The following is a 144,179-nucleotide window of genomic DNA, read 5'->3' on the forward strand; positions in this document are numbered from 1 at the left end:
GGTCTGCTTTTGTTTATAAGAAACATTCTCAGTGGAGAAATAGCATGATTAGAAGAGTGGTAGTTAGAAGAACTGTGTAACTGGGAGCCTGTTGGCCTTCCTCTGCCTGGTCACGTGGTTACTGTGAAGCAGTGTAGGATGCTGGAGGGGCAAAAGTAGGAAGAACTCATGGCATTGATTAAGGTGGTGGTGGATGTAGAGTTGCTTAAAGATACGTTATCAACTTATAAAAGCCTTACACGTGGCCAGTGAAAAATCCTGTAGTACATGCTTCCTCTCTGTGGACTGCAGCAAGGTCAGTGTGGCCAGTAGTCCCTCTTGTTCTTGCAGCTCTGGATGTCACAGTCTGAGCCCACTGCATCAGTTGAGGGTGTTGGTGCACAGTGGTGGACATCGTAATGCCCTCTTAGCACCCTAGTGCATCCAGATGATCAAAAGCAATCTGCCTTTTCATGGCCTGTGTTACAACATCATTTTACTGTGCTGCTTTAAGGCGGTCTACACTCCCCCATGATTTGTCTCCAGTAATTAGACAGAGACCTGGAACAGACTGGGGCACTACTAGAGGTGTCCTGGTACCATCACACGGATGACATTATTCTGTTGGAAAGACAAACTTCCTTAGCTCTGAGTAACTAGGGATGGAAGGTTAATCCTGGCAGATCAGAGAAGCCAGTCCCCCAAACAACGTCCTTAGGAAACATGAGCGAGTGCTCAGAGGGTATCCCTGAACACACTGAAGAGGAACGGTTGGCCTTAAAAATTCTAGCAACAAAAGGGAATTACAGCGTCTAATAGGCCTACGTGGGTCCTGGGGTTAGTTTATACTTCACATGGGGACACGACGCAGCCTGTTACTGAAGAACACTGGGATGACAGCCACTTTTGAGCGAGGCTGTGGCCAACCACAGGCCCTAGGATCAACCCACCACGCTGTCCAGACTCTAATGAGCCTCTGAGATACAAATGTCAGTGACTGACCATCCTGTGGGTTGGAGCTTATGGCAAAAAGTCGTTCCCAGTAAGGCAGCGATGAGCTCTGGGTTTCTGGACACAGCACTTGCCGTCCTCTGCTGCCTGCTGTACCTCTTTGGGTGGCAGTTAGTGGTGTGTCACTGGGTGTTGGTGGACACCGAGGGACTAAGCCACACAGATTGATGCCTTGACATCCCTGTCCTGGGAGGGGTCAACGTGACAGCACCAACCAAAGGGGTATTGACCAATAGGCATCTGTGTTTAAATGGAAATGGTATGTCCAGGAAAGAAGTAAACCAAGGATTCAGCAGAGCTACATGAAAAGTGGCTAGTGACCCCCTGATGGGACCATCTCGATGTGGGGTCTGTACCTTCATTCTCTGTGCCTTCCTCTCTGCTTCGGGGCCTCGCCATCCCCATGTCCCTCCCTGCCGAGGGATTCGGAGGAATCCTTCTGGGCCTGCCTTTCCTGGTGGCCACCTGTATCCCTGACACTCCCACAACCCCCAGTGAAGTGAGTCTCTATTCTGTCCTATTATCTCAGGGTCCTGTTCTTTACTAACTGGTGTGTCCACTTAACTCATGGCAATTTTCATGGTAATGGATGTTAACGAGTTAACAAGTGAAATAATATTTTAATATATTTCCCCACCTTTCAACTTGTGCCTCATTAGGGCCTTAGGACTAAACTCGTTACTGATGTGGTAGATTTCAGACCTAGTGACAAAATAGTAAAGGAAGAATGTTCCCCCACCCACAGAGCCCATAAGGACTTGAGGCTTGCCAACAACCAGTTGAGCCAGAGATTTTAAAAGTCTGTTGTTTTAAACTGTTACTTTGGGGGGAAATTTGTTACACAGCATTAGATAGCTAATGCAGTATATCTTGATATAACTTAATGATTGCTTAGGTCTTTGGCTTTCAATTGCTCCCTAGATGACTGGGAAGGTGTTCTGTAAAGAGAATAGAGAAGGACGCTTGTTTATATCCAATCCCAGGGCTTTTTCTACCAAGTATTTCTACTAAAAGATTTGAGTCTTCAAAACTAGCCTTTTATTAACTGAAACTTTTTCTAAGACATTATCTTTTTGGAGCAGTTTTAGATTCACAGCAAAATTGAAAGGAGGATACAGAGATTACCCATATCCGTCCCGTCCCTACACATGCATAGCCACCCCTATTGCCAGTATCCCCCACCAGAGTGGTGCATTTGTTACAGCTGAGCCACCTACACTGGCTCATCGTAAGCACCCAGAGTCCACAGTTTAGGGCTCATTCTTGGCAGTGTACGTTCTGTGAGTTTGGACAAACGTATAAAGATACGTATCTGTTATTACAGTTATACTAAATAGTTTCACTGCCTTAACAATCCTCTGTGCTCTGCCTGCTTATCCTTCCCTTAGACCACAGCCCCCTTTCACTGTCTCCACTGATCTTTTTCACTAACTGCATAGTTTTGCATTTTCCAGCATGTCGTATAGTTGGAGTCATGCAGTATGTAGAAATTTCAGGTTGGTTTCTTTTAGTTGATAGTAACATGCACATCAAGTTTCTTTGTGTCTTTTCTGGCTTGATAGCTCATTTCTTTTCAGCACTGAATAATATTCCATTATCTGTGTGTACCATAGTTTATTTATCCATTCATCTACTGAAGGACATCTTGGTTGCTTCCAAGTTTTGGCAATTACAAATAAAGCTGCAATAAATATCCATATGCAGGTTTTTGTGTAGACATAAGGTATCAACTCCTTTGGGTAATACCAAAGAGCGTGATTACTAGACCGTGTAGTAAGAGTGCGTTTAGTTTTATAAGAAGCTGTCGTACTGTCTTCCAAAGTAGCTGCACCATTTTTGCGTTTCCACCTGTGACAAATGAGAGTTCTTACTGCTTTGCTTCCTGGCCACCGTTCGGTGTTGTCAGGGTTCTAGATTTTGGCCATTCTAACAGGTACGTAGTAGTATTGCCCTGGTGTTTTAATTAGCGTCTCCCTGATGACATATGATATGGAGCATTTTTTCATGTGCTTCTTTGCCATTTGTGAATCTTCTTTAGTGAGGTGCTTGTTAAGGTCTTTGTCCCACTTTTTAATCAGGTTGCTTATTTTCTTACTGTTGAGTTATAAGGATTCTGTGTATATTTGAGGCAACAGTCCTTTATGATGTGTCTTTTGTCAGTATTTTGTCTCAGTCTGTGGCTTGTCTTTCCATTTTCTTGAAAAGTAAGACTTAAAAAAAAAAAAAGGAAAAGAAAGATTCCGTTGACTCACGTACCATAGCCAAAACTTGGGCCCAGGAGTTCATCCTTATGTTGCTGCAGCAAAGGTTTTTCTGAGCACCTGTTACAGGGTGGGCATGGTTGTAAGCATTTAGGACTGGACTGAACAAGACACCCACCCTCCTCCATTCAGCACTGATCATCAGGTCTGACTTTCCTTCACCTGATCACCGAATTCCTAGAATGTTCAAAACTATCTTGACATAAAGTTTGTATCACATCCCTCTCACATTCCTTTACTCTCCCGTTATAGGAAAATAGTCTGCAAGAGAGGAGAGAGGTCATATTTGTGTTAGTTTGAAAATGAGCATCTGATAATGAGGGAAATGGCAAAATTGCATCCTTGTAAGAGTCTCTGTTTTTTCTGAATACAGATGAAATAATATTTATCTGCATATTTTATTACAAAAAGCAATGCATATTTCTCTTCAAAAACAGAGTAAGTACAAAATCAAATATTATATATAATCACACCAAAGATGGTAATACTTACTTTTTTTTTTTACCCACTGTCCCTCTTTGGTCTTCCTCTCCCTCTCAGTGTGTGTGCTTATGTGTGTAGATTAAATATTCTGGTGAATCCTTGCACTGACAGAGTGCTTTATATTTTAAATATTGTCTTAAATTGTCTGTAGCTGCTCAGTAAGTGGTTACACTGTGAAGCCTTCAGAGGTAGAGAGCGCATCTGGTCCGTTTTCCACGTCTATCGTAGTGCCTTACACGTACATGGGGCTAATACTTGTTGGAAATATGATTTCTATTTTATATAAAGTAAAATTATTCAAAGAGAAAACAGAGGGCATAGGTTAGTTGTCAGTAGATTCTGGAACAAGAGCTTCTGTAATTGCAGTAAAGCTTCCTCTTTTTCTAGGCGGTACGCGACTGCCCCTGGGGGCAGGTGAACTCCTCTCTTGGGAAATGGGTTGGTGGAGAGAATGACCAGACCTTGGAGACCCGGGTGCAGTTGCCCTTTGAGCCTGACTCTCCCCTGCGGTTTCACAAGCCAGTGTTTTACCCACAGCTGGTCACAGAGCAGGCCCAGCCAGGAGTGAAAGATGATGGGACACCCCCGGAGTCCGTGAAAAGTGTGGCTTCTGGAAAAGCAGAGTGCTTTTCATTTCCAGAGTGTTGTCTGCAGACGGCGTAGTGCAGAAGGATTTTGAATTTTTAATGTTTCCTTGACAAAAAGCTATTTCAGAAATTGTCCGCGTCCAGGCAGGAATTCTGTCATAACTTGTCACTTTTGTTTAAGCAAGGCCCTGACATCGAGCAGCTGTATTCGCATCATGCTCACACTCGGTTTGACAAGTTTCAGAATACCGTGCGTGTCCACTGTACGTCCTCAGAGAGATAATTGATCACCCAGCATTTCTCTTGGCAACTCTGATAGATTGTCACCTTCTTTTAGTCAATTTCTGGGGAGTAAAAAAGCCTGTATTAAAAATATCATAGTTTCCTAGTTCTCTGTGGATAGTGTGAGAGCACACATTATAGAAACAAAGACAATTTATTTGTTGGGAGTGGAGGAAGTCAATGGAAACAAGTAGAAAAAGACGCAGTACTCACAGGGAATTGAATTCTGAACTTTTAAATTTTCTCTTTGAGTCCTGTTTTCCCAAAGCAATAGATTACATTCACCCAGTTGGTTTTGTTGGAGTTTACAAAAAACCTTAAAATGCAGTTTTAAATGTTACATTAATAATAGCATGTAAACTGATTCTTCTAATCATATCTACCCTTAAAAAGGCTAAAAGTCAGAGAAGGACATTACTGAATAATCTGCTTTAATTGATGGTGCCTGAAAAATACTCTTACAATAATGATATTAATATTTATCATTTCTTGAATGTGTATTATGGCTCATGCATTCTATTTGCTTCGTATACGTTATTTCATATAATCTTTACATCGACCCTAAGAGGCATGATTGTCTCTGTCTTGCAGAAGAGGAGAATGAGCCTCAGAGCAAATGAGTGTCTCGTTCAAGGTCATTCTAAACAAAGATTATTTCAGGGCGATGGCCAATTCTGAATTTTCTATGTAGACAATTAGGTAATTCCGTAAGTATTTTGGGAGGGTGGGGGAACAAATGTATGCCTCATTATGGGCTGGAAGACTGATCGGGGAAAATGATACAAATGGATTTTGACTAGCAGTGTTTCACAGAGTGTCAGTCAGCAGCACACTTCAGTAGACAGGGACTGAAGTGATTCCCTCTGCATGGCAACGACTACTTTGCACATGTTAGTACATGCCATCTGGGTGCATGTGTGTTATCTCTCTTGACATCCAAACCAAATTTTGGGTGGGAGTGCATCTTGTCTCTGACGCACAACCAGATCATCTTGTATGTTTCCTCTTTTAAAATGAGGATAATAACATCTCTTTTGAAAAGTAATTAAGAAGGGATATAGGAATTTAGAAGAGTCTAATGCACTGTCTGAAAGTTTTATTTCATAGTGGAAAGTAACGTGGGCACATGCAAGATCCCTGGGCTTCCAGGTACTACTTTTATAAACATAGATTATAAATAGATTGATGGAGAAACTGAATATTTAAAAGCCATTAACATGAATAAATTAGCAGCACATAGTAGTACTTAATAATTGCAGATTTTTCCTATTTCTGTTTGGAGTAGAATAGAAAATAGTAAGAAAAACAGGCAAGCTTCCAAATTATGTCTGCATGTCAGTCATTGATAAAACCTTAACATAGAACGAGTTTTCAAACTCTAGTGGTTGATTTTGGAAATTATGTATGTATTCTTCTGTTTTTCCATTGATTAAGAATATGCATGAAGCTTTCTTAATATGAAAATCACTTGAGTGAATTGAAGGAAAAACATAACAGAACCAGATTTCCCACAGCTGGAAAACTCAATTCTTATATCTCCTCTTAACAACCTTGGGAAACTGTCACAAACCCCAAATTAAACAATGTCTTTTAACAGTTATCTCCTTGGAAGTCATGTACTAATGGTATAAGACATGTATTAATGGTGCAAGATAGTTGAGTGAGGAAATTCACATTAATCCATTTAAAAAGTGAACAGTATAAATTGTGATTTAACAAGGAGCAGTTTGGTAATGCATACAGATTTCACCCAATGAATCATTGTATTGTCCTACAGTTTACAATGCCAGGTAGTATATTTCACGTAAGCAGGGAAACTGCCAAGTAAGCAGGGAAACTGTCTTATGTTTCTTTCTTTCATTCAGTTAATATGTTCTGGTTTATTTGTGACAGATATATACAAAGTCACTGGATATATGGTTAATTAAAAACATTGACTGTGATTGCACACATATTGTGCACACAGATACTCCTTGCTTACCCAAATTCTTCTTCTCTGAAATTGCTTTTCATAATGGAATTACTTTTAATCAATCAACTTGATGACTTGAGTGATTGGTGTTGTAGTACTTGGGGTGAATGAATGCAGTTGTCTTCAGCAAAAACTAACCTTTGTTGTTAGACCTCCAAAACTGAGACATAGTCCTCTGAAACAGGTGGTTTCTGGAGGGTGGTATGCAAAATCCCAAGGTGATTTTGCTGTGTCTTCTGGAAGTGTCAATTTCACTCCAACGGTTTTGGGAAGATTAGTAAGTAAAAGCACCACCAGGAGGTACACCCACCAGCATGACTGAAATTAAAAGACGTGACAACAGTGGATGTTTCACTGATGTGGAACAACTGAAACACTGTTAATGGTCTGGTCAATATTGCAATATCTTTGGGGAAAGTTCTGGTGCTTTCTTATAAACTGATCATTAGAAATTGACCCAAGATAATTGAAAGCATATACCCAAAAGTGATTTGAAAAACTGTGTTCACATCAGCTTTATTCGTAAAGCCTTAAACTAGAAAAATACTAATTTTTCGTCAGACAAGAATAGATAAACACATTTTGGTATATTTGTAGAAGAAGGCAGTACTCAGAAATATGAACAACTCTAGTGTATGCAATATGTGGATGAATCTTAAAAACATTATCCACAAGAAGGAAGTCTTACTCCAAAGAATATATATGGTGTGTTTCCATTTATATGTCATTCTGGAACAGGTGAAAGTCAGCTGTGGTGGAAAGATGACAATAGTGATTGCCTCTGGGGAGATGACAGATGGAATTTCCTAGGGAGGAACATGAGGGAACTCTCTGTGGGTGACGATGATGTCACTTCTCTTGAAACTGGTTCCCATTACACAGGCATGTGCATTTGTCAACAGTCATGTAATGGTGCACTTAGAGTTGTGCATTTCACTGCATAGAAATTTGACTCTTAAAAATGAGGATGGATTAAGAGGGTGATGGATAGGTGAGTAGTATGTGAAAAAAACAAATACAGCAAAATATAAATCATATTAATATGCCTATTAATGGGAAAAGACTATAAAGTTTTCAACATGAAATTAAGTAGAAACATTACTAAAAGTTACTTTTGTGATTATAATATCATTTTTCAAATTAAAATTAAAGTGCTGTAAGTTAAAATTATATTTTCAGTTGAAAGCATAGGCCAGTGGTTTGAAGAAAGAAAGAAAGAATTTTGAACCATTAGCTTAAAACAAGCAAAAATAAATAAATAAACAAATATGGTGGAGTAAATTCAGATTCTCAAGGATTTGATGTGATTTTCTGTCGTAAAGACACATTAAGAACAAAGAATACCATAACACTGTTAAACTAACACAGTAAGATAATTGGTCTTTGTAGCACTAGTTAATAAAAAAACTAGGTTGTATGTAAATGTTTATTTACAATTTGATTTTAATGTTGTAACACTGCAAATGAACCTAGATTTTTATGTCTCTTCTTCTATATGAGAAAATAGTATTCCTCAGTTGTATAAACCCATTAATTTCTGGTTCTACAATTTTAGCTACAAACATCTTAAAATTCTGAAAAAAAAATCTTAACATTCTGGATAGCATAAATCAAATTATTTTGCAGGCAAAGTTGGACTTAGAAAAGGAAAGAAAAATCCATAGGCGCCAAAAATAAAGCGTACACAGCACCCAAGCAGCAAGAGAGGGGCAGGGACCACGTTCTCCATCATTTTAATCCAGGAATTTAGAATTTGACAGTGACCAGAAACGAGATAAATCTTTGGTCTGAATGGGAGCTCGGATCCCTGCTTAAAGCCATGTCACATGGTGGGTTATTCTCCTTCCCTGCTTGGGGCCTCTGTAGAAAATGTGTGCACCTCTGAATGGACTTAGATCCATTAATTCTCCCCTCTGAATCTTACTTTCCATATTTACAGGATGTATATTGTAGTTATCAGCTGGTGGGCACTTCGTATCAAAAGAGGAAATATATTAAATTGGCAGATGGACACACACTAGGTTTGATAGGTAGTTATAAGTTATAGAATAATAAACCAGGTTACTTGAGAAAGCTTAGGTAGAGAAACACGTAAAATAAGAGAAGCTGCATAATATTTAAACCCTTAGACCACAAGAGTGAGGTGAAACGGAGCGCGAGCAAAAAGCTTGTTCTTTTGAATGGCTGACGTTTTATAAGTATCCAATCAAAATTGCTGGTGCCTGACACCAGCCTCTGTGAGTTATTTGTTGTCACATATTTTAGTCTCCTGTTTTATGCCTCTGGAATTTCCTATCAGTTTTTTAAATTATCTTGTTTATTTATTTGTTTATTTTGTCGTGATCTGTTTTGCCTGTCCTGTCACACCTGCTAAAACCTGTCAGTGGAAGATTCCAGTCCAAGTCCTTATGGTCTCCAGGTGCTTCCTCATCTACCAGGGGTTGCCTTCCCCCTGGCTCACTCTCTCTATCCACTCTACTTCTAGAGTAGCCTTAGTCAGGGACCTTGTTCCTTCTGTTCCCTCTGCTTAAAATACTCTTCCCATCAGTATATTGTAAGATTCCTACTCCTGCTCAATTCAGGTTTCTACTCAAATGTCACTCATCAAACAGGACAGTCTGACCACACCAGTTCAAATAACATCACCCTTACCTTTCTGTGCAGTTCTCCAAAATTAATACATTCAGTGTGTTTGCATGTGTTCTATTAAGCTATGAGAATAGAAGAAAAAATTTTTTTGTTTTTACTTGATAACACCCAATTAATCATAGTTATGGCCATGGGTATAATTATGGAAACTGATATATGCACATGCGATTATATAGATCGATCCTGTTTTTCTGATAATAAAAGTAAATCATGCTTGTTTAATAATATTAAAAAATACATATGGGTAGAAAATTCAAAAATTGCACCTCTTGGGGAGTGATGGAAATGTTATCCATCTTAATTGTGGTAGTGGTTTCATTGGTGTATACATCTATCAGAATTCATCAAATTGTACATCTGAAATATGTATAGTTTACCGTACAGGAACCATACCACAATGAAGGTGTTTTAAAAAAAAAAAAAAGCAGGCAGGCTGAGAGAGAATACTTGATAACACTACACATCTACAAGAGACTAGAATGTGGACCACAATAAAAGTGCCTACAAATGAATAAGATCAAAAAAAAAAAAAAAAAGAAGAAGAAGAAGGGAGGAAAGATAGAAAAATATGAACAGGTGATTTACAAAAGAGATTTGGATGATCACAAACGTAAGAAAAGATTTTGAACCTCATGAATGTAAAGGAAAATGCAACTTAAAACAAAGCAGCACAATTTCACACCCAATAGATAACTTTAAAACTTTTAATATTTTTTTCTAATGTGTATCAGCCGGAGTATGAAAAACATTATTCTCTCATATTCTTTCTGGTGAGAGTCTAAATTGACGCAGCTACTTTGGAGAGAAGTGTCAGTAGTTAGGACAGTTACAAATAGGAAGGACACAACCACGCAGCATTCCTCCTACTGTACACACTGCGGGTTCTCCTTTGATTTATTTGAGTTGAAAAGAATATGCATATAAGTTTAAAGGATTTTCAGAATCCCTGAGTTCTATCCATTAATATTCTAGGGCATTCATTAACTTCTGTGCCAGTGACCCCTGGTGTATAATTTTCTAGTTTGCAAACTGACATCATCATAATTATCCAATGACTAGCAGATCCTTTATAGGAGACTAAGAACAGTTTAGACATCTCAGAGCTACTTGTAGAGCAAAGAATGGAGCTTTCTTGATTGTAATTTCACCCATGGTGGAATTCTGAGAGGCAGGTAACTGACTGCTATAGGCTAATTTGTGTATCTCCAAAATTCACATGTTGAAAACTAAACCCCAGTGTGACAGTATTTGGAAGTGGGACCATGACGTCATCTAGAGGGGAACAAGATCATAAGGATGGAGCCCTCATAAATGGGATTTGTGCCCTTATAAAGGGAGCCCCAGAGAGCTCCCTTCCCCCTACTGCCATGTGAGGATAGAGTCAAAATCTGGCCATCTGTGAATGAGGAAGTGGGCTCTCATCAGACACCAGATCTGCCAGCACCTTGGTCTTGGATTTCCCAGCCTCAGCACTGTGAGAATTAGATTTTTGTTGTTTATAAACCATTGAATCTGTATTTTGCTACAGCAGCCTGAATAGACTAAGACACTGACAATGATATTAACAATCTCGATATTGATTTGAATTAGTAAATTTTGTTGCTTGAAGTCTGTCTAAAAGTTAATTGAAAAAAAAACCCTCATTCCAGGAAAAAAAATTTGTGTGTGTGTGTGTGTGTGTGTGTGTGTAATGTACTTATTAAGCTAACCAGATGGCACAGGATGGCACGTGCAACATCAGGCATGTGTGGTATCAACCTCGCATCTCCACTCCCCTTTTCCTTTCTTAGACGGTACAATGCTAGTCTCTTAAGGATTCATGTCCATGAAAAAGTAATTTATCTAATGACATTTCAAGGAATCATTTTTAACTTGCTGAAACTGGCACAAGAGGTAGGTAGTGGTTTGAATGGACCCCTGTTCAATAAACCTCCAATATATGCCCATGTTCTGGAACCTGTGAATATGATCATTTTTGAAAGAAATGGTCTTTAGAGATGTAAATAAATCAAGGATATGGAGATAAGGCTATTTTGAGTTATCCGGGAGGGACCAAAATCCAACACACATTGTTGTTAGACACATAGAGAAGAGAAAGGCCATGTGAAGACAGAAGCAGAGATTGGAGTTACGCAGCCACAAGATCCTGGAGCCACTAGAAGCTGGAAGAGACAAGGAAGCATTCTACCCTAGTAACTAACCCCATCCAGCCAACTAGCCCTGACAAATTTGACAACAGTGCAAGCTGTCATTTACAACTAGAAAAGATTCTAGAAATTTCATATAAATCGGTGACATATTTTGCAAGCACATTTGGTAGTTGTGTTTTAGACCATAACTTACTGATGACTAATTTTGTAACCTTTGTCAAGTTACTAAAATCTGTGGGCCTCCATCTCTTCATCTATAAAATACAGAAGTGATAGAAAGGAGGACAAATTATAGCAGAAATCAAAGGACTTAGAACTTTTATGTAGGAAAATTCTCTTTGTTTCTCTGGTTCTGTTTATTTTTCTGTACCAACAAATGTGCTTGGTAAGAGCAGAATTCTTCTTAACTCTGAGAAGCCATTCTAGGCAATCACACCTTCCTAAACTATATAACAACAAAAAGTAATGAAATGAAAAATCATTTGAGAAACATGGTTTCTAGTGATGTCACTGTTTACCTCTACTCACTGGTGACGTTTGCAGATCTTCCCATTGCTCCCACCATTTACTAGAGAATTAAGCATCGGACTTACAGCCTTGCTCCTCACCCCAAGCCCTAAAAATATTCTCAGTTTCTTCCGTATCTGTGTGGATCACTCATCCAGCAATATAGTCTGAATTCTTTGAATGTATCAATCCTCAAGACCTTGGACCCTTGCTCAGTGCCAGGAACCTGGACTTGGCTGTACCTGCATGTCTTTCCTCTAATCTTCCTGGTCTATTATTTCAGCTCTTTCTTTACCCTATTCTTTAATGCCAGCTGGGTCACTGCTTCCCAAATACTTCATGAATTGGATCTACTTCTATTTCATGAAATTGACTTGGGATGCTGTTAAAAGTACAATCTTGGGTCCGATACTCCAAAGAATTTTTGAATCAGAAATTCTGATTCTATAGATCTGGAATGGCATCTGAGAATCTGTATAATTTAGATTTATTCTCTGACCTATCACCGTCTCCGTCGATATTTACTGCCTTCGCTCTCCTTCCTAGATCTTGTGATACATCAGTTGTATGGTATCTTTTTGGCAAACCACATGGAGACACTTCATCACATCCGCACCAGTCTGTGGTGTTCTTTAGTCAGGAAATGACAGGTGTTTTCCTTCACCTGTGCACCAGTGCCATTGCATTCAGTCTCAAGAGTCTGGGTCATTGGTGACACATTTTATTTCCTTCATCTTCAACCTTTTCTATCCCAGGACTCCCTCCCAGAAGTATGTAAACCTATGCAACTCCCTCCCACCTTTTAAAAGATAAAAACTTCCCTTCATTTCTGTTAGACCCCTCTGGAGTGATTTCTTATCTCTTTCTTCCCTTCCACAACCAAGTGTCTTCAAGGAGTTGTCTACAATTTCTCTGTTTTTTTTTCACCTTTTCATTTGTGCTTCAGACAACTACAGTCGGACTTCTGCCACCTCCACTCAGCTGAAATTGTTGTAAATAAAATGACCCTTGACTTCTTTGCTACTGAATTCAGTGGAAGTCTCTCAATCCTAGGTTTAGGTCCCTTGTTTATAGACTTGATCTCTTCATGAACCTCTCCTGGCATCACTCTGTATTTTAGAGAGGTGCGGCGACCCCACGCCTTTCTGGCTTTGTCCTTCTGGGCCTCCTTACTGGAGTTTCCTTTGATTTTCCTCATGGTTCCATCCTTTTTTTCTTTTTTTTAAACACTTTTCCTCAGTAATCTTATCTATTCCCTGATCTTCATGTACTGTTTTATGTTCTAATAATTTAAAATATATTTTTAGCTCCTCTCTCTCTTCTTGGCTTCCAACTAAATATTCCAGATCCAAGTATCTATTACATTGTCACCACTTGGAAGGTAATAGCACTATTAAACGTAGTAGTATTCCTCACAATAATTGAGAAATAACTATGGACCAGGCTCTTTGCTAAACCCATTTCTTAAATTGTCTCAACCTTATAAAGTGGCCCCATTTTAAGATGAATAAACTGAAACTTGGAGATATTTAATAAATTACTCAGCACATACAGATATAATCCAGATGTGTTTAATTCCTAATTCCTCACTGTTCGCTATTTTTAATGTTCCTTCTCATGATCAGTATGCAAGGGTTTCTCCACAAAACCTTACATCCAACAGGTCTTAAACTGGATTCTTCCATGCGGTTTAGTATTACAGTTATGTTCCAATGTCCATCAATTTACACAAGCAAGAAACAGGACTTTTGTCTTACAGACCATATCTAATAAATCACAAGTTTTCCAACTTTCACTTCCTTAATACCTTAAAAATACAGCACTTTCTACCTATCCCCATGGTTCAAAACACTATTAATCACCACCGCCCCCCCCCCCATCAATGTAGCAGCTTCCTGTCGGGTGTCCCTGCTTCAGGTCATGACCCCTCCAATCCATTTTCACAATGCAGTCTGCATGATTTTCTGAAGTCAGATCCAATCATGTCACTTCCTTGCTTGCTTAAAGCCTGTCAATGCCATTCCATTGCCCTCAGGATAAAGTCCAGGCTCCTTCGAAGGTCATTCGTTACCTAGCATCTCTTTAAATCTATCACTTCTTCTCTATCCAAACTACTCAGTGCATTCTAACCTTCAGCCTTTGAGCACTATTTGTAGATCCCTGAGCAGACTGTGCTTTCTTTCAGGTCTGAGATTTTTAAATGATTTTTTTTCCTGCCTAAAAATTTTATTCTTCTTCCCTCACTCAGTGAATTAACTGCACCCCATCCTTCATGATTCAGTCTCAATGGAATTTTCTCTTGTAAGCCTCCTCCCGCTAAGATCCCCCTGTGTCCTCCCAGAGCACACGGTCATTTTCCTGACCATAGAATTCATCACACTGCGTCACCATTACCCATTTTCTTGCCTGACTTTGTTACTCCACTTCATGTCCCTTCAAGGGTAGGCATCATGACTTTCTTTTAGCCTAGTTTTCTCCAGAACAAGAGGGAGGGAAGGATTATTCAAATGCAGATAATTCTGGAGGTGATCTCAGGAAAATGGAGGCAGAATAAGGAGGTGAGATGGGGAATGGAAGTAGGCGGCGAGGAGCTCAAATGCACTTACTGCTCGGGGTAAGTGGAGTTGAATACGCTGAGGCATCCTGGGAGCCAGTGTAAACTCTGGGCCTGAGAGTTGCCCCATGCTAGCGCAGAGCGGGCATGTTCACGTCCTGTCTCGGTTGTGCTGGAAGTTACAACTTTAGCACTGGGTAACTTCTTGGTCCGAGATGAAGCAGTGCAGTTAATCACCCTACCACCAGCTCCCATCACTTGACGGCTGGAGGCAGCTCAGGGGAGGGCAGGTGACTGGAAGAGAAGATATTAATTTCCTGACACTTGTAACCTACTGTGTAGACAGCAAAATTAACTCCAATAACTCCCTAGGCAAAGAAATTTAGGAACTGGCGATTGAAGGTTGGGCAAGTGTACACTGGTGTGGACTGTGACATCATTTGCTACAGGTTTGTTTACTGCTCTAGTCTTAATGCCTCACAGTGTCTCATACACAGTAGGTACTCAAAAATATTTATTAAATGAGAGAATTTTTTTTTCCTAAGGAAGAAACAAGGTTTTGTGACTTTATTGTTCTAGCCATAGGATGGAACATCATTTCTAGCTCTTAGTAAATGCTTAATATTTTGAATGAATGAATAATTGAATAAAGGCCTCACTGTATGAAGCAGGTCGTCTTTAAGGCTCTTGTAAGCTGTGAGATTCTATATCAAAAAAATCGGTATGCACCTTCCACAGTGTCCTCTTTAAACACGTCACTTTATTATCTCTGTGTGAGCACCGAGAAGAACAGAGCACACTATTTAATCATTCTTAACCAGTCCACATGAGGGGAGAGGAATGTTGCAACATTCTTCCATCAGCCTCACAGCGGAGTGAGTGGCTGTGACTAATTGGAGGAGGGCCACCGTGACCCAGTTTGGGGGCCCTGTCACTTTAGAAACATTTAAAACCACACTGTGGGATGGTAGAACATAGGTTGACTCTTGCCACATGGCCTCCACTAATGAAGGAGATGTAAAGAGAACTCCAATCTCCAGAGCTGTCACCCTGATGTCACCCCTTGAGCACCTCCGGTATTTTTCAAAAAGAGAAGAATGGAAGTGGAGGTGTGAGTGTAGGAGGGGCTGTCTTCAGACAGTTTCCTGAAATGCCATCTGAAACAGGAAGGGCTTGGAGGAAAGGACAGAAGGAATGTGTTAACACAGTCGCAGAGAGTGAATGCACTCTGCTTCTGGCTTTCAGAGCATTAAAAACCTTTTTCCCTTTTGCCGGGGGCGGGGGTGTGTGTGTGTGAATAGAGCATGTACCACTGTGGTCTGCTCTGCCACGTAGAATTTCTTGTTCTCTAAGAAAGTTCTTTTCTAAACTGACTACATATAATGTATTTTAAAAACCCAAATTTTAATCATGGCAGTTTTTAATTTGAAAACATATCCGTTTTCTGATTATACAGTCAATTCACGTGCACAACTGAGGAATTTAGAAAACCCAGAGGGGAATTTAAACCAAAAACTAATCTCTAATGCTCTAAACAGCATAAATATTTTCAGCATTTTTTCTTATACCTGTCATCTACCTATCTGTTTGTCTATTTATCTATCTAACGAATTTGGAAGTTACCTTTTTTTTCTTTTTTAAAAACATTTTTTATCCCTATTTTTTCTTTTCTTTTCTTTTCTTTTCTTTTTTTTTTTTTTTTCTTTTTGGCAGGGGGAGGCAATTAGGTTGGTTGGTTGGTTTGTTTAATGGAGGTACTGGGGCTTGAACCCAGGACCTTGTGCATGGTAAGCATGCCCTCTCCCCCTGAGCTCTACCCTCGCCCCTGGAAGTTATCTTTATGATTTTCTGATTTAAAATACACTAGGTGGCATACTCAAAGTTTTCTTTGAGGGACCCAGAGTTAGGATCCCAGAGTTAATGCAGGTCATGATTTGCTCTGAACATGGGTGACTTTTATGGCTCATTCTCTGAGGAGTGGCAAGAGACTTGCTGATTCTCACTGGAGAGCTGTTTTTGAAAGCTGACTTTCACGGTTTCTGAGATCTCGGCACAGCTGGAGAGCCATGTGACTCTGGTCAGGGGAGACCAGCCTACAGGTACGAGCCTGTGAATAGAGAAAACCGCTATTTCAGGTCACATGTCACAAAAACAGTCAATTTTCATGTGCCTAATTATTTGTATGTAGCACAAATCAGGGTGAACAGCATTAAAAGTTTCCTCATTTGTTAAGGGATTATAGTCTAAAACTGAGAAACAAAGGCTGCTATGTGGGTTGGGGTGCACAGATAGGTATATTTTCACAATTGGATTATTCACATCTTGTAGGATATTTTCCAACTTCTAAAATGATATTTTCATTTCTTCTATGTGTAACTGTGTAGTTAAAACTTGTAACGCATCTAAGGAATGTAGTTTATAAAGTGCACTAGTACAAGCCTCAGTAACCATAACAGCACGTCTACTGAGATTTAAGAAGTTATCCGTTCTCATCACTCTTTTTCAAAGGAAGTATTGGTACGTGGGGTGCATATGTGCAATTCCACACATAGCTTATGTTAGATATAAAGGGCGAACATGGAGTTGATGTGGTCCACAACCCTCACGAGAAAATTCTGAGCCTGCTGTTTTCCTTCCTGAGGTCACAGTGCTGGTTAGTTACAAAATCAGAGCTAGAATAAAAATCATTTGATTTTCTATCAAGATCCTTTATATTGTGCCCCATGGCAACCTCGCATATACGTAGGATTTAGGGAGAGGGTGAGAATTTCATAATCAGAGCTTTACTTATGTGTTAATAATTCTCACCACCTACTGAATTTCAGATTTAATATTTTTTTTTTTGGCATTATATTGCAAACTCTATGAGGACATGACCTGGGCCAATAGTTTTTCCCTTGACAGCTCCAAAGCAGAGTGCAGTGTTTGGCATTTGGTAGGTACTCAACACACTTACTGAATTGAAGCACATCTTCATTAGCTTAAAAGCGATCAAGTCTTTTGGGGGAAAAAAAGAGTGAAATGGGAGAGACAAAGTGGAAGCTCAGAAGAGGAGGAACTAAATTGAAGTAGAGTCAAACTACTCTTCTGTTCAGCATGGTTCAGGTCTGGTCCTAATGAAGACTGCCTTTCCCCGGGACTTTCCGAGGAGTAGGGGTGCTTTTCAGTGAGGAAATCATAGTCTTGTACTCAGTTGGATGCTGGGTTCGGAGTGTCTCCTGAATTTATCTGTTCTCCAAATGGTTCAGCTATAGTCAGTCACTGTCGGTTAAGTTGTGCCAATTAAGTTTTAATTTCCCGATAGTCATTTTGTTTACAGAAATAGGACTTTGGCTTTGCTATTTTTAACCTTGAACCCAGTATAGAATTGTACCCTTGGGTTCCCACTGACTCAGAAGCCTTGTCTCATTTTAAACTGAGCAATAGCAGATGAGAAATACTGGATCAGAAGGTCCACCCTTTGTTAAAACAGCTCCAGGCCGCTTTGGCCTGCAGATCACTGCCTGACTTGGCATCCTTGCCTTGGGGCTCCCCAGAGGGCCATGGCTATTAACCCACATTAACTCCCAGAAAGCAGTTTTCTGAAGGTGATTGCTTGACTGTTATAAAGTTGATTGGAAAGTTATTTGTACTGAACAGAATACATGGTATAGAATATATGACTCTGGTATTCCAACGTGATTCCTTTTAACAATGACTTTTTTCATGAAATAGGAATCCATTGAAATGACCTAAAGTTCACTTTTATCATCAGGGAATTATGATGACTAGGAGGCTCTTTCATGCACTCCGTGTGTTAATTTGGGGAGAGGTTTGCTATAATTTCCATCCGTTTCTCTAGATTCATTCTCCACCGTCCTCACTGTGCGGTGTGCCCCATGAGACTGACCTCTCTGGCCCACAGTACCTGGGTTTCCTTGGCCTCTAGCTTCTGTTTGGTTTGACCAATGGGACGCTTTAGGAAGGAGAAGAGAGGATTCTGGGTAGTCACTCTCAGCCTCCCTCCCTGCCGCTGTTTGACAGCGTCTATGTCATCTGTCTAAAGCCACAGCTCCTATCGTGGAGTTTGTGTTCTACGGCACTTTCTAGACTTCATCACTATTTCTTCTTCTCGCACTTTCAGGACTAGAGTGGTGTGATCGGTAAAATAATGGTCCCCTCAAAGATGCCCACATTCTTGTCCTTGGAATCTGTGAATATGCCTTACTTACTAAAAGGGGTTTTGCAGATGTGGTTAAGTTAAGGATCTGGAGATGAATCCAGGATTATGTGGGTGGGCCCATTGTAACCACAATGGTTCTTGTCAATGGCAGGTCAGAGCTAGAGTTAGAGATACGATGAAGGAAACAGAGGTTGGACTGATGTGATTGCTGGCTTTCAAGTTGGAAAAGGGCCACTAGCCAAGGAAGGAGGAAGCCTCTAGAGACTTGAAAAAGCAAAGAGCACGTTCTCCCTTGGAGCATCCGGAAGGAACTCAGCTCAGATGACATCTTTATTTTAGCCAGTGAGACTTCCAAATTGTAAACGTGGTGATGAATTTGCGCTGTTCTAAGTTGCTAACGTTGTGGTAATTTGATGATAGTGGCTCTCCAATGTTGTTAGACCCATGGTACTACAATATCCTTTTATTGGCGGGTCTTACCCTTGCCCACATCTTTGTAAATAATCCCTTCATGAATTTTTCATTTATCCCTCTGTGTGTGACATCTGACTGCAGCCAGGACTCTGTTAAATGCTTATACCTTTTTATTCAGCAAAGCCACTTTTAGAAATTTATTCTATGGAAATAGTGGGGGATATATAGAGTACCTGAGATATATGCACATACTGATTGTAGCATTATTTGTAACAACAAAAATAAAGCAAATTTTCAGAATAGAGACTAGTTAAAAGAATTATAATATAGCTATATGATACAGTAATAGAATGCTAGAAAATGTTACATATGTACACATACACATGCATAATTGTGTGAAAGAATCAGGCTACAAAACATATCTATATTATATTTTTACATATACCTGTATCTGTGCACCTTTATTGATCTATCTATCTATCTATCTATCTAATCTCTTGATCATCTATCTGTTTAAATATATAGGAACAGAAAAATGAAAAAGAGAAAAAGACAAATGATGCTTTTAGTGGTTAACTCTTGCTAATGGATGAAGGATAATATTTTTTCTTTGTGTGTTTTCATATTTTTCAAATTTTCTATAAGGCTTTCATTAATAGCCACAAAGAAGGTTTTAAAACAGTAATGGTTCCTCCCCACATGTGGTGGAATGCTTTGGATCACAGAGGGGATCTTTTCTGGTTTCATTGGCAGTTAGAACAATAATTTCTTCTACCTACAACTGTTCTGTGCAGCTTCGTTACAGTTATTTGCATTCTTGTCTGACACCTCTGTCATATTATGGGACTTTTGAAGCAGAGAATGCCCTGAAATTTATTTCTTCCTGCACACACAGTGCCCTATGTGAGGTATGCAATGTGTATTTACTGAAAGCTTTATACTGAATTGAATTTATAGGTGCTAAATCAAAACTTCTTTGATGAGGGACTTATTTCCACACCCATAAAAAAATACAAGTAACAGAAAAAAGCCTATGAGGCAAATTTATATAGCAGGGAGATAGCAGATACACAACCTGATTTAAGATGCAAATGGGTAGTGAATTATTTATATCATATCCTTGTCACAGAATTGTTCATTTAAAATTTGTTTACTAAGAGGATTGGATGAATGTAAGAACTTGGCCGAGGTAAACATTAGGATTAGAATATTCAAAAAGCACATCGAGTAATAGAAAAGATGAAAGGAAAAGAGCCTTGTTGTATGTTAGTCACCCTGGCAAGACTTCATGATGGGCCAGGCAGAATCTTTAATTAGTGAGTCTTCAGTGTGTTGAGCAGAAAACGGTTTTCTAGGAAGAAGGCACTGTTTTGGAGAAGACCCAAGGATTAAAAATAGGACAAATGAGTCAAGATAGCTGTGCAGAGATACAGCAGAGGTTAGAGGAGTCTGAACGTTCGATGGTAATTGATAATGTCACAATGTAATAAACAGCAGAGGAGTGATAAAAGGAAGGTATGTCAGAAGGAGGAACTAAATCCTTTCATTCACATGTGAGAGACTTAATCTCCCAAGATAAGCATGTTTGGAAAATCTTCAGATGTGGGTTGAAGTCTCTATCCCTGGTCCAGTACCCCCCCCCCTTTTTTTTTTTTGCTTTTTTTTTTTTTTAATTGGAAGAGTCCTCAGTAATGGTTAATGAGTCCTCATGTTCATTTCATGAAGGATTTTTTTTAACTTAGCTACAAAATAATGTATTTGACTTAGTTATTATTGCAAAAAGTACTGTATTAAGATGGAACTACATATTTATTGATAATGTTACATGTTTAGTTAGCAATCCTATTAGGCATTTCTATTTTTAAGGGAAATCATCATGTTTACTTTTCAAAGTATTATCTACATTAGTATCTTCATACATGTCAGCTATAGTGATTTAAATTATACACTATTCCACTTGCAAATAGTTATTACCAATACTCAGTTCCAGGATTTTTTATGTCCGTGAATCTCCCAAGTATGGCATGATGCCAGTAACGATGTTCATTGTACTGCATTCCCACAAAGTGGAAAATATAGCAATTAACTTCATAAATGATCATCATTCTTCATAAGCCAGCAGACTATCATCCTTGTGTCCACTTCTGACCCTTCATATCTGTGCTGAAGAAAATTACTTACAATCCAATCATTCCTTGGTATTAACTCAGTAACTCCTTACAATAAAACTGTGGGTTAGGAACCATTATTATCCCCATTATTCAGATGAAGAAACTGAGGAAAAGTTGGATAATAAGCCATGACAGGGCCAGGGTTTAAATGTGTTTAGTAATGTGAAGTAAGAGCCTCTGCTTTTTCACTTTGTTGTACAAACAATAACAAGGGAAAATCTTTCTTTCTTATCCTAAATATAAAAAAAGTCACAACTGAATTTTTTAATTGGCCTTTGAATCTCTAACCTCAGACCAGGTAATAATAGAGCACTCCCACTACTTTTCTGATAGAACCAAAAGAGTGAGCCTGTGGCGACCAGCCATAGGAAACTCTGGTTTTCTCTTGCTCTAAGCCCTGAGGGACAAAGGCCAGCTCTGGGTCTAGAATTTTTCAGATGATTGGAGATCCCTTCTTTCAAACAGAATTCTGGAAGCAGTGAGTAACACTGAATAGTAATTGTTCATTCTGTTGGAGAACAAAATAAATGTAAAATCTAGCAACTTATTTCTGTTGCTGTGTATTTTTAAATGTCTATCTTATTGTAATTAAAATAATCAAAAAGTGAAGTCAAGATCAAAGAAAGAAGGCATCTTCAAGGTTGGCAGATCCTAAGGACTCTAACAGGAAGGTCATGTGTTCCAGAGTTTTACTTCCAAATCCTGAGACACTGAGGGGCAGTAGAAAAGAGCAATGCTTGAATGGCTCTCCTAGGTTTGCCATTAACTGGCTGTGTGACCTCTGGCAATTCAATGAGCATTAAAAATATATAGCAGCGCATGGGTCTAGGTCATTCTCCTTTTTTTTTCTATACGTTTAACAAAAATCCGTAGTGACAGGGCATACAGATAGCAATTTTTGACATAATCCCCAATGACCACATCATTTGGTTAAATTTAATGTGACCTTTGTCACAGACAAAAACTGTTGCTACTAGTCAGAATAATATTGAGACTAAAAAAAAGGGATGAAGGCCACCCATGAATATGTACTTAGCTAAACTTAAAGGCATTGAGTTAGAAGACAAGACCTAAGTGAAAACTATTTTTTTTTTAATGTGGCTGGAAGGTGAGAAATTGATGTTTAAATTGGATGCAGGAAGCCATGAGAGGCCAAGAGGATGACAGCTAGAGGAAGGTTAGGGCAGCTGTGCTTGTGAAGGATTATGCCAACTCTGTCCTTCTGAGAATTTCAGAGGACTTCAAGAAAACACGAACCGTCTCTGGAGCATGGCTCCCTGTATTTTTGATTTTGGGTGGGCACAGAGAAGGGCTCTTTGAGTTTGAAAATAATCTAATGTGTGAGTTTTTTTCAACAAGAGCCTTGGGTTTTCAGCCTGCGGTTTAAAGGAAGGATTTTAATTCAAGCACTCTTTAAAAATGAAACATCACGCTACGCAGAGTCACACTTGGGACGTCTGTGAACAGCGCGGGGTTCTTTCAGAGAGCTGATCTGACGAGAGCGGGCGGGGCGGCAGCAGCGCGCTGCACACACTGGAAGGGAGGTGGGGCGCTTTGGCCAGTTTGTTGGGTGTCACCACGTGGAGTGGTGTTGCTCTACCTAATTTACAGTTGGGGAAATGGAGCCTTATGAAGGCCGCACTGACAGTTGTCAAGCAACTGCAGTGGGAGAGCTGGCACCCCAGTTATGCCTGACATCAGTGTCCATACTCTTGACCACACCCCAAGGGTCGAGGCCCAGGAGTCTTGCGCTCTACCTACTTCACGCCATTTTTGTCTTCTCTGTCTACGCCACGCCCCAAATACACCTCACAGTTTCTGTGAAGTGAGGAGCATGATCATGCAGAACAGGATTACACTGCTCACAAATGAAGTTCACATAAGAGGAAGACAGTGCTGGGGAATGAGACAGGGAAGAGGGGTCACCATCTTTCAGACAAGTCAGTCCAACCAGACCACTGACATGACACTATGGACTAGAATGCAGCATTTTTATTGTAAAAGTCCACATATTAGGCAGTTCCCTTTGTGAAAAGGTTTTCAAATACATAGACAAGGAGCAGCTGATAATTAAGAATTAGATTATATATAATGTGTATTCATATTGCCAATACTATGCACACATTGGAAAGCTAGTTTTGAGTGTCCCCATTACAGAATACATTTCAAGCTGACAATAATGTTTCTCGTCATTGAAAATTTGCCAACAACTCTCCCAAAGAGTCAACATGTAATATGTTAACAGTTCAAAAACAAGAAAATAATTAATTCTATTTACACGTGAGGTTATATACTAGAGCACGGATACAGAAAAGGTTTGTAAAATTGGCAGCTAAATGCGTCTCAGAATTCATCCAGATGACTTGATGGTGACTTTACATGATTTTATGTGAACGATGCCACTTTCTCTTCTTTTCTACGTTTTAGATTATCTATAGCTATGATTGAATTCTGACTTAGAGTAATGACGACCAAAAGGAAGGACCGACAAGAGGTGCTATTGTAGGAAAAATAAGAATTCATGAGGAGTCCATGAAAATGGAGCTCAACTCATCATGTATGAAGTCTGGGACGACCACCCCATGGATTACAGTATTGTTGAATGAGGACACAGTCATAAGCTTAACCTCCATGTAAGTCTTTCATTTTTCTTTCATTTTTTAAAATGTAAACTTCAGTACATTTTCTCAGAGCACAGAGGACTACGTTTGGAATACCAGTCAGGTATGAATCCTGCTTACGCCTGTCGTATGTCCTCAGGTGACATGGTGGATGGGTCAGAGAGCTGACTCATCTCCAAACCTGGAACGATAATACACAAACTCTAATTCTGCCCTAGTAGACTCGGTTCTGTACATAAACATAGGACTTAAATATTGTTCTAAAAGGAGCCTGGACCTTGCCTAAACTAAACGTTTGATAATGAACAAAAATAGCCAGAGTTCTTTGGGTCCTTCTGTTTACTTCTACAAGATCAAAGAGCACTGGATAATGCCTCTGTGAAAAGATGAACCACTGGTTCCAGACCAGCTCAGAGAGGGTCACCAGCGTGCACGAGGCCAATTCACCTCTAACCATATTTACTGAGCACCGACTATGTGCCAAGCACTGTGTAAGGTGCTGAGGACCCAAAGAGGGAATGACAGGGATTCTGCCCACAAGGCACTCACAATCACGAGAAGCAGGTCTTGAGATGGAGAATAAGTTCTCTTACGACCTATCACCCTAAAAGGAAGAAACAAGAGCAGCAAGCACATACAGTTACTTTAGACTCTATGAAATTGGGCATATTTTAAGGTAGCAAATGTCAGTTATTCAGTCTCTGTTTCCCATAAAGTGTTTTGATATGTCAGACAAGGAAAAAAAATAAGCCGTTTGAATCTTCATGCATGAGGGAGAAGGCAGAGAAAACTCCCCCTCCCATTCTAAACTCAAACCCTTATAATTACACTCATGGTTCTTCTACAGCCCAAAGACACAGAGAAGACAATACTTTATGATGTTAACTTTATTCCATTTGTTTCGGCTCTAAAGAGATGCATGCATTAAACTTGAAGCATTCTATGTTATTGAAATATTTACATCATTGTACATGTGATGTGGAGGAAAACTTTCTTGCTATCTTGGGATAGAGATGTAATAGATTTCTAGTTTAGGCTCTTATATTTAAAACAGGTTGTGATTTTTTTTCAAATGACGGACACATCCTAGTGTCACATCCTAGTAGGATCCAATTTACTACCACTTGACCCCAAATGAACATAGGATATGGTTTTAGACTTTTTGCATCTAATTGTATTTTGAATTAAGTAAATGTAAATAGTCATGGCTTTTACTTATTTCAAATTGCTATAGCTGAGAAGAAAAAAATTCTTGTTTGGTTTCAGTGTTCTTGCTCTAATTTCACTTTGCCTTGCAGGTTTGAGACACAGCGAACATTATAGTTCAGATTACACGTACCACAGGAGAGTTGGGCGCAAACAGTATGACATGAATACAGTTTACCAGGTTAGAACAGAGGAACAGATTCAGATCATTAGAAACCACGTGGGGGAGTATGTAAGTGGACTTAGAAAGGACATCTTCTCTCCAGGAGCTGTAGTGACTAAGACCCTTATCAGTAACGCCCAGACCTCTTCACAGGTAAAGGTAGGAGACCCAGTAAACCAGATTGAACAAGCAGAAGGCGGTGGGGAAGAAGATGCGTGCGTAGGAGTCCATTTTGGCGATCCGGATGTGTATCCTCCCGTGTCTCCAGGCTCCTGTTCGGCAGTCTTCAAAACAGCAGAAAAAGCTAGCGCAGTCCTTGCCGTCCAGACACTCGTACCCGTATTCCTCATCTCGCTCTTGTAGGTGCGTGGCATTGTTCATTTGAATGGTTGCCGATCGTGGGCGGATGTCAATGGTAGGGGCCTGCGATGAGGGCAGGGAGGGAGAGGGCTCAGAGTCAGTTACACCTGAGAAACCCCAGACGGTTTCGCCACAATGTCACCAGTGTGAATGATGAATCTGAAAATGAGTACTCAGGAAATTGCTATGACATCATGATCTACGATGGTAAAATTGAACTCAGGATAGCACAGTTGCAGATTTTAAACTGTGAGCTTAAGCAGTGCAGCTGAAAACAATACCACCAAGCTAACAGCTATAGCAAGAAGGTTGAACACCAAAAGAACTCAAAGTTTAAAGGTTTAAACCAAACAACTACATGGAATCTTATTCTAGTAAATATTAGATGTGAGGTTGGTTACATGAAGGCATTTGATGGTGTTGCATGTGAGTAGAACAGAGAAAGAAAAATGCGTCAATTTTGAAATCAAATTTTGGGTCATGCTTATCTATAGGCAAACAGTAAATCCCATTATGCTAAACAGCTGTATTAAGGGTCTTCAATAGAAAATGTTAAGATGTATATAACTATAGAAGTTTCCTGAGTTTATAGCACAATGGTATGTATGGCTTATGTTTTAAAGGAATATATTACTTTGTCTAACAGCCACCATCTAGAAGCTTCAGAATGTCAGCAGTATTTACCTACACGTGACTGAAAATTTAAAGGAAAACAACGTTACTACCTGTCAAACTCTCTTTAGCATTTAGTTAATTGGTACTAGTTTCTTCTCAAGTGCTAATCTAATCTTTGCCGCTGGACCAATTATAAAATTGCTAGAAAACTTAATTTAACGTTAATTTGGATGTGTTAGTTTTAGGATAATATAAATATTAAATCCTAGTGTCTCTGAATCAGCTGTGAGAATTCGGTGGGGGACAGAAATCTCACTGAGTAGTGCATGACAGCGCCAGAGGTCTCTGGGTCCTCCTGCAAGGGAGGGAGGAGTGTTTTCAAGCATTTCAAAGACAGTATTATTTCTATAGAACTGACGGGTAGGGTTCAGGCCAACAGAGATGATTACATTTACTTACTGAAAAGCGACCCAGTTTTGAACTAGGATTCACAGAGTTACATTTAGGTGTATGGTACCCCTGGTATGTGGTAGGCACAGCCAGTGAAAATGGCTTCCACGTTTCTCTGAGAAGAGAGGGTACGTTTTGACTCGGATGTTTAGAGAGGCCCTCTCTACTAATGCCATCTCCTCGAGCTTAGAGCTCTTCAGCCCCCTGTTAGGTCAAAACCTCTGAATTAACATAGGCTTTCTAAATCAACTCTAGAAACCTGCAGCTCTTTCCCCGTCTTAAACGTGTGCCCTCTAGTAGGATGCGTAGATGTCTGCTCATAAAAATAAATAAAATACCATGTAAGCGTTAATAGAGAAAGTCAGCAGTTGCATGCAGTGAATTTCCATTCCAAAAACATTATACCTTGAAGGAAAACATCCGAAGAAGCTTTGGGTTTGTAGACAGAGAAGAGAATTGCATTTTTTTTTTTTTAATTAAAAGAAGAAAAAGAAAAAAAGAGAAAAAAAAGAGACAAAATAAGATAAATTAAAAATACATTTTGGAAACACAGCAAGTGAAATGAACCGAAATTATAAACACAGAAGGACAGTTCTGAGCTTCGAATAAAGTATATGCCCAAAGTAGGAAAATGAAATTTGGTGCTTGCTAGTGAAATCTTCAGTAAATTAGCTCACAATTATCTAACTGCAAAAGCCAGTGTTTTTCACTGTGAGGAAGCTGTCTATTGCCCATTGTCCCTGCACAGAAATACTGATTTCATTTTCTAATTACCAAGGAGGCCTGACTAGGAGAGACTTGCCACAAGGAACCCAGGGGCCTATTACGTGGGAAAAGGACATTTCAGCTTCTTATTCACAGCTTCGGATCTTGCCAGTTCTGATGAATCATGTAATTCACGTTAAAGAGGGAGATGCACGATGTTCTCAGGTAATTTCGTTTTTGCAGTTTCTTTAATCCTCTTTCTCCTCTTTTTTCCTTCTTCTGCCATCTTCATGACCCAGATTAAGGAATCCAAGTGCTCCCATCTCGGCCACAAAATCCAGTCTGCAGTGACAGCTGTTAGAGAGGGCCTGTCCTCACCGCCTCGCTCCTACTGGCAGGTAATAATGCTGAGTGTTAACTGAAACCAGCTTTTGGGGGAGAGTGAAATGGCAAGTGCAGGAGGGGGAGAAAATAAAAAACAACACAATAAGAAAAATAAACTAAGGACAGAGCAAATGCAAAGGCAGAGAGAGGCGATACAGACAGAGAAAGGAAGGGCTACATCGAGCATAGGGAACATCTGCGAAATTAAAGGTAAGCATTTCTTTTTCTTAAATTAATATCAAGAGTAACGTTGCTTCTTTCTCACCCTGCTACAACATCTTACATGCAAACGCGTGCGCTTTTGTATTGCTTCACCGGAGTCTCTGCAGAGGCACCAGGACGCAACCTAGAGTCAGCTCTCCAAAGCCCGCGGGTCAGACAGCTCGCCACTGGCCTGGTCCTCAGGCCCTTGGAGCAGAAGACCAGGACAGGCTGTGAATTCAGGGGCAGTGAACTCCTTTGCCCTATCTTGGAAGGCCTGGGGCCTCCTGTGAACCATATACTACTGTGTTTAAGTGGGTAAATGAGTAGAGCTGCCTTCTCTTTTCAACATCCATAATAAAGAACAATGGCTTCAGGCATTAATACTTGTGCTTCTTCATCTCCATTTAAGGTTTGGTGGCCCAGTGAAGTCATCCTACCTGTTTCCAAATCACTGACATCAATCCACGGTGGTAACTGCACAAATCAACAGCATCAACCATCATCCTCAACTCTAAATGAAAGGTACCGTGTAATGCTTTTTACACCTATTACCACATTTATTTCCTCAAAGCAGCCTCATAAGCTGTCTATTTTATATGTGAGAAAATGAAAACACAGGGAAGGTAAGTAACTTGCCCAAACAATAGATGAGCTATTTTTTTTTTAAAGATAGATTTTGAATATAAAACCAAGAGGAGTGCTAGGGTGGTAACACAAGCACACATTAATTATTTGCAAAAGTGTAATGATCCTTGAAACTTTAAGAACCTTGTGGATTCCTAGTAGAAAGCCTTGGATGAAAAATTTAATATAAACCATCAATAATTTTAAAATATTATATAGTAAAGGGGCAGAAAGATGAACATCAATGAAACATAAAATAACAGCAACTAGCAGATAAATGCACTTCTCAGCCATGGTCACACTCGGGGGCTGGAGTCTGCCGCAGTGAACCAGGTCTCTCCCAAGGGACTGGCGACCAGAATGACTCCTCATGGCCCAGCCAAACTCACACATTCTGTTTTCATCTTGGGGACCAAAGTAATGCAGCTTAGCCTACTGCCACAGGCCAGACCAAAAGAAAACCACAAGGGGGTCTTTCCGCATAGAAGTTTTAAAAGCCCCAGTGAGAAATGATACGTACAGGGTTTTTCTTCTTTTTGTCTTTGTCCTTGCTTGGCTTCCGGTTGCTGACGAAATAATGCAGGGTGCCGTACTCCACCAAAGCAGAGAAGACAAAGATGAAGCAGACAGACACAAAGAGGTCCATGGCTGTGACATAGGACACCTTGGGAAGCGACTTGCGGGCAATGGTGCTGAGGGTGGTCATGGTGAGGACGGTGGTGATACCTGGAGAAAGGCAGCAGGAGACAGACCACGTGAGCACCGCAGCAGGTGGGCAGCTGCGTCCCGAGGGGGGCTCGGCCTCAGTCTTGGGAAGGGAGGCACAGCGAGTCCATTCACTGTGTCCACAAGTAGGGCCCGCCTGCCTGCCTGCCATGTGTCATCTGCTGTGGCCAGCACTGAGTGTGTGCTGAGAAACGAGAGGGACGTGGTCCCCGCCCAGGTGTCCTGTATGTTTTAGTGACAGACATCATGCTCAAGTAAGCAAAGAAAAGTGTGACTGCACATGACCGAGCAGGGATGGTGAGAACCTAGTTCAACGGAAGACCTCTGTGAGGGGGTGGTATTTAAGGTAAAGCTTAAGCAGTTAGCAGAAATCAACTCTTTGACTGTAAGCACTGCATAAATTAAAGGGAGGTTCTGAGGCAGGGAACCCTTACTTGTTTTTTTTAAGGTTTAGAATACCTGGCATCTGGGGATGGGCCAGAGAATCAAGGTGATGCTGAGGAAACAAGTTAAATCGTGCAGAGCATGCATGGGAGTTTGCATTTTATTCAGAGTGCAAGGAGAGTCTTAAGGGGTGAAATAGAGGATGTATTCTGGTGGATAAACTCTTTAAAGATTATACAATGAAAAGGGTACCTCAGAAGTAATATAATATTTACTGAAAACTTCCTCAGGCCAGGCACTCTGATAAGCACCCATGTGCACCTTCTCTTTGAATCTTTATAGCAGATATTTTCATTGTGATATTAGAGTAGAGGAAAAAGGCTAAAGGACCAGCTCCACGTCAGACAGTGAAGTGGCAGAAGGATTTGAATACAAAAGTTACATGTTTGATTTCAAAAGGCTTCTGTACATTGGGCACCAGTGCCCAAGCAAATCAGTCCTCTTCAATAATTGTTTAATAAAAGGGAACAAAGTTAAGATAACCTACATGTATCAACTGGGGAAGCATCAGGGGCTTGCCTTCTGTAACAGCTGTGTTATTTGTAATAAAGGCAACACGGATTCAGTATTTGAATAGGTTGTAGCTCCAGCCCTAGGGACTTAAGTCACCCCAACAGTCTAGGTTTCAGTTTCTGCATCTGTTGGACCATCTCTTTGAAGGCCCAACCATTTCTTATCATGAGTGGATGCAACTTTCTGTACTGCATAAGTGGCCTTCCCAAGCCTTGACCATTTGTAGTCTGTGACTTTCATTTCTGGTGGAGGCAGGGGAGAGGGGAAGTTTCCATCACCTAATGCTGTGCATTAATTCTGACTGTTTCTGGGACCAAGAGACCACCAGGAGACAGCATCCCTGCCTCAAGGGGCAGTGCTGGGAAACGCCAAAGGAATCAGACCCAGGAGACTTGAGGAGCAAGGGGGGAGGAAGCAGCAGAGCAGAGGAACTGTAGCATACAGCAAAAGAGAAATGAGATTGTCTTTTCTCTAAGATGTGGGTTATTGGTATAGACTGCCTAAAAGGTAGTTGAGTGGAACCAAAACGCTCTTGAAGAAGGGTTAAGCGAAGATTAGCATTGACCTCTCTCTTCCTAATCTCTTGGGTTTTTTGCCAGAGCCATTTTTGAGGGGTTTACAATATGTTTTCAAAAACAACGTGGCTCTTGGGGGTTATTACATCCTAGCTTAATATCAAGTTTCCGCAGTGTACTTGTGTCATGAAATTCCAGAGAAGGGAAAGAGAAGTTTTGGTAGAAAGAACTCCGCAGAACAAAATAGCTTTTAATAAAGACCCTCCTTAAGGGAACTGGTTATGAAGGCCATTACCCCTTTCCTAGTCTGTTGGGAGTGCTTATGGGGCAATCCATCTCCCTGCCCAGGCTGTACACTTTGTGACAATAAACAAGACGTCTGCTTTGATGTCCACTGTAAGCCCACAGTGAGGCTAGTGCTAGGACTCAGTCAGAGTCTGCTGGATGAGCAAATAAAAGAGTCTAAGAACAGCGTTTATATGAAAGAACAAGGGGACTCAACCCACACTTGAGAACAGAAATCCATGCTGACGACTTGGGGGAGACAGTTTTAACTGCACATAAGGGTAGGTGACATCCAAGAATCTCCTCCTCTGGCAAGGTACTATGTCAAGCACTTACATAATTACTCTTTCTGTGCTCAGTTTTTTTTTCACCTGCAAAATAAGGATAACAGTGCTTTTTCCTCTTTATGAGGATTTTGTGGAATAAACTAGTAAGTGACAGAGACGAAATACAAGCCTAGGAAATCTGACTGTTTGTTCGTTGTTGGGGGGGAGGTAATTAGGTTCGTTTATTTATTTACATGGAGGTACTGGGGATTGAACCCAGGACCCCGTGCGTGCTGTGGCTGTGCTCTACCACTGAGCTCTGCCCTCCCCCAAGAAGTCTGACTGTAACTGCAGTGCGGCGAAGCACACTGTTCTATTTTCTGTCTGTGAAGTGGTCCGGCGTATACAGGATGGACCACCACCCACGTGGGAGCTACCGTAGATTCCTGACTTGAGGGATGGCGTGGGGCTCCGGGTCTTCCATGTTGTGATGGAAACAGAGGAGTGGTCAAGTTCTCAACGACAAAGTGCAGATGGTGGTGACTGGGGGAAACTTCACAGGGCTCCTGTGAAGATGAAATTAAATAATGCACGCAGTGTGGCCATTCCTAGTAAAGTCTCGATAGATGTAAGGTATCACTATCATTTATTTTCGAGAAGAAAGATCTCAAACTAAAAGAAGTTTCACTTAGGCTGTCTATGCGTTAATTCCTGCAGAAGCTCTCGACTGCACCTGATCACAGCGGCTATTTCTGGGGGTGGATCTCGCACCTAAGCTGGAACTCTGACCTTTACGTTCTTGACCTATGAGAAGTGAGGACGGCAGTATCCACAGAAGACACCACAGAGAAGTTCACTTAAGCAAATCTGGCATGTCTGACATGTGAGTTCAACATTGGGAAGTCATTATTATTCTACCTGGAAGTTCATCACAGCCATGTAAAAAGAATCTTGAAATATTGCTTCACGGTGGGAGGGTACAGCTCAAGTGGTAGAGCATATGCTTAGCACGCAGGAGGCCGTGGGCTCAAGCCCCAGGACCTCGTCTGTAAATAAATAAACCTCATTACCCTCCCCCCAGAAAAAACTCAAAAAAAAAAAAAAAAGATAATCTCTTTAAAAAGAAAAAAAAATACTGCTTTATAATATTTTCAGGTCTGCTTGGAGGAACAGAGGAGTGGTCGTTTTAGCTGATTTACCAACTGACAAGATAGCCTGATATGATTTTTAAGTCCAGTTTTGCTAGGCAAAGAAATGAGACTTCGCTTACCTGAGACAGATGAAAAATAGCGGTAGCTGTTTTCAGTTCCCCCAGACTGGGCCTGAAGTAAGCTCTGCAGGCATGTGACCTTACCTCGTATTGCGTGGGTGAAAAATACCAATCGGCATTTTCCTTGTTGCAGCCACTGTCCCCACCCCCTGGCTAAACCTCACCAGCTACCACCTGTGTACCAAACTGCGTTCACGACATTCAAGTGTTACAGGCTGCACACTGATCCTTGTTCACGCTGTGGTGACCTAAGCTTAGAAAGTGGCCAGTCTCTGCGCCAGGTAGGTGTGCTTATCTCACTCATCAGACAGCTGGGCTCTGACTGTTCTATGGCAAGAAACTTAAAGTCCACAGGTATTTGATGTCATCTGGTTTAACTCTTGGTTATAAACACTGGAAAAGGCAATTGGACTCAATGAAATCCGGGTCAGTGTTCTTCAACGTGATCTCGTGTTAGAATCACCTAGGGAATTTTCTTTTTTTAAATCCTGACACCCAGGTCGTGCCTCTCAACACATCAATTAAGCATCTCTTGGGGTTTGAGCTGTACTTTTAAGGGCCTCCTAATGATTTAAATGTGCAGTGAAATTTAGGAAGCACCGATCCAGAGACGTGAGACAGCAAAGCTGAACTAGAGAAACAGGCTCAGCCCAGCGCCCCTCCGTTTCCCACAAGTGGCCTTCAACAGGGCCTCACACCCAGAACAAATCTGGGTCGCATCAGCTGGGGGGGCTGTGTGACCTTGTGAATGTCATTCAACCTTGCAGCAGCACCTCTGCCTCCTGCTCTAAAAAATGTGACAATCGTTTTTATCATCATCACAACTTCTGCATGCAGTTGTTGTGAAGAGGGACCCTGCTGAAGGTGCGTGACACACAATGAATGAGCAACAATTAGGAGCAGCACCTACCTGCTCCGTGTTCAGGGGCTTGGTTCCTCATTCCTCAGTTCACTCACCTTGACCTCTTGTCCCACCACGGTCTTTTGCCAGTGAGCACTCACTGAATGAGGGGCGGAAATGAGCTACTAGAGCGGCCTCAAGAGGGATTTGACCAGCAGGAATCTAGACTTCAAAGGAAGAGACTGATTTGAAATCTTTTCCCTAAAATATTTTTAGGGTGGGTAGATTGGGACGCATCAGTGCATAAGCGCACGCATGACTTGGATCATCATCGAGGTGCGCAGCTATATGCCAGGCGCTAGACTGGGAATAAAAGAGACATTTACATGGTGTCGGACGTAAGAGGCAGATAGATAAGCATGTAATGCAATGTATTCTACTCACAGTGACAGGTAACAGTCCCAGAGTAATAGACTCGGCACGTTTTGGGCTTGTTTTTCGCGTGTGGCATGAGACAAAGTATTATAACTGTTACATAGGACCTGTGACACAAAGTACTGCATGTAACAGGAAAAATCAAAAATTTTGAAACAGATGGGAGACTAAATTAGGTTTGGAGGAGGACAAATATGCAAATGATGTCTTTCTTTTCCCCAGTAATCATTTCTGCCCTCAGTTTTAATAACCTGGTAGAGATTATTTTGTCAGAAAATGACTATTAACTGCTAACATTTCTGAGGCCCTAATATGTTTTGTGCACTGTGCATGGAAAACCTTACTTAACCTAATAAAACCCCACAGTTAGGTACAGGAAGTGATACATGCTTTACAGGTGAGTACAATGTGATTTAGACCGACTGAAGGGCATTTCTGAGGCCATACCACCTGTGTGGGTTGAAATCTAGGTTTGCTGGACTTCAGAACCCAAGCTCCTAACTATTTTGCATGATACTGCCTCTCTAGCAAAGAGCAAGCAAGAGACGTGGCTCTAGTTTTCACTCAGTGAAAGTGGAGAGTGGCTTTATAAATAATAGTAACTGCAAATAATCTTAAACACTGGGGTGGAGGGGGTTCCCAAAGCTTCACAGGTGATTATGTTTTCCCCCAAATAATCTTTAAAGAGCTAATTACTGTGTATGTACATCTTCAAATGTCATAATAATTATGCATGTTGGAATTAATTAATAGCCAGTGGCATGCTAGTAAATGTGTAACAATTGATTCTACGGGGAAGAAAGGCACCCTTGATTTTCAGTTTCTGCCTATTTCCATGGTGTTAATATTTTCACCTTGGTTGATTTCAAGCTACCAATGTGGCATCACTGAACTTAGCGTTGAAAAAGGTTTAAACACAATCAGCTCTCATGAGCTGGTGTAAGCAGCTCTAGTGTTCAACTGCCTAGAGACCAAGGCAAAAAGTATACTGAAAAGAAGTTGTTTTTTCTTTCCCTAGTTAATTTAAATTTATTTTAAAACTTACTAAAGAAAGCCTATGGAGGTCATTTAGAAAAACTGAGCTAGGAAACTTTAAACACTGTTTTTGTCTTTTTAATATGCCAGTTTTCTTTAAAATTAAATGAACGGCATTTCTATTTGATGGCTGACTGAATTAAAAGCAAATCAGTTTAGAAAGGGGAGTAAAGATTACTGATATTGGATACTTACCGTGGGACACTACAACACAAAGGACCGTGTCTCACCTAAAGAAGTTCTGGCTGGAACAGCATCCTTATTGATCCAGAAAGACACCCAGGAGAGGACGACAATGAGTGTGCAGGGGATATAGGTCTGGATGGTGAAGTATCCCATTCTTCTGCTCAGGTCAAAATAGACGGTCATGACCACGTAATCTCCTGGAATAGAACAAAGACAGACCATGAAAACCTTCAACAAAACCAGAAAGCATTGTAAATAAGCATATATACAACTCCCACGTGCACTGGCAAGTTTTAACCCACTTGCAACTAAAAACAAAAAAACAACAACAAGCAACCGCCCAGACTACCGAATTCTGATCCTTTTACAAACAATGTGACTACTAGATGGAAGGAAACATTTTTGAACAGATTGCTCATATTTTCTTCTTTTGGGTGACATTTGACAGCACCTCCCCTGCATGCTTAATACACACAATGTGAAACGTTGTGCTTGGTGGAGAGGCAGGGTGCGCTTCTACACTGTGCCCCTTGCCTGTGGTGAATCCTAAGGTTTGTAACAATTTCCTCTTGTTCTCAAGACCTTTTTCCAGACAAACCAAGGAGGCATATCGTGGTTCTTGACACTAATACATGACTCTTCTACTCAGTTTATAACCAAATCCCTGTGCTGCCACACACATTTCTCATGTTTTCGTTGAATTATGTGATTTTCCTTCATGGCAGTTACTTCAATTTGTAATTTATCGTTCGGTTGTGTGGTTATTTTTGTAACATCTGTCTCACCTGTTAGGCTTCATCTGCATGAGTCCACACACTGTGCCTCCTGTAGCCCGCCATTGCACCCCCGGTGCTTAAGCTTGCTTCCAAACCGGCATTAACATTTGTTGAATAAATGCTTACGTGAATGAATACATTTATATATTTAAATATAGAGAAAACAACAAAGAAAAAGAAAACCCAAGAGGTTGTGTATTCTAGAACATCTGGATTAAAAAGGAGTTTATGTAAGTAATCCAGAGAGTAATCAAAGAATTCAAGAATAACCATATAGCTATGGAAGAGAACAGTTTAATGTGTCATACTCCCAAGTCTCTGATTTGTTAAGATCATGATGTATGGATGGTTTTTAAAATTCCCTGGCCTTCATTTTAGATGATTGCAAGTGAAATTTTAATTTTTGAAGTTAGAAAATACACTATGAAGACATATCCCAGTTACTATGGATGTACGTTTCTTTGTAGTACTGTAGAGAACGTCAGTTTCAAAGACTGTGTCTGCTCTCCTAAAGTCAGATGAAACACAAGACCACTTTTCCATTGTTGCCTCTTTTTTCTTTACCAAAGGTGTGATTTGTCCTAAAATGCATGGGCAATGAAATCCAAATCATGTGTTTTAGTTGAATTACTTGGCTTCATGTCTGTGTTTCTCCACTTACTTAGAGGATTTAGGTCTGAGTTGAAAAGGTCCTTTAGAAGCCTCAGGTGGAGAAGGTTGACTTCTCTGGGGGAGTTATTACCACCCAGTCCACTTCTCCCTTCTCACTCTGAAGCTTCACTCCACAACCTTCTGAGCTGCTGTGACAGAAAACCTGCCACTGGGAACTCTTCCAGGGAGTAAGGACTCTCCCCAAACCCTGCAGTGTTTCCTAAGTGGAGTCATGACCACCTCCTAGCACTGCCCTTGGGCGGACTGATGTGCTATTACTCGTGTGCGTCAGGCCTGCTTAAGAGTGACCCGGACACTAATCAGGGAATTAAGCTCCCAGTGGAGCATCAGTTCCATCTCAGAGAGCAGTAATTAGCAATTATTTAGCAATTATCCTTGAAAAGGTACACGAAGGAATTTTCTTATTGATGATCATTAGATTTTGATTATTTCCCTGAGATTACACTTCTCTGTGTTGGTTTATCTGGATTTAAGCTATTTCAAGTGAAGTCACAGCATTTCAGAAATTAGTTTGGTCTCTGCTTTTGTTCTAATTGAGAAGATAATAGACTCAGGCTGCGATTGAGGAATAAAGCCATGTAATTGGAGATGATCGCTATTAGTGTCTGTCTATGTCTTTCCCGTTCCTTTGATCACAGTACCAGAGGCAAGGGAAGAAGGGTTTTTTTTTTAAATAATCATATTCAGGAGCACTTTTTTCTCCCTGTTTTCCGAGTCCTTGAGAATTCTCTGCATATTTTAAACGTGGGTTTAAGTGAAACTTTAAGAATTATAATATCTTAAGCAACCCTGGACAATTTCAGTAGCTCCCTTTTACTGTTTTTCATCTAAGTGAATGGGAACCTGCACGTTGGCATTAATGATGTGACTCTTTTAAAGGTGAACTTTAATTTTGCCTCAGGTTGACAGATAATTCTCTCATTTCAATTCTCTCCTTCCCTTTAGGTCAGAATCTAAACTTCCACAGCCCATTTATCTGTCAGTTTCTACTTTAAGGAAATAGCATCTGAGCATCTTTCATGTTTGCCAGCAAATCCACAGCTTTTCTATCACTAGATTATGGATTCAGACTTGGGAACAGGCCATTTAAAAGCAAAGCAGCTTCACAGTGACAGCCTGGTGCCTGTCTTATCTCTGAGGCCACATCACTTTTTGTATTTCTAAAAACTCTTGGGCTGAGGAGCCTATAAAAATCAAATCCCCTGAAAGTGCCACATCAGTGATTTCCCCAAAGCCCGAAAGGTCTAAATGCCAACCGAGTCAAAGGGGGTTATTTCAGCCACTTCAGGTTTATTCTCTCTACTGATTCATCCTCACACACAATATTTAAAGTCATAGCGTTTCATAAAGTAGTTTCCCTGTTTTTGCCCTAATTTAGATGTAATATGCACAAGCAATGATTGAGGACAGACGATGTATATAATTTGAATAACACCCATTAATGACCATTCCTTGTTTTTTGTGAGATTTGCATGTCTAGTTTTAGGAAGAGACCACCAACATCAGTGAGTAATGAACTTCAGTTGCTATTGTTTTAGTTGTGAGGTTAACCATTTGAAAGCTTTAAAATTCAGATGTGCTGGAGTGTTTAGGCTCGTATTTTCATACATGAAATTATCTCCTCTTAAAAGTTTAAAGATTCTAGGGACATCTTCCCCTCCATTGAATGCCCGCAATTTAAAAACAAAAACAAAAACAACAGCTCTTCTCTAGTTACGTGCACACACTGGGCTGAATGGCGTGCATATATTATCCTTAAACTTCCTAAACGCTTTGTCAGGATGGTCAGAAAACTAAGCCTTCACTGTGTCCCTGTCCCAGGATTCCTACGCCACTTCAGTATAGCTGAAGAGAGTACACAGCATTCTAGTAGGGTAACTTTGAGGCGTAATTAGTGTTAATATACTCTACATTTCTTTCTCTAGTCTCTTTTTTATTGCCAACAAATAATTTTAATGATTGTTATGCCCAGAGTACTATGTTACGTAACGTGGAGATTAAGACCTATGGAATCTCACACTTGATTTATATATATATACATACACATATCTTTACTTTTTTAGGGGGGGGTAATTCAGTTTATTTATTTATTTATTTTTGGAGGAGGGACTGGGGATTGAACCCAGGACCTTGTGCACGTTAAGCATGGGCTCCACCACTTGAGCTGTACCCTCCCCCTGATTTTGTATTAAATGGATTAAATGAGAACTAGATTATTTTGTCTCTTGCTACAACTCAGAGACAGAGAGATGTGTTGAGACCAGGCAGTAGATCTAGCTTTATCACTCCTCGTTGAACCCTTGAACCTGAGGCATAATTCCATGAGGCTGGTTTGACTACAGGCAGAAAGGTGAGTTGACTGGTTGCATCTTCATTTGGGGAAAGGTTTTTCTGAAATTAGATCTATACCTCACCTGATACACAATAATAAATTTAAGATGTACTGAAGATCCAAATTTAAGCATGATTATAAATACTATGTAAGGAAAAAATATGAAAATATCTTCATATTCTTAGTGTGGAAAAGGCTTTGTCAAGCACAGTACTAAACTCAAAAGGCAGAAAGGGAAGAAAAATTACAGGTTTGCCATGTAAAACACAGAACTTCAGTATTATAATTCTCCTTTAAATACGTTTAAAAGGCAAAAAACACTGCACTTGAATAAAATTTTTCCAAAATAAATAAGAAATCAAAAGCTAAGATCACTCATATGTAAATAATTTCCATTAATTTTTGAGAAAATAGACCCACATGTTTAACTAGGCTGAAAAAAATGAGCAATTCACAGATACTAAATATAGGAAAAGATTCTCAACTTCAGTAGTGATTGATGAAATGGCAAGTTTCACTTTTAGTGCATCATAGTGGGAAAAAGTACCCCAGTCATTTCCAGTTCTGACCAAAAGTGGACAAAGAGCAGAGCTGCATACTCTGGGTAGGGGTCTGCGCCGGTGTAAGCTAGAAGGTCATCTGGAAGTCCATAAAATATTTTTCACTTCTAGGTATTTGGAATAAACACTGCAGGAAAAAATGGGTCTTAAATTTGCCTTTTGATTGGCACTAAGTTTTCTCGAGGTTTACTGTGTGCTCAAAAGTATGAGTCGAATCCCAGTCCCAAATCTTAATGGTGCCTAGAGCGCTGTGGGGGGGCAACGACTTCCACACTGCAATCAGCGGCTGACTTCTGTGCACGCCATCCCCAGGTGTCTCTGTACTCATCACCTGCCCACCACTCCCAGAGCTGGCCTAGGCTCTCATTAATTCTTCTGTAATTACATTCACCATCTTTCCTGCAACTAGGTCCTGTGAGGTCAAGGGAGAGCCAAACAGCTAAACTGTAATCCTTGCCATCAGGGAGCCCTCAGACTAGGAAAGATCTATGAGCAGAGCATCAGTACTCAGTGGCACGAGGATGGCAAGAAAATATACACAGGCTGGGGAGGGTGTAGCTCAGAGGTAGAGTGCCTGCCTAGCGTGCACAAGGTCCGGGGTTCAATCCCCAGTGCCGCCATTAAACATAAACCTAATTACATCCCCCGCCACAACAACAACAAAAGAAACCATATGCAGGCTGATTTATCTTACACATCCTGATGGGATGAAGTTTCTGACAGGCACATTTCTGAAAGTTCTGTGTAAGTAATGTCAGTCTTCACAAGCCTTCAAGAGGTCCATGCTCCTCTTCACAGAAAGTCCTGACTCGTCAGCGCGACATGCAGGCCTGTCTATAATTTGAATTTAATCTAGGTCTCTCTCCCTTTCATTATTCCCTTCGTGTTCTCCAAGCCTTAGACAAAGTAAATTTTATCTTTCCATTTCACACGTCTATGATTTTTCTGTCTGTTCTTCCCAGCATATCTCTCCCAGATTCCAGTTTATCTCCTCAATCCTTTCCCTCATTCCCACCTTCCAGTGCCTCCTCCCCACCCCCATGCACACACATGCTCTGCTGAGTGATAGCCATCTTAAGTAAAATTTAAGACTAAGTTCAATTTTAAAATCCTCTCAGTGATGAAACCACACATTTCGAGTGCTTAATAGCTACTTAGGGCTAGTGAGTACTGTAATAGCACAGATCATAAAAGTTACTTCATTATAGAAGCTCAGTTGGACAGTGCTGGTCGAAACTAATCTCTTCTAGAATGCATTTCTGCTCATGCCATTCCCTTCAAGTTTTCTTAGTATAAAATCCATCCTGCTCCGCGTAGGATTCTAGTCCATTTTGCCCAGATCCACGGTGAATTATCACAGCACCATTTATTATCTCCCCATTTTATGCCCACCCAACCTGATTTACCTTCTGCTCTCCTAAGGGGTGTGTACGTTCATTCTTTGGTTCTCATTTGCCACTTTTTGCCTGCAGCTTGTGGGATACTCTTCATACCTCTGACACTGTCACACACATACACACACCTCCAAACCCTTCCACTGATGCCCACTAATAGCAGGACACATTAACTGTCTTTAACTTGCGCTGTCGGATTTCGTATGGTCTCTTCCCTGACTCCTCTCCCACTTTATCTTAAACAGTATTTCCTTACACCCCAGCTGGGGCTCTTGCAGTCCCTTAGCTGTCCCCTGCGACCTCTCACCTTGGGGTCTGTTCACATGCTGATTCACTCAGCTCACACTCCAACATCCTCATCTCTACTTAACTGCATTCTTTCTTCAGATGCCAGTCACTTTATCCCATCATCAGAGAAGCCCTTATGCTGTCAGAAGTCCCCAGTAAGCTCTCACAGCACCAGATGACTGTCACAGAGCTGACCCTAGTTGAAGGTGTATGGTCGGTGTGAATAGTGAATCGCACTCTGGGTCCACGAGCGCCACGAGGGGAGCAGCCGTCCCTATTTAGTCACTGTTCTAGTCTCAGCAGCTGGTACAGTGCCTGGTACACAGAAGGAATCGGATACTTATTTGTTAAATGAATAAGTGCTTTAGCTCAGATGGCCATGAAACAATCCTGGGTGAACTACTCAAAGCATTTAAGACCAAGGCAGAGCTCAAGATGCGCTTTTAAAACATTAAGCTTTACTCTAGAGATTATTGCTCTGGCTATACTGTTACAGCATACCTTGCTTTACCCAATCCCCAGTGGTGTGAAGATAAGGTCACAGTGAGCTGTTAGCAATCTTAAGTCCTTGCCAAGAAGAAGAAAATAAAAGGAAACTCATCAGCTACATCAGAGTGGCTGCATGATGCTTATTAAGAATCGACTGGTGATGTGATCCAGATGCAGTTAGGGAGAGAAGAGGACACGGGGGCTTGGCTCTGGAAACAGCCGTGACAGTCTTCCACGTAAAGTCAGACAGGTGTTTTCATTTCAGACCGTCACCGTTATTTTTTCATGTGCTGTTTGTTCAAGCTCATATGGTGATGAAAAGGAACAAAACAGCAGTTTTGCTGGGGAAAACAGATGAAAAATAAAAAGCGTAGTTTAAAAAAAATTTTTTTTCTGGCCTAAATCCATCTTTTCAAGACCACCTCTGCCTTCTCCACTGAGGAAAGGAAGCACAGAGTTGTGGTGAGGAACAGGGACCGCTGCACACTAGAATGCCTGGAAGCCAAGGAAGAGTCCAGAACTCCTGCACGGGTGGCTTGTTGGGGCTGAGCTGTTAGAAGCTGGGGAGTGAGGGAAGCAGGGAAGGGGCAGTGGGAAAAAGCTAAGCATGGAGTTGCTTCAGCCTAAGGATAAGAGCTTCCAGAAGGTTCTGGAACAAACTACACCACAGGGTTAGTCCCTCCTTGAGAGAAGAGCAGCTGCCATTTGTACTCCTAGGGCTGAGGTGGGGCGGTCTTAATCTCCTAGATCACATGGCTCTGTTTTGGTTGAAGGCAGTTCTCCAAGAAGGGGACAGTGGGGGGCTGTTAACAGCCAACCCTTGCAGCACCTGGGGGATGGACACACCAGCTCAGAAAAGGTGATAGGAAGGAGGAGAGGACACCAAAAGTGTCTGTGGTGTCAGACTGGGTTCAAAATTTCTAGTCCTGCCACTCATTGGTTATATGATTTGGGGCGTCTTAACTGAGTCTCAACTTCCTTATCTGTAAAGTGGGGATGATAAGAGAACGTACCTCATAGAGTTATCATGAACATAACAAGAGTTCATATACACAATGTGCTTGGTATAATTCCTGGAACATTGTAATAATAATTTACGTTAATGGGCCTTTTACTAAGTGGTGCAATCTGTGCAATACGGTTAACACCAGTCTGGCTCAAACAAGCATAGAAGAAATGTTTACTAAACATTTAAATTAAATTTAAATTAAATTAAACTTAGGGTCCTAGAACCTATCCATCTCAACTAGTACTATCCTCCTAAAGGTTAAATAATTGAGACCCACTGAAGACGGATATTTCATTCAAGGACACAGAGCTACCTAGTGACAGGTGGTGGAAAACAGGCATTTATTGTAAATATAAATATTTATATTGTAAGTATAAATGGAAACAAATGCTCTGATACACAGCTACTTACTGGATGGACCTAACAATCAGTCTCTTGTGTCTCTTCTCCTTGTGTTGAGCTCTCCTGAGTCAAGCCATGGACCAATTTTTAGAGGTTAATCTAGAGCTTTCTCTTGCTTAGTCTCTACTAGAAGTATTCAGTTGGAGCCAGCTAGTTAAGCAAGTACGTAGTCTCGAACACCCAACTCTCCTTTGACTTAACACCAAAGACCAGATCTGCATGAGATAGACTAAGAACCCCAACTGTGACTGCACGGTTACCCTCTAAACCCATGCTGCCAACAAGGAAGATGACATTTGAACTCTGTTGAATTTACTAATGAACCTCACAAATGGTTCTAAAGTCAGAAGACAAAGAGAGAAATGTCATTAATGAGTATAACTCAAAACCCAGAAAGCTCTCCTGGAGAAATAAGCATGTTAGCAAAAATACTTATTTTTTTCCCCACTCTTTCAATGGGTCTGGCATAGCTTTGCCTTTGAAGCCAGACATGATTAATCTAACCCAGTCCCTGACATTTTCTTAGGAAAAAAGACTCCACAGAGGTTGAGAAATCTTATGTTATCAGAATACCAAGCTTTCTAAAAAGGCTTTGAAACCAGCTGGAAAAAGAACATCCAAATTCAGGCAACTGCAGGCGATGGCTGCAAAAGGTCAAATCACAAAATGTTCCCCAAGATGTCAGATCACTCCTGGGGATACTCTGCAAAGTTGTCAGCTTAAAAACTTGACCTCACTTGTTCTTTGCTCTGTGCCCAAGCACTCCATTTTAAAGAGTTTTGTTTGTTTGCTTGTTTTTCTCCTTCCTGCTGAAGTTCTGTCACCCAGGATGTTTTGCATTTTGTGATATTCAAGTAATTTTTAAAATGTCTGTCAAAAGTCATGACTAACATTAAAAAAAAAATTGTAAATTATATCTACTACATAGAGTTGGTTCTAAAAAGGCTCAACATCTCTGAATCATGAAACTTTATCTTTTGGTGGAAAAAGGACCGGATTCAAAGTCAGTAAACTGGGGGTCTGCTTCTTGCCTGGCTGTGATCTTGCTGTGTGACCTTGGTTAAATCCCTTCTCCTTTCTGGTTCTCTTTTTGTCTTCTTTACAAAATGGAACTCAATTAGATAGTAGATGTTGTGGAAACCCTATGCCAAATATTAAATATTATTTTAATATTTAAAAATTATTATTAGTGATGTTATTTAACTCTGCATTTTTGAAATATATACGTCCACAGTTCACCGTGGGAGTTTTCCAATGTATAAAAAATGAAGAGTGAGACATTTGACCTCTCAAAAAAAAAAAAATAGCTCTTTCTTAGGGGGACAGTCATTCACTCCATAACCCTGAGCAGGGAACTTAACCTCTCTGGTCTCAGTTTCCCCCCATGGGAGAATGGAGATGATCGTCACCCTTACATCACAGAGCTGTGATGCAGATGCGGGGGAACGACTCCTGTAGCATGTTTGTAACAGAGACTGAGTCACAGTGGGTGCTTAACAAGTGTTCCTGAAGGTTATTACCATTATTCCTTTCATCTTAAAATGTTTATATAACTCTTATGACCTTGGGAATTTAGCTATGTAGAAGTGCATTTGTTGTGATTTATATTTACGATATAAATATTTACAATATAAATATCTGTTCTGATTTATATTTTCAATAAATGCCTATTTTTCACCACCTGTCAGGTAGTCAAAAGCTTAATCTCATTCCTTTCTCCTCCGATTTTCAACCTAAAGATTCCATGGCTCTACACCTGACCTCTTCTTTTGCACTGTAATGGCCGCTGGGGTAGAAGACAAGAGAGGGGAAGAACCCACTTTCTTCCTTCCTGTGACAAGGCTCCATCACAGACATAGAAGCATGGGGAGGCCCCAGCACGGCCATGATGTGAGTGGCCTCCCCAGCAGAGGGCGCAGGCCTTGTGCACTCGGTGGCGCTCTGTGCAGACTCCTGCGGCCACACCTCAGGGCCGGTGAGACGGCACCTGTCCTGCCTCTCCTCCACTGGTGGCACGACCGCCTCCTTCTGTCCATCAAAACATGCTTGTTGTTGACTTGATTGTGTAATAAAGGAAAAGATTGTGAAAACGGAAGGAAAGTAGGCAACCACACCTGTTTTCGATTACATTTAGGATTCAGACCTCAGGGCTGCCGTGGTTTTCGTTTTATAGGGCAAAGAATGGATGCTACGAGCATCAACATGTCTGCCACGTGCAGTGTTGTGTCTCCTTCGGTTTACAAAGGATGCTCCAAATCAGGGGGCCAATGCCCAGCATCTGTGTCCACAGGGAAGATGAAGATTTTGTTTTTGAGCAAAACGGGCCCCCGGGAGCACGTGCTCTGAGAGAAGGATCGTGTGAATTATGGCACATGGTCTGTGCTTTCTGTCTGACGTCTGCTGTGGCAGGATGGATGCAGGAGATTACCACAAGCCCTCCAAATCCATGTTTGTTCAATTCGGCACCTGCTTTATTATTGCGGATGGTATTCCGTGCCTAACCAGCCTCAAGAACAATGGGGTAATGCTCTGCTCACCAAAACTCAAACTGTCTTCAGCCTCATTAGACAGGGAGTTTTTAACGCTTTCATTGCTGAATTAGAATTTGGACATGATCCTACAGTGTCAGAGGTAAAACAGAGTTTAGCGATCAAGCCAGTTCCTTCGCTTTACAGAAAATGCGGCTCTGAGGCGTACAGGGGCTTGCCAGAGGTTCAGGGCTCACACCACGGAGCCTGCACCAAGAGCCAGATCTCTCAGTTTACCCCTGAGCATTTTTTTGTTTTCATTAAAGAACCACACTATGAGTTGTAAAACTCAACTATAGTTTAATGCATTAAAAATTTAATTAGATTTTTTTCTCCTCCTTTCCTATGCTTGAGTTCCTGAAAAAACTTCAGAGTTAACCAATCCTTGCTATGGAGTAACTGCTTTTATGATTTGCAAAAAATAAGGAGGAAAAAAAGTACCCTTTAATTTGAGAGAGTTGTTTGCTAAGCACTATGGTTCACTCCACATTGAGGCAACAGCCCTTCAGGCAGCCAATCATGAGAGGTTTTTCAAGGAGGATGTGATGTCAGCATTAATGAAATGATAGCCTACTTGGAATCTGATGTTTAAAAGGTGAGAAAACGGAAGTCCCTTTCCTCCCCTCTGTAGCCTTCCCTGCAGGGAGGAAAATCTCACTCTTTCTTTTCAAGCAGTTTATACAGGCTGTGCACTCTGTGGCATTTTGTTGCATTAATGTATAGTTCCTCTGCCCCAAGAAATTCTGTAACAACACACAGAATTAGGTGGCATGGCAGTAGTAATGAGAAACTTCTGTAAAAACTGGTTCCCAAGCACAGAACAGTACAGAGTTGCAAGGAGCTGCTCTCAGTTAGACACGGGTCTCTCTGACCTTTTCCAAGGTGGGGAAGATCTCTTGTTGATGTTTAAAGATTTGTGTTTTGCAAAAACAGAACATTCCTCTCTTTCCTTCTTTGCCACGTGTCAGCTTTAGTGGACAATTTGTAATCTACCCCAGTGTCAAATTCATCAAGCTTCTGTGTAGTTCCTCTTTTGTAGAAGAGACAAAAAAAAATGTGTTGTAACAAACATTCCCCATGTTCCCTCATAGTTCTCCTATACAGTCTGGCCATTGTTCTTGTTAGAAAAAAACCCTGATAAATAAAGAGTAAACTATAAATTAAAGCCCCTTTATATTCCTAGTTCTAAAATCATGCCTTTAAACCACTATCACTTTCGAGTAAGTAAAAAAATGTACTAATAGGAAAAGAGACAGCATAAATGGTTAGAATATTTAGCATACTTAGAACGAGCAGCAGTCTCAAGCATCATCCAGTCCAGCTGTAACTGAAGCTCAGAGACTTAAAATCACACATCTCAGGGCACACAGTTAGTAGCGGATCTAAAATACACAATTTCAGTAGCTTGATTCTCAGTCTGAAGTTTTCTGATAGTGACTTTCCACTAAAAGCATGTGCCAGTTTGGGGGTGCATGACACTGAAGTAACACAGTAACGAAAACCATAGAAATATGAGGAATTTGCAGTTTTAGGTATCAACTTGTTCAGTTCTTTCATCTTAGAAGCCCCCCAGCCTTCCTCCTAGGGCACTGGGGGCTCTCAGTGCCTCCTCTGTCGTGGGACACCCTGTGTCACACAGCCGAAGAGGGGCAGGGGGTAGAGGGAGGCGGTTGGCTTTGGGGAGAATTAATTCTCTGCCTGCGGAGAGTCAGGCTTGGAGCAAGGCTGTTCTGCAAGAGCTGCTGTCTCCTCCCCATACGTCATGAGAAGGGAAGTCAGGGCAGTTCCTAGCATTGCTCCTTGAAGAGCTGCGGCAGGCTGTGGTGGAAAACAAACCCAGACAAGGGAAGGGAGGCCAACACACAGTCTCACCACACCGAGTCAGCCTTCCTCCAGGAAGAGACCGACAGTGTCTGTCTGCCTCCAGGAGTGAAAGGACGCCACTTGCTGACAGCAGTTTGAATGACCCAGATGAGAATCTGAGCTGTCATCAATGTACCTCCTCACTGTGCCTCAGCCAGGGCAGAGAGCTCGGGAGAGCTCAGCAGAAGAGATACCTGGCGCGGCGTGGAGCCGTGTTCTCTAATCCCCAGGGAAGGAAGGGCATTCAGGAAGTCCGACCAGCAGTTGTAAGAAAACGGTTTTCCATTTTTCTGCTTAATTCTGAGGATCTAAACAGAGGCACGGTAAAGACTGAAATTATGTCTCCCGTTTTCCATTTCTCTGGTCTTCTCTTGATGCCCTCTGTCCCGTGTGACCGAAGATCTCCCTTCCACCTGCCGCCTAACTCCACACAGGGCCTCTGTCTGACGTGCTTTCCCTGAGCAACGCCGTCCTCCACTCATGTGTATGCGGTGAAAACAGTGTGGGCTTTGGGGTCAAACGTGGATCCGCACCCTGATTCTAGCTCTTACTACATATATAACTTTAGGCAAGTTATTTAACCCTTTGGAACATATTTTTATCATATTTACATGCTGTGTGTCATGTTCCCTTCCTTCTGGCTGATCTGGTAGAAAGAAGACGTGATAAACAGAGTGTCTTTCCTAGGAGCAGTGCGTTTTATAGGGGATTCCTGCCGACACAATGCTTTAACTCAGTGGACAAGACTTTTAATATTGGGACTTGTGGTGTCATGCCACCTGTGTGTCTAGAATCATATCCAGAGCCACCAAAACCACACACTGAAAAGACTGTGTGATACACCATGAAGGCCAAACCTCAGTATTCTTCCAGTCTGGGGACGTGATCCAATCCAGTGGTTGGATTACATGATGAATGGAGACACTGCCAAATCTGTGATCTTATAGAAAAGCTTGGGTTTATTCACAAACTCGAAAGCAGACCATACAGGTGATCAGAGAGCAAGGATACACTAAAACACCGCAGTAAGAACCTAGAATAATCTGAAATTTTTTAGCCTAGTTTTAATTTGGGGGGGGGGTAAAATCCCCAAATTACCCCAAATATCAAAGGTATAGGCAATAGTGAAGAGAGAGTTTTCATGCCAAAATAAATAACATTCATATTACAAATACATAGGTTTTTCAGTGTATGATTTGATGACTTTGCTTAAAAAAAAAAAAATCCTTAACATGAATCCAGGAGCTCCAGGCAATCCTGGTCTCTTAATCTCCACTACTTATGTGTCTGTACTTACGACTTTTTTTTTCTGTTATTGTTTCAGAGTGCCACTGTTGAATTCTAATGAGGTAGATTTGCAGGGGTAATTATATCTGGAAATTACAATTACATCTCGAATTTTGGAACTGTGAATATAAAAATGTTCAGGAAGATCAGTTACTCCTGGGAATTAAATAGATTTATAGCAGCCAGTGTTTACTGATCACCTGCTGTAAGCCACTCCCAGTGGTAAGAGCTAAGACACAAGGGGAAACAAAGAAGTCCCAGCTCAAAACGTGCTCCTCGTGTGCTTCCGGTGAACAGGCAGTTGGTAGCACTCTCACCAGTGCCACGGCGGAGGAGCATAAAGGAAGAGGGTCGCAAATGTTCTCAGAGGTGGCTTCATCTCAAGTGAGTGATGAAGGACAGATGGCAGTTGTCCAGTGGAGAACACAGGAGGAACATTCCACACAGGGGGAGAGGCAAGTGCAGATTCCCTCAGGCCTGGGAGAGGCTGACGTATCTGGGAAACCACAGCACTGATTGTGACTGTGGTGTAGAGTTTAAGGATTGGGCGAAGGAGAAGGTGGGTATTGAGTTTCACGGATGTCATGCTACGGAAGTTGAAATTAGCCCTGAGAGCAATGTGAAGCATCCCCTAGGCTTCTGCCTCCCTTATCAGGCCAACTAGGAGATGCCCAGATGACATCTGCCTTTGTTTCAGCTTTATTTCAAGGTGTCAGGTGGAGACTCACGCTTGGTATAATCCTGTCCTCCGCCAGCAGAGGTTACGAGTGAATCAGCGCACTAGTCTAAGACAGTGACTCTCCAGGCCTTTCCGGTCCTCAGGGATCAGCTGGGGTCGGGGGCTACATTGCACACCAGGAAAACCTCTGATTCGCCAGAAAGCCTTTCGTCATTCTTAGGGTGAAGTGCACCGCAGGGAAGACTGAGGTGCAGACCACTCCTCGCCAGCCATGTCCTCCACAGCCACGTCAGCACTAGCTCCCTCCAGTCTGCCGCGTCTCATCTCAACACGCCCAGGTCTCTTCCCCCTAATTACCTGAGGACTTAGCTCCTGGCTCACTGTCACACTCTGACATCCCTGACACAAAGTCTCAGGTTTCAGCCACTGTGTGATCTCCACAGAACTCTCTCCCGTGAGCTCCCTGAACTCCTCTAGTCTGGTGATGCAGCGATACTGATCCCGACACTGCTTCATCCACCCACTTGTGCGACATGCGCAACACCTCTTTCTAAAACACTAAGAACTGCAGCTTTTCCATAATCTCTGTTTTATGAATCTTGCTGTGTGACTAACACCTCTTACTTGTTTCTGTTAACTCCCTCTGGTATTCTGGTCTCCAAAATCTTTTGACCCAACCGGGACCTTTAATCCATGTTTTCTCTTAGCATTTTTACTCCCCCTCTCCCATCAGTGTTGTCTCTCCTTACTCTGTGTAATTTCTTTGATTGATTGTTACACTCTTCTTTTTTTAATCTGTTTATATATAGAGAGGCTAACATTTGTAAATCTCAAGCTCCCAAATGTACCCCTTCCCACCCCACTTCCCCATTAACCATAAGGTTGTTTACTGTGTCTGCGAGTTACAGCCACTCCCTTCCCCCCTTCTCCAGTCTACTCCCGCTCATCAGATCCCCTGACAAAACCACCACCCTGGCTGACCCAGGTTTCCTTGCTCGATGCCCTGTCCCAGCCAAAGTGTCCTTCCTGCTATTTCCTAGACAGGCACCCTTTTGTCCTAGTAACTTCACAGTAATTATCAGGTAGTGTCGAGAAACCTGGGAATCCTAACTCCCCAAAAATGGGTACTGGACCCCAACAAACCTTACATATCAGGCCTTAAAGTAGAGCTGCTCATACATCTGCACTGAGGCTTTGCCACCCACAATGAGTCCTTGTCGCCCACAGTGTTGGTGAGAAATGGCTTAGTCACTTTGGACATCATTGATTATTTTATAGCTTCCTAACTTCAAATGATCTGTGAAAAACAGACGCTAACAACAGAAAGGATACATGAGGAGACAGCGAGATAACAGAGAATATCCAGAGGGTTAAAAAGGATTCCAGCATCAAATACAGGTAGCTAAAAAACGCAGACTTTTTAGCAAATAAATATGAATTCTAGGAATTAAGAAAACAAACAAACAATAGATTCCTTTAGTTGTTTCTTTACCAGAAAATGAAAGGCTCTGTCACCTCAGGATACAGCATATTTGCCCCAAAGTCTTATCTTTTCAGATTTAACGATTTGACCTGCTGAACACAGGGTACAGCTGAAAAGACAGCACGACCCAAGATGAGGAACCTTGCCTTCCATGCAGTTTTTCATACGCTTAGGTGAAAACATAGACATAGGTCCCTCCACTCCAAAAGGAACAGAGAACAGTGTATCTTAGTTATTTCAAGACTGATCTTATGTTGAGGAACTGTTCCTTTTAGGTCATGTATGCGATCCCGTGAACATTTTTGCAGAGTTCTGTATGATTGCTACTGGGGATGTTTAAGAGGAATTAGGAATGAAGGCGCGGACCTCTACCATCGTGTGCCAGGTGGAAAATGAAGAAAAATAGCCAATTTGGGGGGTGTTAGGTATAGATTTTCAGTTTGGTTGGAGTGGAGGGGTGCTCATAGCCACTCCTGACGCCTCCTCCCCTGTGAAGGCGCTCTCCTAGAGCGACACTGTTAGCCCGCCTACATCCTTAGTCCACCCCAGGGAAGATTAGGTATGTGGATGGGTAATCAGCTGTAGATGGATAAACTGAACATTCATTGCCCAGTTCCCTCCTGTTTCTCATTCCTCTTGCGAGTGAGAGCCCCACAGGGCACACCTGTTCTACTCCGCCTTTCCAGGCACGGGTCATCTTAATTCTTCTGGGTGGCTAATTGTAGTTCTAGGGTGTAACATAAAGCTCACTCTTTCACAGGTAGATGCGAGATTTTTTTCAGTACCAGCTCTGCTGGTCACTTTCTACTTACTCATTTGTTTTCATTTTCCACTAGTTTTTGAACACAAGAGACAAAAATGAGTTGTTACCAGTAAGACCCTTTCAGCACACAGTGTTCACAGTCGCTGGAATAAGCGTGGTCCTTCCTAAGTCGGAGCCTTTGCCGGAGCTGTTATCTTTGCCTTGATGCTGCTTCTCTCTCTCCAGCCTGTCAGCATCTCGCTCCACGGTGAGTTCAAGTATCCTATCTTCCAGGGGGCCTTCTCTGGTTTATCCACCACCTCTGTGCCTAACTGGGCATTGCTTTGACTCTAGGTAGTCCTAATCTTAACCTCCTGCTCACTGCTACATTTTGCTCTTTGCGGACGTAAGACATTCACTTTTCTCCCAGATTTTATGATGACCATTGTTTGAAGACATTGCTTGTACCGTGGGAATTATTTCAAATGTTTCACACACAAACAAAAGCATTAAACCAGTGATGATGAGTGTATTCTTTGGAGCCAGACAAGCCCACTTTCAAGTCTTGGCTTTGCCACATTCTGCATGGCCCCAGGCAAGGTTCTTAACCTGTCTAGGTCTCAGTTTCTCGTGTGCAGAATAATAATAATTTAATTCCTCATAGTTACTGTAATGATAAAATGAGCAGTGCAGTGAAACACTTAGCTTAACTCCTACCACGTGGTTAATACTCAATAAATAGCTACAGTTGGTCTTTATCAATGTGCCTTGTGCACACGTAAATGCAGACACACACATCCATAAATATGCGCCTTTTCACTTTCCATGTGACTCCCAAGACAGATTGAACTAAACTAGATTGTCTACGTTTGGTTTGAAGGTGCTGCATTACTCCTCACACAAAAACAATTCCAGATGAATCATGGGTACAAATATGAAAGGTCTGACAGTACAATGTGAATTCTAGAGTAGAGTATAGGAAAATGTCTTCATGACATTGTGGTAGGCAGATATTTCTTAAATAAGGTGCAGAAACCACGACTGCTAAAAGTAAAAAAAAGACTGTTGCATTAAAGTTACAAACTTCTGTACATTAAAGGTCATCATCAGAGAGAATGGGAGCCAGTGAACAGCAGAAGATATGCATCCGTCTATCAGAAGACCTGTATCCAAAATATGTCTGTCTGCACCTGTTTTCCTGAGGAAATGACCCAGTTCTGGTATGCGCCGAAGGTAGTCTTCTGTTACACAACATACGAAACACCACGCACTACATTTTGCCCTCTATATTATTCATTTAATCCAAGTCAGCTTTGAGGGACATATTATTTTCTTCATTTTATAGATGAAGAAATGTCCATTTAAAATAAATAACACGAGTGACTCACTAAACTGGTCAGTTGTGGGTTTGTCGTTTAAAGCTCAGTTTTTTCAATTACTGAGCCCATGTTTTTTGAAGAGCCAGGGCCAGTTGGAAGTTAATGATTCTAAGGTACAAACTAATGTCTGCTTAGGTGCTTCCCTTTGGAATATTTAAATCCCCATGGTACTGTCTGACCATAGAGAGCCCTGCATGACCAAGCGACTCTTAATATATCTGGTCAGATGTTGTATGAAAGAAACCATTACACTCCTGCCATTTCTAAAAAGAGAGCAAGAGTTTCCTTAGTATTCCTTGCTCTCTCTGGAGTAATTTTCTCAAGAAGGTTAATGCACTCTCCTCTTCTAAGAGCTGTTCCAAGACCTCCACTTAGAAAGCCCAGGTGGCAACCACTGGCAATAAGAAAGGTACAGCTAAACATGCCAGGGGACTCTTAAGAAGCACATCAAATACAACAGAAGGGACTTCAAATGCTACCCCTGGAAGCAGGAATACAGAACGCATTACACAGCGTAATACAGGAGGAAGTCTGTTGAGCTGATACGGAATCACTTATGCAAGAGGAAATTAGAAGGCCACTTACACTCAGCATCTGAGGCAGCACTTCTCAAACTTTACTGTGTCTAAGTTTCACCTTGGGATCCTGTTGGGAATGCTGATTCTGAGGCCGTGCCTCTGGAGATTTTAATTCTGCAGACACAGGGTAGAGTGGAGGCGGAAAGGAAATCTGACGTTGACAGAGTAGCGGGAGTGATGCCGGAGCGCCTGTAGTGTACGGTGAGAAATCGTCCTCCCAAACATCAAAGGGTAGAGGGCTGACTAACAGCGGTGTGGGCCAAAGCAACAGCTGAGTGATTCCAGCCCTTCCTCTTCGTGTTTCAAAGCTCTTTCGTTGCCATAAAGGGGAAAAGAGCCATCTGTCTCTGTAAGTCATTTTAATGACTGGCCTGAGTGCTGACACAATCATTTGGATCAATGGCAGAGATTTAAGTCAAGGCTTAATTCTTTATCCCACACCTCTTTGGGAGTAGATGTGTTTTGAATCAATATTCTGAAAATATTTCACAAAAGTAACGCTACGCACTTGACGGCACGGTTAAGGAGCAGAAACCACAATCAGACGTGTTTATGTTTCTGCAGGGAAACATACAGATGCACATACTTTATCTGAGATGAAGTCTGTGACAGGCTTCATGTCCTTTCAGGTCAGTTTCTTTCTGTCAAGTGAGTTTGAGGTCAAGTCATGTTATTTTTATGATCATGAAAAAACCCTTAATTTTCAAATGGACACTGTAATGAGATCAAATTCTGTGGATGAGTTACTGTGGACTTTAAAAGCTCTATTTTATTGAATACTTAGTATCTGTCTGGCATGTATTTAGTGTTTTACATATGATTTTTTTGGTCATTGTTGTTGTTTTCACAACATGCCTATGAAAAGTATCTTATCCATCTTATTGTAAAGATGAGCAAACTGAGGCCCAAAGGGTTAGTAATTTGCTCCAAGACAGGCTAGTCATACATATACACCAGAAACTGACACATTTGGAAACTGACTATACTTCAATTAAAAAAAAAATTTTTTTTTAATTTAAAAAAAAAAAAAAAAAAAGGCTAGTGAGTGGCAGAGCCAGGATGAGAACACGGCCGATCTGACTTTAGTGATGACAGACTTTATACCATGGTATGCTCCTATGCCCAATAGTCCCCTCTTCACAATGAAATCAAGAAGGAAAAAAAAAAAAGTGCTTCAGTGGTAATAATAAATACAACTTCAAAACCTCTTTTCATTAATTGCTAAAATGTTTCACTCAGTGTGTGTCACGCTTTCGTATAGCTGACCGTGCAGAACACGGATACTCCCAGTCTCCTCTCCGTCTGGACCGCGGTGGAAAACCACTCCTCCATCCCCTGGGAAGCCAGACGTAGTCGTGGGACCTCTACGGTAGCCTAACCTCACAGGATCGACACAGCACTCGTAATCTCCCGTTACCCCGCTTCCTTGCTTTGCATCTGCATTACTGGTTTCAGTTTCTGTTCCTCACTCTATAAACTGACCAGAGTAAACATCACTGAATAACGTTGTATAATAATTTTGCTATTGACAATTCCACTGGTTCCTACCCTTGGCCATTTTTACCAACAAAATATTGTTAAAGGAAGGCAAGAAAATACATTTCTGCTTAAAGTGTGATACCAAAGATTGCTCTTGATATTCGATAAGAAATGCTAAATTTGATGTCAGCATATTTTAAAACTGCTGTTTCTTCTTATTTTTCTTATTACCAGTATTTTATTTTAATATTTTCTAGGCTTCAGAAAAAGAGCACCATCGTATCACATCGTTAAGAGGTCATTTACTCGAGAGTCCGTCCCCTCTTCTTTGACCAAAGTACACCAACGTCCTTTGCGAATTTATTTTCTTTTCTCAGCCATTGCATTTGGGTGGTACACATCCCACTCCAGATCCTAGGGTGGGGATTAATGTGGGGATCCTTTTCCCGTGCCTGGAGAGTTTAGTTTAAGGATGTGAACCTGACCCAGTTTAAAGCCAACAGAAGCGAAATTACCGGGAACTCCAAGAAGAGAGTCTGCCTGTGACAGCATGGGGGGAAGATATGGCTCCTGGCCCCACTGTAGCTGTTTCACTACAACAAAGTGAGAAGCTGGTCTCCATGGTGGTGGTGTACAGAGTCTGAGCATGACAGCCACACCATGGATAAAAAGATGGAGGACATGGAGAGAAGCCAGATCTTTGATAAACATTTTTTGACTTACTGAGGCTGATATCCATGACTTATACATAATCCCGTCTGACACATATTTTGCTTCTAAAAGTAAATTTGACTTAGACTGCATTGAGACAAAATGAATGTAAGTATTTTGTTAAAACTTGGAAAATGTGGGCTGTGTTTTCTTGAGTAGAACCAGTGACCAAGCAGGCTTTAGAAATTTCCCAAGAATGCCCTGAGCTTCCACCACGTGGCCACTCAAAACTGTGCCACGCGGGGAGTCATTTAATACATTTGTGTTTTCAGTGGATTTACAGCCCATTTGGAGAGGCAAGAAACATATGTGCGGTAATTAAAGAAACACAAAGTGCTCAGCTGCCTGGTGGTGAATCGTCAGTACAAGAAAAACCCTGAAGACAGCAATATGTGGAAATGGTCAGGGAAAAGGTCCCACACACAGTGTTACTAGATCTTGGGTTTGACGGCTGTGTGTGATTTAGCCATGGAGAAAAAGACTGAGTACTGCAAAGAGGGGAACAGAAATAATGGCGGAGGACACTGCCACCACTCCATCACTTACTCTGTCAGCTAAGGGGCAACTACAGTGTGTCCTACAGCGTGTCTCTGTGCATCTCATGATAATCCTGTGATGCAGACAATATTAACTCCATTTTATAGAAGTGTCCAGTTTAGTTTGAGTTTGGTTTGGTTAGATTTGCTTCTTACAGGTATGACCTTGCAGCAGAGCTCTAACTCTTAGAGCTATGAGGACACAGGATCTATAAATTGCACTTAATTTCAACCAATACAACTTCCTTTTAACTCTGAACAATTCAAAATTACTTCAAATATACATATTCTATCAGATTTTAAAAGAAGTGTATGTACCTGTGTGTGTGTGTGTGTGTGTGTGTGTCTGTATGTACCTTATATACGCAGCACAATATTTCAGGCTCTAGCTAGCGGATTAAGATATATGTTAAATTAATCTTCAATTCCATGAATTGTATTATGCCTCTTTATATAATTTTAGTAATTTTTAACTTAATTTTTGCCTTCAGTAACGGTAAGACCTAGCAATGTTAGTGGAAGCAGTAATTTACCCATTTATGCATGCATGCTTCCATATGACCCTTTGATTTCTAGCTCTTCCGTCTTTTACAGGCATAGACATCCACGTGCCAAACTAAGATCCTTCAGCAAAAACAGGAATTAATTTTCCTGATGTCATACTGTCACTCTCCGCCGAAGGCCGACAGTTGTGAGGAGTACAAGCCCAGAATGGCAAATCATGTTCCTGAGACAGGCCTACAAACCCTAAATTACATTAAGCCCTAATCCCTGACTCTCAGGAGGACACAGTGCTGTTCTTTCTGCTCTGTCCACATCTCTATAAAACCTAATTTCTCCACATTTTCAAAGATTCAGTTCATATTCAGTCTATTATGTGTCATGTCAGGTCCTGTGCCAGCTGCCAAGGAGATGATAATGAAGTTGGATTTTATGGCATTTTATCTGCATTTAGTCATATAAAGGAGAAGCTCTCTCATCAAAGAGTCTGTGGTAGTGCAGTGAATCAGAAGTGATCTTTTATCAAGTATGAACACATATGATTTATACAGTGTTTCAAAATGCGTTTAAACCTAAAGACCTACAAAGTGCACACTTAATCCACCATTAAACAAAAGAGACCCAAGGCTCTTTTCCTTTGAACAAGAGTCTGCCAGTTGGTTATCAAAGTCCCTTTGACATATAGACCCTAAATTTATAGACCACACATCTAAGTTCATCCAGTTTAAAACTATTAAGTGTAAAGCTTGTTTTGATACTTGTCATTTTATAATCATTCTTAATTACCCCACACCTAAATATATGACTTCATATAATAATTGATAAATCATTAAAACAGTGGTTAAATGTTTATAAACAGGTCTGGGCAGAAACTCAACTGATTCTGGGTAGATATTAAATTCCACAGACTTATATGGACACATAATAGAGTAACTCTTGAGTATTCAAATTGCCAAGGAGGTAAGTCAGTACTTTCAACAGAAGGAATGGAAAGGGTAGCTGTGTAGACTAGTTTCAGTGAATTTAAATAAGGAGAGTAAAGAGTTCTGACAGTTTTATAAATATTTGAATAAGTAACTAAAATAACTAGGCGTTAAGCTTCTTGAAAGTGAGATTCATACCTCATATAATTTTGGATCTAATCTGTACGCCTTGGTACAGATTTTATTTATCAGATATGCCAGGAGATACTAAATGAATAATAAAGTAAGAGCTGAAGAACACTTTGGCTAATGAAAACAGTGTGGATTTCAGTACCATGTTTTAATGGGAATTATTCATCTAAACTAGCTAGTTTCCTTGTTACACAATGCTGTACAAATGATCCAATGGAGTTATATAGTGCTTTGCAATTACAAAGTCATGTCCATATACTTTAATCTCGTTTAATTGTTATATAATGCAATTACATAACATGGTTCATGAAATAGAATGTTTCAGTTCTTATTTCTGCAGACAGGGAAACCATGCCTCAGATAGGCTAGAGCCACGCCCGCATCCAGGTGAGCTGCAGAGAGGCCATCGGAGCTCAAGTCATCTGGCTCTGCATCCACAGTTCTCCCAGGTCCACCCCTCAGGCTAGAAAGATGCACCATTCCAGGAAAAGCTACAGCGCGGAGTGCCGGCGGTCACTTCCTCACCTCTCCGTCGTACAGAGGAGTCTAGTGGGTATAATTTCAGGTTTAGCCATGAAATCACAACACCAGAGTGATGGATTTCAATACTGCCCTTGGCTGTGATCTATTACATTCTCCTAGGCCACAGAAAAGACTCCTGGGGAACTGAGCGCAGACTCAAAAGCTGGATGCACACCAAAGGACTGTCAAAACTAGAGCTACAGACAGATCAGATTTGTCTGTATGCAAAGCTCCCGCTGGTACTTCCATGGGCTAAAAATTGAGTGTAAAAGACGGGGAAAGACAAGCAGACACCAGACAGCATCTCCCTCGACATTAAGCTGGCGCAGCTACAGGAAACGCCGCACTGGCTGGCACGTTAGCAAAGGCTTCCCACGCAAACTCTCGTCCTCTGAGGGCAGGGCTGGCAGTTGGTCTCAGCAGACACCTCTCTCCCACCACCTCGGTCGGGGAGGCACCAGGCACTGCGGGCACTGGGGTGAGCAGTCCTGGCTGGCAGAAAGAGGGGCGAGTGGAGGTGGGTGACTCGCAAAAGTCAGCCCCTGAACTAGTCACAGTTAAGAATGACAGAAGCACTTAAACTGGAGAGTGACTGTACCAGTACTTCCAAATTATATTTCAAACACATACTAAGGTAACTTAAGCGTGTGAGATATTTTTAGGATAATGGTTTCCTCATTCAGAGAAAAAACAAAAAAGAGTGAGGATGACATGCTTCTGAAGCCTATATGCCTTAATGTGCCCCAGTGTAGGAAAGAGTACGGATCTGTGTGGTGCTTCATCAGGCCTGTCGCCTGGACAGTCACGGAAGAATTACTTAAAATTCAGTTATATCTGGCTCCTTGCGATTCCACTGGACTGTGATCTGACTGAGGGCGAGGACCATATCTAATTGATCATCTGGAACCCCGTTAATGGTGCTTGGAATGTAGGAGGCCCTGAGTAGATGACTAACCAGCTGAACTTAGCTGACCCGAAAGAAAGGAGCTAATCAGAGCTTCGCGCCACCCTAGGGAGAGTGGCAGCGTTGCACAGACGTACACAGGCAGGCTTTGTGGTCTGGACTGAGTTCGAATCCTGGCTCTTCCACTCACTAGCCATGTCACCTTGGGCAAGTTATTTATCCTTTCTGAGCCTGAATTCTTTCACGTGTGCAATGGCTATATTAATATTCTCTGCATGGGCTAATTGAGAGGGTAAAAAACATTGCTACTAGGAATCAATTATTTCAATAGCAAAAAAAAAAAGTCTTTTTGGATTTCTTTTAACTTTTCCCCCAAAGTGAGGTATATTTTTTTAAGCATGTGAGCCAGTTAAAAGAAAACGGTGAAGAAACCGTCTCTCTATCCAGTATGGGTGGAGTGGGTTTATCCACTAATTGGCATGAATTCCCTAATCCAAACTGAGCTGCTATTCCTAGAGTTGGTGAAATTCAGCGATAAATAAGCCTGTAAGAAGTAAGGAAGCTGACACATTCCAGGTGCCCGACAGGTAACCTCTACAATTTTTCTTTTCATGAGTGAACGCGTGGTGAGGGAACAGCCTTTGGGAGAAGCCTAGTAGCGTTTTGGCAGGTGCCTTCTAGGCATGCTGGCCTCAACTTAACAGTGGTTTCTAAAGTAAATTTTAACTGCAGAGTCATTTTTCCTCTTCCTCTTCATCCCCTATTCCTCACCAAAGGCATCCTTGTAAGGAATCTTACAGAGCAGAGTATTTCAGAACCTGGGAACTGGGGCCTCTTCAGACTGATTTCAGATGCCCGGTTTCTCTCCTTGGCTGAGGGGGTTGAACTAGTTACTTAATTTCCTTAAGTTGCAGTTTTCGTATTTCTGAAAGGAGGGTAGTCATTAGATCTGCTTTGAGGTTTTTATGGGGATCGAAAGAGAGAAGTTATAGAAATTTTGCCAAAGGCACTTTGTTGCACATAGTATGTTTTCAATAAATAAATCACATTATTATAACATTGAATAATGGTGATGTCTTAAAAAATACAAAATACAGCAATTATCTTGAGAGAAATGTTCAAGGAAGCTATTAGTTTTCAAGACATACACGTTGATTTCTTTCCGTCCCAAGCAGAACAGAGACCAGCCCTCATGCAGAGCTTTGCCATTTTCCTTGCATCTCCACTTAAGAGGCATGAGACTGCACTGGATGTTTTGAAATGAAAGGATAATTCTCTTAAAATTTGTTTCCAAAACTCCACGTGAATTCTAATTTCAAAATGTTTTCCATCCTACATTCCTCACCTAAAAGTTTAACTTTCGATTCCCAGGAAACTTAAAGGAACTGAGTTTAGCCTGCTCTACTTTCCCACAAATTCCCCCAAAACCTCAAAACTGACCAATGCCATAGGCCCCGTACTGGCTTTAGGTGAAAATGCATCCATTCCAAATTCCATCTTCCTCTGTCTTCCTCCGAGTCTAACTCCCTTTGTCCTTTCATTTCCACATTTAGCCTTGATCTTTTAATAGCAGTTTTCCCACCAAGAGTGGGGGGGGGGGGGGAATAAAGTGGATTTTTGCCTCTGTGTTGCTTTAGTAATATCCTTGATTTTTATCAACTTGTCATCCTTATTAAATCCTGATGACAAAATCTGATCACGGGAAGCCAGGATGAGAAGCAGGAAACTGAGTCACATGCCCAGCCTTGCTCCTTCTGGAGCTGGGATAAATGATTCATTTTTTTTTTCATGTCTCAGTTTCCTCACTGGCACAAAGATATATATGTATCTCTGAACTCCAAGGTATGACTTCAGAACTTCAGATCTAAAGAGGCCTTGGGGTAATTATTGAAGCAACGATGGTGAGGCTGCGCGTAAGCACTGCACTCGAACGTGTCATAAAGCATTTTCACATCCGTTCTCTCCATAGCTTTCTGAGAAAGGACTCCAGCTACGGTCGTGTGCATCTCACTGACGAGAAACTGACACACAAAGGGATGTGATCAAGGATTTAAGGTAGCAAGTTAGAGGCAGTCCTGGAAGTGGAACCTGGCTTTCCAGACTCTCGTTTTCCCTTCACCACTCCATGTTATTTCAGCTAACACAGTACAGTTACAGACACTATCGAAGATGCCACATGTCACTAATTCCTCAGAAAGCACCGATTGCTGACATCTGCCATTACACCCCTCTTGATGTTTACTTTTCGTCTTTCTGTTTTACTTCAATATCTGATGCAAGAGAGAGGACCTGCCGAAGTAAACTTGTGAGTTACAGAACTTAACAGACAGGCTTGAATAAGATCTGGGAACCAATTCTTAGATGCTTCATTTCCTGTGAATCTAGCTGGCAAGCCATTTCACGTCTCTGGACTTTATTTTATTTTATTTTAATCTAGGAAATAAGGAAGCTTGACTGGGCAAGTCCAGGGTCTCCCTGACGTGTGTGCTTTTGTCTATAACTAGGGCATAGAGTATTGTTAGTAACGTGGAGTGAAAAATAATGAACTCCGCTGATACATCCAGTGTGTGTGTGTGTGTGTGTGTGTGTGTGTGTGTGTGTGTGTGTGTGTGTGTGTGTGTGTGTGTGACATTCCAGGCTAGTCATGGTCAGTCAATAAGTCAACTTAATATCCATTTCCCAAATCCTTAAGCACATTTCTTCCAAAGCCACGTTATGGAACAGCTATTAAAAGAGCACGCCGGCTCCCTCTTCTTCTGACCTTTTGGGACAGCATCAGCTTTCTTCCTTTTCTTTGGTCTAAGTAGAAGGTTACAAAGCAAGCAGGAGTGGATCATCACATCCGTCACTGCCTTCTACAGACTTTCAGTAAATTCTGATAAGTCACTCTTCTTTCCTCAGAGTCATTAAATATGCCTGGCATTTTCATGTGGAAACATTTCTTTTTTAACTTTAAAGTTAGAGGGAGAGGAGCCAACATGGCAGAGTGGAGAGACTCACAGCTCGCCCCCTCCCACAAAAACACCAAGAACTGCATCTGCAGACCCACTGAATCGCACAGAACACCCACTGAACTCTGGCAGAGTGTCTCTCACTTCGAAATCCAGGAGGATTCTTACAAAATCCGGTAGGAGGAAAAAGAAAATCAGTGTGGGGCCGGTCCTGCGGGGAGGGAAAGGCGAAGAGAGAAAGGCGCCCTCACAGTGGGATACCCCGTCTCCAGCCGGGGGGTCAGTGGGGACGGGGGCAGAGCCTCCGAGGCTCAGAGGAGAGAGCGGCAGCCGCGTGGCAGACAGACCTAAGAGAAAGTGGCACGGAGGGTCCCTGCGGTCCCCAGCCCTAGACGCGAGCTGGCAGGGAGAAGCTGGGACCGGAGGCTGGAGATGGGTGAGGAGCCCGGGGAGAGGGCTGGAGCCCACTGCACAGAGGCAGCCTCAGGAGGCTGGAGGGTGGTATGAGGTCTGGCAGGGGGAGTGTGCAGAACTGAAGAGCCTGAGAACCCCATGAAAAAGCACCACTGCTGGAGTGCGTGGGGCGGAGGGGCGCAACGCTTGGCTCTACTGTCGGTGTGTTCTCAGGAGAAGAGAGGTGGGGCTGGTCACAGCCATCACTGCTGGCAGAGGCGGGGCTGGAAGCTGAATCCATACCCAGGGGCCCTGCAGCTCTCAGGCGGCACTGAGATTTGTTTACAGCCCCAGGCAGAGAGGGTGGATTTGCTCGCCTGGTGGCTTTGAGGACCCAGCCTCCGGGACAAACAGGCAGGGTTCCCGTGCACAGCAGGGGCGAGGCCGGGTACCAGGCGGTACGCGGAGGTGGGGCTGGGGTCTGCACGGCCGCTGCGGCGGGGCCTGGCATCTGACACTGGCCGAGCTGCGCTGGTGGTTCAGGGGGCCCAGAACCCGGGGACACCGCAGCCCACAGCGGGTGGCCGACATTCCCGCATCTAAGGCGGGACAAGTGCAGCGTCAACAAAGAGTACTTTCTGAGCCCACACAGCAAGTGACAGACACCACCACAGAGGGCGCCTCCCGGTAGACATCTCCTGTGGAGGTACACTCGGCGGCTTCTTCCCAGCTGAAGCGCTCCCACCCTGCCCACCACACACTGCAGCTCAGACACAGGTCGAGAAGCCTCTATTCCAGCAACAGGGGAGCCGACCTGTCAAGGCTGTGACAACCACAGAACAAAAAAGGAGGCCCCACAAAACAGCAAGGATCAGGGCAGGCGCCAATCACCACAACACCAACCACACCCCCAATCAAAGGGATAACAGCCAACACACATGGAAGAGAGAGGTGGCAGCCATCCACACTAAGAACAGCCCTCACAACAAAACTGTCAGACTCACAGTCTACATAGGAAGGCTTACACTTAGATAGTGGGATCTAAAACAAAAAAAAGAAAAAAGAAACAAACAAACTTATTTACAAAACAGAAACAGACTCACTTATGGTTACCAGGAAGGGAACGGGATGGGAAGGGGTAAGTTGGGAGTTCAAGATTTGCAGACACTAACTACTATATATAAAATAGATAAACCAGTTCATGCTGTATAGCACACGGAACTATATTCAATATCTTGTAGTGACCTATGGTGAAAAAGAATATGGAAACAAATATATGTATGTTCATGTATGACTGAAGCATTGTGCTGTACACCAGAAACTGACAAAACATTGCAAACTGACTTCAGTAAAAATATATATAGACAAAAAGAAAGAGAGAAAGGGAAAAATACAATTATAGTATGGTCACATTGTCATCTCTTTCCAAAACTGGTCACAATTCCCTCAGCATTTTCCAACAGTTACCTCCGCTAAGGCTCATAGTAGCTCTGGTAAGGCAATTATGTTCTCCCATTTTGCAATAAGCAAAGTGAGTTCAAAGAGGTTAAATGACTTATCTAGATATATGTGCCTATGAATAAGGTCAGCTAGAACTGAAAGCCAGGTCTTCTCACCCCAGCTAAGTATTCCCTTCAAATTTTACTGAAAGTCATGTTTTACTAGTATCCATGTAATTTTACCCAGAGTTTTTCCTTTGAGTCACAGATAATACTTCTAGTATTAGGAAGCAATTTAACTAGCCTTATTCAAGACACTGCTATTACTTCTTTATTCTTCTCTTTGTAAAAAGAAAACTGGACACATCAGGTTAGTCAGTTATGACATTCTGAATATTGCCATCAACTCAAAGAGCAGAACATACCAGGTTGGTACAATGCACAATCTCATAAGGTACCTTGAACATGTGTTCTTTATGACATATTACACACACACACACACACACACACACACACCTATTCATATGAACAGCCTTCTTCCTTAATGAATAAAAGGAAGTCACCACTTCTTACAAATGAGGCCCAACAAAAACGTTATGGCCCAGTCTCAGAGCACAGGTTCAGATCCTGGCTTTGTCACTTACTGGCTATGTGATCATGGAAATAACAAAATCTACCTTCTAAAGTTGCTGCAGGTTAACGTAAATCCTGTAAATTGCTTAGGACAGTGCCCGGCGTATGTGTAATGCCCAGTGAAAGCTGGTGTTAATGTATGTATCATCATCATCTCAGCATCCACCCTGTTTATCTCAGCGTAGGAGAATAGTGGCAGATTTTTAGGACCCAAGTATCTCCTATTCCTCACTAATTCAGTGTCAGCCAGCAAAATGAGAATGTCTTTGTTTATCAGCTTAGTCTTGGGTCGTGTCCAGGGTACAGCGGCTTGAGGACACAGATGCTCCTTGATTAGTTCTAATTCTGCCAATAATTAGCCATGTGAACATGTTTTACATTATGAGCAGCACTGTATTTCATGTACCTCATCTCTTAAAACAGAGGGACAAAATTAAGAATGTTTCATAGAGGAAAGGGTTAAAATTCAAGCTCATTGTTAAGAGTCAACGAAAGAAAGCATTTAAATGTTTTACTTAAAACCGCTCTTTGAACTCTTTTCTTACACAGAACTGTTAGAGATATTAAGGATTTGTTTCCATGTAAAAAGTAACAATAATCAAGAAAGCTTGGCCTTTTCATTATTTTGTAACCACTTATTATTAAATCACGTTCAATTACTTCCGCCTCCCGACAAGAGGATGATTCTGGTTTATTGTTTCTTACAAGTTACCACTGCCTAATATCTGTAAAATTGAATTTAGTATGGGACCAATATTTACAGACTTGTTTTATATGATAATTAATAAAGCTGTCCCAGCAGTACAGCAGGGGAAATCTTGCCCAGGTTTATAAAATGTGACAGTTCCCATCACTCTCTGATAATTTCCATGTTAATATTGTGTCTTCCTACCTGCTCCTCCTGAAGCCAATTTTACGTGAATAGGACATCATGGCTCTGGTCATTGACAAAGTAAAGCAGGCTTGACTCATACCAGTCTTTTTTTTTTTTTTTTTTTTTTTTAAGGATAATTCTCAGAGTGAGAGAAAATCTTATGCCCAGGCTCTGGTTTCTTTGAGAGCCAGTCATTCCTTTCCCTTGTTGGGGGTGACTTTTTCTGACATATGATCTTGAGCTACACGAATATATGTGGCCAGTTAGGCAGGCCATGTATAGCATGAAGGACTATACTAATGGCAAATTTTGATTATAGTTTTATAATTTTAAACATTTGCTATGTTTTTCTACCAAGGCCATCCCTACAGAGGCCTTCACTGCAGGCCTTTTGTGTAACAGATGCATGCATCCCACCTTATAAACATCAAACTTACTCATGCAACTTGCTTTGGCAAATAGACCAAATGGGTTTCGCTATCAAAGCAGAAGCTTTAAGAATCATTTTACTTTTTTATCATTTCCCCCTTTGACCATGAGAATGGCATGCCACAGAATAGAAAATTACACAGGGCACTAGCCTATAGCCAAGGCATGGAAACAACCTAAATGTCCATTGACAGATGACTGGATAAAGAAGCTGTGGTATATTTATACAATGGAGTACTACTCAGCCATAAAAAATAATAAAATAATGCCATTTGCAGCAACATGGATGGACCTGGAAATTGTCATTCTAAGTGGAGTAAGCCAGAAAGAGAAAGGAAAACACCGTATGATATCACTTAGATGTAGAATCTAAAAAAAAAAAGGTCAAATGTATTTACAGAACAGGAATAGACTCACAGACATAGAAAACAAATTTATGGTTACCAGGAGCAGAAGGGGTGGGAAGGGATAAACTGGGAGTTCGAGATTTGCAGATACTAATATATATAAAATAGATAAACAAGAAGTTTATACTATATAGCACAGGGAACTATATTCAATATCTTGCAGTAACTTATGGTGACAAAGACTATGAAAATGAATATATGTATGTTCATGTATGACTGAAGCATTGTGCTGTACACCAGAAATTGACACATTATAAACTGACTATACTACAATAAATATATATATACACAAAATATATATATATATAATATATATACAGAAAAAGCACATGGGAAAGAGTAATAGATACAATATATTTATATGTATATGGTTTTAAACCGCTGAGATTTGAGGGCTATTTTCTACCATAGCACAGTCTAGCTTAACCTGACAGATAGTCTGATTCTGCCTTACTTGTACATAATCAACTTTTGATAAACAGATGACAGATACATAGATGCCATAACAATAAAGAGAAAACAAATGATACACTAGATTTAAAAAATATGGCCAAGGACAAGTCTTTCTGCAAACTCAAATTCAGAAACTGCTTCGGTCATCACTGGACTGGAAAATCAGCCTCTCGGTCAGGAAACATGGGTGTCTGCTTAGTAACTTACTCTGTGGTCTTGGAAAAGACCTTTACCCCATCTGGGTGCTTTTCTACAAGATCAGTAGTACATCATAATCTCACCCGGGAAATGAACATCACCTCATAGAATTACCATGGAAAGTGAGTGAGATGATGTATGTATCAAGAGCTGACAAGAGCTACCACGTTGTGTTATTATGATTTAGAGATGGCAGTGTCAGTACTATTTTGATGGACTGCCGATTCACAGCACTTACACATCACTGAAATTTACATAATTAAAAATAAAATAAGTTCAGGCTGTACTATGCACTCTTGATTCCAAGTGACCTTTCTGTTTGAGGGTACCAAGTGTCTGTTCTTTCTCCCCTGTGAAAGCCATGGCACAGCCAATGCCCTATCTTCGCCGTCTCCCAGTTCCTCATTCACAATGAATTCAATGCAATTCCACCCTCACTCCTCACACCCACAGTGGGCCTATTTTTTCCAGGCCAAGTTCATTTTTTCAGACTTTAACTGATTTACCAAGCATCTCTATGGTAATGCTCTGGCCTCTTGCCCCACAGTTGCTACTAGAATTCTCTATACTTGGCAGATAAAATAGATCTATATTTCTCTTGAGTTTTACAGAATAAGAAAACACATAGAAATTTCTGTGAAGAACTCACGCGAACATAGAAAACCTGCATTCCAGCAGAAGTTCGCTTCATGACAGAACCGCTAAATTTCAGGAAATAACAGAGCGTATTAGGGTTGAAAAGGACCTTCACATTTAATCTATACAGATTTTTTACTTTGAAATGAAGAAATTGAAGGCCGAAAGAGGAAATGACTTGCTCAAGGTCATTCAACTATACGTTAGCACAGCCACAAAGGCAACTCTTAAAAGGAATCAAAGTTTTTTTTGTGCTATATCCAGCTGTCTCATTTTTGCAAAGAAAATGAAAGAAAAACTGTTCATTGGCTATACAAGACTGCTTGCTAATCAGTAACATGCAGGGAAACTGCAACACAGCTTTTAGCTGCTTAGATGTGAGCTGGAAAAAAAAAAGAAAGAAAAATACAGAGGAGACTAGACGCACAGATGTCCGCATACAGAACTTCACAACTCTGTTTATTTAAGATCCATCTTCCACGAAAGCGGGTGGTAGAGATAAACTGAATCAACTTTAAATCCATTTGCATTGCATATGCTACATACTTACGATAAACAAACCCAGGTGTAGACTGTAAAAAGCAAGTGAGACCTAGGCTGGGCAGGTTCTGGCACTTCTCTGCAACTTATTACCTATTTTCAGGCAAACTGGCTGAGTAATAGTTTTCACCTTCATTTCTTACAGTGTTATTTTACAGACAGAAATTCCCTCTGCCTATTAAACATAAATGAATATTCTTTATTTCCACAGATACGTATTTGCTCTCATTTGGGAGCTGATTATCCTTCATTTTCCCCTATTTTGATTGAGATAGAAATACACTTAGTTTTCTAAAATAAGGAACAGTAATTCAAGAAATTCATATAGCCAGGAATTTTAGTCAAGGAGATTGTGTGCCTCCCCATTTGGACAGGTAAGAATTCAGTTCTACCTAATCATTTTCAAATGCAAATACACAACCCAGATATTTAAGATGTAAACATGCTGAAGGTTTTCCTCTGAAATTCCTCAATTATTTAGTGTTGACTGAAATAAATAAAATTTAAATTTATCCCATTTCTAACGATCTGTGGTCTAGGCTGGAGTTAGGCAACTGGCTACCAATTTACAGTGATCTTACCTCTTTGGAGCAATTACCCGTAAGTAAAATTACAGTTGGCCTTGAGCTTTGATATTTAGTCCTAAAATTTTTATTTTTCCATCAATCTAATTTTACTCTCAGGCACTAATACTGGCAACAAGAAGTCACCAACTTAGACAATGTCATCATTAGGTGGTTATAATTAGTGATCATGATTGCATTCTCTCTAGCAAGGAGCTATTAGACAGCTCATGAATTGCACATTGTCTTTTATGTTACAGAGCTCTTCACCATCCAGTGAACAATAGAAGTAATAATGAGGAAAACCAAGGTGCATGGTGCCGTAAGGCATATGAGGGCAGGCAGATTAGAAATCGTATTTGGAAACTATTCCACTAAACTCGGTTATCTACACTAAAGTTTGCATCTCATCAGAAATGTCATTTATTGTACATCAGTATTCATAAGTAAAGATATCATCTTATACAGCTGATAAGAGAAATGCTTATGAAAAAAGCAATTAGGTTTGTGGCAGGTATGGGAGAAAAACTATCACCTTAGAGAAAATGCTATTTTTTAGTATTTCTTTTTGTCATTGTTCTGAGAGATGATGTGTGACACGGAGTAGTTATTTTGGGGTGCATAAATCGGGAGACAAATGTGAAAAATTAAACATTGATGATGTGGTTTATATCTTAAATGTGAAGCACTGGCAATTTCTTGAATAGCAGAGATACCCATATAGAAATGTAAACAAAAAAAGTATGAGTCGTGTTTAACACATTTGCTGATTCTCTAGTCCCTGGGCTTTTCTGATCTCTTTCTGCCCTTCTGGAATGGACTACGAAGACTAGCGGTTCTTGATTTTCTAAACGAAATAGATTACAGGAGTGGCAGGTGAGAATGGTACACGAATTCTGGTCAGCCCCAGCTTGAATACCCAGGAAATCCACTTCTGGATTATTATGCACTGCAGTGTGCTATAACCATCCTAATAACCTCCTTTTGAAGAAAAGAAAGTTACATTTAAAAAACAATACATTATTTTCCTCATTGCTATTTGATGCCCTTTTCAGTCTCTGACATGCTTAAATTTGCATATCTGCAATGCCAAGTGCATTATTTTCTGAAAATGCAAAAATAAAGAGGAATTCTTCAACTGCATCAAACACAGTGAAAGGAACCTTCAGCGAATCTGCACATAGAGCAGTGTCTGTAGACTCAGTCTCCATCATCTCACATTTTTATACTTTAGAAAATTATTTAGTGTTTTTCATTTATTTGGGGGCAGCAGCTGGACAGGAGGGCTCAATTAATTACATCAGTCACAGTGATCAACATGTCTTCTAAACGTGGCCAAAGAGGAATTTCAGATGAATTAGGAAAAACGATATACTTGGATAAAAATTCATGTTGTCTTGACCTGGTTGCTTTTGATAGATGGTCAAAATAAGATATTAGTCCTCAAAATTACTGTAAATAGAAGTCATGCCAGACTTTTATTATGCTTTCTTTCTGATGAGACTTTTCTTCCAGTAACAAATTTATACAAATACATTGGTTCCAACAGTTTCTTATTTAAAGCCAGATTTGCACGGTGACCCACAGGTCCACTGAGCAAGTGAATAATAGTATCTTATAAGCAATAAATGTGTTTCTGAAAAGGGAAAATACATTGTCACTAAATTGTTTCCCACTTGACTTTAACTGCCCGATGTAAATGTAACTGCTGTCCCTACAGGTTAACGTTTTGTGGACGCAGCAATATAGTGACCATATTAAGTGCTCTTACTTCATTGCATCGTCTCCATAAAATTAGCTATGATCAAGCTAAGGAATAACTTTTTCTTTTAATTAATTCATCCCTTTACCTCCCATGTCGGAGAGATGGAGCGGGGTAAAATCTGGGGATCTGGGTAAATAACTCTGTTGAACAGCCTTGAACAAAGTACTTAGCCCTTATAAATTTAAGTTGCTTCATCTTCGTAACAGAAACATAATACCTCTCTCAGAGGCTCCTTGTGAGAAATAAAATGGTGCCATGCGTGAGGCACAGACACTAGAAAGTCATAAAAGCCCACTGTCCCTCCCCAGCACACAGCTCGTCTACACTTTCCGGCCCCATTTTAGCTCCACAGGGGCGGGCAGCTAGTTCTTGCCGATGGAACATAAGCTGAAATGAAGCGTGTCCCCTTGAAACCAAACAATTTTCTGCAGACTTCCCACGACTTCTCTGCGCAACTCCTCTTCACCTCTTAAGCCTTGTCTCCCTGCCAGGCAATGTCAGAGCAATGTTGGAATTTAAAATTCCAATGTGGGATATTTAGATGTAGCCTCTGAATATTCCATTATATATACAATGTCCTATCGCTAACAACAGAACAGAGTGCGAATCTCATTTAAAGCCTAAAGGAGGTTAGTTTTGCATTTGACTTGTTTAGAAGACACTGAAAATCTGACGAAGGAAAACATTACTATATAAAGTCGCTCCTACACTGGAACATCTATCGTGTAACCTTCGTTACGTTGGAGGTTATAAATAAGTCTAAGGACAAGGACTTTAAAGAAGCAACTAGTCAAACGCATTCACTTCACAGATAAGGACTTTTCATCCCAGAAAGGGCGAGTGACTTCCCCGTGGCTGTTTCTGGCCCAGCTCTCTTTACATAATTCATACATCCTCCTCCCCTGAAACCAAAGGTTTTTTTTATTTTTTTTCTAAATTGAAGCTTGAAATAAAATAAAAGTATATTACAGTGAGGTCTTTCACTGATTTAACAAGATTATCAGTTTGCTTCAAGTAGTTTGAAAATTGTATTATTGACCAAAATGGGCTCACAATTTACCGACTCAAAAGGAACCAGACACTGCAGGGTCGGTGATGTGGTTGTTTATTTCTCTCCTATCGTTTAGGTTTATTAATTGTTTTATTCTAACCTATTCAGTGGAAAAATTACCAGTAACTTACTTTCTTAAAAAAATTTCTCTTTTTCTTTCCCTCTAAATAGTTCACCTCAGTGATGAGTAGTTTCAAGTGTGTCTCCCTGGGTTGCCAAAGACGTATCAATTAAAACCCAGCCCAGAAGGTGGGAGCTACTTCTTTCTCTTCTATTTGGAGAATTATTTGACCAGTACGTATATGCTGATTTAGACAGAAAAGGTTGAACTGGAGTTTAGTATTAAGAAAAAAATTAGGCACGAAGATCTGAAGTAAGTACAATGTATCCAAGAAACCTCAGGGAAGTTTGGTGGGAGAACATCAGTCAAGCTCTGACGCTCTAGGGTGGATTATATGTATATATATATATTAGAAATCAAGCCATGAACATGGACTTCATCCACAGAGCTGACATTTCTAAATTTGTGGTCTACATGCCCCTGTTGGAAAGCAAGGTAAAGTTTTAGTGGTGCACAGGCTTTTTAATATTTATGCACTTCTTGTAATAGAAATCAAGAAAATACAACTTGACATGGAATCTAAGCCAAAAAGACGGGTAGAAGACACAAAGGAAGGAAGTACTAGTTCATGTACATGGGAATGCCCCCAAATTTATGAAACACTTATGTTTACATTTCTAAAGATAATATGGACTGTGGAATGGCTTTTCAGAATTATCACGTTGATCATTTTGAAATATATAGAAATACCAAGTCACTATGTTGTGTAACAGGAACCAACAGTGTTGTGGATCAATTACACTTCAAAAACAAACAACAGGCAAACTCATAGAAAAGGAGATCAGATTTACAGTTAACTAGAGGCAAGGGCTGGGGGAGGGAGAACTGGATGAAGGTAGCCAAAAGGGGCAAACTTCCGGTTATAAGATAAGTAAGTAGTAGGCGTGTAATGTCCTACATGATAAATATAATTAACACTGCTGTATGTTGTATATAAAAGTTAAGAGTAAAATCCTAAGAGCTCACATTACAAGGAAAAAGATTTTTTTCTATTTCTTTAATTTTGTATTTCTATGAGACCATTGATGTTCCCTGAACTTAATGTGGCAATCATTCACGATGTTTTCAAGTCAAATCATTATGCAATATACCTCAAACTTACACAGTGCTGTCTATCAATTACATCTCAATAAAACTGGAAGAAAAAAAGACTGAATGTTTTTCTTCTATAGGAAGAATATGTTTCTTTTTGATTCATAATAATGGCATTTCGATCTCAAGAATGTAGGTTCCCCTAAGAAACTGATTTGCCCGTCTTTATAGCTCACATTTCACGAGAACATGAGGGAACAAAGCTCTGCTTGATACCAAAAATCAGGTAGGTAATTTGGTGAACTGGCCATGGCAGTATGACTAGAAAGAAGCAAGTCGTCTACTTCAGAGTAAACGATGAGTCATGGAAAAATATAGAAGAGAATTCTGCATTGCTTATTTAATTGAAGAAAAATTTATGGTCTTATCAATGTAATTGTCACAAGCAATCCATCTTACAATTAGCTACTAATCAACTCTCAGCGAGTCACCAGGCTCACAGTATCATGGGTGCAAAGATGATTAAACAAAGCCTTCCATGGGGAGGCTTATGACTTACTGGCATGAGGGGGCAGGTAAGGGGGACTAAAATGAGTGCCGAAACACCGCAAGGCAGAAATGATGTTTTCACATAGTGGGCGACGATTCTGTGAGGGAAGTCTGATGATGACAATGATGGTGGTCCCTCCCCCCACCACTCACCGAATCCTTCCTACATATTAGGCACAGTTTGTAAAGCACTTTTAACGGAGTATCTTCCTTGATCCTGAGAGTAGCCCTGTAACATTGGTGACACTGAGCTTACGTGTTTCCAATAACGTACACAAGCCAGTATTCAAACCTGAGCTGCCTGGCTCCGAGACTGAACCATCTTAAAGTTTGTTCCAAGTTGTTGTGGCATTAAGATCTGTACAAGTCTCATGGACGAGAAGCTGTTTATTTATGTTTTAAAGTCACGAAGGTAGGGTTGAGCTGACAAGCTGAAAAGGAGACTGAAATTCAATGTGTACATAGGACTGGCTATTTATATTCAGGAAATACTAACAGAGTAGTTCTGTTACAAGCCGGGAAATTGTAGAAAACCAAGCTGGGAAGTTCCTGAGATCAGGGGCTTATATATTAGGAACAATAACTTGTGCTTCACCGAACCTCCTGAATTCTTGGCACATGAGGGAAGTTGTGGTTCAGGAGGACTCACTGGGCCACAGTGGGGATAAAGATAGTGTAGTGGTTTAGAGTGAGAGTCTGAAAGCAAACCGCCCAGCTGCCATGTCTGATCCCTGCAAGTAAACGAACCCTAGAAGTCCGTTCCTCGTCCACAGAGATCCCCTCAGTGTTGATGACAGTGAAGATGACCATGGTTGTGGGAATTAAAGTAAGTCCTTTATATAAAATGTTTGCTATGGGACATGTCGTTGGTGCTCAGTAAGTGCTAGCCTTTATGATTAATGTATCAAGGACAGACTGTAGCAGAGAGACACTGACAGCAGGGACACAGCTTAATAGGCTACCTACACAGATGAGAACAGACAAAATCGTGAACTAGGACAGTGGCAGTGGCAACCGAAAAGAGGACAGTTACACAAGGTATTTCAGAGGCATAAGTGCCTGGGTGATTCACTAGATGTGGGAGGCAGACATGTGACTCTCCGAGTGCTCACGCCTGGCTCACTGGGACAATGATGGTGCTATTCCCAGATACACAGCAGTCAGGAACAGAGGATGGTGTGAAGGACAAATCATGGGTCTGGAATCTGTTCTGATGTATTGACCACAGATTCAAAGTCTTCTTTAAGTCGTATCAGTCTACCACCCAGGCAATGTTTTTCTCAAGAGTGACACAGATACCAGTGCTGATAAAGATGATTCAGGTGCCACATTGCAGGGTTATCACATAGCACTGAATTATCCAGTGAGGAAGAAGATTCCTTCCTGTGCATGTTCCTTCTGTCCTTCTGCTGAAAGCATGGAACAGCTGTACTTCGGCGCTAGCTGCACTCGCCCTTTTCTCTAGTATTTCTCTTTTTCAACATACTCAGAGTCTGGGGAACACAAATATATGCACTTAAAATTTAAGGACACTTATTTTTCATTCTATTTTTATATCAAATTTATATTTGCCAGATGCTTCTGCTTTTCCAATTATGGTCCTAATCTGAACTTCCCTTTAAAAGATTCACTTTCCTAATAACAATGAGCCCATGTAAACACCAAAAACACCACAGAACCTGCAAAACAATCACCACTTGCATAAAACAAAGTCATGGAAGGCGGACTGGAACGGATGCAGGCTAGAAATCCCCGTGGTAAGTAAGCCAAAGTTTAGGCAACATTCTCTCTGAGTTGCGACAGAATTCTCAAAGGGAGATACATTTACTATAAGCCTAGGAGAAAAACCACATTGTCATAACAGCCAAGATTCAAAAAGGCTAGAATTTTGATCTTCCGATAATCTCCCAAGAAAGTTATTAATGTAACTTCCTTGTGGATGATTAATTAGTTACAGAACTACACTTTGAAGATAAGAATGTCATCAGGAATAAGACAAAAGATCACGGAGAAATTCCGATCATTACAGCATCGACTATGACAAGAGTCAGGCTGCCTCTCGGCACCGGTGTTCCGTTCCAGTTTAGCCAGTTTCTCTTCACAGAGACAACTGAAACGGTACCGCACACACAAAAACAGCCTGGCCAGAGCAGGGAGCGTAAGGAGGTCAGGGCGGGGGCTAACTACCGCACTAAAATTCACGAGGACTTGATACAATCAGTGGGGCCACTCAGTATCCAGTCTGTTATCAATACAGTTCAGCTTCGATTTCTCTAGGAAGATTAATAGCCTTGTGAAAAGAAACTTTGATAAATATTCTTGCCAAGCTTTAAGTAAGCAGATCATTTTCTTTTGGAAGTATCTCTTACTAGAGAGTAAATACGCTCTAGGTAATTCTCAATATGAAACCATGGGGAGGGGGTGACGTTAGACCCGGTGATACAAAGCCAGCCCTTCCCTCACTACCATTTGGTTTTAATGTCACTCTGGATTCACATGACTAAACAGAGGATCTGCTAGTTACGAATTTGCGAGTTCTGTTTTAGGGTGCTGGAATAATTATGGAAATATGAATACACAACAGAATTTAATGCCCAATTTCTCATTCTGGAAGCATGTAGACTTAGAGATTATTTTTACATGCGTTCTTTCACAGATGGGAGACCAGTTCTAAGACAATCTTGAATCTTTTTGGGGGGACCAAAAGAAAGACTGTTTTAGCACTTGATGGTCAGGATTTCCAGTGAATAAGAGAACATAAGGCCATGTTTTAAAAGTAGATTAGAGCATTTCTTTGATTTTCTTTCAGATTCTTTTTGCAACATAAGAGAGTTTTTGAAGAAATCTGAAAAATGCCAAAAACAATGTCAGAGCCAGAGAACTCTTTGATTTAGAGGGTAGTGTTGAAGAAAGCAGAGCCTTAAATTTCCATTTCTGTATAGGTCCTTAACTTAATTTCTCTCTGTACAATAGACCAAAGCCTTCCAAATTAGTCAACACACAAAAATATGTCCTATGAATTCCAGGAGGGAAAAAAAGGCAGGTATGAGAGAATGAATCAACAGAAAACCGCTTCACTCATGGAAATAAATATAAAAAGGTATGTCTTATTAAATGGTAAGCTGGGAACACAATGTTTACATTTGAAATTAGGATATATTTAAATTCACCTAACTTTAAAAAGGAGTAGCTGGAATAAGTTGTACGGAGTATGTACTCCGCACTGCAGAAGGTTTGTACGAACCTGTAGCCACCCACGAGACAGACCTGGTCCAGAAATGTGTCTGACTACCCCCCAACATGGTTTTTAAAATCAGTTCAACTAATACCATTAAAAATAATGATATATGATATAAAAATACAGATTTTTAGTTTCCTGACCACATTAGGTCCCATGCATCCTTGGTCAGTATCATTATTAAGCACTACTTACCGGATGCTCTCTCAGTGCCTTACCTTTTCATTTCCATACATCCAGAAGGCCGGTGACGCAGACCTTTCTGTCCACACTGGCTATCTGGGAGAGCCAGTCCCCTGAGAAACTCAGTAATTTCTTAAAATCTGTTGCTGGCACTGATGGAGTTGGTATGTGAGCCCAGGCCTATCTGATACCAAAACCCAGTTCCTTATTCACAGATGGAGCCGGTTCAAAACGTTTCATCACTGAACAGAGAATTAGTCCATATCCACTATGGTCACTTTTCTGCATTTTGAAAAGTTAATTTTCCCCATGTGAGACATTAAATGCTGTTATTTCAATATATTATGAAACATATTTCTTAAAAGAAATATTACACCTGTGCCTGATAAATATTTTCCCCTTTTTTAATAATTGCTACTCATTTTCACTTAACGGAAATTAAGCAAATTGTTCACTTACCCAATTTGAATCTAATTTGCTTTAAATTGAGAGTCCATTTATATTTATACATTATACTAGAATACCATGATCACTTTTCTCTCATCAACTGAAACACTTCAATTTTCTGAATATTATTTGTAGACAGGTACTGATAGCTTCTGAATCACATGTACTGGATATTGAACTGTGGAAGGGTCACTCAGAATTGTTTGAGTGCATCTTACCAGAAGTCGTCTTCACCACTTCAGTGGTGTTTCTCAGTCCAACAAAGGAAAACTGATAGAGCCTCCAAGACCTTGTGTCGCCCACTTCAACGGAACTGCGCTTCCACTGATAGACAATTTCTTCACGGGGATAGCCGTCTGCCACGAGACGAGAGACACACATTTCAAATGCTTAAAAATGAACGAACGGAGCAGCCGCCTTCTGTGAACAAGACACGGAGGTGGATACCGAGGGAGACAGAGCTGTGCTTTAGATGAGGACCCTGGACTAAAAAGCACTACAGCAGAGGACGTCAATGCAGTGATGCCGTGTCCTGATGGGAAGTGAGGTTAAAAGATCAGGAGATTAGCATTACCCTTGAGAAGCTCTTTAATTACACAGAAGGCATCAGGCATACTCTGCCTGGTTTTGTATACACTACATGCATCCTTTGCATTGTCTGGGGTAACAGATAAAAAGTGGCCAGTATGTAATTAATGGTACATGTGCAAGACATTGTTTTATGCTGGAAGAGTCTCAAAAGGGCAAGATGTTTGAGAGTCATGCAGAAACAGAAAATGATGGAAGAAGAGCAGACTCAAATCCGTCTCCGGGGCATGTCCTTGGAGTCGAAGATGATTGGGAAAAAATACCTCAACTGTTTATGCTCTCCCTCAACTTGCTGAGACTTCATTTTACACACAGAAATCTACAATTAAAGGCAGTAAGTGGAAATGTCAAGGGGAAGATACCAGTGAGGACTGTGGCTCAGTCATGTTCAGCCAAGAGAACAGACAGCACTCATGAGAAAGAGATTACGCTGAAAATTAGCGATGATCAGTACCTTTTCCTAGCCATAATACCCTAGACAAATTTCTTAATTTTTTTTCCTGAATTATTTGTTTCCTTATGGGGATGATGAGCATACTTATTTCATGGAATTAATGGTCAATATACAGTTGTTGAATGGATAAACATTATTAAGTAAACTGTAGAATAAACTCAAGTAAGAAAGATAGGTATGTAGATAGATGGAAGGATGGATGGATGGATAGACAGACAGACAGACTGATTATAAAACTAGGAATCTTCTCAACTGTTTGTCTTCTAATAATGCTATGGAAAGAAAAGTTTTGATTATGGAGGCTGATTGACTTCTTGGAATAAAACCCTTTATGTTTCCTTCTTTTCTTGTGGTCTAATTCTTTGTCCTGTTATGTTTTAATTAAGAAGAAAGAAAAAAAAAAAAGAGTTCCCACATCGCTATAGGATGGGGGATTTGGAGGGGGAGGACAAGATGTGGTGAAAACTGATGATATTAAGAAACTTCCTATGGAGTACCTGTTGGTGACTGAACTGGTTTGACAGTAATAAGTAATATTCAGGTCAGTTTGGGTTCAGAAGACAATTGTCAATCAGTGGCCCGATGGCACAGAAACCACTCGTTCTTCAGTTTTAGCTGACTCAGGAGAAGAGCAGTGTCAGGTAGAAAATTAGAAGAAAAGAAATGCAATCTCCTAAACCTTAGGGAAGCTTCCACTGAAACACACTGTATTCTTGGATGAAGTAAAACATATGGAGTGAGATTTATCATGGGAATTTTTCTCAGTACATATAATGCACAATGAAGTTTTCCTTTGGTTCCCTGTGGAAATGATGTTTAGTGAAATTTGTGTTTGCTTTTCTCATTTTTTTCTTTTCATTGAAAGTATAGTTATTATGATTTAGTTGGCTCTCAAGATTCTGCCATCACTCCCTTGCTGGCAAATTATATATGTGTATATACGTGTGTGTGTATAATTTAAAATTCATAATTAGTTCTTCATTCTCCCTAGTACGCACAATTGACAAACCAAAAATGAGGAGGAGGTGAGCAATCTAACATGAATGTTGAACAAATGGTGAGGCGAACATGTGGGGGAAACTGAGGCTTATTTCTGATTCAGGCAGGAAGTATCTGTGAAGGTTACTAAAGCTTAACTTGAGTTAGAATCATCACGGATCTTCTCGCTATCGTCCATTTTCCGATGATAATAATAATTAATAAAGTAATAGAGCTCCTGATTGAATCTTCACTATGTGTGAGGTAGCATCCAAACATTGTACATATATTATTACATCAACAAAACAATATTTAGGTGAGGCAGGTCTTATCATCTCTATTGGGCACCTGTGTTGTGGACTCGCTGAGAGACTTAGTAATCCGCTCAAGTCTAGAGGGATGGGATTGGATTGGAATTGGACCCACATGGCACCAAAAATCAGTCTTTTGCTCACTGGTGGATACCTAGTTCTAGATATTACTAGAACTCCAGGTGGAGGGAGGTAATTTTCAATTTTGTTTAACAGGTGTATCAAAATTGGAGTGAGCAAACATTGTGGGATCTCTATGCGTCTTGATACATAAAGGGAGAAAGCAACGAGCAAACATACTGGTCCTCTGTTCTCCTGGGCCCATGTGGGAGCGGAGATGTGTAATCCACCATTGCCCTTTCTGTTGATACCAGGCCTGGCTTTACAATCTTTCCCAACAAAGGGCTCCAGGCAACCACTGCCAATTTATTCAAAGTTTGCGCCCCAATGAAATCTATTTGTAACTCCTGATAAAATAGATTTTTCTTTTTTTAACGATGAAAAAGATTATCAAAATCTTCAAAGTCAACAACATCACTTACTGCAATTCTGCATTCTCTGTAAGTCTCCCAATTAATTGATATTGCAATCAGAAAGGCGACTGGTGAGAGGAGTTACAGAACATCAAATGAGCATTACTTACAACTGGAGAATTCCAAGGGGCAGGAGTGTTCATCCATTGGAAAATTATGCAACTGTAATTGGCACTCAGCATCAATCGTCAACCTAAACAGGAAGATATGAAACATAAACAGAGATTTTAGACAGTTTAAAAAAACGTACACTAGCACATTTTCTAATGACCATTCAGTTTCATTCCCGGAGAGTATATCACCCATTCTTACTGATAACCCAAGGTGATCCTCACTGAAGAAATCCACCAAGTCCACGAGAAAATTATTTAAGACTTAATGCAGTCCATTTATTTTCACAGACCAAACCATAGGATCTCACTGACCTCAACTTCATGTATTCAATATTCATGATCACCTAATTTTGAGGGCAAAGTAATTGCACAAATGAGATCGCTAAGAATGCTCTTAATGTACTTACTAGAACAAACTGTTTTAAGAACTTAAGCTCATTTGCTGTTTGCGTGTAAATGAATGCAGATAATTCTCCGATCTTATCTGCTAATTAAAGCAGAACCTTCTGTTTGTAAGTACTTGTTAGATGTTAGCTTTAAATTACTATATGTGAGTTTAAAAATACCTATGTTTCACAAATGGAGTGTTATGCATTCTTACAAAGGAACACTGTGAAACCATTGGATAGGATGTTACAGAGGAGACCAGTATCTTATGGCAATCAAGACATGTTAAATACGGATACAGAGACTTATTAAAAAAAAGTCTGCCAATGAGTCCCAATTTGTTTGCAGCTGGGGTGCTTACTGAGATCTTCTGGAATCCCAATATAGGCTGGGTTTCTAGGACAGAGAAAATATAAGTGAGTCCTAGATGTTTTGACCACCTTTGGGGAAGTATGAATATACTGTAAAGTTATAAAGGTGAGGGGTTGATGATTTTCCAAATTTTATATTTGTTAGCGACAGTTCTTACAATGTGCAGGTATCAATCTTAAAGCAATAAAAGTTATTTTAAAAACTTTTATTTTGAAAGATTTTACAGTTTAGCATCATTTTTAATTGGGGAGATTTTACTTTTCTATGGTATAATAGAGCAATTACTGATCTTAAAATGTAACTAATGATTCACTGACTCCTTAGTTGTCCCCATGGCACTGGCTAAGGTGAGTTTAGTGTTATTATGGCTTTACTGTACTTGAACTTGCCCAAAGTCACAAAGCTAGTGGCATAGCTGAGATCTGAACCCAAGATTACGCCTCCAAAGCTAAATAATTATATGCTCTTCCAAAGAAAAGATTAGTTTTATTCATAAGTGAAACTTCAATTAAATTTGATATTTTATTAGTATTTTTTCTCCAAATTAAACTGGAACTGTTAAAATTGAAAATAATGTAGACCGCAGATAGGTACATAGATATATGTCTATGCATATACATGCACATTCATAACTCATTATAGATAAGCCACAAGAATAAAATCATCTCTCTGTACAGATTAGCAACTCATTCAAATCTTGGATGAATCTCATGAGTGACATTTTTGAGGTGGTTTCCATAATTAAATATTGTATAGTGATTCTGCAAGTTAATAGAAATGGAAAACTGACTATAATATTAGAATGATAAAGGACTTAAGATAGTGTGACTTTACTTAGTACTTCAAACTAGACTGAGCTCTTATTTATCGGACAAACTTTGATTTCCACTGGATTATAATTCCAGTCACTACCTTACTTCTAATTTAATAAAAACCCATGATGAAGTCAAAATACGGGCAATGAATTTCTTTTGTAATCGTGGCCATTTTTCCTACTCACTGATAGAACTGATGGCAGAAAGGATTTGGATCCAGTTTAAAGTATATTTTGTATTTTGGATATCACATACAGCATGAAATATATGTCACAAGGGTATTTAACAGGAACCATTTTGAATTTCCAGGTTCCTGGATACTAAGATCTAGAAGAATTGTATTAGTCCTACCTATTACTGAAAATATATACAAATAATTTAAGTATCTCCTTTGCTTACATTTTTTTTTATTAGGCTCTATATTAAGCACTTCACATATCACCCCACTTAGTCCTTATTACAACTCTGTGAGATAAGAAACATTAACTCTATTTTATAGCAATTTTAAAAATGAAAGGTAAATGTTTGCTTAGTTGTAGTACCGGAGAGTATCTTGGGCAGGGGACATGTCGTGGTGTGGGGGTGTCTTCTTTGGCAATAAATCTTCACCAATTTTCACCTAATTCCTCTAAATGAAAATGTATCCAAGTAAAAATACCAAACTTCCTAACCAAATAAAAATTTGAGATTCTCCTAGCACCAAGACCCCTGCTACCAGACAGCTGCCCCCAGTGCTGTACGTCCCATGAGGAGCTGCCTCTCTTGCAGGAATCCTGGAGAACGGCTCTAATACAGACAGTCTGACATAGAGCTAATAAAGCCAGGTTTGCCTGATTCTTAAGTCTACGCAGTATTATGTTGATTTAATAATATGCTCTCACCAATGAGAAACTTAGATGTAAAAATATTTTAAATGCATGTAATCAGTAAGCGCTAATAAGATAATGGCATAAAGTAATTGAAGAAGAAAACCTGTCAAACGTTACTTAATATTTAAGTTCAGAATAGAAAAGAGGCCTCCTTCAAGTTTTCCCCCAAAATATCTCTTCCCAAAAGAGCAAAAAAAAAAAAAATTAAGTCAAACAGCCTATCACTGTAGTGGGTGCTGGGAGATGGAAGTCATTCTAGTTACTTGCCATTGTGCAGCTAGAAAGAAGGATGTACAGGAATTTCCACATCAGAAATCCTCCGTTAGCAGTGGTTTCCTTGGAGACGGAAACACTCCCAAACGTAAGAACCGGTGGTCCTAAGGATGACTGACTGTGGGGTTAGTGTCCATATTTTAAAGTAGCAGGACACACACAAAAGCCAAGATTGGTGTAAAGGCCAGGGGGTCTTAGGAATGCAAGGGAAATTCCGTGTCCCTGTGAGAAAGCAGAGTTCTCACATCGGCCATAAACGAGGTTTTACCTTTGTCTAGTCCTTTGAATAGGCTCATTGACAACAGAAAGAAAAGCTAATTGCATAGCATCTCGTACTATTTAGATCAAGCATGCCAGCTCTGACGCAGGCTTGACATCTTTTTTTCTTTTTGTTTTAAGAGACTATGATTTGCAAATATTAACTATCTATAAGATAGATAAACAACAAGTTTCTTTTGTAGAGCACAGGGAACTATATTCAATATCTTTTAGTAGCCTATAATGAAAAAAAGAATATGAAAACAAATATATGTATGTGTATGTCTGACTGAAACATTAGGCTGTACACCAGAAATTGACACATTGTAAACTGACTATAAACTTCAATAAAAAAAAAAAAAGATTTTACAAAAAGAGAGAGACGAAAATATAGTTGATCTTTGTTTCATCCCCAGCAATCACTTCTTTCCTTTTCCAAAAGAATACCTTAAGGTGTAGAGCACTCGACCATCATTCCAAATCCTCAGCATCCTATTGGGAGTGGTTATCCAGTGTGCGTCGGCCTTTTTGGAGTTTCTGAAGAAAGTGTCTGGAATCCAGATTTTCCCCACCATGTTGCTGTTCAATCGGAGGACTTTAATGGTGCTGTTAAATTTCAGACGTCGGTCATACCATGTTTGGGCAAAAAATATATCAATTGTATATTCCTGTTTTAAAGAAAAAGATGAAATGGAACATCTTTAATATAGCAGGACTGTATAATAGAGCATCTGTTTGGATTTATCATTTATGTTCTCATGGCTAATACAAAAAGCAAAGCTACTCTGGCTTCGAATAGTCCAAAAGGAAGCAAAAGCTTTGCTAAGGAGACTCACCCATCTTTCATAGACAAGACGATGATATTGTGAGAAAACAGACCTGTCTAAGTGATTCCTGGCAAAAGATCATCACCCTGATACAGCCGTTTGCATTCGGTATTTATAGAGCAGAGTTTCTCCTGTTATTCTGGGCCAGCTAACTCTCTGTTGTGAGGGCTGTCTTGTGTATTTTAGGATATTTGCTAAGTATTCCTAGCCTCTACCTACTGGGAACCAGTAGCACCAAACCCCACCCTCAATCGTGACAAGTAAAAGTATTCCCAGACAGCGCCAATTGTCTCTTGAGGAAATCAACCACCCACGTTCAGAATCACTGCTATAGAGTGAAAGAAAGTCCAGAAAACTCAAAACAGCCCTAACCTGGAGCTCTGGAGGCTCAGCTGCCTCACACACACACACACACAAAAGTGAGGCTCCTCCAGACTCTTCCTTGTCAGGTAGGGTGAGGACGGAAACAAAGGGGAAGACACATAAGGCGCTCTGTGCCGGGTCTGGCAGACAGCACACACCCAAAGCAAGGTAACTGTCTTTATGTTTTACTATTACAGTTGATGTCATTTTTTTTTCTAAACAAGAGGAAATGAACCAATTAAAAGAGAATCTTTATGACTGTACTAATCTCTATCACAAAGCGTATTCAGAAAATGCTATGATGATAAATGAGTGTAATGAATCCTCCCTGCACGTATTTAAGCTGCGAGTGACTGAGTTTCATCGAAGAGAAGAAAGTGTGATGTCATTTAGACCTGGAGTCAGAACACTCAAGATCTCATTTGGCTATCATATTTAGATATTACGTAGCATCATTTGATAACCTGATTTTAATCATATCTATAAATGAGAAAATTAAAGAACCCCCAGTGTTCGTAGGAGAGTCATCCACATTTCTTAGTCTGATCCCCTCAACCCACCACCGTTTATAATGAACACAGAAAAACAGGGAGATTATTTATTTGCCCAAGAAAAGCAGCCTGTCAGGATCAGACTAGAATCTTCTTTCTTTGCCTCATTTGCATTGTCCTGGATTACTTCCTTGTGCCTCCTGCCCCAGTATCTCACAGTAACCGACTACACTTCCACTGGGGCAGGTCATACCACCTTGTTTGCTGTTTAACTCCATACGTGCAGCCCCCACGTAATGAGAGCGGAAACTGTTCCATGAAATTCTTTTATCAACTAATTAGTGATGTGCCAGTAAACACAGTAACTCAGTAACTTCTAATCTACATTTGGCAAACACACACACACAAGCTTTAAGATTCTCTCAACTAGTATTTCATAAATTGATCTGGGGACAGTGGTTCTGGACACTAGTGTGCCTGAAATTCCAAGTCCTGTGGTTAAATAGACTACATATACAGCTGCCTGCTGCTGCTGCTTTATATCTTGCATCAGAATGCTAACTATTCTGAGAATTTTAATTGTGAAGAAGAAACATGCTGGCGTTTGTTAATGGGTCAACAAGCAGCTTACTTGCAAGGAGCATGCAGGTGTCAGTATCCTTTATTGAGCAGTAATGGAAGTTTCTCATCTGTCTCTCTGACTCAGCCCGGTGTCCTTACTGCTTGCTTGGTAAACACTATTTTAAAGTTATAATATCGCTATGCTATTCTATGTTAGGGTACATTATGCCATGTTATGTTACGTTACAGTATGTTCTACTGGACTCTGTTCTATTCTATATAGACTTCCGTCCAGTTTCTTATGTCAGATTTGAATAGAAAGCTTTATAGAAGAGCAAAGTTACATTTACTGTTACATCTAATGCACTATTTCCTCTGAGAAACAATTTTGATTTGAAACAAATCAATATTCTAAGATGTAGTAGAAAGCTAGGTTTCATTTTGTAGTAGGGAGTACCTACCAAGGAAGTAATGATTGTTGAATCTTAAAATTACAGCATTTTACACACGTTAGTTTTATACATATAGTTTTATACATACATGTAATTTTCATAACAATCACTAAAACTAATTATATTTATGTCACAAGAGAGAAAAAAAGATCTGAAAGATTCTCTCTCCCTTCCATTTTTTTTTTTGTTATTGTTGGAATATTCCTTGCTATTTCCATGATACCATATTCCCTCTCTAATATGCTAATAAGATCAACAAAAAGCATTAGAAACTTACCATGTTGATAGCGTTCACTGGACCAATGCTATTCACATACATGTCTGTGTGGATTAATGTTGGTTTCACTGCAAAGAGAAACAGAAATATGTGCATATGGAGAAGCATAATATTTTAACGTTTCAGTCCTTGTTATTTGAGAAAGAGATTTATTTTGCTACCTGAGAAGTGATTTACTCACAACTAATTTGGTGCTAGTGACTAATTCACTATATTTAAATAGCTGTTTGTTTTCAAATAAGTATTTCCTTGTAAGCAGGGAAACGTAATAGCTAAGCAGAGCAGAGATTTGATACTGATTATCTTTTTAAGACTATATAAAGATGACTAACTAAGAAAACACTGATCAGATTTTCTTCATCCTTCTCTCAGATATCCTGAATTTTATTATGTTTTCCTTCATGCTCTACAATCCATTCGGGTGCTATAACCTGACTTGGCCCATATGGAAAAAAATAACTACATAGCGACCTAGAAAACAATATGCATTAGAAACATGAAATAGACATAAAAAGCAACAAGGATTATGAACTGTTTTTGAAACACTGCTCCCTGTTGATTCCTTTTATGACCACTTCATCCTCATCCATCTCCAGCCAACACAAAAATCAATCTTCCTCAAGGATTTAATGAATTCTGTGACTCATCAAATAATATGAGGAAACCATATGGAAACCCAATACACACCTATTTGTCAAAGAGGACTGATATTAAAAATCATGTAGTGTTACATCTATGACCTAATGAATGTGCTCCATTTTCATTTAACATTTAATGAACAAGGATTCATAATACTCTGGGCTTCGATTCAGCAAGCACATTTCTCTCATCTTTATCCATTTTCCGTGAAGTGCCATGCTCTGATTCCCTCCAGTGGGTTGCATTCTCCACTCCTCCCTGCGTCTACACCCTGGCCTTCACATCCGTGAGGCTGCATCTCTGCCCCTGAACATTGAGACTGACCGTCTGACTTGCATTGGCTAATAATATATGGACAAAAGTGACTATGCTAGTTCTAATTCTAAGCATCAAGCCTTGTGAGCTTCTATTTTCTCTCTCCTTGCTACTGTCACAAGAAGGACATCCCCAGCTAGTCTGCTGGTCCCAGGAGTGGAATGAGAGCACAGCTTTCCTAAATGAGGGTCCCTAACCCAGCTGAGCTTAGATGAGATTTTGTGGTTGTTTGTTACAAAGCTATAGGTAAGCAGTATGTCTTTTCTTTACTATGATTTACTTGATTTTTTTTTAATCTTAAAAAATTTTTTTTTGTTGGAGGGTGGGTAATTAGGTTTTTATTTATTTACTTCTTTTTAACAGAGGTACTGGGGATTGAACCCAGGACCTCATGCATGCTAGGCATGGGTTCTACCACTGAACTACAGTGTCCCACCTTATTTTATTTTGTTGGGGATGGCTAATGAGGTTTTTGCTTATTTGCTTTTTTAAATGGAGGAACTGGGGATTGAATCCTGGTGATTTCTGATGTTGCTTCATAAAGAAGTTTAGACTATTTCCTTCTATAGTCTTTGTCTGTGATGTCTAGGAAAATTAAAATTTCTAGCTCTGATGCTCACTTGAACATCATCTTTCTTCATTTTGAACTTAATGTCCCTTTCTACTCCAAAGCCTAAATGCTATTTACACCTTCTTTATTTTAACAACATACAGTGGGAAGTATTATTTACACCCTTCTGGTTGTTGAAATGTGCTGGTGTTTCCTTCTGACGTGGCAGCCATGTTTGTCTCGGCGTAACCCACGTCACAAAAGGCCTTCACATACCTCCTATATCAGGTCGCAGTTTATTGTCATATCCTTCCAGAAGGTTGTTTAAGATGACAGTGACATCGCCCTCTGGAACTTTTGGAGTCAAGACCCATGTTTTGTTAGAAGCGTAATCTTCATAGTCATCATCAGATTTTTGGCTAGTGAGGCTAAGAAAACAAAAATATCAGGTCAAGAAACATGTCGACCCCACCTAAGTTGATGTTTACTCCCAGACCACTTCTCCCAAAAGGAGAAGTGAAACAGGATGGCAGAGGTGGATTCCAGTCAAAATTCTCAGCTGAGGGTTAGTCTAGCTAATTAAATTTGACTGAGGTACATTAAAATCTATTAAAATATACTCTTCAGTTTTCCAGAATGCTCTGTCCTCCCGTCTATAAATATACATGTTTTATCAGTTATTCTTGGCTTTTTGGTAGTTGGTGTTCTTCCTGGCCACCTGCCCAACTTCACAAAAGACTTACTAAAAAAAAAAAAATTCCTATTTTTGGGAAAGCCACACTTAAATGATCGTAATCCAGTCTAGGAGTTCAGGCATAACGTCTATTTCTTCCTCCTTTGAGAAGTTAACTTGCTCCAACCTATTAATGAAAGTAAGACACTGGTAATTAGATTCACTCCCACAAACCGACAGAGAAGTCTCTCTCCCCTCAATTGAACTACTAAGGAGGGCTCAGTCTTGCTGCCATTCCTTCCTCCAGGGTGTGTGTATGTGTATTTTTTTCCCCCCTCACTTGTGCTGAAAGGCAAGGGCGGTTCATTTATCTTTGATTGTTAAGAACCCTGTACTATGAAGAAAGATGTAGCTGCAGACTTTAAACCACTCTTTATTATAGCAAAAGTGCCCAAGCTGGAAACTCATACTAATCTAATGCTTGTACAGTCATAGAAGCGAAGTTACCTATTTTGAATGATGAAAAAGCAACAGAACATTCTGTGATTCAGTTTTCTATGCCAAAACCTGTCAAAAATCCCCACAACTGGACCAGAAGTTAAGGCTGATTTTGGCAGGATATTAGAATTTCCTACAGTTTGCCCCTTCCCTGCCCCAAGTTTCATATCCCTCCCCCAGATCCCTCCCATACACAGAAGGATTCTATTTTCCAGATCTAGGGGCAATACAAAACCTGGCAAAAACTGCCATTTTCATTTTTATCACTACTCAGTAAATATTGTTTACTTTTGCTATTTATGGTGAAATAAATAATTACAAACTTGAAATATAAACTTCTCATCACCATCCTCATTGAATTCAGTTTATTTTCTCAAAGATACAGTAAAAGTGAATCTTGTCAGAAATCAAATCAGTGCCTCCTGTCAGTGCCCTGAATAGATATGTGTATTCTCAAACCATATTTATCACCTTTCTTCAATTATACTCAATCATACTCAATCATCAAGATAGATGTATATGCATATATGTATATACATGTGTATGTATAGATAAGTAGACCTGTTGAGTAAATATCATAGAAGAAAGCTGATTATGTGATTGTGATTAATCTGGTTTGAGAATGAGGATGGGAGATGAAGTTTTAAAAGTAATCACTGGGATGGTTCAACTTAGTAAGCAAGTAATCTTTTTATTCCTTTAAAGCTTTAGAAATAGGAAACATAACGCCTGAGCCACACATTTGCAGAAAACCTAACATAGCCAGTCTTACATCTTGCACGTAAGTTAGCAAAAGACCTTAAAATTTTTTTCTGAATTTCACAGAGCACCCATAGAAGGTTTGTACAGTAGGATGGCCAAAGCTGCAACCAGCTCTCAGAGAGAAATACCTCAATGCAAGCAGAGACTAGATCTCGGCTAGGAAAATTCCTCTTAAGCCTCAATTCCTCATTTCTCTAGAGCACTGATGAACTCTATCTAATAGAGTTCTAATCCTATGACCTAAATCTTACTTGTTTAAGAAAACAGAAGTTCTGTGACAAAGAAATTTTCAAATCTCTCCAATAACTCATTGAGAAAAGAATGTAGCTGACCCACTGGGTTTCATCATCATATTTTATCACTGTTTAAACTGTTCATGCAAAGTGTCTTTTCAAAAAAGCTCTTCAACCTCTTCCTTCCTCTCCCCGCCTCTCTCACCCCTGCCTCTCTTCCTCCCTCCCTCCCTTCCTCAGACAAGTGCATCCTATTACAGTTTCTTTAAGGAAAGGGAGTATTTAAATCATTTGGTATGCTTGTTCATATCACCTCCCTATACTAACAAATAATCCAAGCACGATGGTGCCATATTATCATTGTTACTGTTTTCGGGCAGATTCTGAAGAAAAATACATTAATTGAAAAGATAAAAGATGCTTCTTAGCATTAGTACTACCTTCCAGAATTGCCCGAATAATTCTCTTAGTCATCAGCTATTAGAAGCCAAAACAATAATCAAATAGATTTCACATAACAAGGTCAGTGACAAGCAAAGTTCATAGCAATACAGGCCTTCCTCAAAGACCAAGAAAAATCTCAAACAACTTAACTTGCCAACTTAAAGAATTAGAGAATAAACAAAAACTAAAATCAGCAGAACAAAAGAAATAGTAAGATTGAAGGGGAAATAAATAAAATAAGAGATTTAAAAAAAGAAGAAAAGAAAGAAAGAAATCAGTCAAACCAAGAGCTGGTTTCTTGAAAGAGTAACCAAAATCACAAACCTCTGGTGAGGCTCACCAAGAAGAAAAGAGAGAGGATGCAAATAAAATAAGAAAGGAAAAAGGAGAAGTGATAACCAATACTACAAAAATATAAAAAACAATAGAACACTAGTAAACAACTTTATGCCAAAAAATTGGACAACCTAGATGAAATGGACACATTTTTAGAAACATACAGTCTACCAAAACTAAATCAAGAAGAAATAGATAATATGAACAGACCAATCACTAGAAGTGAAATAGAATCTGTAATAATAGTAACAACAACAACAACAACAACAACAACACAACAACAACAACAATTCCCTGCAAACACAAGTTCAGCACCAGATGGCTTCACTGGGAAATTCCACCAAACATGCAAGAACTTATACCAATCCTTTTCCAACTCTTCCAAAAGACTGAAGAGAGGGGAACACTCCCAAACTCATTCTATGAAGCCACCCTCACTCTGATACCAAGACAAGACAAAGACACTACCAAAAAAGAAAATTACAGGCCAGTATCTCTGATGAATATAGATACAAAAATTCTCAACAAAATGTTAGCAAACAGAATCCAACAACACATAAGGATCATACACCATTATCAAGTCAATTCATCCCAGGGTCACAAGACTGGTTCAACATATGGAAATCAATCAGTGTGATACACCACATCAACAAGACAAAGGACAAAAAAAAAAAAAAATCCTCTCAATAGATGCAGTAAAAGTGCCTGATAACATTCAACACCCACTTATGATAAAGACTCACCAAAGTGGGTACAGAGGGGACATGTCTCAACATAATAAAAACTATAAATGACAAACCCACAGCCAACAGAGTGCTCAGCAGTGAAAAGCTGAAAGCCTTCCCATTAAAATCTGGAACAAGACAGAGATGTTCACTGTCACTCCTACTCAGCATAGTATTGCAAGCCCCTGCCACAGCAATCATACAAGAAATAAAAGGGACCCAAATTGCAAGAGAAGAGGTAAAACTGCCACTATATGAGGATGCATGATAGAATACATAGAAAACCCTAAAGACTATACACGAAAAATACTAGAGCTGAATAAACAAATTAAGCAAGGTGGCAGGATACAAGATTAACATACAAAAATCTGTTGCATTTCTTTACACTAACAATGAAATTTCAGAAAGAAAAAGTGAAAAAAAAATCCTTTTAAAATTGCATCAAAAAAATAAAACACTTAGGATTAAACCTGACCAAGATGGTAAAAGACTTATATGCTGAGAACTATAAAACAACGATAAAGGAAATTACAGGTGAATTAAAGAAATAGAACGATATCCCAGCTCATGGGTTGGAAGAATTAATATTGATAAAATAACCATGCTACTCAAAGCAATCTACAGATTTAATGCAATCCCTATCAAACCAGCCAGGACATTTTTCACAGAACTAGAACAAATTATCCTAAAATTTATATGGAATCACAAAAGACCCAGAATCACCAAAGCAATACTGAAGAAAAAGAACAAAGCTGGAGTCATAACCCTCCCAGACTTCAGACAATACTACAGAGCTATAGTAATCAAAACAGCATGGTATTGGCACAAAAACAGACATATGGATCAATGGAACAGAATAGAGAGCCCAGAAATAAACCCATACACCCAGGGTCAATTGATCTTTGACAAAGGACAAAAGAATATACAATGGAGAAAAGAGAGTCTCTTCAGCAAATGATGTTGGGAAAGCTGGACAGCTGCATGTAAATCAATGAAGTTAGAACACTCCCTCACTCCATATACAAAAATAAACTCAAAATGGCTTAAAGACTTAAACATAAGACAGGACACCATCAATCTCCTAGAAGCAAACATAGGCAAAATATTCTCTGACATAAATTGTAGCAATGTTTTCCTAGATCAGTCTACTAAAGCAATAGAAATAAAAGCAAAAATAAACAAATGGAACTTAATTAAACTTAATAAGCTTTTGCACATAAAGGAAATCATAAACAAAACAAAAAGAAAACCTATGAACTAAGAGAAAATATTTGCAAAAGATGCAACTGACAGAGGCTTAATTTCCAGAATATACAAACAGGTCATACAACTCAAAAAGAAAAAAACTAAACACCCCAATTAAAAATGGGCAGAAGACCTAAACAGACATTTCTCCAAAGAAGATATACAGATGGCCAACAGGGACATGAAAAAATACTCAATATCACTAATTATCAAAGAAATGCAAATCAAAACCACAATAAGGCATCACCTCACACCAGTCAGAATGGCAATTGTTAAAAAGTTCACAAATGATAAATGTTGGAGCGGGTGTGGAGAAAAGGGAACCCTCCTACACTGTTGGTTGGAACGTAGTTTGGTGTAGCCATTATGGAAAACAGTATGGGGATTCCTTTAAAAAACTAAAAGTAGACTTACCACATGATCTAGCAATCCCACTCTTGGGCATATATCCAGAGGAAACTCTAATTCAAAAAGATACATGCACCCCAATGTTCATAGCAACACTATATATAATAGACAAGATATGGGAACAACCTAAATGTCCATTGAAAGATGAATGGATAAAGATGTTGTGTGTACAAACACACACACACACACACACACACACACACACACACACAATGGAATACTACTTAGCCATAAAGAATGAAATAATGCCATTTGTAGCAACATGGATGGACCTAGAGATTATCATATTAAGTGACATTAAGCCATGAAGAGAAAGACAAATATCACAGGATATCATTTATATATGGAATCTAAATAAATCATAAAAATGAACTTATTTACAAAACAGAAATAGACTCACAGACATAGAAAACAAACTTATGGTTGCCAAAGGGGAATGGGGGGAATAAATTAGGAGTTTGGGATTAGCAGATACACACTACTATATATAAAATAAGGTCCTACTGTATAGCACAGGGAAACTATATTAGTATCCTGCAATAACCTATAATGAAAAATATATAAAAACATCTATGTATAACTGAATCACTATGCTGTACACAGGAAACTAGCACAACATTATAAATCAAATATATTTCAATTAAAACAAAAGTGTCAGGGACAGATTTGGTCATACCTCAAGAAGCGTACTTAGTCATAAAGAGGTAAAATAGAGCAGAAAAATTAAGAGAATGTTCTTGGTAGTTAGAAGTATCAGGTTTGCCTTCTGGATTCCTGTCTTGCCCGACACTATTTTTATGACCTTGGGCACGTTATTTAACCTTGATAAAGTTCACAGTGTTCTCATCTTTAAAATAGAGTTAAGACTAGTTTTCACATCACATTTTCGTGCAAGGTTAACATAATGTTTATTCAGTGCTTAGCACGGTGCCTGACACACAGCCCTGAAAGCAGACTGGTAATCGTTTCCAACCTCACAGCCAAAACCTGAATCGACAGGGAGCTGCTTCCAGACTTTGGTCTAATATAGGCCGAAGAAGAACTAAAAACAGATGTTATCCAGGAAGAAAAATAATGAGCCCCTACATTATAAATAAATGAAGTTTTTATTCTCTAGAGTGTTTGCAGCTGAGCTCTAAATTAACGGGGCTGATGCATCTTCTGGGATTGTTTCCAGATTTGTTAAAAAAAAAAAAAAAAGCAAAGAAAAAAGAAACACTCTCATTCAAAATTGGCTGTTTCTGTAGAATTCTTTGGAGTCAAGACCTCCTTGCTTATAGGTGGACTATCTAGGGATAATTAAGTCTGACCACTCAGTAAGGCATTCTGTAGAATTGTGAGCTCCATGAGAATGCTTGGGCAGAAACAGACTGATAATGATTCAAGGAAATTGACTTAACAGTTGAGTGGGCTGAGAGCAAACATAAACTTGAACTTCTAGCTAAAGGCACCTATCTAAATGTAATGGCCTTTAGAAGTGATTATTCCTTCTTGTGCCCTTTAATAGACTAAACACAATTTTTAAAAGGTAAGGGACTGAAGTTAACATTACTCTTATATTAACATAATGAAAACCTTGTTTGTTTGTTTTTTTTGGATAACTTCTGAAAGTGATAATTTCCTAAAGACAGTGCCAGGAAAGGCTGTAAATTTCTGAAAGACAGTGCCAGAAAAGGCTGTAAAGTTTTCACTTTAAAAGCTTTCAAAAAATTGTTAGAAAGCCATCTGACCCAGGGCCTTGGGCCAGCAGCATGAGAATTTCCTGGCAATTTCTAGAAACGTACAACCCTGGGTATCACCCAGAGTCCTGAATCAGAATCTTTTCTTTTTCTTTTAGCAAGATCTTCAAGTGATTTATATGCATACTAAAATTTGAGAATCTCAGTCACAGAGTGTTTAAGCAAGGCGTGCTCCCTCTCGCGTGTGTGTGTGTGTACGCACGATGGGATGGGCTCTTAAAAAAACAAACCACACAGGTTCCCAGGTTCCTACTTTAGCTCTCCTGACTCTGAGTCTCCACGTTAAATTAGATTATTCATTTTTATTTTCATCTTTATACAGTTTTATGCATGATTTAAATTTATGCATGATTACAAATATGTAATAAGTTCATGTTTATGATGAGAAGCAAAAATCCATTTTGTTTAGGAAAAAAGTGGCTTTTAAAAACAAATACTGAATTTGAAAAAAAAATGAATAGATGCTCGATGAGAGATTGCTCTCGATGAGACAGAAGATTTTAAATATTTGAATTTTGGTACTTATTTTGGACATTTGCCACTGTGAAGACTAATCATGCAGTTTATGCAAGTTGAGATTTATATCCAGGTTATTTCAGATCTCCATAGATTCAATACAGTTCTAAGTTTTGTGGGAAGGAAAAATCTAGTCGTTGTATGCTCCCCAAGTTATATAACAGCAAACATTTGGGTGACAAATAATAAAAACATTTGTCTTTTCATTTGGGTATCTTCAAATCCACTGGTGTTTGGCATCATAAACAAAGAATATACATTTTCCTTTGCCTACAATCTTTTCTTCTCTCCACTTCCCAAACCAATATCGGGCATGGCTTATTCCTTCTTACCTTTCAATTTCCAACACAAAAATCACCTTCCTCATAGAGGTCGGTCTTTCCTTACTGTTTAGTCTATCTCTGTCACCCACCGCATCCTTTATATGTTCTAGCCAGTCCCTTGACTGCGCCATAGCATTGTTACAATGTGTGTTCACTGACTTACTGTCTGTTTCCATTACTAGACTATAAACTCCATGAATACATGGAATTTATAATTAAAATTTGTGGAAGGAATCTTTTATCCCCTACTCACTAGTTTTCCTAAGATAAATTTTAACACCAACAATGGCTACTATTAAGTGTTTACTATGTTGTAGGGATAACCTTAAAGACTTCATATACCTTCTCCCACTTCATCTTCAAAATACTGATATTCCTATCATTCTCTCCATTTTACAAATGAAGAAAAACAATGATATTTACCAACAGGCGTAGTTGGCCAAAACCAAAATGGTTTAAGCATTATGCTGCAAGGCTTTAAAAAAAGGAATGGAGACCCAAGAATCTGCTACGGAACATTCATCAAAAAAATAATAAGATCATCTAAAACAAATGGTTGCTCCAGCTCATTTTCCCTTAGGACATTAAATCAGTTTATGCCTGAGATCAATAAAAGTATGGCACCTCAGCATGAAGTTAATAACTGTTCGAATTTCATAAGCTTGTCACTGCAGATACCAGCGATTTGATCTCCCCACACTGAGGAATGACAGCAGAGCTCCTAACTTCACTTACGGGATGTGATCAGCTGCCTCACTGAGACCCTTTCTTCCATGGCTTGGAAAGTAGTGCACACTGCAAGGCTGAGGCATAAGCTAGTTCAGTTTCAAAGGATGTCCTCCAGCCGCTGCAGAAGATGGCTTTGGTAGAAACTACAGGAGCAGGTATGGTAGGGGAGTGCATCTATCCTCAGAGGGCACAGGGGACTTAGAATCTGACCCTCGGAGGACACTTCACTCTGTGCTGTCCAGGAGGACCGGGAATTTCAGAAACGTTGTGGTTCACTGGACAGGAACACTGGGGCACACACTGCTCTGTCATACGGAGCCCTTAGGGTCCCATGGGAAGCTGCATCTCCCAGTGGGGACAGGTGGGAGACCCCTGCAGAACCTGTGAGGGCAGGTGCTCCATGCATAGCAATGCGCCTGTGCACAGAGGGTGGGGTCAATTCTAAGTGGAGATTCTGTGTGAATCGTTCTATTTACTATGATCCCCCTTAGCTCATAAGTTCAGTTTTGTGATAACCAGGGCAACAGCTGCTGGTAAGTGTGTCTGTCTGTCTGAGTCAGTTATCAGATGTATATATTCCAATTATGAAAAATGCAAACTGTTTATTAGCAATCTCCAATAACCCATATCAAATAAATGTCTGTGGGGGTTGTACTAGCTAAGATGAATTTTACTGCAAGTATCAGAATATTCAAACTAAACTGGGAGGGACTGGCACATATAATTGTAAAGCTTGATGTAGGATGAGCTTCAGGGCGCTTTGATTTGGCTTCTCAACTGTGTTTTTAAATACTTAGATTTTTCTCTCTCGCCCTTCTATCCTCCATGGTATCAACTTCAACCCAAAGATGGCTTAACTGTATGGTCACAAGATGCTAACAATTCCTTACCTCTGTGGTTTCTGACTTAAAGCCATAAAAACAGAGATAAACTCTTTCAGATGTTTACTTGTCTTAAAAGTCCCAGGAAGTCTCACTTTGTGCATCACTAGCCTGAATACATATGAATTCATACACATGACACCAAATCTATAGCTGGAGGATGGGACTCTGTTCATAATCTTAGTGTAATTATACATCCTACCACTGGTATCAAAGATGAAGTCAGCATTCCCAAAGTCATGTGGCCCTCACAGACCCCAAATAAAAACTGGGATATTTAAGATAAAGGAGGAAAATACGCGGAAGACAAGCACAGCATTCACTAGGAAGAGAGAGTGTAAACAGGAAAAAACATCGAAGTCAGGTCATGTTCTAGGATGCTCACTGAAGTCTGTTTTCCCTGGATTAGCCGTCTCACTGCAGTTTGTTGTTGTTGTTTGTTTGAACTCACTCTTAAATAAAAATGGGACAGTGTGGAGTACTTAGGACTCATACAGTTTTGGAAGGAAAACATTTTGGCACTACCTACTAAACATGAGTACCTCTGTATCCTGTAACCCAGAAAGTCCAACCCTAGATTTGTTCCACCAAAAAAATGCACACACAGGTCCACTCCAAGACACGCACAAGAATGCTCACAGTTGCATTTTTGGTAATAGACATTTATATAACTTAACAGTAGAATGAATAAATAAAATATGGCATATTTATATAATGAAATATTATACAATAATACAAATTAGTGATCTACTGCTATGTGCAGCAAAATCAATCTGAAAAATAAAAATTTCAGCAAAAGATGTACACACATGCCCAATACATGCACACACATATGGTATGTTTCTGTTTGTACAACATTTAATAAGAGGCAAAATTCAACTATAGAGATCAAAGCCAGCACAATAATTACTTTGAGGGAAGAGAAAGAAGATAGAGATTGGGAGGGGGATGAAGATGTTTCCTGGGTGTTGGCAATATTTTCTTTCCAAAAATTAGTGGTTATGTGGCTTTTCATTTCAATTAGTGATGATCCAATGATCCATATTTATGTCTTATGGACTTTTTACACATTTCATTTCACAATAACAACAACAAAAAAAGGTGTTTAAAATTTTAGCTTAAGCTGGAGCATTAAAAGTAGAATGAAAGGCCCCTAAATGCAAGAAATACGTCTTCAACAGATATTCCAAAACTTTGCAAGCGCCTAGCACTTGACAAGCCATCCAGTGAAAACTTTCCACATTATTGAAAAAATCAATGAGAGTATAGATTATTTTTAAAGGGTCAATGTTTGTGAAAATGTAGTTGGTAAAACTCACTCTTTTTGTAAGTGTGCATGTGTAACAGTTTCAGCTAACGTTAAAGTAAGCTGCCTATAAAACACGCCATCACCTGATTGCCATCACTCTCTTCATTAAATGTCTACTCCCTGAAAACTCAAGCAACATATACAGAAAATATTTGGGCAGGTTAAAAAGGAAACAAGGCCAAGGTTAACTAACCCAAGAAAGCAACCCTAAAGTCACGTTAACTCTCCATGACTGTCCGGGAGAACAGAAATAAAAGTGCTGATGCTAAATTGTGGTAAGAAGGACACGCCATTGGACACAGGAATTCTTCCTTTGTAAATAACAATGATTTTTGGTAATGATAATGATTATCATAATGGCACATTCCGAATTTATTTAGTTATAAAGCACCTTCATGTGATAATTTACAAAGCGAGAAAAAAAATCACAGTCTCAGAAAGCAGACAAGATGGCAGAGAAGAAAAGACCCTGGGCTCACGTCCCCCTACAGGCACACCAAGATCACAACTACCTGCAGAATAACCCAAGACGAGAAAAACTGCCATCTACCAGAAAAGATCTTCTACAACTGAAGACATAAAGAAGAGGCTACAATGGGGTGGATTCTCCATATAATCAAATCCCATACACGGCCCTTCCCTCTCCTCCACGGGCAACTCACAAACTGAGGAATCATTATATTGCAGAGCTTCACCCAGAGGAGTGAGTTCTGAGCCCCACATCGGGCTCCCCAGCCAGCAGGTCCAGCACCGCCCCCAGAACATCTGGCTTCCAAGGCCAGTGGGGCTTAACTGCGGGAGCCCAGCAGGACTGGGGGAAATAGAGACTTCACTCTTAAAGGCGCACACAAAATCCACACACCCCCCCCACCCCTCACACAGCAGGATCCGGGGCTAAAGCAGTTGTCTGATTGAAGCCCTGGCCAGACCTACGTGCTGGGCTCCTGGAGAGCTGGGAGGTGGCTGGGCTCACCTTGGGGACACAGACATTGGTGGCAGATATTTTAGGGAAACACTGAACTGCATGAACATTGCTGCTGCTGAGCTAGTATCTTGGCTCATTAGCGCTAAGACCTGGCCCCACCCAACAGCCTGCAGGGGCCAGTGCTGGGACGCCTCAGGCCAAACGGCTAACTGGGCTGCCAGAAGACTAAAGACCCACAGCTGCCTCTAGACAGGGCCCTGCCCACACGGGGCCAAGGCCCAGCCCCACCCACCAGCAGGCGGGCACCAGGAGCAAGAAAACCAGGGTCCCTCAATGCTGGCCAGACCCTGCCCTGGGACCAACTGGGCTCTCGCTCTGCCCACTAGAGCAGGCCAACACAACCTTTGGGGCACCCCAGACACTATACCCAACTGCGTCAGGAACCCCATACTTTGCTTCCCTCCCCAAAGATCTGAAATGAGGTCTGAGATCCCTGGGCCCTGCAGCCAGAATCCAGGAACCACCTCCACCTGTCAGTAGTCAGGCACTAACCCCAGGATCTGGCTTCACCTGCCAGCAAGTGGCCAACAGCCCCGGGATCTTCAGGACCCTGACTCCATCCACCAGTGAGCCTGCACTAGCCGTGGGGGCCCCCTAAGATTCCACAACCAGCCACCTGGTGACCAGGACCTGACAAACAGTCAGCAGCACCTGCACAAGACAGGGCCTGGCAGCCACCAGACTAGGCACCAACCAGGCCTACCAGACCACCCATAGTCAGCCCAACTTAGGGCGGACCCCTAGAGCACACAGCTTGGGTGACGAGAGGGGAGCGCACTGCTGGGACGCACAGGATGCCTCCTACAGAGGCCACTTCTCCAAGCTTGAGAAACACACATAAAAATCCAAATGCAACTTAGACAAAATGAGGCGGCAGAGGAACATGTTCCAGATGAAGGAACAAAATAAAACCCCAGAAGAAGAACTAAATTAAGTGAAGACAGGCAACCGACCTGAGAAAGAGTTCCAAGTAATGATGGTAAAAATGATCCAAGAACGACTTGGGAGTAGAATGGATTCACAGAGTGAGAAGTTAGCAAGTTTTCACAAAGAGTTAGAAAACAAAGAACAATCAAACAGAGATGAAGAATGCAATAACTGAAATGAAAAACACACTAGAAGGAAAAACAATTTTCACAGTATCTCATCTGTGTACCCTTTGCCACAGATAGGAAGCCATGGCTTCAAAACTTGGATATCTTGGGGAAACTGAGATGACTCAACTTGCACAATATACACCAATGTAGAATTTTTCCAAGGCAGTAACCCTTAGGGGGACCCCGAGTATGCTGGTCTCATGCAGAACATTATTTTCTGCAAGGTGGCAGAACTTAGACACTGTACTTGCACTGTTACTGGACCACGGCAACAGGGTGACAAGCTAGTCCCACACACCTTCGGGGGCTGCTCTCCTGTATGCTAGGAACAGACACGAAGTTTGTATTTCTTGCTGTTTTCTGACTCCTGACATCCAAGACCGATTATAACCACAGAAGACATGCAAACCATAAAGCTAATGTCAGAGAAGACTATAATTATTTACTATGAAGGAACGGTTCAAGAGGGAAATACTCCGAATTTCTTCATTTATATGATGACTCTCACTAAGAATGTACAAAGTCTAGCACACACTGCATGTTTGATACTGGATACAGATTTGTTATTCTTACCCCAGCTGCACGTTAAAATTACCTAGAGGGCTTTAAAAAAAAAAAAAAAAAAAAAAAGACCAGTGCTGAAAGCTCACCTCTTAAGATACTAATTTTTTTGATCTAGGATGAGACCAAGACATTGGTATTCAGCTAACTCTAAGGTGCAGCCAGGGTGAAGGGAAGAAAAGGACATTCTTTCCCAAGTAAATACCACTTTGGTAACTGCTCTCAAGCCAGTCAAAAAAATGCCACTTACTACAGTGTTTCAAAGTATCCTGGAAATTCAGATTAGCAGCATCCACAATTAAGATCCTATATCCTATTAAGATCACTTTATATCAGGGTTTCCCAAAGTCTGGGACACCTGCCCCTAGTACTTAAGACAATTTTAAGTGTCACATAAGCATAGCACTAAATGATATTGAAATACATCCTTTTGAAAGTTGTCTTTTTAATTTTCTCTCAGCTCATCCAATCATGTTAAAGACAAAGTCTCAGTTTATTTGTAATTTGTCTTTATCCACATCCTCCGATTTGCTAACCTACTTTCTCAGAAGAGCAACAAGCAGCTTAGCACCACTGGCAGACGACAGAGCACTATCAAAACATGAAAGCACTGCGCTGGCTTCACTGTATTTACTTTGCAGTTTTATTCAGTCATGAAAAGTGAAACTGATTTTCCTCGTTTAATTACTTCTATTAAGTTTATTAAATATTTAGATTTGGAAGACATTGATTTTATCAAAAATATTACGGGACACTCAGATGTGGCAAAACCCATGAAGGTGGTTGAATTTGGGACACAATTGCGAATTTAGATGTCTCAATCCCTCAGTTAATCAGCCTGGATCCGAGACTCTTTTGTGCAAGGCACAGTTGCAGGTAGAAAGAAGCACTAAGTACAATGCTGGTATCAAAACACCTCCCATCTATCTGGGGAGACAAACAAATACCTGAATAGCTAGAAAAAAATGTAACACTTAAATCACACTGCAAGGCATAAGAAAAACATTGTCACATGTTAGAATGTGACCAATCTGTCTGCCAGCATCTCCAACTTGATGTGAGGGTTATTTCTATCAACTTGCCTCTGTAATCAGTTCCAAACCTCAATTTCTGTGGTAAGAAGAGTATTTTTCTCTAGAACATAAAACATTTTGGGGAGCTGATAAAACTTGTGGTTCCTCTTCTAGCTAAATAGAAGGTAATACAAGTAAGTATGAAAAAGTGTCCGCTTATTTACAAGGAGGCCATAGGTGGGTGGGAGAATTTCTGTGTACTTTCTCATGGTCCATGAACGAGAGATGAAACTGTCCCTGATTTAGAATAAAGTTCAGAGAGCTAGTGTATGAAAATAAAGGCTGATTCTAATGCACGCAATATCAACATGTATTCAGATGTCTATTCAAGGTATCAAATTCAAATATACTTCAGATACATTGAAAATTCATATCACTAAAAAACAGAGAAATGAAATATTTGTTAATATTTAGACGCTTGGAACTATGGAACAAGCCTGTTAAAATTTGACTGAATTTTCATTTTCATGTAGAAATTTTACCAATATGTATACATCTGAGTGACCAGCATTCTGGGAATTTCTTTCTGTTTTTTTTTTTTCTTTTCTTTTTCCTTCTTTATTTCCTAAAATTGTGCTATAATCTTTAATTTCAAGTCATATGAATTTGAAATCTGTCCCTGTGGTTGTGGCCAATCCTAGAAGACTATTCTTAAGTGTTCATTATTTGGCTCTTCTTGGATAAAACACTTTCTTAAAATCTATGTGTCACTTTATGATCACTTTAAAAATTAAATCAAGTCTTATGTTTCAGTTTTGTGGCTAGCATTTTTCTCCTTCCTCATTGCCTCTACCTTCACTATGTGAATAGTCCATTTTTATTTCTACTGAACGTAAATTTACATAACTAGGAATTATAAATACTCCAGAGCATACAAGTTGTGTATTTACTCGCTCATTGGTGATTATTCACAGACATCTCCTATGAGCTAAACACTATTATCAGCACTTGGCATTATTACCTTGTTGCCTATTAAAATATGGTACATTTTTATTTTTAAATGTTCCATGCTGGTAGTGAGCATAAGTAGGTGTTCTATGGATGTATGTTAGAAAGTCCAAGATGACTTTTGTTCTTAGAATTCTGGAACAATGTAAAAAAAAAAAATTCCCAATGGAATTTGAAATCATCCTAACTTCACTGAAAGTTCAAGGGTGTGTTAAATCAGCATGCCCATTTCATAGAAAAAAATTGTATGCAATAGAAAAAAGGCCACTTTGTATCATTTGCATTTTTACAAATTTAGATCCTTGTCATACAACAGGTTAGAAACTCTAAAGGATAATGAATTCATATTACAAAGAAAGTGCCTTCAGGGAATAACAGCTTACTATCTTTTCTCAGTAGTATATTTTTACCTTTTTCAAGAGACTGCAAACCTATTGCTCGAAATGAAAGAAGAGCTCCCACAGAATTCATGCTTCTCCCTGTGATTTCTCTGTCACTATTCTTCCCAGTCTTTCCAATATTCCCAATACACGTTCACCAGTAGTATCAAAGCAGATCACAGAGCCACTGAGAAGCTTCTGATTCAGTCTATCAAGAGTGCACTCTCAAGTCGAAATAAAGAAAAAACCACCATTTTGATGTGATCATATTTATGTAAACATTTCTGGAAGAAAATTACCTAGCTAATTATTAAAGCTATTACCCCAGAGCGAAGTTTTCAATTCTCTCAAGCAAATAGGAATGAGACTGTTGAGTAATATGTTAGATGTATGTTTAATCTCACACAAAATTGCAAAATTATTCCTCATTTTTCTGTTCCCACTAGCAATCATGGGAGTTCCAGTTGCTCCACATCCTTACCAACACTTGGCCTTGCCAGGGTGGTTTTTATTTGACCCCCTCTGATAGATGTGTAGCAGTATCATATTGTGGTTTTAATTTGCATTTACCTAATGGCTGATGATGTTAAATTTCTTTTCATGTGCTTACTGACATCTTAGTAACTTAAATGAATCTTAGAGGTACTCTGCTGGGTGAACTCTATGATTCTTCATATGTGGCGTTCTTGAAAAGAAAAAACTACAATGATGAATAATAGCAGTTGTTGGCAGGAGTTAAGAGTTGGGGGAAGGTTATGGCTATGATGGAGCAGGAGAAAGGAAATTTAGGGAGGCAGAATTGTTCAGTATCCTGATTTGGGGTGCTGAATTCCAAGGATTCACATATGTTAAAATTCACACAACTATGTAACAATAAAGGTCTGTTTTGCTCCACATTAACTTAAAAATAAAACAAAACCAAAATTATTACACTATAAACTAAATCACTGAATTCTTCAAAATATTCTTTGACATGAGAGCTTTGTGAAATTTCCTGATATTAAAGCATGAGGTAATTGAGTCTAAAAATGTAAAAATCTTCTGGGGAGAAGGAAATTTTTATTAATAAAATGGTGTTTTTTTCTTTGTTTTTCAATTTGGCTCAGAGACTTTTGTATCTCTTTCAGATTTTTAGAAGGAATATTACCTTCCCTGGTTCTGTTTTATGCAGATTAAGTTCAACAATATATTTTATGGATAGGAAGTAAGTGTACATTTGTTAATTCTCTCTATGAGAATCTCTGAAAATTTAAAAATCACTCAGGCAAGTAACTTCTCCCAAACAAATTATACTGATTATTTTAGAGTTAAGAAACTTTTTTTTTTTAACATGCAGAGCATTTATCTTTATAAAAATGTATCTGTTTAAGCACATTAATTATCATAAAATCATTTCATAGTGCCATAATTTTACGGCATTCATAATACACTGAAATAATTACCATGCTTCATAATAGCAGAATCAATAATTCTTTATTCTGCTAAGATTTTGGAGCAAGAAGGAGAGCAGCACTATATGTAACCCTAAAGAAGCTACAAGTCAACAGTTTAGTTAATTGCCAAGCAATTGCAACTCTCCCCATTCCCCAGATCCTAGAGGCTCAAGTCTTCCTTAAGAGCACAGCTGATGGCATTGTTACATGAAGTCTTTCTAACCCAAGCCCCTTACCTGTACTACAATTCAGTCTTCACTATGACTGCAAGGCTATGCTGTAAGAAGTAGCTTTCTGCCTCCCAAATTCTACATTCTGAATTTTCCATCCTTGCTCACTGTCCTCCAGCCAATTGGGCTTTTTTTTTTTTTTTTTTTAGTTCCCAAACTACACCAAGTTTTTTCTCCCTTCAGGCCCCTTGCACCTGCTGTTGAACTTATAAGAAAAGTCTTCCCTTCAATCTTCTCCTCGCTGAATTTTTAAAATACTCTTATGATCACAACTTCTAGGGGCCTTTCCTGATTATTCAATCTAAATTTTTTTCTTTTCTTCATCACACCAAACTTTTGGCTATTTCGTCAACACTTACCACAATGTGAAGTTTGTTTACTGTCCTCCTGCCCCTAGACTGCAGTGTCTGAGAGGATTAAATGTCTGTTTTTCTCAGTTGTATCCCCAGTCCCTAGTCCAGTGCCAAACAAGTATTGGGAACACCATAAATATTTATTTATGGCAGGAAGGCAGAAGGCAAGGAGGAGGAAATCTGGTTACTTTGTATTTATTTTCTTTCTATATTTAGCAGAGCACTTTAGATTTCCAGAGTCAAATGATATCCCATGTTAGCCGGTTTCAAGGGGAAAATGGACCGAATCATGTGGATCTGTGGATTTAAAAAAATGGTTGAGTGTAAAATGTGTATCACAGCCTTCCTTAGATTGGAGGCAATAAGTGAAACAAACCAATATAGAAGTAGGTGTGTCTATATGAAATTTTATAAAATTATGGTTACAATGGATGAAAGATATAATATGGTGTAATGTTTTTAAAAGCACGTCTTTACTCTAGAATGGCCACTCCACAGGAGCAGGGACTGCGTTTACCTTGCTCAGTCCTACAGCTTCTGCATGTGGCAGGGTGTCGGGAGCACAGTGGGTCAGAATTACAAAAACTGCGATTCACAAAGTAGTCAGAAGGAATTCAGGACACCATTCAGATCACCTAAATAAGAGTGTGTAACCCCTCTCTTCAAACTTCTGCTTTACGTGTATCTGCAGTTTTCTGAAATATTTCATTGATACTTAAATATCTATTAAGGATCTGCTTGGGAGATTAGTTATAGTCTGAACTCAAGGATAAGTGGTGGTGGGGGTTTGGGTAGAAGGGTAATTAATTGGAAAGGTGCAAAAGAAAACCTGCAAGTGTGACGGAAATTAATACAGACTGGAAACTAACGTATGTGTGAGTGTATATAATGTGTATGTATGTGTTTGTGTGTGTGTATGTGTGTGTGTGTATATATATAGGGTGGTGGTTATACTGATACATACATTTGGAAAAATGTTATCTAACTGTACACTTAAATTCTGAACACTTTACTGAATCTAGATCCTGTTCTTGTTTAACAAAATACTTTGTTAGGAAAAAGTCTCTGCCGTGCAGTGAAATGAATCAGAAGGTAGCGAAAGTGACATCAAAAAGGTTACCTTACGCAGCTGATGCAGTAACCTAGGTGACAGATGATGTTGGGTTTCACTCTATTATCAGATCCATAAAGCACAGAAAAATGAAAAGTCACTCATGCATCATTTTGAAAAGGAAACGATGAAGAGTCAGTCGTGACCCGTGATATGAATAGAAACCTATCAGCTTAGATTACCTCCTTCCTCTCCAGGTTCAACAGCCATTGCTTTCATATCAGGGTCCAACACAGACGGAACCATTGAGAGCAGGAACACAGATTTGCTCTGAATCATGAACTGAGTAATTCTGCTCAGAGACTCAAAGGTAATTGCTTCACACTATCTCTGGAAAAGGACCTGTGTGTCTATAGTTAAAGAAGTTGTCTTCAGGAAGGAACCCCACGTCTCAGCATAGATTTCCTTGTTATTGGGACCTAATCCATATGTGTCAGACACATTATCAAGTTCATAACGTTGATCTGAAATCAGCGAACAGCGTAGGCATTCCAGAAACACAGGAATTTCTGCCCAGTTTTCTCATCTTACACAAATTAAGACAGGGGATTGGAAAATTACAGAATTTCTATTAAGATACCTGCCTCCTGCTCCCTTCTCAAATTTAGAGGTTAGCAGGGGTGGAGTGGCTATTTGTGCCTCTAGGAATATCCTCAGAAAATAAGTAATAACCCTGTAGTAGGAACAAAAACATCATATAAGGGAAGCCTACTATGTGCCATGTACTACGAATTATGTCAATTATTCCTCAAAATAAGCTTAGGAAGAATTATTATCTTCCTTTTTTTTTTTAAATATATATATATGAAGAGTCTGAGGCTGAATGGAGTTAAGTCAGCTTGCTGAGGGCCACCAGGAAGTCAATGTCAGGTGGGAATCTGACTCCGGGTCAAGTGCGGCCCCACAGCACACACTTCTAAGGACTACCCTGCACCGTGGGACTCGTTTGCTGTTTTGTTTTGGTCACCAGCCATATAGGCTGGATGTAGGGTGAGATACTAGTGGAAAAGATGAATAGGTTCTTCTTTCTTGTTTTAAGAGATGATACATTTCAGGAAAAAGGAGATTTAATTCTTATTATTTAATTAAACTGTAATTACTGGGCATTTATTAGTAATGAGGCAGTTTCTAAAAGCCCGGGGCATAGCTGTGGACAAAAAAAAAAAACAAAAACAAACAAAAAACCAGCATCTCAGCTCTCATCAGGCCTGGATTCTAGCTGGGGGAGATAGAAAAAAAAAAGTGAAAATAATAGAATGCTCAGCCACATAATAAAAAAATTCTACTGAATTACTGAAGGCTATAAATGCTGAGGAAAAGTCAAACACAGAAGAGGGTAAGTGGGATGGTGTGTACAGGGTGGAGGGATGTTTGCAGCATGACAGTGAATGATCCGAGTAGACACTGAGAAAGTGACATTTGAGCAAAGATGTGAAGAAGGAGAATTAATCAGTGGGTAGCTGGAAAAAAATGCATCACATAGGGAACATAATATTAAATATGCTTCCCCTTTTGTTACCACAACTGTGTCCCAGAACTGAAAAAAAAAAAAAAAGAAAAAGGGGGGCGAGAAGAGTTCTCCTCTCATTTAACACAAATAACGGTAGACGGCCAAGAAGACGCAGAACCTTCTAGACGAGGCTAAAAACCAGCTCTGGATTCCCTTTCCTCCACCCACTTCGGGGCCATGTAATAGAATTTTACGGATTCAACGAGAAATCGGTGCTTGTGAAAGAAGGTTGTTGGCCTAAGTGCAGGAAAAGCTGTGCGGTTTCATATCCGCTCCTCCCACCGGGGCGCACGCTCCGCCTCCACCCGCAGCTAACCGAGAAAGGAAGTCAGGAAACCCGCCCACGGGTGTCTGTCTACCATCCAGGGAAGACCCACCGGGTAATTCCGACTTCTACCCCAAACAGAAAGCTTGCATACCTGCCTCTGGATGCTGTCTCAACACAAGGGGGATACAGAGTTCTTAGCAAAATTTGGCCCGTATCCTCTACCATTTAGGCAGTCCAAAGGACTGCTGTAGCCTGATGCTTTCCTGAAAAAGTCTGAAGTTAACAGGCTAGTCTGAACAATCCCAAGAGTGAACCTGAGTGACAAAAAGACCTTCACTTTCAGAACCTGACAAACAGTTTTGCTGAGTTTATTTTTTATTCATTCCTTCCTTCCTCATGAACTAAATGGGTGCCTGAGAAATAGTCGTGCTGGAAGCATCTTGAAAAGACTATTTATTTGGACAAGAGAATTCTAGCAGAAAGTCAGGGTGGGTGTGTCTTTGGAGTGGAGCTGGGGTGGTGGTGATGTGGGGGGGGGTCATAAAACATCAGCCCCCGTTCAGCACGACCCAGGCCAGGGAGGGGTGCAATTTAAAGGTCCCCAGGAGGGGGAAGGAGGAAGAGGGTCAGCTCCACAGAAGCCATCCAATCCCCTCAGGGAAGAACAACTCAGCATTTAGGCACCTCTCACCCAGAAAGTACAATCTTAAAAAAGCCAAAAGCAGCCTAATACAGAGAGAGGAGGAGCCTAACAGAAAAATGAAGAAACAGTGGCAAGACTGCAGATATCTCAGGTTAGGCCTGATCAGAGAATAGAAGCCAATTTAAACTACTATATGTAAAACATTTAAACGACAAGTTTCTACTGTACAGCACAGGGAACTCTGTTCAGTATCTTGTAGTCACCCATAATGAAAAAAGAACATGAAAAGGAATATATATTCCTGGATATGTATGGATATGTATGACTGAAACATGATGCTGTACACCAGAAATTGACACAACATTGTAAACTGACTAGACTTCAATAAAAATAAATTAAAAAGTGCATGGGATACTGAAGTATCAATTTAGATGAGACTTTTAATACCTGAAAATGAGATTGTAAACTCTAAAAAGAATGGAAATGTTATGTGATTTACCTTAGGGCTGTCCAGGTGTGGGGAATAGAGATTCAACAGGTGAGATTTACAGAGAAACGCGACTTCTAACATCTAACATCTATCTAAGACTAGCATGTTCAATAAATCAGCCACTGGGAAACTCAGGCATATTTTAAATATTTCATAATAGAAAGCATAAAAATTAAAGATTTTAAAATATTAACATCCAAATGTGTTTGTATTTCTGTGATCATTCACTCCCCGCATTTTTAGGGCTGAACATTACATGTTACAATATACCAATATCAATTAAATGTCTTGCAGAAATAAAAACAAATGGTGGTTTTAGGGTTAAGGGACTTTCCTAAGGTAACTTAGTTTATACAAATTACCTGGGTGTAGAATAAACTAAAAAATGTCTAAATTCTTATAATTTCTAATAACTTGATTAATAAAGTAGGGGTTTATGAAAGTAAGGAAGTATTTAAATACTTTAAGTCATTAAATTATTTAAAGTGAATAAATTTATTCAAGTAATTTGTTTTGGAATTTAATCAAGAATCATCAATGTCACATGTAAACATTTTGAAATTCAAGGCTTTTTTGAAAATTATTAAGAGCTAATTTTAAAATAAAGAATGCAGATTTTTATTAACAAAGTTGAGTTAAAAAGAGATGATTTGGTTCAATGAAAATTTTTATCTGGAATCAACGAGATGTTGTTATTGACTTTAAAAGCTATCACTTTAAATTTTCCCTACTTAGCCACTATATATAAAAATAGATTAAAAATTTTTTTTCTGTATAGCACAGGTAACTACGTTTAATATCTTATAATATCCTTTAATGAAAAAGAATACAAAAGTGAATCTATGTAGGTATATGCATGACTGGGACACTGCACTGTACACCAGAAATTGACACATTGTAACTGACTGTACTTCAGTAATAATAAAAAAAAAATTTTCCCTACTAAGAAGTACTAGGGAAAACTACCTTTTTACTAAAAACAAGAAATATCTGAATATTACCTCAAATTTAAAGTAACTTATTCTTTTATTTGGAATAATTTAAGAAGAACATGTATTCACTTAATCTCTCTTATGTAAGGGGAAAAGTATTCTTTTATGAGATTAAAAAGGATGTTATCCAAAGCTACAGATTTGTGTGTTTCTGCATGAGTACAGGACATCTTGCTTTTACAATGATAATAATTTGAAAGGAACTAAATACATACTTGCTTGTTCTAAGATGAAGGGAGATACTGGAAGAAAACAGGTAAAATACATTTTAAAATAGTTGATAATTTATTAACATAATTACTAGCATCTATTCTCTTGCCAATAGATTATAATTTATCCATATTGAAAAGTCACTGAAGCACTAAAATCTCCTTCTGTATACACTTTTATAGGCCGTACACAGTCTATTTCGCACTTAATTCTAAAAATCCCCAAAATATTCACTGTATTCTTTTAATTGTATCGTCCAAGTCTGAAATTAACTGAAGCTCACAACTCGTATGTATAGTTAAGATAGTCATGTGTTTTTTCTTTTCCTCTGTTTGACTATAGTTGACTATTTATAATAGATTGACAGAGAATCAGACAAGGTGCCTCAGTGGGAGGTGGTGGTTAGGAAAATCCACACACTTTAATGTATGTAACTTGAAGACCTACTGGACAGAAGATGAGTGGAGCAAAGCCCATCGACTGGCCCTTGATTAGCAAATTTAGTTTGTGTTGAAATAATGTCATAAGTGACTATGCTGCTTTATTTAATTACCCTTAATATAGTTCTTGTCTGTTACATATTTTTTAAATAGTAAAGAAAAATAGTCTTCAGAACATTGAAAAAAATCATCACTTTTCTTCTTCAAAAAAAAAATACCATTCATTTTTAAGTGAAAACCTCTCCAACTGAGGGCAAAAAATTCCAGCCAAGACTATTATAACCAAGAAAAGAATGCTGAAATATTAAGACTGACCAGTTAATGATTGAGGGTTGGTTTCAGCTAGTTGGTGGATCTCACTCAGTTTCTCTGTCATCTATGGTTCATCAAGTTAGACAGCTGGCATATTCTCTTGTAGCACAATACAACTTTCCTGTGTAGCATTTACCTGAGTTAAAATCTAATAATTATTTGTACACCTGTTTGATCATTGCCTGCCACCCTGTGGGACTGCAAACTCCACAGTAGCAGACCTCATGGCCTCTGCTGCCCCATAATTATATACCCAGCTCCTAGCACAGACCTGGCTGAAATACTATTCCTTTAATGAATTAATTAAAAGTTAATTCATTTCTACAGTTTATAACTAGCACTTTTTCCCCTTCCCTTACATATTTCAAATGTGATTTCAAAAGCAATTTATAAAAAGGGACTGTTAACCTGCAAAAAAAAAAGAACATAAATAAAAATGAGTCATTTGTTTCTTCCTAACAAAATTATACTGACAAGTTATATGCAGTTTGTTTTGGCCATTTTGTTTGAATATGCCTAAATAAATTACAGAACTTGGTTATGCATCTCTCACTGCAAAGACTTTGTGTTCTACTACTAAAATTGAGTTCATGGCAGGGTTTCAATTATTACAAAGGATCTTTGCTTAAAAAGCATTCTCTTGTTTTCCCCACTATTGTGTTATTTGGTATTCATATGGTTTTCTTTATGAATGGGTGGGGAGTGTAATATTGGCGCTATTTATTTAGCATATACATGGCACTTTATCTGAGTTATATAATGATTCTTATAATGATATACAATTAGTACCATATTTTGCCCTCTTATTTCTTAACACTCTAAGGATTAATGTGATTTGGAGTTAAATTTTATTTTTACCCTAAGCCACTAATGTGTAACTTAAAAAGAGGTTTTTATTTCCTTTTTAAAAGGTACGTATTCTCTAGAATATGGATGAAATGAATAGCATATCACCCTCACAGTAAAGCAGACTTTTACATCTCAAAACAATCCAAGTATTTTCTTACTTTTACGAAGAAAAAGGGTGAGTGGTGTGGCATATTGCACTGGGAATGCAACTAGGAAGTCCTAAATCCTGCTCTACAATATTCAAGGAGACTTGGACAAGTCCCTTAACTGCTCCTTATCTCATTTTTAACAGCTGTCAGATGAGACATCTTTCTCATCTAACTCACAAGGCTATAGACAGAACAAAAGTGTGCATGCAAACACTGTCAGGAAAAAAAAGTCCCAATTTCTAGAAATTGTAACTTCGTATTCCTCTAGAAATTAAATGTAAGCACTTTGATGTTAAGTTTTCACATGCCAAAGTTAATCAAGCTGTTGCTTGCATGTCTGAGGTGATTAAAAATGTCAATGTCAAATATCTACATATTGAAGACAGAGATATCCAGATACTGAAGCAGTAACATTATTTCTACTTTAATATTCAGTACGGTTGCCCAGTACTATCTTTCACTTTTCTGGGAATTTCTGTAGGAAAACTGCGGGACAATATTGAGCAAGTTGTTCCATAAATTTTCTTGGTGGAGCACAAGTTCTCTCCTTTGAAAACGGGATGGCGAGCAACAGTTAAGTTTCTGGGCAATGACTGAATTGCAGATTAAACTATGCTTTATTTATTCACACGTAACCATTAAGAAAATATATTTCCCAAGCTTAATCTTGTCCAGGGTCTAAGTCATGTCATTTAAGATGTTCTTAAACTCATTAAACAACCGAATAGTGGATTATTTCTAAGCATTTCTGTTTAGAGCTTTCAAGAAAGAGAATCAGATGAATCGAAAAATGGAGTGAGTGATGGAGACTGAGTGTGGAGCTCAAACCACACTACTTATAAAATCCCTATTTTAATTTATTCAGAGGGCTGATTGGATGTAAGGTGTCTGTTCTAGGTTCCATTGTCTGAAGGTAGAATCAAACAATCATAAAAATTGAAATTGATAAGTATCTTAATAATCTAGACTACTTACTACACTTGATGAGATGAAACCGATTTAAAAATTCAGAAGGTAATTAGTGACAGATCCCAGATATAACCAGTTCTCATCATCATGTATGTCTATATACATTTAAAACAATTTTTTTAAGAGAACAACTCCACATCATCATTCATTTATAAAGAAAGAGCTTATTTAGCAAAAGACACACTGAGATCAGAGTAGCTATGGTCCAGGAGACAAGGCAGGGAGGTGACAGGCTTTCTGACACCCTTTTGGGGAAGAAGGAGTCTGGGACAAAGTGGTGAGAAGTACTGGGTCAGTTCCAAGTGGAGAAAGGAGAAAGCTCCAGTTGGATCAACACTGTTGGCAGGTCGTGGGTGGACCACTGCTGACTTTTATGGGGGACTCAATTAACGCTGGAGGGACAGCCACCCTCTGGATCCTGGAGGGCACCCACCAAGGAACACAGTAAGGAACCCTCAGATGGTAGGACGTGTATATAAATGTATATACTTATTATGTATCTTCATTTTTGTCTACATACATACTTATTATTTTATGTGACTTCTAATTATCTGTCGCTTTTAAAGCAAGTCATTTAATGTCTCGATAATCTTGGTCCAGTCTGTCAAATGAGGCTGACAATAACTATTTCAGAGATTTTAGTAAAAATTAAGTATATATATAATATATTAACTACAGAATTATATTTGGTACATTTAAAATATGTAACTTTTGTATATGTTAAAATCTATAGTACATATTAAAATTTATATATAAAAATTTGGTTCACTGTATGTATATACATGACACAAGTAGAATTCTGGAAAATTCTGAAGTTGATATGATATTTAGTTTCTGACTTTGAAAATGTCACATGGATCTCTTATCAAACAGTAGCAGAAGAATCAATTTTTTCTTTCACATTCACCAGTCTTCTGTGATCAGTGAATGTAGCAGAAAGAAGTACTTGGGAGAACCATGCAAGCGAAGGAAAGGGAACTGACCTTCTACTCTTCTAGGTTCTTGGTTGAGACATCCTTGTAATTAAAAGACAGATTCGCAAGAGAAAAAAAGCAAAATATGATAACATATATATTTCCTGTATACATGAGAGGTACTCAGGAAAGTTGAGTAACTCCTTCAAATGGCCCATCATCCCCCTTAAATACCATCTCTAGCTGAAGACAAAGATGTTGGGAACGGGGAGAGCCAGTTATGGGAGGTTATCAAGCAGAGAAAACAGTAAACAAGGGGGCTGTTGGTACTCAGATTTATGTCCTTACCTTCACCATTGGTAAGTTTCTAAGAGATTTAGCCGAACTCTTCTTCCTGGTACAGGGACGGAGACGCCCTTAAAAATGGAGGTGCCCCTTATAAATGTGAGTAGGTTTCACAAAAGAATAACTTCCACTCAGTTTTGAGCTGCTTCTGTGGCGGCTGTTTCTTAAAAATAATCAGCCTAAAATAATTCTTATGCCAAAGAGGCATATTTTGGGATGGCGAATTATGCTCCCCTTCAACAAGTGTGTGTCATTCCAGCAAAGCCTACTCGTACATAAGCTGTGGAAAGCCTGTCTTGGAATGGCTCAGGAAGCCGTAGAGGTGAGAAGTAGCCACGACCCCAGTGACATAATATTTACAAGAAAGGTCAAGGCTCTAAATTCAATCCTAACGTTGTTTCAATTTGAGCAGAAATCCTTGACATGAAGCAAATTTTAACATGTGTGGAACACAAACCTTTATCATTAAATATTCTGTAGTTCAATTACTTTGAGGGGATAGCTATTCTAGACTGAGTCTAAGACATCAGAGACATTTATGTAATGAATTTAACTTAAAAGATAATTTTTAAATTTCTGTCTACACTCCAGATGTTTTGTGTAGAGGGTGGTGGGCAGCTGTACTCTGAGAAATATTGGGCGATAAGCATTCTTCCTTTTTTCCCAGAGAGGTGTTTGCCTCAGAGTAGATTATTTGAAATGTTGTATCTGTAACAAAGCAATTAAATATGCTGAGGAAAAGATTTTTCTTTTTCTAATAAAACCAAGTGGAGCATTTGGAAAGACAGGAAATCACAAGCTTGTATGGTTCAGGAATCATACAAGTTTAGCAAGATTCCCAGATAATCCCTAGGATAGCATTGTAGATTAGGTATGTGCCAGTTCAGATAATTTTGAGTTTCAGAAATTAACTATTCCACACATAAGAAGAAATATTAGCCATTAAAATCCTCAGTCCAATGCTTGATATTCCTCCTTGTTTTACTCTTATATAGACACAATCTAATGAATTCAGCCAGTTTAATGACAGGGTTAATTATTCTTTGGAGTTATATAAAGGAAAAGTCAATTAAATGTTTTGTTTTCTGTTTTTGTTTTTGTTTTTAATTTCCCTTCAACTTTCTAGGTGGTTCTACTACCATTATTTACCCAAAAAGCCTTTTTTCAAGTTGCTCCTAGGATCCCACGTTTTTCCAGTCACTTGTTGTCCTCCTCAAGGACCAGCTTTAGAGATCAAAGCTTCTATTTCCATCCAGCTCTACTCAGCCATTCAAATGGCTCCCCCCCCCCATGGGGTTGCAGCCAACTGAAACTCTGATCACATTCTCTGCACCAAACTGCAATGACTCCATCTCTGACATTACTGAGAACATATGAAAATCCTCCAACTGGAGAGTTTACATGACACAGAGCTCCCATGATTTAGAGCTGCTTAAAAAGCACATCTAAGCTTGTGCTGAGAATTGAAAATTAAAATGTATCAGTAAGGGTTACTTGACACTGGAGAAGAAAAGGTGGGACTGTTGCAACAAGAAAATATGTTAAATATGATACTACTATGAATAATAAAATTGCACATTTTGGGTTAAAATAAGACCACTGGAGATAAAATATATAAGAACGCCCTTATCTGTTTAGTTATCAAGTTGTCTACTCAGATGGATTTCAGTAGGAAGGAAAGGCCTATTTCCCTATGTCTTGAATAGATTTTAATCCACAGGTTTCATAAATGGTGGGAGTATGAGAATGATACTTTCTATTAATAAGCAGCTATAAATTCTCTAATTTCTTAAACAAAATCAGAGCTACACACAACATTCAATAGGAAAAGAGGTGTGCGAATTTTAATTCAAAGCACCGTTTTTCCAGTATTCCACCAAGATGTATTGCACATAAGCCATTTCTAGTAAAAGGGCCCTCTTCTGAGAAAGCTACTTAACTGTACACTCTTAAAGAACATACATTCTATTTTTATAGTAAAGGAGGAAGGTATGAAAAGTGCTGGGAGAATTAAGCAGGCCCCTCTCTCTACTTAGAAACTCCAAAGAGAGGCTTTAACTACTTGCTTTGCTTGGGTCTCCTCTTTATCAGAAACCTGCATCTCCTATTACCTACCCTAGAGAACAGAGAACCAGAGCGGTGATCTAGAAATTTTCAATAAAATAAAATGATAGTTTCAACTCCCCATCCCTTTTATCTTTCATTCTTACAACCACTACCTAAGAGTGTCAACTCCAAGGACAACCTTAGGGCAATGGCTTGATTTCTTCTATAGCTAGTTTTGCTTTTCTTTTTCTTTTTCTTTTTTTTTTTTTTTTTTTTTTTTTGAGGAGGGGATTGGGGGTAATACTTAGACCTTTATTTCAAAGTGACAGTATAGAAGAGTGCAAGTAATACAGGTACAATGAGCCTCCAACTTGCATTTGGTTCTAGCTGGAAATCCGGATGGTGTGTGTTGGGTGCGGGGACTGTTCCAGTGAGCAGATAAATGAACTATAGGTGAAGGGATATTTTCCTGGTACCTTTGGTACAAGTAAGTTCAAAAAAAACTTAGGTGCAAGAATTTCACAACACACAGCTGCTTAGGGTTTTGGGAAATCCATCACCCTCTTCCCATCTTTTCCATTCAGTGCAGCAAGTCTCTAAGACATTAATGCATAACTTCACAATTTTGGCATCACATTCACCTGGCTCAGCGTATTTTTTCAACACTGCAGTAAAGCCAACTATTTTCCAGATATATACCCCTCCATGCATTTATTAACTACATTCTCTACTCCATGTCCAACACCCCTCCCCCACCCCATCCCAAGGAAGGGGTAGGAACAATCAGAGCAGGGTCCCCAGAAATCTCTGGTGCTCTCTGGCTCCACTGGCCTTTGGTCTGCACTATATGGATGTCCTGTGTAGATGAAGAGTTGTCCTGTAGGGTTAGACAAGCGTCTTTCCATCCGGCCCTGATGGGACTGCTGTCCCTGGTGCTGAACCATGTTAGCCCACCAGGGAGTCGGCTGCCAGGTCAGTGGGACTGGAGAGAAAACCTGGCTGACAGATCTCATGAATGCCCAGGTGCAGAAGCAAGTAGCTACTTTGGTTATAGGAACAGAAGCCCCCCACCCCCACGCCACACACGAATCTCCAGGGTGTGCGCCAGGACCCCATTTGCAGTCTTCTCCTCCAGACCCCCACCCAACACGCCTCCAACATGGCCTCAAACGCCGACATTTATCAGCACAGCTCACCTAGATATCAGATTACAGTAATCCCAAAATGCTATTCCCCAAACACAGTCTTTAAGACGTTAGCTTTCACTCTAAAACAAATGAATACAATCCAATAAATTAAATAAACAAACGAAAGTGACCTTCCTTTTTCCTCCCTCCCTCTCCTGCCCAATATATTCACATTCCTCTAAATCATCAAGCCCCAAATCCCATAAGAGTCTTTTTAAATCTGGGTGGTCCCCCTAGTTCCCCGGTCCCCACCCCTTCCCCCACCTTTCTGTAACAAAACAAGGCGGAAAAGGGCATCTCTTACCCCGGGTAGAGAGAGAGCAGGAGCAGAATCCACACCGTCATTTTCTGTGAAAATACAGGAGTCGAGTAGACCGAGCTTCCTGTGCTCCATATATTTGTCGAACTCATGGCTCTTTTCCCCCCCTCTCCTCGCTTGCCTCTAGCCTCTAGGTTGCAGAAGAATCAATCCCTCCCCTTTGTATTATTATTACGCTTATGATCTGATGGTGGCTCCCCCCACCTGCCTCTAGTAGGTCCGGTCACCAGGGAGCTGTATTGCTACCAGCTTCGGGAATTAATATTCAGGGGGCAGAAATAAGATCAGCACAAACGCTTGCAGATACCATCAAAGCTTCAGCTCAGGGAGCAGCTTCCAAGTCTGGGGGAATAATATAATTGAGGCAGGGGGAGGGTGCAGGGAGAGACGCGCAGGAGACGAATGAGGCAAAGGGAAGCGAGCGCACACTCACACACATACTCAGGCTCCTCGCACTCACACACACTCCCCCAGGTCCCTCGTTTCAGGATTGTTTATTTGTTTGCTTTGCTTTGTTTTGATTTTTCTTTTAGAGGGTGGCAGGTGAGTGTGTGTGTCTGTGTGTGTGTGTGTGTGTGTGTGTGTGTGTGTGTTTTTAAAAGAAATACTGGAATCTCTGCGTGATTAACTATCACGCAGATTAACTATGAGGTCAAAGTGGAAGAGATGCGCGCGGCTGTTGCACGAATTAACACATGCGTGGTGTCGGTCCAGCGCTTTTTAACCCTTTCCGGCACACATAAGCATGCAAGGATCGGCTTTCATGGGGACAAGGGGTGCTTTGGCAAGCTAAAGCTAAACTAGACCACCAGTGACAGAAGGTTTGTCTCCTCAGATCTGCCAAGAATCCTTGTTTAAAATCATGCAGTCTCAGAAATCATGGTTACAACGTAGGGGGATGGGGAGCAGACGGTGGGGGAGGAGGGGCTGTGGCTCAGTAAACCGTCCTGTAGGAAAACAGATTTGGTGAATTTTGCATTTGAATGAAGGAAGAGAACGCTGATAGAATTAAAAGACAAGAAGAATCTGTGTTCCCCAGGATTCATTCCTACCTTTTTTGCTCTCCATCCCCAGTAAAATTGTGAAGATACAAACTCCTTGCAGGTTGAAGAATATAATTGCACAGAGCAAGCTGCCTGAGTAAAGGCGACAGACCAGGAAATAGGGGGCTGCTTTTCGAAGGGAGGATGGACCAAGGGGAAGGTCAAGAAAACATTTAACAACATAAAGGGGTTTCTTGCTTGCTCTGTGGGATTTGACTTTTGTTGTTGGCGGTGTTCTACTTGGTGATAATTCTGAAAATTTCCTGGGTGGATGAGTGGTGCTAGCCTGCTGCCTTCTTGCCTAGAATGTTACCATGGCTACTGATACATGGGAGAGATCCCCTTCATCCTAGTTCATCCACTGCAGAGGAAACCCCATTCGCTCATCATGGAGAAGGAAGCAGAGGATTGTTTTCAAGGTTCCTGCAGAACTGAGACCAAAGCAGAGATGTTCATGTATAAGTACAGGTGAACCTCAAGGGCCCAATGGACCCCTTCCTGGAACACTGCAGGGAGTCATTTCAAAACTGATGCCTTTTCTAGAAGAAGGTCTTCCAGGTAGGGAACTTGAATAAGGAGTCCAGGAGGCACAGACAGAACATGGGGTGAGGAGGTCCACACACCATCTGCAACCCTAAAACATACTCAAGACAAGCACGCAGAAGCACTAGAGGCTTCCTTCAGGCTGAGGAGACACATCCTGACACTGATGCAAAAAAGGCCTCACAGACACTCCTGGAAACCTGCATGCCTTCCAGACTTACACTTAGGCAGTTATTTTACAGCATGTGAACAAAATCCAGTCAAAACAATAACATTCATGTGCAGCAGTCAGCTGACTTCTTTCTTTGGTGATTAGAGACAGAACAAATGCAAACCCCTTTCTTTGTAATTTTATTACTTGCTTGCACTGTGAGAAATTTTCGCCCTCCTTACAGTTACGTTTTTTTAATTAATAAATTAATTTTTTTTTTTTTACAAAAAAAGCCTAGGTTGTTAATAGCTATACACTTATTTTTAGTGAAAACATTCTATCATGTTTTTGTAGGTCAAGGCTTACAAGTTCACATGCCTCCAGAAACCAAGCAAGTGAGACAAGTGAGAGAAAAGGGGCAGCTGTGACTCAGTAAAGTGGTGGAGACCACGCAGGGTGACCATACTCTGTCTGAGTGGAGTTGCCACTACTCTATTCCAATCAGAGCTGCCAAAGGAAATGGGAACACAATTTTGAGAAATGTCCTCAAATACAAAGGAGGCCAAACCAAACAGATATGCAGACCTTTAGGTTGCAGATAAAAACTGATGTGAGAATTCTGTCTTCTATCAAACAGAACATTTTCAATTTTCCAATCTAATTGTTTCCCCTTGAGTTAAGCTATGAGAAGGAATGCTGTCACATTCACAAAGTAGTAATTCAAATTCTGATTCCTTATCGTTATCATAATGATCCCAATAAATTATAATCTACTTCAATAATGGAATACCTCCCAGCATAGTAAGAGAATCCACAGAGGAAATTTTACTATTTATAGTATCTGGGTACAATTGTAATTGTGCTGTTCCTGGCTAGTAAGCTTCAGTTTGCTCTGTATCTGTCCTCTCTGGTGGCTGCTCTCTGAAAAGAACAACAACAACAACAACAAAACACTAAGATTTTACCACACATTTATACACTGTTATTTGTAAGAGACTTCATCTAGTAATTTCTTTTCTTCTCTTTTCCATTTGCATTTTGGTTTATTGAATTTTTATTGAAGTATAGTCTGTTTACAATGTTGTGTCAATTTCTGGTGCACAGCATGTTTCAGACATACATATAGTCCTTTCTATAGTCTTTTTCATTATAGGTTACTACACGGTACTGAATATAGTTCCCTGTGCTACTGTGCTATACAGTAGAAACTTGTTGTTTATCTGTTTTATATGTAGTAGTTAGTTATCTGCAAATCTTCAACTCCCAATTTATCCCTTCCCACTCCCTTTTCCCCTTGGTAACCTTAAGTTCGTTATTTATGTCTGTGACTTTGTTTCTGTTTTGCAAATAAGTTCATTTGTGTCATTTTTCAGATTCCACATATAAATGATATCACATGGTTTCTTTCTCTTTCTGACTTACTTCACTTAGAATGACAGTCTCTAGGTCCATCCATGTTGTTGCAAATGGCATCATTCTATTATTTTTATGGCTGATTAGTAATGTCTTTTGTAATCACCATTTAGCTACATTTAATCTTGCTCATTTTCAAGAAGGTATGTTTATAATACACATTTAAATAACCATTATTTGATAAATATGGTACTCATTTTATTGCAAACTTATGTATATATATACCAAAATTTTAGAATTATTAAAAAATAAGAAAAACCACCACCTACATCCTCTTATTCAAACAAGCCATTGTCAATACATCAGAGTTACTTGGTGGGTTAATTTTATCTGAATGAAGTTTTACTTTTACTTTTAATTTGATGTTGTATTATTATTACCATTATTATTATTATAATAATTACTATGCCCAGATGTAAATCATAAGGTTGAGAGTTGGATTGGTTTGGTTGGTAATTCCGAATTTCTTATCACTTGCAGAATTAAAATAAATTACTTAGGTTCTAATTCTGTTAATGATGAAGTAGGCTAAACATGCTGCAGATAATGTTTATAACTGGTGGACAAAACATTATGTAAAGTACTAGAAAGTTACCCGAAGCAAGCAGGAAGTAGTGAAGTTTTGACCATAAAGAGAGGGAAGTGAATTGGATGAGATCTAGGATGACGTGGCTTTTCCCTGGAGGACACTTAGAAGATGATCAAGTTCTCCTTATTTGCCTGGAACGTCACTAGCTTTAGCTTGGAAAGACCTGTATCCCAGGAAAACCTTCCACTGCAGAGATACAGGATGGCTACAGTCAGCAGAAGGAAATAATCCTGTTGGTTTGAGGTTTAATAGGAGAGTTGGAGCTGCCAGGGCTCCTCAAGTTAAGGGAGAAATCACAGAAACAGAGAAACAGGGAGATACGACTCCTGATCTGTATGCAAACTTCGTTTGGATATTTGTTTTTGAATGGAAAGGGCAAAAAGACACCAAGAAGCCTGGAAGAAAGCAAATACTGAAAGACTGAAAACGTTGAGCCGTATTTCAGCTGCCACTCACTGCAGGAGATTCTGAGTTTGGAGTCTGAATCCCACCAAATTAGACTCTTAAAAACATACTTCAGACTTTCCTTTAAAACCACAGAAGGACCATGACCCTTCTCCATTCTAGGACTAAGGATTTAGTCTAAGTCTAAGGACAAACCTGAAACTAAACCTGAAAACAGCAAAAACACTACTCCTGCACAAGAGTAAGGTGATTTGCCAATCATTTAACTCCTCGTAGAACAAAAATCAACATCCTTTAGAAGAGTATTAAAAATCAGAATGTTGATAATATATAAAACATCTAATAATACATGGTAAAAAAAATCATAGAATATACAAAGTACAGGATAAATAAGACACATATTATTTAAAATAATAGTATTCAATATAAAGCAACCAAACTTGAGATGCAATTAGCAAAGACAGACATTCAATCAATTATTTTAAATAATCTGAGGATTTAAAACAAAACATGACCATAATGCTTACATGGTCAATGTGTGGACAGCAGGGACTCTCAGAGGAGAAATGGAGACTACTAAAAACAAGCAAAATAGCAAATTCTACAACTGAAATTTATAATGCCTGACAGAAAAAACTCATGCATGGGTTTTAATATCAGATTAATTTAAGATCAGATTTAATATCAGTTTAAGAATAACAGTAGAAGAAATTATGGTAAACTTGAAAACACAGCAACAAAAAATATCCAGTATAAAAACCATGGAGAAAAATACTGGAAAAAAAAATGAGCTACTGGAAACTGTCAGATTGTATCAAGCCTCCTGATACAGTAGCGTAGGAGAAGAAAAGAATAAATAGGAACACATTTAAAGTAATATTGGCCAAAAAACTTCCCTAAATTGCTGAAAATATTACATAGACCGAAGAAGCTTTGTAGGCCCCAAGCAGGGAAAACACAATGAAAACTACACCTGGGAACTTTGTAGTCCCACACGTAAAAACTAAAAATCAAATGAAAAAGTTGGAAGTAGCAAGAGAAACATGCAACATTACAATTGCCAGAGGTTAACACCACAATGACGGCTGGCTTATCAAAACAACTGAGGTCAGGAAAGAATGGATGACATCTTCCAAGTTCTAAAACTAAATTATACGTAGGCGTCTATATCCAGGAGACAGATCTGTCAGAAATGAAATGAGGAAAAAAGCCATTTTCAAATAAATGAAGACTAAGAGAATTTGTCACCAGCAGAAACAAGTTAAAAATAATGCTAAGGTAAATTCTCCAGGCTGAAGGTAAGTGATACCAGATGGAAACCCAGATTTTTGACCAGTGAAGAGCCTGAAGATGGTTAACATGTGAGGAAACAATCTAGTTCTATAAATTTTTTATCTTGGTTCTTTTAAAAGACACCTGACTTTCATGCAAAAGTTATAACAGTACATTTTGGAGTTTATAAACCATGTATGTATAAAACAAGTGTCAACCATCGCACAGAGTATCCCAGAGTTGGGGTTCAACGACATTATACTTTTGTGTAGGTAATTTCTTGCCTATTCCATGAAATGATATAATAGCAACTATAAATAGAGTTTGATAAGTTAAAAATGACTCTGGAAATCTTCAGAGCACCACTAAAAGTAAAATAAAAAAAAAGTTTAGTTAAAACTCATTAGCAAAATTAAAATACTAAAAAGTATTTCATAAATGCAAAAGAAGGCATAAAATACCAAACAGAGAGAAAAAGTAATGGGACAAACAGGATGCAAACAGCAAAATGGCAGCTGAAAAACAAACATAAACACAGGGAGTATTACTAGAGAGAAAGAGCTGGTCCTTATAACAACAAGAAAATCAACTAATTAAGAAGACATTAAGGTCATAAAAGTTTACACACCTGATAAAAGATCTTCAAAATAAACAGAAGCAAAAACTGATGGAACAGGAGAAATTCGACAAATCCCACAATCATAGCTGGAGATATTAAAAGTCCTCTGCCTTAACATTTATAGAATACTACACCCAATAATTGCAGAATAAACTACAAAATGCACATTCTTTTCAACTGTTCTTTAAAAAAGGCCTCAATAAATTTCAAAATTTTGTGAGCTTACAGTGTATATCCTCTAAGTACAGCAGAATTTTATTAGAAATCAATAATATAAAATATGTAGGAATGTTTCAAAGTTGGAAAATTAAATAAATACTTCTAAATAATACATGGGTGAAAGAAGAAACCACAAGAAAAGTTGGAAGTGTTTCACATCAAATGAAAATACATTTCAAAATGTGTCTTGTTATGTTAAAGCAGGTCTTAGAGGAAAGTTTGTAACTGTAAATAGACAGAAAAACAAAAAGGATAAAAATAATGACCTAAGCTTCTGATTTTGGAAGCTAGAAAAAAACAATAGAGTCCTGTATATATGTTCATTTGATTTTCAGTAAAGGCGAGGCATTTCAAAGGGGAAATATTAATGTTTAAAAATAATGATGTTGGAATAAATGATTAAATTATTATGAAAATAACATTTGCCCTTTATTTCATCTCATATGTAAAAGCTAAAATTATTAATCTTAAGAAGGAAACAGGATATCTTTATGATTCTGGACTAGGCAAAAATTTCTTACAGAAGGCATAAGGTATTAAACACAAAATGTAACTGATAAACTGGTCTTCATAAAAAATGAAAAATATCTGTTCAAAAGACTACTGAAAAATGAAAAGCAAGTCACATATGAGGAAATAATATTCACAACATAAATATCTAACAAAGGACTTTTATCCAGAATACATAAGGAAATCCTACGCCTTAATAATGAAAATGCAAACAACCCAATAAAAATGGTCAAAGTACTTGAACAGATGCTATGAAAAAGGTGATGTGTGTCTAATAAGCCAATGAAGAGGTTCTCATCAGCAACATCCATTAAGAAAACGCAAATGGGAGCCACAATGACATCTCTTCACGTGCACTGTAATGGCTAAAATTAGCAAAACTGACAGTACCAGATTTTCTGAGGGTATAGAGCAACCAAAACTGATACATTTCCTGGTCAGAATGTAAAATGGTAGGACTATTTGCAAAAGATTATGGCATTTTCTTTCAAATGTTCAACATTCACTTACCATATGACCAAGGCATTCTACCTCAAGATAGTTATCAAAGAAAAATAAAAGTGTGTGTACCCAAAAAGCCCTGTGTAAGAATTCTGTAGACTCATTCAAATCTGAAACAATCTAAATATCATAAATAGAAGAATGGGATTCCAGGATATACTTAGCAAATGGAAAAACATAGTAGTCAGGAATAACCTCATGAATAATGTATTCATATAAATATAGATACTTATAATATACATACATACATTCAACAACATGGTTGAATCTCCAAAATATGTTCAAAGACAGGCAAACACCTGCAGGTATTGTATGATGCCATTTATATGACCTTCAAAGACATCAATGTAATTAAAATCAGAACAGAGGTTGCTTATAATGGCTGAGGGACAAGAGAAATTTCTTGGGTAAAGAAAATATTCTTGATTAGAAAAGTTATTACATAGGCCTATACACTGATAAACCTCATAAAAGTATACACTTAGGATCTGATGGTTTCACTGCATATTAATTTCACCTTAATCAAATTTCTACTGATAAAATAAATACTATCCTTATCAGTAAGCATAAGCTGTGACAAAGTGCTGTGTGACAGGCCTAATCTGATCCTCATAAAAAAAAAAAAAAAACCCCGAGGCAGGTAATATTATCAAGTTTTCACACATGGGAAGATTAAAATTTAGAAAGGCGCAATTACTTGTCCAAGATAACCCAGTGTCCACTTAACCGTCTGTGGCAGGACAGATTTTAAACCCAGGGAGTCTGATCTAAAAGACTGAACTCTTGAGCACGGCTGTACATAGTTTTTCAGTAACTGCGGTGATAAATGACATAGGTATTAATTCACGTCCTTAATCATCAGCTGTAATAAAACGTTAGAGGCAGCATGATGTAATACAAAGATGAAACAGTCTGGAGTCAGACATCTTGCTTCTGTCGTTAACTTTGTGACTTTGGGGAAATTACTTCATTTGTCTAGGTCTTACTTTTCTCATCAATACAATGATGGACGATACAGGTGATATCAAAGGATCTTTTCTGTTCTAAGCATTCGGTGACCTCTAATTTGAACCGAGCTTCCTTGAGAGTGAGGTGGGAGGAGAGATCTATAGCTCCTTCAAATATGTTAGGTTCCTTTAATTACAGCATGACATTCATAGGGTCCCTGTCCGTGTTACTGCGCATTAAAATAAACTGAAATAAAGTTTGGCTCAGTCACCTCAATCTTCGTCCCCTTATATCTCATGGGAGAGTCCAAGTGCCTCACTGCTCAGGATATTAGATGAGTCAGAGTCAGCATCCATTTCTCCTGCTTTGAATCTGAGCTGACCTGAGGATCTGCTTTGTCCAGGGGGATGTACAGATCTGTCAGATCTGAAATCCAGGCCTCCCAGAGCCGCTTCACTGTCTTACAGCGCTCCAGCCGTCATGTAAGTCCATCAGTTCCATGACAACGGAGCCTTTCCTCGCCGGATCTAATATCCCCAGCACCTAGAAGAGGGCCTGGCCCATCCGGCAGGCTCACTGAGTATTTGTTGAAATCTCAATCTTAGAAAGTATCCTCCAGGAACGCTGTGTCAATTTACTTTGTAACAACAATGTACGAACGCCCTTTTGACTATTCTTTTGAAGTCACTGGGTATTTTTTTTTTTTTTAATATCAGAGCTAAAGTCTGAAACACTGAAGCATTCTCAACATTTACTCAATATGGCGCACGATATGAGAACTTGGTCAACGCTGTGAATTATCTTGTTAATGCTTTTCAGATTTCCAGGCAGGCATGCCGCAGTAAAGGACTTCCCAGGCTGCTGTCTCTCACTGCTAATGATACGCCTCCCAGGGGCTTTCTCATAGACTTCGGAGTCACAGAGGTGTCTTTAGTGTGACACTCTCAGTGGGTGGGACTGGTGGGACACAGAGGCCTGGAAACATAGTATGAATTTCCCCCTAGTGGCATCAGGATCCCTTCAAGGACCCCCATCAAAGAGGATTTTAAACTGCAGGGAGAAATAAAGGACAAATGAAAATGACAGTAAATGATTATAGTGATAATTTATGGCTTTCTTGGAATTCTTTTTAATTTCCTTTTTTTCCCCTGGCTCAGTTAAAAGGTGAATCAGTTCTTACAGGGTTGATTTCATTTCTTAAAAAAATGTAGTTTTGGTAAAAAAAAAATACATAAATAAAATCATTATTGTAACCGTCACAATTTATATGACAACTGTTTACATCAGAAAGAAAAAATGCAAAACCTCAGAAAATACAGTATGGGGTCTACCAAACTGGAGGGAGACTTTCGGTTTAAAATCATCAGGCTATTTTATTGAGGAAACTAATTTCCACACTTCAAACACTTAAAAGAAAACATGGCTTCTTTAGACTTACAGAAAATACGTAAAAATTTCTATTGCCTTTATCAAAAAGGGAGAGGTTGCAGCGAAAAAAAATTAATCCATGTTTCAAGTCTTATCAGAAATTTTACTATTAAGCCTGTGTCAAAACTAACAAAAATTTTTTACATTTGTCTCATCTGCATATGAGGCAAATAATACTGTGCTCGTGGAGCTGTATGGATTAAATGAATTAATATGTGTAAACAATTTATACAATTTTGGTCCATATTAAATATTAAATAGTATTCTACTATGATTGTTATTATTATTGTTTTCCTATTTTTCAACAACATTCATCAAAATTTATTAGTACCTAACAGTTACCAGGTCTCTATCTAGCCATCACTTAAACACAGTTGCATTAAACACATTTCCTACCCTTGAGGAGATTATAGTTTAGTGACTTAATTTTCTACCATTGTCACTCTCACTGGAATACAAAGTAAGCCCTTTTCCAATGCTCTTCTGTGTTTCATAACTCAATGTCCAACTGCCTTATAATAAGCCCCTTCACTCCCAAGTCTCCCAGAACAACAAAGTGTATGTCTAAGACCTAAGTTCTTCTAAGGTCTTTCTCACAAAACTCATTTCGAGTCTCTGTGGACTCCCTTTTCTCTTTCACATGAAATCCCAGGCATGGCTCACGGCTTTTCCTGGCACCATAGCTAATAAATGAAGAGGTATTTATCAGCTACTAACATGTACAATTCAACTTAACTTAAAACCCGGAACATTTTGCAATTTAAAACATTCCTCCTGCACTGAAAAGACTTACTTCAGGATAAGAAATCTGAAAAGGGAAGGCAAAGACTAATTGACATTTCCGATTTTTCTTGGTATACCTTCTCTCACTCATTCCCTAACACCGAAACACCCCCAACACCCAAACACACATGCAAACACACAAACGTGCACACCTTACAGCTGCTTTTTAACAAGGGGTAGGGGTAGAGGGGAGGTATCCCTTGACTGGTACATTGAAATCTGGTGTCAGAACCTTGGATACACAATTACTATTTCTTTTTATGAGGCATTTTTGAGAGTTCCTAAGAGATACCCATTAAGGGCCACCGAAGAGTTACTTGGTGCAGAAAGTGCATTTAAGTGGTGATGATGAGCCCCCACCCCCGCCAGCTGCTGCATCTTTAGGCAGACCTTAGTCTTTTTTGTACTGACCACAAGTCCTTTACGTGAAATATTTCAAGATGGCGCACAGCCAATTGCCTTTCCTAGGAGCTACATCTGACTTGTGGAAAACACACAATTTTGTTGCCAAGCTCTGAAAGTGCAAAATGTTTCCAATGTGCCCAGTCTCTTCCTCTGTCACCAGAGAGCTCTAGTTACAGCTTCTCGCCTTTAGACGGTTACAATTCTGAATCACGTACAGATCCCTCTGTCCTCCACATTCTTCAAGGAATACATGTCACTCTCTTTGGGTAGTTCTCTTGAATTTCAAACCTGTAGCTTAAAATGAGGGGCTGAATTCAAAATAGCTAAAAAATGGAAGCAAGAAACAAACGGAGAAGCAAAATGCAGTATGTACATATGGACAACAGAATTTTGTAAAGCCTTGGAAAGGAAATTCTCACAATACAGTGAAATGGATGAACCTTGGGGACACTATGCCAAGTGAAATTACCCAGTCAAAAAAAGATAAACATACATGATTCCACTTAAATGAGGTACTTAGAGTACCTGAAATCCTAGAGACAGGAAACAGGATGGTTGCCAGAGTCAGCAGGGAGAGGGGAATGGGGATTGTTAAATGCATAGAGTTTTGGATTTACAAGATGAAATGAGTTCTAGCGATGAAAGGTGGTGATGGTTACACTATATTATGATATTAATTAGGAGAAAAAATTCCTTTGACATTTTCTCCTCAATTCACGCTAGTAAAGCAGCTATGTACTTTACTTATTTATAGTTTATTCCTACTTGTTTGAATCCTATTTCTAATAAAAAAGAAAATATTTGAATGTAATTCTCCAGAAACTTAGGCAAACCACTATGCTTTCAAGTCAGTTTATCGACTCATTCATTCATTATCGACGAAGGTGTCTGATGCTGTGCTGGGTGCTGGTGCTATACAGAGATGAGTAAGCCATGCTTTTTGTCCTCAAGCCCTAGACAGATTCATGGGGAAGGAACTATATGTACATTTGGAAAAATGATTTAAGATCGTGAAATAATTGTTAACGTTCTGAGAACGTACACATGGCTGGTTGTGGGGACTTGATATTGAATTGAATGTGAATTAAAACTTTGGTGAAATTACTGTAGTTCATTGATGTTCTATTTGTGAAATTAGATAGTATAACACTTTTATTACTTCAGACATTTCCATTTATCAGTGTCAAACTAATTACTCAGTGAAAAATTACTGAACATAAGTCAGACCTGAAACTGACTTTAGAAAACATCCAACGCAAGCTTCTTTTTGTACTAAAAAGACAAATAAAGACCCAGAGAGGCTTAATGACAGATTCAGAGTTACCCAGCTGATTAATAACAGAGCCAGGATGAGCAATGCAGATTTCCTGACTGTGAGGCGTCAGCTCTTCCTGTGACCTCCTCACCCCCAAGGAAATGACTTCAGTTTGTAGATTAAAGACACAGGTGAAGATGATCGCTCAAGTATTTTTGTTTCAGTTCTGCTTATTGAATACTCTGCAGTATATGAGATTGCTTCCTATTTATGTTATCTAAGCTTCAGAAGATGATTTACTTTTTAGGTACTGATATTTAATTCTTTACTATATTAGAACACCAGTTATCATTTATGACATTGGAGATGGAGAAGAAAAGAGGGCTTGTGGGGCATTTGGTTGGGTAGTTTTGGTTGGCTAAGAGTTTAATTTAATGATAGAACTTGATTTGAACCATTGAGATGGTGACAGACTCAACCTCCTACTCTCCCCATCCTTTGTTTCTTTCTTGGAATCTCGGTTTTCTCCAGGTAATTACCCAACTGACAACCAACTACTTTATTTTAGCTACTTTTTAAGAAGTACTTTGTATACCTTAAGTCTACAGCAATGTAAATGGTGATTATACATTTTTTTTCTTTTTGAGAAAAGTTTGTTCATTTCAACTAGGCTAGCATAAAGTTTTTAGCATGAGTAAAGAGAAATGAAAAACAAAATGTTCTTTTCTAGCATAAAAATTTATGCTTTGGAACACTTCTCATTTTCCTTTAGACCATATTAACCTTTTCATCTCCAGCTGCCTGGGGAGAACCCATTCAGTCATTTATTATTTTATTTCAGATTTTGGGCTTATTTGAATTTTTGGAAAATTCAAACTCCAGTGTAATATGTAGCTACTTTAAGGGACTATTCTTTTTTTTTAAAGCATACTTAATTAATAAATACATACGGAATTAGTAACTGCTTTGTGCCTTAGAAAATACTGTGCCAATATTACTTCTGAGAAATTGAAGTCTTTATATTTTTATAACATTAGTTTTTGGCTAGTTGCAGAAGGAATTCATATTGTAGATGAAATGTTTGGAGAAAATAAAAGTTATGGATAAAAATCTTTGAAACTCCCCTTTTAATGCCTTTTCTTTAGTTATTACATCTTCTTTGGAATTGTAATTTTGATGACTAGGTAATATTTCTTTGTTTTTATAGTCCATATTTTTTAAAAACAAGTCCTCTTTTATTGGGCATCTACACTGTTTCCAAATATCCCCCGTTACAAAAAACACGGTAATGATATTCTTGTATGTAAACCTTTGATTGCCTCTCTACTTATTTCTGGGGGATCATTTCTAGACATCAAATTGTTGAGTCAAAGAACACAAGTATTTTTTATCATTCTCGGTTTTTTGATCAGTGTTGCCAAATTGTTGGAATGTGGGAGCAACCAAATCTTTTTCTAAGTCTCTTCCAGGGTAACAGCTCCTTTCTTCCACTTACTCGATAACCAAAGTCGCACTGTTCTCTTTCCTCATGAGATAACCTACTTCACCTCATGTTAACATCTTCATTTAATGTACGCTATTGAAAACCCATCATGTGCCAAGCTCTCATTGTCCTGAAGTGATAAAAGCAGGAGGGTCCCCTTCCTTCTTTGAACTTACTTTCTAGCTGGGGAAATAGATATTAAACAGAAAAACACACACTGATACATATGAACTAAAAAGTTGTAATAAGTAAGCTTGAGAAACTAAGTAAGTTGCAATGAAAAGTAGTGACAATTTATTCCTTAACAAGCCATGCTTTCTAATATACCATTTATTCTAATCAATAAATATCTAATGACAACTTTCCCTTCACTTTATCATAATACTTTCTATCAAAAGGTATCCAATCCCATCAGTAAACACATTAGATTTTGCTTCCATAGCCACAGGAAAAGAATTTTTTATAGTTTATGGCTTCTCAAACAAGACAACATTACAGAATCCATACAGGAGGGTGAAGGGAATAGAAATATTCATGACAAAATTGAACTATAAAAGAAATAAAAGTCTATGTAAATGAATATATGCATGTATTTGCATGAATGGGACACTGTGCTGTGCACCAGAGACTGACACATTGTGACTGACTGTACTTCAATTAAAAAAAAAAAAAGTCACTATCCACTGAATTTTTTTTAATACATTTGACTCAAAAGGTGTTAATATATTATTCAGCAAAGAGCTCCTATAACTGGTAACTAATCTCATCCCAAGAGAATAATGAGAAAAGGATATAACAAACAGTTAACCAAAGAGGAATGGCAAAAGGCCAAAAAATATATGAAAAAAAGACTTAACCACACTAGAAAAGAGGAAAATCAGATTGAAACAACCATGTGATAGCATTATACCCATGCAGTCTCTCCCCCACAAGATGGAAAATAACTGTGGCAGACATTGCCGGTTGCTTAACCACATCCAATTACCACTTCAGAAGATTTCTAAACACAACTAATTTTGTTCAGCTCTCTATCCTCCTCTGCACATCCGTACATGGCAGAATATCCTGACCCGTGTTCCAGTTCCAGGGCTGAAGCCTGATGAGTCATTTGGTTTCCAGAGATTGGTTTAATCATGGATTTCTGACCAAATTAAGGCCAGTAAGAGGAGAAATCTGCTGCTAAAATTCTGCAGATTTGCTATTAAAAAAGAAAAAAAAGATTGAGAGATCCCTTCTGCCTCTGGATGGCGTCAGGTCTAGAATAGATGCCTGGAAGAGCCTTGGAGAGCTTGATGGGGACTGGACAGCAGGAGGGAGACCTGAAGACAATGCTCTTCATCCTCTGAATTAAGATTTATAGAAGACAATGAATTTTCTTATTCAAATAAACTGAAATTGACACTTCTGTTAGTTGCAACCCAAAGCAGCCTGATAATATGTAAACACTGTCAATGGTAATATAAATCATTGCAACATTTTTGGGTAGTCATCAGCAAGTAACTGTAAATAAGTTTACATGTTCACCTCCTTTTATCTTAGCTAGCAACACTAGAAATGTTAGGAATGTCTAATTTAAATATAGTATGTATCTTGTAACCTTACTTTTAAAGCAAAATCACTTTAAAAAAATAAAATAAAATAACCCCCCTGAAAATAATAGAAAGGCCATTCCACAAATGTGTGACTAAAATAACTTGTTGCATTATGGAGTACCTTAGAGTAACAGAGTACTATAAAACTTTACAATGTAAAAGGTAGATCTATAATATTTAGGTTGGAAAATCTTAATGTCAATGCAAGTTCATCTATCCATCTATTTATTGCATGATCCCATTTTACCAAAGAGTTATGTATTAGACAAGTTTCAAAATCATATTCTTAGGCAGAAAGGGAAAATTGTGACGGAATTTTGGACAGCGTTCAACCTAAAAGTGATCTTACAGATCAATTCCGACCTTACTATTATATGAACAGGGAAACTGAGTTCTGAAAGGAGATGTGACTTGCCTGAGAGCTCATAGATAGAAAAGAATCCCAGCATCCTCAAGTTTACAACTGTATGTGGATAAACCTGTCCCTGATGATGAGATAAACATGAGAGTGATGCCAAAGTGGCCCTATACACAGGGGAGATCACAATAATATTACTTCAGGGTTTCAGAAAAGTCCTCTTCTACATTAAGTGATGCTTTCAATTTCTTCAGGGACAACCTGCTTAAGTTAGTGCTTAAGACAACGGGTGCTGGAGTCAGAAACATTTAAACTGAAACTCTGAACCTGTCATTTCCAGTTTTTCAATCTTGGTTAGTTTACTTCATCTGCCTGAGGTATGGCTTCTTGTTTTACATAACAGCAATAATCAAAGTCTGTAAGAACTGTTTCAAAGGCTGAAGAAACACAGACATATGAAGATATAGGAATTTGCCACCCTACGGTTTTGTGGTACCAAAGTCCACCCAATCCTTTAAAGAGGCACACTTCACACCAAAGACTTGCTTTTAGGTCTCAGTCTGCCGAGCATTCACAGCACAAGATAAAGAATGAAGAGGTGTCATTCCCCCTCTATTTGTGTACACATTGGCTGATACTGTGATCCTAACATCCTGTGCTTACGTATACAAACAATTCATGTAGAAGTTGCAAGAGTCACGATTAAATACACTTGCCAAATGAGGGTTAGCCAGTAGTTGCCTTTACCACCAAACTTCACTTTCTGAAGAACGCTCCATACTCAAGCTTGCACTGATGGCTGGATAAAACACACACGGGCCATTTTAAGTGACAGTTTTCCAGTCTGACAAAAACCATAAACCTCAGCCAATTAATAGACCAGGAATTATGGAGTCAAGTATTCCATCATCTGCCTTATTTTGTATATTTAATTTATTTAATCTATCCAGCTTCTGAATGCCATTTTATTTTTGTGTATGTACTAGCAGGCAGGATTCCACCGTCCTTTACTGTAGATCAAGGGGCTATAATATCCTCTCCCCACACCCAGGCAAGTGGGGCTCAAGCAGCTGACTCCGGTCAGTCAACACACGCAACCACATTTGACTCAAAGATGAATGGCTGATATAGGCGTCAATCAGGGTGGTAAACATGGTTAGTATTAAGTATCAAGATTACTCCTGAGATAGGACCTTGGTTGTACTCCCTGTTGCCATGTTTCCTTGCTCTAACTGTTAAGAAAGTTCATTCACAGTATAGAATTCAATGGAATTAAATCTGTAATCAATGCTTCCTGTTCGTGTAATCCAACCTTCTCACTCCATGTCACATCACCCCCTGTGACTATGTAGGTTATCTAGATTGGCTGTATCTTGCACATTACAAATCATCATATAAAAACAGAGTCACCCTATAGATGCACAACCTTGAAAAAGCTGTGATGGAAATTGGTACGTGCAAGGTTACTTTGAAAATTCAGGAAACCCACGAGGCATTAATAGCGACATGATAGGTTATTTTCCCCCCAATTTCACAACTTAAAAAAACAGTTCCATATAGAGTGTTAAAGTTTTTTGTTTTTTTTTTTTTTTACTCCATTTCATTCAGAACATTCACCTGACTTTTCTCACCTCTTGGTCTTATTCTTTTATGAGGACTGAGGATCTAAAAGCAACCAAAGAGGATGTGGGTCGCATGGTATTTGTAGAGAAACTTGAGTGAGACATACTTCTATATTTAAAGTGAAAATTCTTTGGCCTGATTAAAGAGAAGATGAATCTATCCAAAGACTTTTTTTTTCTCCCTAACTCTAGAGGCCAGATTAATATTTAAGATCTAGATTGGGGAAAAAAGATACAACAGGATAAAAAGGAAATATTAAAAACAAAGGGAGCCCTTAATAACACTTTGAGAGAACAAAAGATAAAAAGTAACCTTTAATAAAGTACCTTTTTTCTAATATTTTTATAGAGTATGAGTGTATATATATTTATATATAAATAAATACATATTTACATATATACACACACACTCAAAATTTCACTTCAGTTTGCTTCTCTTCCTCTTCTGCCATCCTGTAATATATCCTAGTAGCCTACAGATACAACCTAAATTATCTAATTATTGTAACTTTTTAGGAAAGGGTAGAGCATTGAATAGAATAAATTTTAGCAACATTTCTCAAAGTCTATCCCACAAACCACTAATTCCATGAGATGATCCTCAAAGGGGGAAGAAACATCATCAAATGAATTTGAGGAACAATGTGTGCAGTGTCTCCCATTTAGAGGAGACTCGAAATGCAGGGTAGGGTTTTACATCCCCTGAAGGGTTCTGTAGCAAAGAAAGCTACTGCCTTTGGCAGTGTATTTCCCAAACGCATTTGCCAGTGAAAACATCTTGCAGAACTTGCGATAGGTGGAATCAATGTGACGGTGGTTGAAGAACTGAGTGTTGGTGAAGGCTCCCGCCTTGGCTAGACAGGGGGTGTTGAAGGACTGAGGTGGCCCATGGGCACTGGACATGCAACACGGAAAGATGAAACCTGTCTGAGTTGACTTCAATACTTTCTAATTCCTGCAACTCTTTTTTTGAGGCCTGAGAGTTTGACTTCCCTTGTGATGAACAATTTACAATGTGAGAAAATGGTATCTCATCCAACAGTCAGGTTCCATTCAATTCATCACACATACTTTATAGCCATGGAAAGGAAAAGGGCTTCTCAAACAGATGAAGCGTTGAGCTGGATTCAGTGCCCTGCTGTGTACCCACACACACAAACACGTACACACACGTGAACATCCGTCTCCAAGAGAATGCAGACGAAAGGCTAAGAACCTGACTTCTATGAGAGTCAAAATTCTAGAAATTCTAGTTTTATCAGTTTTTTTTTTAATATAATATAAGCCAGAAATAAGGTCCAAAGCCTATGTCCTCATCTTAACCACTTCATGGGTGACGAATAGGTCATAAATGTGGCTAATGTCAAGAATCTAAAATAATGCTGTTTGTTTTGCTCCACCTCTTTTTAAGTTTTTGTTTGTCTGTTTTTAATCAAAGTGAACACCTATTTTAAACACAAATGTTACACAATCTTGTCTCATTCTTCACTAAATGATTTTAAAATTAAATATTCAGTAGGTATACATATATTTTATAAATATTCATTTAAAGCATCAAGAATAAAGATATGGTGCTCCCCTGTGGGCACAACACTCAGTTTAATTAAAAGATGATTATCATTAGCTTGAAGTTCTCTGAACTCAATCCCTTTCCCATCTCCTCTCCATCCTCAGAGCAGCCTGTGTCGAATTTCTTTATTGTTCCTTTGCTTTTCCTTAGCTATGTTGATATCCCTAAAAAATCTCATTTCATATGGAAAGTATCTTAATAAAATGACATTATATATTCTTCCATTTTTAAATTCAATTTACATCTTGTGATTCATCCATATTGCTTCATGGATCTTTAATATAGTAATTTTGGCTCTTCTGTGGAAGAGTCTATTGAATTAACATATCACAAGTTATTTACCTCTTCTAATGTTGATAGTTACTTGGATTATTCATTGTTTTTTCCATTACAGATTATTAAGTTCTAGAATATTTCTTCTGGTGCACATTTACAAAGACAGAATATATGAAGTATATACTTAGGAGTGCAGTTGGTGGCCCTCAGGTATGTGTAATTTCATCAGGTAATGCTAAATTACTTTCCAAAGTCCTATTATCAGTTTACTCTCCCATTGGCAATATATTCCAGCAGCTCAACACAGTCACTAACATTTGATATTGTATACTTACGATTTTTTTTTAAAGAGGTGTTAAGATTACCATTTTAAAGTCTCCAATCACTAAGTACATAAACCCTATGGTTTCTAATCAGCGATTAAGTACATAATCCTTACCCCTCATTTAGAAAATATTTACATCCACCAACACACATTCCTCACAAAAGATTCACATATAAATCGCTGAGAATGCAAGAGAGCTGATTTCCTATGATATGGTTTAAACTTTGTTACCTTAATTAACGAATACGTATAAGGACTGAGGTGTAGTCAGTTATCTATCACTAACTATGCCCTAAAAATCATAAAATGAGAAGTGAAAAGCAAGGTTAACCAGCATGTATACCTAACACGGCGGGGGGGGGGGGGATTACATAATCCTTCCTTCTTGAAGAAAAGTTCCATCTGGTTATCATAAAACATAAGATGTACATTCATTAGGAATAAATACTAACTTTAAGTGTACAATTTTCAATCCACAGATAAAATTGAAACCAAAGGAATGTAGTACCTTCTGCCTAACGTCAGCTGGAAGACCTTGACTGATGGCAGGCGGGCAAGTGGGTATTTTTTTTTTTTTTTTTGTAGGGGGGAGGTAGTTCGTTGTTGTTTTTTTAATTATTTACATATTTATTTATTTTGATGGAGGTGCTAGGGATTGAACCCAGGACCTTGTGCATGCTAGGTATGCACTCTACCCTCTCCACCGCAAATGGGTATTGATCCAACCACCTTTGTGACTCATTTATTCAAAAACAAAACAAAAAAACCTCCGCAATTTAAAAGTCAAGTTGCAATGACTACATATATGTATATGTATGTGACTGCATATATACAATGACTATATATTCCACCTTTACTTTGGAAATATTTCAAAGCTTTCTTCTGCATGAATATACCTCAAGCAATTGCAGTAAGGAAATCTCTTTGCACCAATTTAGTATTTATTGTAACTTAACTTGTAAATTATACATATATATATATATATATATATATATATATATATATATATATATATATATATATGATTTTATACTTAATTTCTATAAAATAGATCCTTGGTGTTGGTAGTTAGGTCAAAGGAGGTGTACCTTTCAGAGTACTTAAAATTACTTGCTTACAATGATCCAGAAAATGTTGCAATGATTTACATTACCACTGACAGTGTCTGAGATACAGTATGAGGCTATTTGGGGCTGCAAGTTAACAAAGAGAGCTGATGTCACTTTAAATATAAGGAAATTCATAATTTGTCATAACTGTAAGTCACAGAAAAATAAAGGTTTTTTTCCCCCACAATTATAAAAATATTTCAATAATATTTAAATAAACACCTCAATTCCCCACTATATTTACAGGGTTGAGATTCCCAGTGTTTTTGCTTCAATAGGATCTGTGAACGCACACATAATTTTGTTTCTTTTTTCATGCGAGGTGGAGGGAGACAAGGTCAGGCATGTGAACAGACAGTTCTGAGTCAGTCGTTGGACCGCATATGCATCAGGCTATCTGGGTTGCCTCTGCCCCGCCGGAAGCACTCCAGTATTCAAACATGTTGTGGGGGGAGAGGGATAGGACACAAGGAGGTGTTTTCATGTAAATTATGATGAAATATTCAGTAATTCTTGGGATCTCAGGTAACTGAATAAACTAACAGAAATTACTTGGTAGGCAAATAAAGTCACACTTGGTTCTCAGAAGATTCTTGGAAAAGAAAGCATCCCTATTTAACCCCATTACAAAGAGATAGCAATTGGGACAAAACAGGAAACATTTATTCTTCAAACAACCATCCCTGATGGGCCTTATAAAGAAGGTGCTCAAGAAACAGAGGACTGAACATCCATGGAACACAAATTCTGAAAGACATAAGGACTGTTCAGACAAGACATAAAGGAGCTAACAAAAAAGGCATTTTTAGTACCAAACCTTGCCTTCAGCAAAGGTTCATTGTATATGGCACCTGTCACATCTTATGTCTTTTACACATTTTGAGCTTTGTTTTGGAAATACAGCTATTTCAAAACCATGCACACAAGTCACAGAGAATTCAGGTTTGGCCATGCTTGCACAATAAGGCTTAAGCTCCAGTGAAGTGAAATTCTTTGCAATAAATCTCCAATAACACCTTGTCAAAGCTAACACAAAATAATTAAAGGAAGCAAAGAGCAGATGGGTCCACTCTCGCCTTTACAGATTATCTCACTTCAATTAGCAGGAGGCTAAAGGAAAAAAAATGTGTTGTACCTTTTTGGTAATAAGAATATAAATATCCTTTTAATTGTAGTTTGGCCATAGTGGAAAAAAAATGTAATTACAACTTACAATGCTATTTCAGAGTCTAATAGGTACATCAAGCCATCTATCTGGTTTGTCTTGGTTTGTCCTCCAAATAAAGAATATTCGTAAAGTCAGTGGTACATTTTCCCTGGCTAAGTTTCTAACTGCCTCTATATACAGAATTTTTATTTGATGCTATTGTGAAATGTTACAAATGAACATTTAACTCACAAGTTGCCCTGGGAAAGTTAGCAAGCAACAAATATAGCAGTATATCATCATGGAGATAAGATATTTGTGGCTATTGATTTTTTATAAAAAAAAAATTTAGCCTGAATTGTCTTTCATTACATTATAAAGTAAACACCAGGGAAGCGTTTGGTTCATAGCAGCTGTGAACAGTTTTTCAGTTCAGGAAAATCAACTAAACGACAGTGCTGAGATGACAACTAGGTGTACTGACCACTTTTTCCCATTCGCCTGGTTGATGATTGCTTTTCCTAATGTACTAAAGGAGAAAGAAAGTTACTACAAACTCATGAACTGGCACACCCCTTCCACTAAAGCAGATCGCTTTCCTCTCACTATAAGAACCATGTTCAAGGAGACTGAGAAAGGCAAGAGAGGCCGTTTGAAATGGTAAGGAACAAGCAATAGAAAAAAATAACCGCTTGTTCTTTGAAGTTACACCACCAGAGGAGTCAATTATTCTTTCAAGAAATTGTTCTTACTATGAAGCAGTACCTGTGATTAAAAAAGAATATTAGCAACAGAAGGTTGCATCTCCATCCGAGGAGTTGAAAGACTCTTCCTCTGAAGCAGTATTAAAGAAACGGAGAGCAAATTTGAATTTGAATTAACCCAACTCAAGGCTTGACGGGTATGAAATTCAGGCTTCAAAATGCTGAAGCCGAGTTGTGCATTTTATTAAATCCAGTGTTATTTCCACAAAAAAAGGGACTCCCCTGGCGACATGAGCTGAGTTTCATTCCATTTCCGTCTATCCTATTTCCTAATTTTCATAGAACTTATCGCCATTAGAAATTATCTTATTTATCTGTTTGTTCTTCCTACCAGGCTTACTGTCACTCTTCCTTATTGGAAGGTGATTTCCACGAGGCAGGAATTCTGTCTGAATTGTCTGAAATGTCTAACGCTTAGGCAGACTGCATTCAATAAACTTGTTAAATGAGTTAACAAATGAGTGAATACATAATGAAAATGAACACCACATAGAGGTGGAGAAATATCAGAGGTAGTCTCATTCTCTCTGAATTTATAATTTCGTTGTCCAGTTAAAATTTTTTTTTGAATTAAATTTGCAGAATTGTCACATTAGCTTGAAGGCAAAATGGCCAAGGCACTGAGATCCCTAGGGCTGGATCCAGGAAGACCTGGGGTAAATGAACATCGCTTTGACACAGACTAGCTCTCAGAATTGTGGCAAACTGCTTAACCATCTCGGGTCACAGTTTCATTTGCTACGCAGTAGGGAAAATGCTTTGTAAAGTATTGGGAAAGTTAAAACCATAACCTATGTAAAGTGTTTGACATTGTATTAGGTGCTCAGTAAGTGGTCATTCTTAGGAATTTTATTAGGAATCTGTGGGGCTCCTCCTGAACAAAGCAAGTTCATCTGCTCAAAGGTCATCAGTTGCAACAAATGTCAAAGAGAATTTTCCTGTGTCCTTTAATCTTTAATGCTACATGTCAGAGTTTATATTTAGAGTGGGAGCATCAGTTACATGACAAGTAAGGGGCTGACACTAAGGGAGATTTTAAACACTTTCTTCTTAGAGGCAATTTAACCACCTATATTTTGGAAATACTTCAAAGCATGAATATACCTCAGGCAGTTACAGCAAGGAATGTCTCTTTGTGCCAGGTTAGTATTTTTTATTTCATATTGGACTGAGCTCACTGGAGTTAAACGATAAATCAAGGTCTTTACTTGCAATAGGTTTGTGATTTTACACACGCAATTCTGGTTAAGTACGAATGGCCTGGCTTTATTTTTAACACCCACTAATATCATTTTAGAGTGGAAAACAGGATGTGAGTAGAATTAAGTTAGAATTTGAATGCCTGCATGCCCTTGAGACATAACTACTGCCTCTAATTAAGCTTTGCGTGGTTTTTGTTTTTGTTTTTTGCTTTTTTTGCTGGCTGCTTAGGAAAAATATCACTATTTTCTGTTCTTTGGGTTTAGAAAATATCTTCTTGAAAGAAAATAATTTCTTTCTTATGATATTTAAGCTTTAAATTTAAAACTCTGATAAGTAACTTTTCTTGTCAAGTGATATTTATTATTCAAGCCCTAAAACACTACACTTTCAGAAAGTATTTTTTACATATTCTTAAATACAGGAAACAACAGTGTCTATGTTGGTGCAAATGGGGAATAGTTTCAAGAATTTAAAACTTCAAGCAAGCTTGAAATTATTTATAGATCACTCGCTGTCTTGCCTTCTGAGACGGCCAGCACTCTATGGAGTGTGTATCTACTATTACTTCAAACTAAATACTCCCACACCTCTCGGTCTCGCTCCCTCTCACCCTGCTGAGATGGCCCACATTCTGTCCATGGAGTGTGTATCTCCTAAGCTGTTTTCCCTTCTGAGTGAGACAGACCCCGCTCTATGGAGTGTGTATCTCTCTAAATAAACTTGCTTTCAATTAAAAAACTTATATGTCCCTGATCAGAGAGTATCTAAGATTTGTGTTAATCAAATGAGGAATGACTCACACTGAATAAAAAAGCTGTAAGCAAACACTGGCTATTCACTTAAATGTTCACTTTTGAAAAAAAGAGGTAATATAACTTCTTTGGTTGAGGCTAAACAATATATGAAGATTATTTCCCCCACCCCCTTGTTTATTTTTTATTCCCCTTCATACCCACCCCACCACTCACTCTCTAAATTTTATGCTTCACATTTGCCTTTGATGTCAGTGGAAGAAATTTAGCATTAGAATGTAAGTGAAATTTACCTTTTTAATAATTGAACTATAAACTTCTTGTGGAAGTGAGAATAAGAAGAGATGACTATTGATTCTGAAAAAGCTGGAGTAGCTGTCATTGCATCATCTCACTGTTTAAACAAAGGAGAGACTTCATCTAGACATGTCCATACCCACCAGAAGACCAGGACCAAGCTCCACGCAGCAGTGGGCAGGCACTGACTCCTCCTGCCAGGAAACCTGTATGAATCTCTAGTCCAGCCTCATCCACCAGGGAGCAGATACCAGAAATACGAACACAACAATCCCAAAGCCCGTGGAAGGAATCCACAAACACAGGCCAGACTCCACACTGGGACTGGCTGGACCCTGGCCCTTGGGTGACAAGAGAGGAGTGTACTGCTGGGACACACAAGACATCTCCCACAGAGGGCCACTTCTTCAAGGCTGAAAATGTAACTAACCTACCCAAACATACGAAAAGATAGACAATGTGAGGTGGCAGAGGAACACCTCCCAGCCCAAGGCACAAGATAAAATCCCAGAAGAAGAAATAAGTGAGGAGGAGATAGGCAATTTATCTGAGAAAGAGTTTAAAGTAATGATGGCCAAGATGTTCAGAGAACTCAAGAGGAGTATAGATGCACACAGTGAAGTTTTTAGCAAAGAGTTGGAAAACAAAGAATACCCAGAGTTGAAAACGACAGTTACTGAAATGAAACACACACTAGAAGGAACTAAGAATAGACTAAGTGCGAAGAATGGATCAGTGAGCCACAAGACAGATTAGTGGAAATCACTACTGTAGAATGGAAGAAAGAACGAAGAATGAAAAGAAATGAAGATAGTTTAAGAGAACTCTGGGACAACATGAAGTGGACTAATATTTGCCTTATAGGGGTCCCAGAAAGAGAAGAGAGAAAAGACCTGAGAAAAATTTTGGAGAGATAATAACTGAGAACTTTCCTAACTTGGGAAGTGATGAAAGGAAACCTTAGAATACTAAGAATATTCTATCCATCAAGGCTCTCATTCAGGTTTGATGGAGAAATCAAAATCTTCACAGATAAAAGCTAAAAGAATTCAGCATCACCAAACCAGCTTTACAACAAATGTTAAAGGAACTTCTCTAGTCATCAAACCACAGAAAAGAGAGAACAAAAAGAAGAGAAAAAAAAAAAAAAAAAAAAGACCTACAAAAACAACCCCCCCAAAATTAACAAAATGACAAGAATATATGTATCGATAATTATCTTAAATGTACATGTAAATGGTTTAATTGCTCCAACCAAAAGACAGACTGGCTGACTGGAGATAAAAACAAGACCCACATAAATGCTGTCTATACACTGTGACACTTCAGAGCTATGGACACACACAGGCTGAAAGTAAGAGGATGGAAAAAGATA

General features: G+C 39.3%; 1 protein-coding gene and 1 long non-coding RNA gene across 3 annotated transcripts; both read right to left on the reverse strand.

Annotated features, from left to right (window-relative positions):
• Positions 1-2,998: 2,998 nt before the first annotated feature.
• On the reverse strand, positions 2,999-14,347 carry LOC116659007. The gene is made up of 3 exons (XR_004314266.1): positions 14,337-14,347; positions 13,628-13,633; positions 2,999-3,072 (listed from the first exon to the last, which is right to left on the reverse strand). It is a non-coding gene; the product is annotated as an uncharacterized LOC116659007 (long non-coding RNA).
• An 8,976-nt stretch (positions 14,348-23,323) lies between these two features.
• On the reverse strand, positions 23,324-119,294 carry GABRG2 (gamma-aminobutyric acid type A receptor subunit gamma2). Of its 2 annotated transcripts, none has more exons than XM_032465139.1 (10): positions 119,275-119,294; positions 87,864-88,015; positions 86,084-86,151; positions 83,560-83,780; positions 80,136-80,218; positions 77,380-77,517; positions 35,075-35,227; positions 29,035-29,240; positions 27,003-27,026; positions 23,324-25,595 (listed from the first exon to the last, which is right to left on the reverse strand). In XM_032465139.1, exons 3-10 carry the CDS (start codon positions 86,123-86,125, stop codon positions 25,320-25,322), a joined length of 1,143 nt encoding a protein of 380 aa, XP_032321030.1. In that variant the 5' UTR covers positions 86,126-86,151; positions 87,864-88,015; positions 119,275-119,294; the 3' UTR covers positions 23,324-25,319. The 2 variants fall into 2 exon arrangements, with proteins under 2 accessions (XP_032321030.1, XP_006195007.1); XM_006194945.3 differs by lacking the exon at positions 119,275-119,294 and adding an exon at positions 118,208-118,704.
• Between the last annotated feature and the right edge of the window lie 24,885 nt (positions 119,295-144,179).

The sequence above is a fragment of the Camelus ferus genome, chromosome 22 (assembly GCF_009834535.1).
Source record: "Camelus ferus isolate YT-003-E chromosome 22, BCGSAC_Cfer_1.0, whole genome shotgun sequence".
Classification (NCBI taxonomy): domain Eukaryota; kingdom Metazoa; phylum Chordata; class Mammalia; order Artiodactyla; family Camelidae; genus Camelus; species Camelus ferus.

What these genes read in the sequence shown, in the direction of transcription:
- GABRG2 (XM_006194945.3), bottom strand. Translation starts at nt 118,314, where the DNA reads ATGAGTTCGACAAATATATGGAGCACAGGAAGCTCGGTCTACTCGACT. An exon ending in CTGCTCTCTCTCTACCCGGG is followed by an intron (nt 88,016 to 118,207) that starts GTAAGAGATGCC and finishes TTGTTTTCTTAG; the next exon opens with CCTCACTAGCCAAAAATCTG. An exon ending in CGAGTGCTCTACACCTTAAG is followed by an intron (nt 80,219 to 83,559) that starts GTATTCTTTTGG and finishes CTTCCTGTTTAG; the next exon opens with GTTGACGATTGATGCTGAGT.